Raw genomic sequence first — 144179 nt, 5'->3', positions numbered from 1 at the left:
GATCTGTCCGTAAACTCAGCTCCATCTCCCTGCCTTTTCCCCATAACCCTTAATTCCCTTACTATGTAAAAACCTATCTAACTGTTTCTTAAATATATTTAGTGAAGAAACCTCAACTGCTTCCCTGGGCAGAGAATTCCACAGATTCACCACTCTCTGGAAAAAACAGTTTTTTCCTCATCTCCATCATAAATCTTCTTCCCTGAATCTTGAGGCAATGTCCCCTAGTTCTAGTCTCACCTATCAATGGAAACAACTTTCCTACTTCTATCTTATCTATCCCTTTCAAAATTTTGTATGTTTCTATAAGATTCCCTCTCATTCTTCTGAACTTCAGAGAGTATAGTCCCAGGCGACTCAAACTCTCCTCATAGGTTAACCCCTTCATCCCTGGAATCAACCTGGTGAACCTCCTCTGCACTGCCTCCGAAGCCAGTATATCCTTCCTCAAGTATGGAGACCAGAATTGCACACAGTATTTCAGGTGCGGCCTCACCAGTACCCTGTATAGTTGCACCATTACCTCCCTGCTCTTGAATTCAATCCCTCTAGCAATGAAGGCCAACATTCCGTTTGCCTGCTTAATAACCTGTTGTACCTGCAAGCCAACTTTTTGCGATTCATGCACAAGCGCTCCCAAGATCCTCTGCACAACAGCATGCTGCAATCTTTCACCATTTAAATAATAATCTGCTGTTCTGTTATTCCTTCCGAAAAGGATGATCTCGCATTTACCAATGTTGTATTCCATCTGCCAGACCTTGACCCACTCATTTACTCATTTAACCTATCTATATCCCTCTGCAGACTCCACAGCCTCTGTACAATTTGCTTTTCCACTCAGTTTAGTGACATCAGCAAATTTTGCTACGCTACACTCAGTCCCCTCTTCTAAATCATCAATGTAAATGGTTAACAGCTGTTGGCCCAGCACCGACACCTGCGGCACCCCACTCACCACTGACTGCCAACCAGAGAAACACCCATTTATACCAACTCTCTGCCTTCTGTTGGTTAACCAAGCCACTATCCATTCCAATACACTTCCTCCGACTCCATACATTCGTATCTTATTTATAAGTCTCTTGTCCGGCACCTTATCGAACGCCTTCTGGAAATCTAAGTATACGACATCCACTGCACTCATTATGTCGTCAAAGAACTCCAGTAAGTTTTTCAAACAGAACCTGCCCTTTCTGAATCCATGCTGCATCTGTCTAATGGAACCACTCCTTTCTAAATGTTTTGCTATTTCTTCCTTAATGACAGCTTCAAGCATTTTCCCGACTACAGATATTAAGCTAACTGGCCTATTGTTACCCACCTTTTACCCACAAACTTTTAAAAAAAGTGGCGTGACATTTGCTGTCTTCCAATCCACTGGGACCTGTCCAGAGTCTAGAGAGTTTTGATAAATGATTACCAGCACACGTATTATAACCTCCGCCAATTCCTTCAGCACCCTGAGACGCATCCCATCAAGACCAGGGGACTTATCTACCCTCTGGCCCTCTAGTTTGTTCATCACTATCTCTTTAGTGACAGTGATTTTATCAAGGTCCTCACCTCCTATTTTGTCCATAACATCCTTCTTTGGCATATTAGATGTGTCCTCCATCGTGAAGACCGACACAAAATAGTTGTTCAATGCCTCAGCCATTTCCTTATCACCCAATATCAATTTCTCCTTCTCGTCTTCCAAGGGACCTACATTGACTTTAGCCACCTTCTTTCGCTTTATATATTTATAAAAAACTTTTGCTATCTGTTTTTATATTTTGTGCCAATTTACTTTCATACTCTATCTTCCCTTATTTCTTGTTTAATTCTTCTCTGTTGCTTTTTAAAGTTTTCCCAATTCTCCAGTCTCCCACTACTCTTTACGACTTTGTACATATGAGCTTTCAATTTGAAATTGTCTTTTATTTCCTTAGTTATCGAAGGCTGGCTCTCCCCACACTTACTGTCCTTACTTTTGACTGGAATATACTTTTGTTGAGCACTGTGAAAAATCTCTTTGAAAGTATTCCACTGTTCCTTAACTGTCCTACTAGATAGCCTGTGCTCCCAATCCACATTAGCCAACTCCTCCCTCATCCTGTTGTAGTCTCCCTTGTTCAAGCATAATACACTAGTTTCAGATCTAACTATTTCATCCTCCATCTGAATGCGAAATTCATTCATACTATGATCACTCTTTCCAAGAGGATCCCTGACTACAAGATCGTTAATTTTTCCTGTCTCATTGCACAGGACTAGATCTAAGATAGTATTTTCCCTTGTAGGTTCACTAACATTCTGCTTGTGAAAGCCATCATAGGTGCAATCTATGAAGTCCTCCTCAAGACTTCCTTGACCAACCTGATTCACCCAATCTATGTGGAAGTTAAAATCCCCCATGACAACTGCCATTCCGTTCTTACAAACCTCAGTTATTTCTTGGTTAATTGCCTCTGCCACTGCAATATTTTTAGTAGGTGGCCTATAGACAACACCAACCAGTGATTTTTTTCCCTTTACTATTCTTAATCTCTACCCAGATGGACTCAACATTCTGCTCCATAGATCTTATATTGTCTCTCACAATCGTCCTGATCTCATCCCTAATCAAGAGCGCCACCTCACCTCCTCTGCCTTTCTGCCTATCTTTCTGTATTACCTGATATCCTTGGATATTTAATTCCCAATCATCTCCACCTTGCAACCAGGTTTCTGTAATGGCCACTCATTTGGTACTGATCTGTGCCACAAGTTCACTAACCTTGTTTCTAATAGTACGGGCGTTTAGATAAAGTGCCCTTATACTCAACGTCCTTTTAGAATCTAATGACCTACGCGATTCAGGGCCCCAGACAGTCCTTCCAGGTGAGGCGACACTTCACCTGTGAGTCGACTGGTGTGGTATACTGCGTCCAGTGCTCCCAGTGTGGCCTTTTATATATTGGTGAGACCCGACGCAGACTGGGAGACCGTTTCACTGAACACCTACGCTCGGTCCGCCAGAGAAAGCAGGATCTCCCAGTGGCCACACATTTTAATTCCACATCCCATTCCCATTCTGATATGTCTATCCATGACCTCCTCTACTGTCAAGATGAAGCCACACTCAGGTTGGAGGAACAACACCTTATATATCAGCTGGGTAGCCTCCAACCTGATGGCATGAACATTGACCTCTCTAACTTCCATTAATGCCCCTCCTCCCCTGATATATTTAGTTTTTTCCCCCTCCTTTTTTTTCTTTCTCTCTCTGTCCATCACTCTGACTATTCTCCATCTCCCTCTGGTGCTCCCCTCCCCCTTTCTTTCTCCCTAGGCCTCCCGTCCCATGATCCTTTCCCTTCTCTAGCTCTGTATCCCTTTTGCCAATCACCTTTCTGGCTCTCAGCTACACCCCACCCCCTCCGGTCTTCTCCTATCATTTCGCATTTTCCCCTCCCCCCACTACTTTCAAATCTCTTATTATCTTTCCTTTCAGTTAGTCCTGATGAAGGGTCTCGGCCTGAAACATCGACAGCGCTTCTCCCTATAGATGCTGCCTGGCCTGCTGTGTTCCACCAGCATTTTGTGTGTGTTGCTTGCAATAAACAGAATCAATAGGATAGTGCAAATTAGGCTTTTCTTGCAAATTTTTGGTCCATTGATTTCAAAGGAAACATAAACAATATTGCAACACAGCAGATCAGCAGTATATCATCACTTCAAATATATCACCTTAATAATTACGTTATATCAATCTTCTATGTCATCTGCAAAATAATAAAAAGGATCATCATTTGTATTATCGAGCAAATCTACTCACTGGCAATCAGTCCAAGACCTGGAACGTTTTGGGTGTCTGGACTTACCTCAGGCAGTAGAACTGAATGAGAGGAGATGTATCAGTGGCTGCCTTTGACATTAAAGCTCTAGTTTAATGGGAATGACACCAATGTTAATGGAAGTCAAAGGAAAAATGCTCCTGGTGATTGGTGTAATACTCAATCCAAATCTGGTTGTGATTGAATGAGTTCAATTATTATAGACCAAAATTATCAGTGGAGAAATGCCTGGTGAAAACATTCTCAATGCCATTGAAATTCTTCCAGCAGAACTTTGCTCCGGATTGCAGCATCTGCAGTCCCTTGTGTCTCAATGCATCCTTGTTTTATTCTTCAACAATCTCCAATATAAGGTTAAGAATGGGATTATTGGCTGAAGATCCCATGATGTGCAGTTCCTTTCACAATAATTCCACACTGGAGTTGGAGCTAGACAGTACTGAATACTGAGCTGAAATTCTGATATGCTGCCTACGCACAATCTGCTTACCAATAATGACCCATCCTTCTCATCTAGCCCTTAATGGTATGAACCTTACCCCCATCATCACCTCTACAACCACTGCCATAGGAGACCCATCATTTATGTTGTGGAGCTAACATAAACAACTACAAGAAAGCAGTGGTTGCAAGATCAGCACACAGCCTAGATAATCCATGGTTTGTCAATTCTTGTTGTGGCTACTTGTAGCTTGGCCAAAATCCACAAGGCTTATTTTGGAATGTGACAGATTGCCCTCCGCCCAAATGGGATGTATGTATGCAGCAAAGTTAAAGAAGCTTGACAATCTCCAGCAAAGATTCTCAATTCATGTTCCAGTCATTGATCTCAATATCCAGCCCAACCTTCACTGGTGATGAAATGTTTTGAGAGAGTGGTCATGCTTAAAATGAACTCCTGCTTCGGCAAGGACATAGACCCACTGTGAATTGATTATCGTCAAAATAGGTGTACGATGGACGCGATCTCAACGGCACTCTACGTGGCCTTGGATCTTCTGGAAATACAAATACCTATGTCGGGATGTTGTTTATTGACTATAGCTCAGCTTTTAACATCATCATTCCTACAGTCCTGATCGATAAGCTACAGAATCTGGGCCTCTGTACCTCCCTCTGCAATTGGATCCTCAACTTCCTAACTGGAAGACCATAATCTGTGTGGATTGGAAATAACATTTCCACATTGCTGACAATTAACACTGGTGCACCTCAGGGATGTATGCTTAGCCCACAGCTCCACTCCCTCTACCTCCATGACTGTTGCTAGGCACAGCTCAAATGCCATCTATAAGTTTGCTGATGATACAACCATTTGTTGGCAGAATCTTAGATGGTGTCAAGAGGGTGTACAGGAGTGAGATATACCAGATCATTGAGTGGTGTCACAGCAACAACCTTGCAATCATCATCAGTAAGACCAAAGAGCTGATTGCCGTCTTCAGAAAGGGTAAGATGAGGGAACATACACCAGTCCTCACAGAGGGATCGGAAGTGGAGAGTGAGAGCGAGCGAGAGAGAGCAGTTTCAAGTTCCTTTGTGTTAATATCTCTGAAAATCTAACCTGGTCACAACATATCGATGCAGCTATGTATAAAGCAAACCAGCGACTATATTTCATTAGGGACTTTGAGAAGATTTGGTGTGCCATCTAAAACATTCGCAAATGTCTACAGATGTATCATGGAAAGCATTCTGTCTGGCTGCATCACATCTAGTATAAGGGGAGCTACTGCACAGGATTGAAATAAGCTGCAGAGTGTTGTCAACTTAGTCAGCTCCACCATGGGCACTAGCCTCTGTAGTATCCAAGACATTTTCAAGGAGAGGTGCCAACATCCATCATTAAGGACTCTCACCATCCAGGACATGCCCTCTTCTTATTGTTACCATCAGCAAGGAGGTACAGAAGCCTAACAGCTTCTTCCTCTCTGGTCATACAATTGCTTAATGGACTTTGAACCCATGAACACTACCTCACTACTTCTTTTTATTTCTGTTTTTGCACTACTATTGCATGTGTGCGTGTGTAAACTGCATTGTATTGCTGCTGCAAAGTTAACAAATTTCATGACATATGCTAGTGATATTAAACCTGATTTTGATTCTGTTTACAGTATCTACAATCCACTGGATACATCACAGCAAATCGCCCAGGTTTAGATTTCCAGTACTTCCTTTGATTTCAACTTCCATCCCAATGAAAGAACTCAGAAGCCATGTCAAGAAACTATTATCTCCCAGCTGCCCAAAGGGGTATGCCATTAGATGAGATCTATAAATTCATAGTTAATTACTACTATATCAAAATCTAGATAACATTTCTCCTAATAAACATTATAGAAGATGCATTATCTGAATGACTGCAACAGCTCCACAAAGTGAACTATCATTGTCCTTGCATATTTAGGGATGGTTAACAAATTAGTTCATGTCAATCTTGCCCACATCAAGACTAAACCTTTAAAGATATGCCACAATTCCAGAGTGCAAACAAATAATTTTGTGTTACATTAAATGATAATGGTGCCAGCACTTGTATACACAGAATTATGATGGATTTAGATATAGAGGGTGGTGAGCATATTTTTCAGTGTAGGAGTGTCAGAAACAAGAGGGCAAATGTACAAACTGAGCGGGAGGAGCTTCAGGGGAAATCAGAGGGGGATTGTTTATCACAGAATCTGGAACGTGTGAACTGAAGAGGCATAAAACCATAAGACATAGGAGCAGAATTAGGCTATTCGGCCTATCGAGTCTGATTTGCCATTCAATCCTGGCTGATTCAATCCCTCTCAACCCCATTCTCCTGCCTTCTCTCCATAAGCTTTGATGCCCTGATTAACCAAGAACCTATCAACTTCTGTGTTGAAAATACACAATGACACAGACATCTGAGGCAATGAATTCCACACATTCACCACATTCTGGTGGAAAAATTTTGTTTCCATCCCTCTTCTAACTGGAAGTCGCTCTATTTTGAGGCTGTGGCCATTGGTCTTAGATTCCCCCACTATAGGAAACATCCTTTCCACATCCACTCTATCTAGGGCTTTCATTCCTGGGATCATTCTCGTGAACCTCCTCTGGATCCTCTCCAATATCAGCTCATCTTTTCTTAGATAAGGGGCCCAAAACTCCAACTGCAGACTGACCAATGCCTTATAAAGCCTTAGCATTACATCCTTGTTGTTGTATTCTAGTCCTCTTAAAATAAATGCAAACATTAGATTTGCCTTCATTACCATCAACTCAATCTGCAAGCTAACCTTTAGGGAATCCTGCACGAGGACTGCCAAGTTCCTTGGCACCTCTGATTTATGAATTTTCTCCTCATTTAAAAAAATATCCCCACAAGGATATTGGTCCCCCTTGGGTTCAGGTGCAACCTGTCCTTTTTGTATGAGTCATACCACATTTGAAGAACATCCAGACATACATTTGAATTGTCAAGGAACAGAAAGCTATAAGACCATAAGACCATAAGATATAGGAGCAGAAGTAGGCCACTCAGCCCTTCGAGTCTGCTCTGCCATTCAATCATGGGCTGATTCAATTCTTCCGGTCATCCCTACTCCCCTGCCTTCTCCCCATACCCCTTGATGCCCTAGCTGATCAAGAACCTATCTCTCTCTGCCTTAAATGCACCCAATGACTTGTCCTCTGAGAGGCTTGTGGCAACAACTTCCACAGATTTACCACCCTCAGACTAAAATAATTTCTCCGCATCTCTATTCTAAAAGGACGTCCTTCAATCCTGAAGTCATGCCCTCTTATCCTAGACTCCCCTACCATGGGAAAAAACTTTGCCGTATCTAATCTGTTCAGGACTTTTAACAATTGGAATGTTTCTATGAGATCCCCCCTCAATCTTCTGAACTCTAGGGAATACAGCTCAAGAACTACCAGATGGTCTTAACCCTTTCATTCCTGGGATCATTCACATGAATCTTCTCTAAACCCTCTCCAACGTCAGTATACCCTTTCTAAAATAAGGAGCCCAAAACTGCACACAATGCTCCAAGTGTGGTCTCACAAGTGCCTTATAGAGCCTCAACATCACAGCCCTGATTATATGAATGCCAACATTGTATTTGCCTTCTTCACTACCAACTCAACCTGGAGGTTAACCTTCAGGGTATCCTGCACAAGGACTCCCAGTCCCTTTGCATCTCTGCATCTTGAATTCTCTTCCCATATAAATAATAGTATGCCCGTTTATTTCTTCCACCAAAGTGCATGACCATACACTTTCTAACACTGTGTTTCATTTGCCACTTCCTTGCCCATTCCCCTAAACTATCTAAGTCTCTCTGCAAGCTCTCTGTTTCTTCAACACTACCTGCTCCTCCACCTACCTTTGTATATCATCAGCAAATTTAGCCACAAATCCATTAATCCCATAGTCCAAATCATTGACATGTATTGTAAAAAGCAGTGGTCCCAACACCGACCCCTGTGGAACTCCACTGGTAACCAGCAGCCAGCCAGAATAGGATCCCTTTATTTCCACTCTCTGTTTTCTGCCAACCAGCCAATGCTCCATGCCAACCATCCATGTTAGTAACTCCCTTGTAAATCCATGGGCTCTTACCTTGCTAAGCAGTCTCATGTGCAGCACCTTGTCAAAGGCTTTCTGAAAATTCAAGTACACCACATCTACTGCATCTTCTTTGTCTACCCTTCTTGAAGTTTCCTCAAAAAATTGCAGTAGGTTAGTCAGGCAGGATTTTCCTTTCAGGAAACCATGCTGGCTTTTGCCTATCTTGTCACATGCCTCCAGGTACTCCGTAATCTCACCCCTAACAATCGATTCCAACAACTTCCCAACCACTGATGTCAGGCTAACAGGTCTATAGTTTCCTTACTGCTGCCTCCCACCCTTCTTAAATAGCGGAGTAACATTTGCAATTTTCTAATTATCTGATACAATGCTGGAATCTATCAATTCTTGAAAGATCATTGTTAACGCCTCCGTAATCTCTCTAGCTATGTCCTTCAGAACCCAAGGGTGCATTCCATCAGGTCCAGGAGATTTATCCACCCTCAGACCATTAAGTTTCCTGAGCACCTTCTCAGCTGTAATTTTCACTGCACAGATTTCACTTCCCTCACTGCATATACTTCACTTCCCTGCTTTGGTCTATATGTGCGCACAAGGGATTATTACAAAGGTCAGCAATTACATGGTTAGTCAAAGGGCCGATTTCTATCTATCAGTATCACTCTATGATACAGCACCATAGAATCACCCTGTGACGATGTCTAAGAAATTATGCATATGTTGCATCTTATGTGCAAATTATGCATCTACTTCATCTGTCAAAAATTGACCGAGTTCCAAGTGTCCAAAATATTCAAGAATAGGCATTTACGTTCCTTTCCTCAGGTACGTTCAAAGTACCTAATCGACCACAATCAGAATCAGGTTTAATATGACTGGCATATGTTGTGAAATTTTTTAACCCAGTGGCAACAGTACAATACAATATATGATAACTATAGAAAAATAAATGTTAATTAATTACTGTGAATACATATATGTATATTAAATTATTAAATGAGAAATAGAAATCAGATAGCAGAAGGGAAGAAACTGTTCCTGAATCATTGAGTGTGTGCCTTCAAGCTTCTGTACCTCCTTCCTGATGGTAACAGTGAGAAGAGGGCATGTCCTGGGTGATGGAGGTCCTTAACAATGGGCACTGCCTTTCTGAGGCACCACTCCTTGAAGATGTTTTGGATGCATGATGGAGCTGATTAATTTTACAACTTTCTGCAGTAAGACTGGAGAAACCTTTCTCACTTTAAATAGTAATGCAAAACTGACGATAGTGAAGCAGCGATTTCTTTACAATTCAGCCACTTTTCTTTTCCTTTAACAACAAAGTTTAACATCCACTGCTGTTGAACTATTGCCTGCTTCATACCATCCAACATAAATTTTATCCTATTGTTTTATTAAAAGAAAAAGAAAGCTTTTCTCGAGTCTTTGATGAAAGACTACAGCAAGTCAAGATGATTTAGATTATTGTGTCCAGGAATTTACATTTTGTAATGTTTGCATCATGTCACATCAAAAGAATTAATCATAGCTGCTCTGTTGTTCTTACTTTGCAAAGGGTAAGTACTTTTAGTGTTAATCTGCTTAATGTATCATGACAGTTTGCATTCCTCCATTTAAGAATGTCAAGAACAGAAGAACCTGACAGGGCCAAAGAAAGGATGAACACGTACAATGTCATAATTTCAGCGTTTGAACAGCAAAGCCTTGTTAACAAAACCATACATCAAAGAGAAGAGTGCATGAAACTGTAAAAAAATGGCTGCATAATACTTGTTGTTTATTTGGCAAGGAAGCCTAACAGTGAACTCAATTATTCATCACTGGAGTACACTTCTTTTCTTTTCAACTTCAATCACAGAGAAAGATGGGAACAGCAACGAGGTTAGAAGATCCAATTCCCAATTTACCAAATGTCTACAAATGGGTCATGCCCATTCTGGAGTTGTCTGAGAAAACCCTTTGTGAAAAATTGGGGCTGGGCAATGAATTCAAGACAAGAGAACAAATACACCATAATGCTAGAAGACAAAATTAACATAGCATCAATTATTTGAGAGCTGACATTGGGGTTAAGACAGAGGTGCCAGAAGAAATAGGCTTCCACAAAAGTTAACAGAAAGAGTCAAGAAGAGACTCCTATGTGATTTTGTACAATATTATGTTAATTTCCTCCTGAAATATGCACTTGAGAGCAGGAAATCTCATACCATTTTTGAAAGGTCCAAAATAGTGAACAAGATGCACGTTTATAATGCATTTACTTACCTTAACTTTAAATAATTGTTTAACATTAATTGCCTTTTCTTTATCACTAACTTTTAGGATTCAAGATTAGATTCAAGAATAATGAAGAAAATGAATCTCGGGGATTGTATATGGTGACATGCAGTATATGTACTTTGATAATAAATTTAATTTGGACTTCAGACTTTAATGATAAGCACTTTTTATTAAGTCAAACTTTTGAAGCATTAGAGCAGCTCAAGATAATTTTAATGACTGTGTGCAGAAACTTCCATTTAATGCTTTTGCATGTCAGCTTGTGAAAATTAATTTGAGGTTATTGCATTGCTTTTCCTTTTCGATGATTATCTTCTTGTAATGCTAATTTGCTTAATTTCTCGTGACAGTTTGGATTTCACCCTTCAAGAACACCTAGCGTTGCAGGAAAAGAATGAAGCAGAGAAAATAATGCTACGATTTTAATGTCTGAACTGCAAAAACCCCTTAATAAAATGGTACATGGAAGATCAAGAACAGGAATCTGCAAAATAGAGACATTTTTGAATGGTGCGAGGGCTGAATTGAGACCGATTTTTATGCATCTGACAAACAATCAGGACAATGGTAAAGTTATAAATACTAGTATGTAGAGAGAGAAGCGAAGGTTGGCATTCTCCATAGCCGCTCTTCTAGTAATCCCTGTTTTTGTTTACAACTAATGTCCAATTTCATGTAGAAAAGCTCCTGAAATTTCTTTGCAGTATACAGACATAGTGCAAGTTCTGCATGAAAGGTGAGTCATCAGCCATCAAATCTTCTACTGTAAAAGGTTATAACTCAGTAATAATGGAAATATAGAGGCCTGAAGGGCTACTGGCTGGCTATTAATGCACCTTTATTTTATGCTACAATCTCTTCAGCCCTCTTCTTGATATCTCATTGACATTTTCATCTGAGTTCTCAGTAGCTGAACTCATGTGAACCCACCCTCCGGGGAGTTGCTACCAGAGCTGCTAATGCTTTTCTCATTTTATCATGGGCTGCTCATGCCCAGCATCAGCCTATAAACTAAACCCTACTCTACAGCAGGGAAAAAGTTATAAGTACATGTTTAAATCACATGATTCAGTCCTCTGAACATGCACCAAGCAAACCCATGCATTCAAATGGACAGGGAGAACTGTAAGGTAGAAAGGTCAGAATAACCTAATTTACAGTCCTTAAATTGAGGACCTGGTTAATCTAGCGCAGTGAAAGTCAGTAAACAAAGACTAAACTGGTAGGAAGACATAGCGTACATGCCCATTTTCTTTCAGCAGGAAAATGCACTGTGAACTGTAGCCCAGGGCAAAATAAAGAGGAAAAGCTCTCATTTGCAAAGTTGCTTACAAAGCAATTGCAAAGCAGGTAAACACAATGGAAATGTACTGGCTGGGCAACGATGTGGCCTGCCATGATGTAACAGATGTGTAGGTCAATAATAAACTTACAAAGGTCAGTTGTCCACCCATATGGGATGACCAGCTGTATTTTCTGTAGAAAGGCCTGCAAGCTGTTTGTCCATTTACATTCTGAGACCAGGCCACTAAGAATCTGCTCCACTACACTGCTGATATATGACTATTAGTTTAGATTCCTAGTATGATAAGATGGACTCTCAACCTCACAATCTACCTTGTTGTGACCTTGCACTTTATTATTTTACCTGAACTACATTGTCTCTGTAGCTGTGGTGCTTTATTCTGCAATGTTATTGTATTGTTCTACCTCAATGCACAACTTAATTATTTGATCTGTATAAACAGTATGTTAGACAAGCTTTCCTCGGCGTCTCAGAACATGATAGACTAATTCCAATTCCAACACTGTTATTTAGCACTGTCCTTTTAGTTCAACAGAATCAATCACAAAAAGCCGGCAGACAGGTGCTGCAAATAGTGAGGAAAGCAAATGGCATTTTTGCCTCTTTTGCAAGGAGTTAGGAGTTAGAAAAATAAATAGAAAAGTATTGTTGTATTGAACTGTTGGGGAGACCTCATCTGGAAAATCAAAATCAGAATCAGAATCATTGGCTTGTGATGTGAAATTTGTGAAATTAACAGCAGCAGTTCAATGCCATACATAATATAGAAGAAAAATAAATAATTACAGTGTATGTATGTTGAATAGATACAAAAACAGAAATAATACCGTATATATTTAAAAAGTGAGGTAGTGTTCACAGGTTAAATGTCCACTTAGGAATCAGATGGCAGCAGGCAAGAGGCTGTTCCTGAATCACTGAGTGTGTGCCTTCAGGCTTCTGTACCTCCTTCATGATGGTAACAATCAGAAAAAGCCCTGGGTGCTGGGGGTCCTTAATGTGTCCACTTATTTGAGAATGGATATATTATAACTGAAGGTAATCAAAAGAAAATTCACTAGGGATGAGAAGACAGACAGACAAACATACTTTATTGATCCCGAGGGAAATTGGATTTCGTTACAGTCGCACCAACCAAGAATAGTGAAGAAATATAGCAAAATAAGACCATAAATAATTAAATAATAATGTGAATTATGCCAAGTGGAAATAAGTCCAAGACCAGCCTATTGGCTCAGGGTGTCTGACACTCCGAGGGAGGAGTTGTAAAGTTTGATGGCCACAGGTAGGAATGACTTCCTATGACGCTCAGTGTTGCATCTCGGTGGAATGAGTCTCTGGCTGAATGTACTCCTGTGTCTAACCAGTACATTATGAAGTGGATGGGAGACATTGTCCAAGATGGCATGCAACTTGGACAGCATCCTCTTTTCAGACACCACCGTCAGAGAGTCCAGTTCCACCCCCACAACATTACTGGCCTTACGAATGAGTTTGTTGATTCTGTTGGTGTCTGCTACCCTCAGCCTGCTGCCCCAGCACACAACAGCAAACATGATAGCACTGGCCACCATAGACTCGTAGAACATCCTCAGCATCGTCCGGCAGATGTTAAAGGACCTCAGTCTCCTCAGTAAGTAGAGACGACTCTGACCCTTCTTGTAGACAGCCTCAGTGTTCTTTGACCAGTCCAGTTTATTGTCAATTCGTATCCCCAGGTATTTGTAATCCTCCACCATGTCCACACTGACCCCTTGGATGGAAACAGGGATCACCAGTGCCTTAGCCCTCCTCAGGTCCACCACCAGCTCCTTAGTCTTTTTCACATTAAGCTGCAGATGATTCTGCTCACACCATGTGACAAAGTTTCCCACTGTCGCCCTGTACTCAGCCTCATCTCCCTTGCTGATGCATCCAACTATGGCAGAGTCATCAGAAAACTTCTGAAGATGGCTAGGCTCTGTGCAGTAGTTGAAGTCCGAGGTGTAGATGCTGAAGAGAAAGGGAGACAGGACAGTCCCCTGTGGAGCCCCAGTGCTGCTGACCACTCTGTCTGACACATAGTGTTGCAAGCGCACGTACTGTGGTCTGCCAGTCAGGTAATCAATAATCCATGACACCAGGGAAGCATCCACCTGCATCACTGTCAGCTTCTCACCCAGCAGAGCAGGGCGGATGGCGTTGAACGCACTGGAGAAGTCAAAAAACATGACCCTCACAGTGTCCGCTGGCTTGTCCAGGTGGGCATAGACACGGTTCAGCAGGTAGATGATGGCATCCTCAACTCCTAGTCGGGGCTGGTAGGCAAACTGGAGGGGGTCTAAGTGTGGCCTAACCATAGGCCGGAGCTGCTCTAGAACAAGTCTCTTCAGGGTCTTCATGATGTGGGAGGTCAATGCCACCGGTCTGTAGTCATTGGAGCCACTGGGGCGCGGCGTCTTTGGTACAGCGATGAGGCAGGACGTCTTCCACAGCACAGGAATCCTCTGGAGACTCAGGGTCAGATTGAAGACGTGGTGAAGTACTGCACATAGCTGGGGGGCACAGGCCTTGAGCACCCGGGGGCTGACACCATCCGGGCCTGCAGCCTTGCTTCTATCACCAGTGTCTAAAGAAATTATATCTACATTCTTTAGAATTTAGATGAATAAAAGGTGATGATATTGAAAGGCAAATTGTCCTAAGGGATATGACAGTTTAGATGTTGAGATTTTTCAACTAGTGGGTGAGTCCCAAATGAAGAAATTTTATATATATACACACAAAACTTAGATTGCAGTTTGGTGAGCTCCATAGGATTGTGAAGGCCAGATCACTGGGGGCATTTAAAGAGGAGGTAGATTAATCTTTTAAAGATCAAGGAATTGAAGACTTTGGAGAGCTGACACAGAAGAGGAGATGAGGCCTGCAGCAGATCTGCTGTGGTCATGCTGGGGCCTTCTTCCATTTACTTGTATTCTTGTTTACCTGTGCTGTAATTAAGTGTCATTCCTTTAATGCTTTTACTGTTATTTTAAGTGTTAAAGTGATTATTTTAAAACATTGTATAAAAATATTAATATGCAACATTTAATCAATTAATTATGTTTTATTATTCTTATCGTTCTTGCTCTTAATGCCAGAAATATTCAGAACATTTAAAAGCATGGGCAGCATTTGACAGCCAGCATAGCTGAGAAAGTAACTTTGTCAGCTGTCAAATCTTTCTCAGCTGTTCTGAGGGTAGCCTGACCACATGTTTAGTGCATGATGCCCCAATGCATATCAGTTATTTTGGATGTAGAGCTTGCCTTTTAGCATTAGGATTTGTAAATTATATATTAAAGTTTGTTCTCTGCAACAGCAAATTGTCATCTTTGAGTTTTAGACCAAAGTGAAGAATATTTCTAAATGGAACATTCAGCAGTCTACTCAGGGAGCAGTTTTGTTAGAAGTACATCTGGTGCAACTGACCCTGACATCTGAGGATATGCTTAAGTTTTCAGAGCTGTGTCCCAGGCTAGGTAAGGAATCCAGCTACTCACAGAAAGGCTAGTGACTTAAAATCACGTTGCTCAGTAACTTGTTTTTCTGATCGGCATACTTTGTGTGCCATGTGTATTTACCAAATAGCTTACAAGAATATTTTGACTTTACTTTCCCACCTTCACTAGTACTTTCACAATCCTCCATGGTCTGATGGTTGGAGCAGTCCATTAATGTCTTCCACTTGAAACTAAGCCTCTTGAATATGCCTCCTGGTTCCTCTTCTTTTCCTCTGCCCACCACTCCAAGCCGGGCTGCACTAAGCCTTCTAACATCAACCGCATGGGGGAGTGTGGATGCTGCAGCCAGCTGCTGGACCGTCTGCACCTGTCGCTTGATCACTTCTCTCAGTATTCACCCTCTTGGTTAAACTGCAAAATATCCCATACAAAGTGAAGAACATGACTGACGTGCCAGCCTGAAGTATCAACTGCTGTCAGAAAGCAGGGTTGCAAAAATTGAATTCAGAGTCTCAATAGACCACTCAGTAGAACCTGATCTTGAATGTCTTGATCAATACCTGGTCAGCACATACAAAACTAGAAAAATGCCGGAAGGGCCAGGCAACATCGATGGGAAATTGCTTCAGGTCTCACATACTTCATTAAAGTTCAAAGTTCAATGTACATGTATTACCAAGGTATGTATACAGTATACATCCTTGATATTCGTCTTCTTGCAAGAAGCTACAAGACAAGGAAACACAATAGAACCCATTCAAAGAAAAGCCCCGCACAATAAGACCTTCAAATGCCCAATGTGTGGAAAAAAAGAACAAATTGTGTAAACAATAAAAAGTAAACAAATAACATTAACCGCAGAGTGCCCAAAAGTGAGTCCTCTGCGCTGTGCTGATGGTAGACCTCAGCTGCAGGGTTAGCTCAGTGGTGAAACACCCAATCAAATTGTCCAAATAGTAAAAAAAAGTAAGAAACAAAAAGCACAAGGGATATAAACTTCTGAGTCCCCGAAGCAAGCCCACAATTGCGGAACGCGTTCAGCGGTGAGGCGCGTCCATCCAGAAACCTGATAGTTGTAGGCAACAGCCACTCCTGAACGCAGCAGAGGGGATCGAGGGTTCCTGTGCCTTCTGCCCACCGGTAGCAGAGAGAGAAACCGGTCAAACACAGGCAGGCAGCGCTGAACTCCTGTTTGTTTTCTGCTCTCATCCTCGACGATTTTAATCTTGCTCAACATTTTAATCAGAGCAGAGGAGTGGAGCCAACCGTGGGTTTGTGTTGCACCATCAGGGAGTTACCCAGAATCTCATCCATGCCAATTTCCCAGGAGATGGCAGAAGTTCCAGATCACTCAGTCGGTCCAGAAATGCATTCTTAAAATGGAAATTACACGCTGCAATCGATTTGCAGCTTGAAAAGGAAGTAGTAGAAGAAGACAAGTATCCAGCAGTCGTGTAAGTTGTCTGCAAGATGTTGCCATTGGTCATTGACACAGAACAGTCCAATACAAGGACACTGGTTCTGATGAAGGCTCCCAGGCTGAATCAGTAAAAGTTTCTCTTTCCAATTGGCCCGCTGGTTTTTTCCTGCACTTTCAGTCTTGATCTCAGATTTCCAGCATCTGCACTTCTCTTGCCTTTAATTTCCTGACCTGTACACGGAGCTTCTGACCATTGTATTTTTGTGGACAATTGCCCGCATGCTGGGCATGGACATCAATCAATTTGTGCATCTTTAGAACCACCAGCCTTAACTCATCGGCAGTTCTGGTTGCTGGTTTGGTGCCGATGAATACAGATTCAATGACATTAAGATTAACACCATACAAGCCTGCCATGTACTGGATACATCTGGGTGCCAGGCTCATTGCTTCTGTCCAAGACTGCGAGGACCAGCAGGTTCATGCAGACATGCTTTGCACAGACCAGTGCAGAGAAATGTTGCCAGTGGCTGTGAGCAAGCAGATGAGGTGAGCAATATTGTGGCTACACACACTGCACTTTGTTCAGTCAGTGACCCACAAACGTTTGGAGGCTGTATGAGCTTCTCTACAGTGGGATTAGTGGGTACAAGGCCCATTCTCTCTTTTACAAATTCTGTTTTATTTACACCACAGGTTGAGGAGCAGCTGCAGAAATGAAGTGAAATAAGAAAATGGGTTTTTGGTGAAGACCCAACAAAGTGAATGGGTTGCCCCATTAGTGATGCTCCCAAAACAGACGCAACCAAAGGATTCGGTGGGGACTAATACATAATTCTAAAAAGAGCCACTGATAATCAACAGCATCTGCCGCCCACATCATGAATTACAATAGTTTGTAAAATGGACCTAGAAGTCAGAGGTACCCAACGGTTAATACATACCAGGGTTTTAGGCCTACACCGAGTTTACTATATGGGGTTAAGTAGGGCGGTGATGAGCAAATTGCTACAGGGAGTCCTAAGGAATTAGTGTAATCGAGGCACCTTCATCATGGCAGAGGGCAAACATCTGGAAGGTGATGGGGGAGGTTCTCAGCAAGTTGCAGGAGCACATCATCTGACTGCAGATTGACCAAGGCTGAATTTATCCAGGATAAAAAGTTGACAGGAATAGGCAGAAACTTGTTCGGGACAGGCATCAGTGGTGTTGGATACAAGATGGACATCAAACATTACCAAACTTTGCTCCTTCCTTAGAATCCTCCAGGATTATTCAAAGGACTTAGATCACCATGTCAAGTAACCTTCACAACTTATTAGGAAAAGAAGAGCACTGGCTCTGGGTGAAAATTAACTGAGCATATAAGACATTTGAGGACAGAAACTTTGCAATGAATGGCTCCTTGTCCAGTATGACCCATGGATGCCACCTTGAATGTCATGTGATAACCTCAGGTGGATGCTGCCATTGCCCGTGTTATGAGATTTCCATTAGCTCCTGATTGCCACCTCACCTCCAGTGGAAAATATTATGTGTTCACTGAGAGCGTCCAGCCTTATATTTGAGGCAACCAAGGTTGGTGTGAACGGTCCCGCAATAAAGCTGTGACTTCCACCAAGAAGAACAAACAGAGCAGGAGCATGGGAAAACAAATAAATGCATGTTCTTCTCCAATTCACACATCATCTGGAAATATATATTAATATTCATTCATCATAACTAGGTCAAAATCGCAAAGATACTTACCTAGAAGAATGTAGAAGTAGCTTCTACCACAATAACTGTGGCAGGTGGAGATGGCTGCTCTCTAAAACCTTCTCAAAAGCAACTAGTTAAAGCCAGAACATGTTGAATTCAGATTGATGCCTGTAATCCATTAAAGACAATGAATAAAAAGAAGAAAAAAGATGCCTCACATGATCTGAATAAATCTATGGTGCATCATCCCATAAATGCTCAGTATCCTGCTGTCTGTTAAAGACTTTCAATTTGATAATAAGCAGTCATTAGCAAAGCAAGGTGCCAAATCCAGATTTTCAAATAGGTATGTAATATAAACTTTTATCAATCATTGGCCAAGGTTATAAAAATGTTTAAACAAATTATTTTCAAACGAATTGTTTATATCATGCATGTTATAACAATAACATTCCAGGGAACATAAATGCTATTTTATTCAGTTCTAAATGGCAAGCTTTGGATGACAGAAGGGTGTACAAATAGAATGGATGACCTTTTCAAGGAAACAACATCTTGCAGTGGGAATATTGAAACTCCAACAATCATTGCTGCAGTAAGTCTCATCTTGGAGTATCTCTGCAAAGGCTGAGTTTCCAATTTATTTTAAAAATTAATTGCATATCAGGAACTAGTGCAAGTTTTGCCTTCGTAATGATGTCGTTTGTGGGGAGTGACGATTGGCTGCTCATTGCAGAGGTAATTTGCAGTAGGTAATAAAAGCAACATTGAGAGTATGTTTACATCTGAAAATAAATGAACAGGAAATATGCAGTACTAGTAATGAAAGCAAATACTGAGGATCAATCTAGCCAGATGAAAGAGTGGTACAATTGTAGGTGAGAACATTGCCTCTTTTCAATTGAAGGCCCTGTTTCTTGTGTTATGTGGTTTAATGACTGCATTCCAGGCATTAACACTGATTAAAATTGGGGCTTTATGAAAAAGCATCTTTCGTATTGCTTTTAATTACAACTAAAATGGTAATTTTAAATCACAAACACGAGAAAGTCTGCAGATCTTGGAAATCCAAAGCAACACACACAAAATGCTGGAGGAGCTCAACAGGTCATGCAGAATCAATGGAAATGAATAAACAGTCAACTTTTTGGACTGCGACCCTTATTCAGGATGGATTCTGGTGCCTTCCCCCTTCTACTTCAGTTTGGAAAAAGGGTCATGGCCTGAAATGTCTACTGTTTATTCATTTCCATAGATGCTGCCTGACCTGTTGAGTTGCTCCAGCATTTTGTGTATGTTAGTTTTAAATAATATTAGTACTGTGAGATGCCAGATCTCCCCATCATCTTAAACATTTTTTTAAAGGAATCATCTGTGAATAAATTATTTTGAATAAATCATGAATAAATATTGTTGACATTAAATAGTGACCACGAGTCAGAAGTTGAGTGGTATGAGGAGATTGGTATGTTAAAGATTCAGATTCAAAGTATATTTATTATCAAAGTATTCTGTGCAGTATACAACACTGAGATTCATCCGCCTCTACCCACAGACAGCCACAAAACAAAGAAAACCATGGAACCCATTCAAAGAAAAAACATCAAATCCCCAACGTGAAAAAATAAGAAATTGGGCAACCAGCAAAAAAAAATGAGGGAAAGCACAAAATATAAAACACCAAACCACAAAGTCATTGAAAGGGTCCAGGCAGTTCAGCCCAACCTGTTGACCGCAGAGCCAGTCTGCCAGACCAAAATTGCACAAAAAAGGAGCGACTGGCTATCAGAAACACATTATAATGTTCACTATAGAGTTCAATCCACAAACCACAGCAATTAAACCTTGCCCAAGACCCAGGACTCTAGCACCATCGAGCGAGAGTGAGAGGGATTCTGTTCGTACACAGGTGCCTTCCTCTGGGAGCAGCAGATGAGAGAGAAAGACTGGCCACACGCAGACACCTTCAGCGAGAAATGGAGTCAATCATAGGCTCACACCTCTTCAGCAGGCTCCTTGGTCTCCGGACCACACACTCCACCCAAATCTTCATCAGCTTCATCAGAGATGGCAAAGTGCCAGATCACTCAGTCGGCCCAAAAACACACAAAAAAATATAGATCACCATCTCCAACATTAGCAGAACCACATTTGAAAGAAAAAGAAGTGAAAGAAGTAGCTTTCTGGACCGTCTGGAGAATGTTGCACTTGGTTGCATTGCTCACCGGTGCCATCTTCATTCGGTGAAGTAAAGGCTCTTGCAAACTTCTACAGATGTACAATGGGAAGTATTCTAACTGGTCACATCACTGCCCGTTGAAGACTCCAGTGCACAGGGTAACAAGTGGCTGCAGAGCAGTGACTCACACGGGGGTTGCTATCTGTTAGGGGGAATAGAAGTCGTCGGGGAAGCATTCAAAATTCTGGTGGGGGGGCGCTAAACGGCACCCTAATTTGAGGTACGAGACATGACCGACCATTAGTAGAGCAGACACTCCAAAAAAAGGGGAGGCCCTGGAACACAGGAAAAACCATGGCTCTGTAGGCGATGAGTACTCGTCGTTAGAATGGGTCTGAAACTCAGCAATCTCATACGACCTTACTAACCAAACAAATGTTATTGGGGATGAATAAATTAGTAACCAGGGTTCCAATCAGTTCCCCTTGACTTGTGGTATGGAATGAGTTCATACAATTTAACTGTTGGTAAGTCAAGTACAGCCTCTCAACTTGAAATAGAGCCAATAGTGAACCTGCCGACCCCAAGGATTCCTCTTGAGGTGTTCAAAGTGTCCTTGGCTTCGTATGTGCAGTTAAGAACCATATTTAGGATTATGAGACCTTGGGTAAATGGTTAATTGTGCTAACTAGAATAGTATCACACAGTAGGCTTATTCAGAAAGTCAGAAGGCATGGGATCCAGGGAAGTTTGGCCAGGTGGATTCAGAATTGGCTTGCCTGCAGAAAGCAGAGGGTCGTGGTGGAAGGAGTTCATTCAGATTGGAGGGTTGTGACTAGAGGTGGCCCACAAGGATCAGTTCTGGGACCTCTACCTTTCGTGATTTTTATTAACGATCTGGATGTGGGGGTAGAAGGGTGGGTTGGCAAGTTTACAGACGACACAAAGGTTGGTGGTGTTGTGGATAGTGTAGAGGATTGTCTAAGATTGCAGAGAGACATTGATAGGATGCAGAAGTGGGCTGAGAAGTGGGAGATGGAGTTCAACCCAGAGAAGTGTGAGGTGGTACACTTTGGAAGGACAAACTCCAAGGCAGAGTACAAAGTAAATGGCAGGATACTTGGAAGTGTGGAGGAGCAGAGGGATCTGGGGGTACATGTCCACAGATCCCCGAAAGTTGCCTTACAGGTAGATAGGGTAACTAAGAAAGCTTATGGAGTGTTAGCTTTCATAAGTCGAGGGATAGAGTTTAAGAGTCGCGAGGTAATGATGGAGCTCTATAAAACTCTGGTTAGGCCACACTTGGAGCATCATGTCCAGTTTTGGTCGCCTCACTATAGGAAGGATGTGGAAGCATTGGAAAGGGTACAGAGGAGATTTACCAGGATGCTGCCTTGTTTAGAGAGTATGCATTATGATCAGAGATTAAGGGAGCTATGGCTTTATTCTCTGGAGAGAAGGAGGATGAGAGGAGACATGATAGAGGTATACAAGATATTAAGAGGAATAGACTGAGTGGACAGCCAGCGCCTCTTCCCCAGGGCACCACTGCTCAGTACAGGAGGACATGGCTTTAAGGTAAGGGATGGGAAAATCAGAATTTGGGATGCAATTGCATGAGCCAACTATGTGAGACAATGAGGCATTGCTAATGGCATATATATGCTTTACCAAAAATGGAAAAGTTTGTGAAGAGATTCTCTTTTGTAAAAAGTTAAAAACAAATATCAATGGAGAATCAATCTACGATGAGCTCAAAATATATATTGAGGATACAAGTTTTCCAATTAGGAACATGATTTCTTGTGCAACAAATGGAGATCATATATGTCATGTCACCATGCTGGTTTAGTAGCATTTATGAAAAAAGAACTTGAATGTCTTTGCAATCCATTGTATAATTTATCATCAACATCTTGCAGCCAAAATCCTCAGCCAACAACTTTTTTTCAAGCCTGACTCTTGTAAAATCTGCTTTCAACAAAATTAAAGCTCATCCATTAAATAGCAGAATATTTTGCCAGTTATGCCAAAATACTGACAAAGAGTTTGAATGCTTGCTTCTTCACACTGAAGTACGTCGCTGTCAGAAGACTGATGCTGAAAATGGTTTTTTTTTATCATTATGACACTGTGATTGAATTTTTCCTCCAAGCTGACAAAAGCTTGGGAAACAAGATTGGACTTCTACATGGAGAGGTGCCATACCTAGCTGATCTGTATTACAAAATGAACATTCTAAATGTGAAACTTCAGGGTGAGAATTTCAAAGTAATCCAGGCAAAAAGTGCAGTGTCCACTTTTCTCAGACAATTGGAAATATAGAAGCAAAACATTGGGAGAAGAATGTTGGGAGAAGTCCTGACGAAGGGTCTCGGCCCAAAATGTCGACAGTGCTTCTCCTATAGATGCTGCCTGGCCTGCTGTGTTCCACCAGCATTGTGTGTGTGTTGCGAGACGAATGTTCTTACAGTTTCCCTGCATGGAAAGTATGGCACTCTCTTTCACAGATGGTGATTTGCAAGGGTACTGCTTATACCTGCAGTTACTGAAGAAGGATTTTCAAAATCGATTCAAGGATTTGAGCTCTCTGGAAATACCAGACTGGGTAATTTCTTTGCAAGGTTGAAGTACAGGAACAGAGCTTGCAAGAGGAAATTACTATAATTCAGAATGATGAAGAATCAAAAATGCTTTTCAAAAATGTTGGCTTTTGTGGTTTGTGGCTGCACTGTCGTACAAAGCTTCTTGGTCTTTGGAGAAGAGCCAAACTACTCTTCATTGTATTTCCATCCTCCTATCTTGTTGAAAAAGACTTCAATGCAGTAAACAACATACTCACAAAATACAGAAAACACTTGGACATTGTTACACATGGGGACTTAAGGCTTTTGCTGTCACAAATTGAACCGGATATTTCAACTCTTGCTAAAACCCATCAAGCTCAAGAATCCCATTGATATTGAAGCTGCTGTACAGTGCACAGGTACTGTATAAACTAAGTTTAAATACAAATAAAAATATAAAGCAGGATAATTTTTCTCATGTTAGCATATGGTAGACATATTTTTACACTATGGGGGCACTGGAAAGTATACTGTGCCTAAGAGATGCATTGGCAGGTATGAAGGTGCTTTATGTTGGACTAGAAATGGTTGGGAAAAACTGCTGCAGAGGATTGTAGACTCAGCCAAATTCATCACAGGCACACCCCTCCCTACAACAGAGAACATCTTCAAGACAAGGTGTTTCAAAAAGGTGACATCCATCATTAAAGACAGTTACCATCTGGGACATGCCCTCTTCATGTCACTATTATCCAGGAGGAGCTAAATGAGCCTGAAAGCCCACTCTCAATATTTTAGGAACAGATTCTTCCCAACCACCAGCAGGTTTATGAAAAGCCCATGCGCCCATAAACCCTTCACCTTTGCCTTTTGCTCTGTTCATTTAATTTTGTAACTTCTGGCAACTTTTTATCTCTTGCACTGTATTACTGCCACAAAACAATAAATTTCATGACATATGTCAGTGATAATAAACCAGACTCCGATTGACTCAACATTTTATTCCCAAAGCATTTTATCTATTTACAAAGTCATGTTGGAGGACTTTAAATTTGATCAGTACTCAGAAAATGTTCAATATATATAATTCTCCATAGCTTCTGCCATCTCCAATGGAATCCTAGTACTAAGCAGATTTTTACCTCCCCCACCCTCTCAACTTTCCATAAGGTTTGATCTCTATGTGACTGTCTTGTCCACTCACCCCTCTCCACTGATCTCCCTCCTGGCACATCCTCAAAAGCGTGGCAAGTACTACACCTGCCCCTACAGCTCCTTCATTGGAATCATTCAAGGCCACAAATAGTTCTTCCAGGTGAGGCAACATTTCACCTGTAAGTTGGCCAGAATCACCTATTGCATTTGGAGCTCCTGGTGCAGCCTCCTCTACATTGGTGACACCTGAGGTATATATGGGCAGGGGGGTCACTTCATTGAGTGTCTTCATTCAGTTTGCCCACAAAAGATGGTTACCCATTCCCATTCTGACATGTCTGTCCATGACCACCTCTTCGGCCATGATGAGGCTGGAGGAGCAATATTTCCAACCTGATGGTATGAACATCGAAGTTCAAAGTAAATTTATTATCAAAATGCATGTTTGTACTGCATACAACCCTCAGATTCGTTTTCTTGTGGGCATACCCGGTAATCCAAGAAACACAATAGACTCATTGGAAGGTCGCACCCAACAGGAGAGCCAAACAAACACTGTGCAAAAGACAACAATCTGTGCAAGTACAAAATAAATAATAATTATAAATAAGTAAGCAATAAATATAGAGAACATGACATGAAGAGTCCTTGAAAGTGATTCCATAAATAATGGGAACTATTCAGTGACAGGGCAAATGAAGTTGAGTGAAGTTATCTCCTTGGGCTCAAGAGCCTGATGGTTCAGGGGTAATAACTGTTTCTGAACCTGGTGGCGTGAGTCCTGAGGCTCCTGTACCTTCTTCCTGATGGCAGCAGTGAGAAGAGAGCGTGGCCTGGGTGGTGTAATTCAATTTATCTAATTTCTGGTAATTAATCCCAGCTAGCAGAAATCCATCCGGCACCAACAAAGCAGACACCGCCTCAGCTTACAATTATTTTTGTGCTCCCCTGTTACTGATGTTCCTGCTAAACCATTTTGTAAGACTTTTACCACAAGCACTGCAGCGCTTAATGATGAACGAATCACACTTTTGCATAACCCTGCTGCCCACCTTCTACAAGCCTTAACCATTCCCATGATGTGCTTCCTCCCAGAGGGTCCTTGTTTCCAGTGGAGCAGGCTGCACAACAGCAAAGGGAGTGATCCCAAGTTTCTGAAAGAAAGCTAAGGAGGGGATTAATATATGGTCATAGAAAGGGGAAGAGACATGTAATACAGTAGCTGCCCATTTGCATCATTAGTGAATGAGAAAGAGTCTGAGAAAGTAAGATATGGGAGAGTTTACATTTAGACTTTTGGTCGCCTTTAACAATCTCAGTGCTTTCACTGGACAGGAGCATTGTGGCAGTCACAACAATACTTTGCTGGTGGTTTTCCCTGTGCTAGTGATGGGCATGGGCTTTTACTTTCCTAGTCAACTTTTGCTGCCTTCTACAGGAAGTTGGCAGGCCTCTTGCAATGTGTCCGGGAAATGGTTGAAATCAGTGCTCAGGAACCATCTGAAGTGAATGGATGGTAGGTGTGTGAGAATTTTACTAAAGCATATGATTAGTAGGTCAAATCCTAATGAATAGAGGTTGTTGGGAGAGTAATGAATATGGTCTGTGTCACTTGGAGAAAAAAGATATTAATTATATTTTCACTGATTGTATGCTAGTGACGGCATTAATGGCACTTAACAAGGAGACATAAAAGCTTGGTGCACAATGTAAGAGTCAACGGGGATGCATGCTAGCATGTATTGAAAACTGGAGGACATAGTTGGAATAAATGGCCACTATTGCTTCTATCTTAGGTTTGTATATCTCTCATAGCACTTAGGGCTTGACTCCTGCATTAACTGCAATTACACCGTCCTCCCAATACCACTTCACTCTGAAATTTCATCCTCATCCTCCTCTCTATCCTGGCAAAAAGCCACTTACCCCATACATCCTAACCTGCAGAATGATTTATATCCTCTGCTGCAGGAAATGAGCATTTCCTCTTTAAATAGTGCAGACTTGGCTTCCGTCTATGCCAGCCAGCTTCATTTGGTGAGTTCTTAATGACTGTGCTCTCTGAAATGAACACGCAAACCAGTCGGTTCGGGGGTAATTTGAAAAAGAATAAATGCTGACCTCGTCAGCAACGTCCACATCTGTGAATTGGTAGTACAACTGGATTTAGTGTAACTGCACAAAGGAATCAATACTATAACTGGTACTGAAGCAGAATAATAAACTCTGAATGCAGATTTTGCACAAGATGTGAGTTAACTTTGCATTATTGATACCTGTGCTAGTACTCTGGAGCTATACAGTGCCTTTTCCACAACTCAGCTACAAATGAGAATATGAAAAGAATCTTGCAAGGGACATCAGGATTAATAGCAAAATTTTATTTTTATGTTTCAATGTAATTGCAAATTAATTGCAAAGAGTAATCAAATACCAATGTGGGCCTTTTAAATGAGAACCAGTCTATTGCAAATTGAAATAAGGGCAGATACACATTTTACATAATTACTTTGTGTTGGTCTTCACAGCAGAAAAAGCAGATGATACATCTGACATTGAATGTAAACTCATTATCAATAAGAACTGAAACTCACTAAAAATAATTAAAAAAGGAAGAATGTTAGAAAGATCTAAAAGCTCACAAAACCATATTGTGTGATTAGATCCAAAGGAAGCTTTGAATGAGTAGGTGAGGAATGGAGACAATATAAACATACGAGATTCTGCTGATGCTAGAAATCTTGAGTAATGTGCACAACATGGTGGAGGAACTCACAAGTCAGGCAGCATCTATAGAGGGGAGTAAATATGGAGTATACACTACACTAGGTAGCTCCTTTATTAGGGACAGGAGTGGAAACCCATTTGGTCTTCTGCTGCTGTAGCTCATTCACCTAAAGGCTCGATGTGTTGTGCATTCAAAGATGCTCTTGCACATCACTGTTGTAAAATATGGTTATTTAAGTCACTGTCACCCTCCTGTCAGCTTGAACCAGTCTAGCCATTCTCCTCTGATCTCTCTCATTCACAAGGCATTCTCGCCCACAAAACTGCCGCTCACTGGATGGTTTTTGTTTCTCACATCAAGAAATGAGCAGTTTCTGAGATACTCAAACAACCCTGTCTGGCACCAATAATCATTCCACGATCAAAGTCACTTAGATCACGCTTCTTCCTCATTCTGCTGTTTGGTCAAAACAACTGAATCTCTTGGCCAAGAGCACATGTTTTAATGCCTTGAGTTGCTGCCACATCTCAGGCTGATTAGATATTTGCATTAATGAACCGGTATACAGGTGTACCTAATAAAGTGGACACTGAGTATGTATATTTTCAGCTATAATCTTTCAAAGCTCTTGAAAGCTAAAACCTCTCAGAAATTAAAGCCCTAACCTTGTAAATACAAATAACATTCTGTTAGGTCAGGAAGAAGTGAACCCGTGCAATTCTGAATCTAGTTGTCTAAAATTCTTTGTAGGGAAATTTTGGAATCAATGATTTATGATCAATATACAGACCACATAGAAAAATATGATCTGATGAAGTGGAGCCAATGTGGACTTGTATAGGATAGATTGTTTCTTATGATTTTTTTTTGAAGTAGCTTCTCCAATGGCTGTGGAAATGCCTTTGGATATAATAGTCTGGAAGACACTTGATCGGTTTTCCCACAAGTGATTACCAGCTATAAGTAGAGTTCATTCAAATGGAGGCACATCGTCAACCTGGTTAGTTGATTGGTTCATCAGTAGATGCAAAAGCCCAAGCTCATTATTCAAAATGGATGGAAATAAGTAAGGACTCATTTTATGTCCTGCAGCTTGGACTGTACATAGTTATCTGTGACTTAGTTGATACAATAAAATCTCACAGAACTGAATTTGTTCATGACACAGAGATGGAAAGCAAACTAAGTTGAAGGAATGGAATTACAAACAAACATTGATAGATTATGTGAGTTCATGTTCAAGATTATTTTTAGCGCAGGCATACTTACACAGGTATAAATGTCGTGAACATTAGCTTTTTACAGCAGTACAAACTTTACAAACAAGGCAAACACAGATTGAGTATAAATTACACATTATGAGTGGACGTACATGTGGCAGATTGATTTCAATAGAAGTAAACCTTTGACCATCTGACTAGGAAATGCTGGTAAGACTCAGAAAATCAGGCAGCAGCTGTGGAAAGGTGATGTTTCAGATCCAAGACCTTTGCCTCTTCCATGTGGCTATTAAAATTGGACCAAAATAGATTGCTTGAGTATTATATAAACTGAGAATAGCAGAGGAGTATGTAGATTTAAGGTGCCAGCAATGCAAAATTACATTCTTTCCCCACTGACTATCAATCACTTTTCCCTTTTCCCACACGACCTCTGACCATCAGCTTCTCTCCATATCCTGGCTACCATTCCTGAGCACCCCATGACACCAGCTCCTAACTCTCTCATCAGGAATCCTCCCACCATAACTGTTTCCATCCACACCACGCCTGCCCTTACTGATTCAAACAGCCTGCTGCACCTGCTTTGTGTTCCTTACATCCTGCCCTCTGTGCTCTGGCTCCAACCTACCAACTAGGCTGCCCAAGGGCAGAAAAACAACAGGAAATCATTGAAAGGATGCTTGCAGTTGAAATGTACAGGTCACTTGGGAAATCCCTTCTGTGTTTCCTGACAAGTGGAAAGGGGAGAAGACTAAAGACAATAGACAATAGGTGCAGAAGTAGACCATTCGGCCCTTCGAGCCTGCACCGCCATTTTGAGATCATGGCTGATCAATTACTATCAATACCCGGTTCCTGCCTTGTCCCCATATCCCTTGATTCCCCTATCCATAAGATACCTATCTAGCTCCTTCTTGAAAACATCCAGAGAATTGGCCTCCACTACCTTCCGAGGCAGTGCATTCCAGACCCCCACAACTCTCTGGGAGAAGAAGTTTTTCCTTCACTCTGTCCTAAATGACCTACCCCTTATTCTCAAACCATGCCCTCTGGTACTGGACTCTCCCAGCATCTGGAACATATTTCCTGCCTCTATCTTGTCCAATCCTTTAATAATCTTATATGTTTCAATCAGATCCCCTCTCAATCTCCTTAATTCCAGCGTATACAAGCCCAGTCTCTCTAACCTCTCTGCATAAAACAGTCCAGACATCCCAGGAATTAACCTGGTGAATCTACGACATCAGGGATTACAGAATCAGAATCAGGTTTATTATTACTGGCATATGTCATGAAATTTGTTTACTTAGCAGCAGCAGTTCAATGCAATATACAATAAAGAAGAAAGAAAAAAATATAACGATACATAAATAAGTAAATTACAGTTATATGTATATTGAATAGATTAAACATGCAAAAAACAGAAATAATATATATTAAGAAGGTGATCTAGTGTTCAAGGGTTCAATGTCCACTTAGGAATCAGATGGCAGAGGGGAAGAGGCTGTTCCTGAATCGCTTCAGGCTTCTGTACCTCCTACCTGATGATAACAGTGAGAAAAGGCACGCCCTGGGTGTTGGAGTTCCTTACAAAAAGATGCTGCCTTTCTGAGACACTGCTCCTTGATGTGTCCTGAGTACTTTGTAGGCTAGTACCCAAGATGGAGCTGACTTTGCACTTCTTTCGGTCCTGTGCAGAAGCCCCCGCATACCAAACAGTGATGCAGCCTGTCAGAGTGCTCTCTACGGTACAACTATAGAAGTTTTGGAGTGTATTTGTTGACATGTCAAATCTCTTCAAACTCCTAATAAAGTATAGTTGCTGTCTTGCCTTCTTTATAACTGCATTGATGTGTTGGGACCAGGTCAGAGATCTTGACACCCAGGAACTTGAAACTGCTCACTCTCTCCACTTCTGATCCCTCTATGAGGATTGGTATATGTTCCTTCATCTTACCCTTCCTGAAGTCCACAATCAGCTCTTTTGTCTTACTGACGTTGAGTGCCAGGATGTTGTTGTGACACCACTCCACTAGTTGGTGTAAGTTGCTCCAGTATGCCCTCTCATCACCATCTGAGATTCTACCAACAATGGTGGAATCGTCATCAAATTTATAGATGGTATTTGAGCTATGCCTAGCCACACAGTCATGCGTATAGAGAGAATAGAACATTGGGCTAAGCACACACCCCTAAGGTGCACCAGTGTTGATCGTCAGTGAGGAGGAGATGTAATCACCAATCCGCACAGATTGCAGTTAGGAAGTTGAGGATAAAATTGCAGAGGGAGGTACAGAAGCCCAGGTCCTGTTGAATGTGGGTTTCAAGATCCTTTTCAAGGCTATCACCAATTGGATCAAGTCTGTTCAAGGACAAAAGATCCACTTGTACAAAACCAGTGCTGTACCTGGCAGGAAAATCTCCGACAGTTTTTGTGATGGTATTGGGTTTACTAATGACAAATTTCTAAAATCAAGTGAAGACCTTACACAATATCAGATATAAATAGCCATGAGTACTCTCACTAAAGGTAGGTTATATTGCAACTATTTAACTTTCTGAGACTAGTTCACCTCCCCATTTATTCTCCATGACGGGTTTAGCTGCCAATGCCCACTGTCTGAGTGATGGGTCATGTCTTCCTTGCAAAGAGAAGATACAGCTGACAAAGTAGTTTAAACACTTCATTTATTTTCAGTGATACACATTTAAATCCAAACAACATTCTTAAAGCACATTAAAACTCACAGAGGATTTCTATCTTAAACATTTCCAAATTATAAACCATTTCTAAAGCATGGGTACAATTCCTTTAAGCTAAAAGGACATAGCAACAATGTAGATGAACTAATCGTCCGTTGGAGAAACCAAAGCCAGAGAAATGGTTCTAGTTGTTCCTGAATTAATTTCATGTTTCTTGATATTCCTCACCCCATTCCTAATAAGCCTGAACTTATTGCATCGGCACCCACCACAAGCACTCAAGCGTGAGCAAATCAGCAGTAAAGACACAGACTTGCAGTACACCAAAGCCTACTTGTTCACACGATCTTTGACATACCACACACCACATCAGTAATTAGATCCAACTATTTACACAGATTAAGGGTGTGCACTCTAAATCAATAAGTGGGGAATAAAGAGCTTGCTCATCAAGTCTGGTCAGGCTGGATTGCCCACTCTCCGTTGTCTTGTTTATAGACTGCATAGAACCCTTTGCCAAATCCATTGGGAAGGATGTGGGCATCAAGAGGAGATGATGCCAGGCAATGGAAGAACTCAGATCAAAGCCTCCCTGTACACGTACAAGATCACCACATCTGCCTTGATGTATAGACATTCTGCAGACTGATTAGTATCTCTGGCCAGGTTGAGTTGGCAGAATCAAGGGCCAGAATTAACCATAAGATAAAACGAGGCCATGCTCTTCAGCAACTGTCCTCACCAGTCCACTGTCCGCTTCACCATCAAGTCTGACTACCTGAACGAGCTGAGGATCTGGTTCAGAGGTGCCGAGCAAATGGGCAACAGTAATGGAAAACCGGGATTGTGGCAGCATAGTATCCTGTCGGTTATCGGTAAAAACCTCAGCAGATGTGAAGTGCTCTCAGTCTAGCTGTAAATGTCAGTAGGTGTAGCCCATACCAGGGTCCTCTGTGATGCAGTGAGTCAAGCCACTTTCCATCGCAAATGGGGATCCAAAATGGAACGTGCCCAATGAGTCATGATGCACATAATCCAAGACAGCAGGGAGCAAAGAGTACTCAACATTTCCCTTGTCTCGATGGCCAGCTTTGTGTGTGGAAGCACTGAACAGTTCCCAGAAATGAAGCATACAAGCATCATGAGTCACTACATGCTGAGGTTCTACCTGTTCCTGTATGTAATGGAGTCTGGAAATGTTCTGTTCCATTAGCCATTGCTGCACTCTTGTCCTTTGTGTTCAAGGTTGTTCAGTAAAACGCCTTTGACCCACAAATCTGTCTGGCAGTGATCAGCATAGAACATCCTGCAGGCATTTTGGGAGAATGATACAATAGACAATAGACAATAGGTGCAGAAGTAGACCATTCAGCCCTTTGAGCCTGCACCGCCATTTTGAGATCATGGCTGATCAATTACTATCAATACCCAGTTCCTGCCTTGTCCCCATATCCCTTGATTCTCCTATCCATAAGATACCTATCTAGCTCCTTCTTGAAAGCATCCAGAGAATTGGCCTCCACTACCTACCGAGGCAGTGTATTCCAGACCCCCACAACTCTCTGGGAGAAGAAGTTTTTCCTTAACTCTGTCCTAAATGACCTACCCCTTATTCTCAAACCATGCCCTCTGGTACTGGACTCTCCCAGCATCTGGAACATATTTCCTGCCTCTATCTTGTCCAATCCCTTAATAATCTTATATGTTTCAATCAGATCCCCTCTCAATCTCCTTAATTCCAGCGTGTACAAGCCCAGTCTCTCTAACCTCTCTGTGTAAGACAGTCCAGACATCCCAGGAATTAACCTCGTGAATCTACGCTGCACTTCCTCTACAGCCAGGATGTCCTTCCTTAACCCTGGAGACCAAAACTGTACACAATACTCCAGGTGTGGTCTCACCAGGACTCTGTACAAATGCAAGAGGATTTCCTTGCTCTTGTACTCAATTCCCTTTGTAATAAAGGCCAACATTCCATTAGCTTTCTTCACTGCCTGCTGCACTTGCTCATTCACCTTTAGTGACTGATGAACAAGGACTCTGAGATCTCTTTGTATTTCTCCCTTACCCAACTCTACACCATTCAGATAATAATCTGCCTTCCTGTTCTTACTCCCAAAGTGGATAACCTCACACTTATTCACATTAAACGCCATCTGCCAAGTATCTGCCCACTCACCCAGCCTATCCAAGTCACCCTGAATTCTCCTAACATCCTCATCACATGTCACACTGCCACCCAGCTTAGTATCATCAGCAAATTTGCTGATGTTATTTTCTAGATAGATAGATAGATAGATATTTTATTCATCCCCATGGGGAAATTCAACTTTTTTTTCCAATGTCCCATACACTTGTTGTAGCAAAACTAATTACATACAATACTTAACTCAGTAAAAAATATGATATGCATCTAAATCACTATCTCAAAAAGCATTAATAATAGCTTTTAAAAAGTTCTTAAGTCCTGGCGGTTGAATTGTAAAGCCTATTGGCATTGGGGAGTATTGACCTCTTCATCCTGTCTGAGGAGCATTGCATCGATAGTAACCTGTCACTGAAACTGTTTCTCTGTCTCTGGATGGTGCTATGTAGAGGATGTTCAGAGTTTTCCATAATTGACCGTAGCCTACTCAGCGCCCTTCGCTCAGCTACCAATGTTAAACTCTCCAGTACTTTGCCCACGACAGAGCCCGCCTTCCTTACCAGCTTATTAAGATGTGAGGCGTCCCTCTTCTTAATGCTGCCTCCCCAACACGCCACCACAAAGAAGAGGGCGCTCTCCACAACTGACCTATAGAACATCTTCAGCATCTCGCTACAAACATTGAATGACGCCAACCTTCTAAGGAAGTACAGTCGACTCTGTGCCTTCCTGCACAAGGCATCTGTGTTGGCAGTCCAGTCTAGCTTCTCGTCTAACTGTACTCCCAGATACTTGTAGGTCTTAACCTGCTCCACACATTCTCCATTAATGATCACTGGCTCCATATGAGGCCTAGATCTCCTAAAGTCCACCACCATCTCCTTGGTCTTGGTGATATTGAGACGCAGGTAGTTTGAGTTGCACCATATCACAAAGTCCTGTATCAGTTTCCTATACTCCTCCTCCTATCCATTCCTGACACACCCCACTATGGCCATGTCATCAGCGAACTTCTGCACATGGCAGGACTCCGAGTTATATTGGAAGTCTGATGCCTTCATCCAAATCGTTAACGTAAATAGTAAACAGCTGTGGTCCCAATACCGAGCCCTGTGGCACCCCACTAGTCACCACCTGCCATTCCGAGAAACACCCATTCACCGCTACCCTTTGCTTTCTATCTGCCAACCAGTTTTCTATCCATGTCAATGCCTTCCCCCCGATGCCCTGAGCTTTGATTTTACCCACCAATCTTCTATGTGGGACCTTATCAAATGCCTTCTGAAAATCGAGGTACACTACATCCACTGGATCTCCCCCGTCTAACTTCCTGGTTACATCCTCGAAAAACTCCAACAGATTAGTCAAGCATGATTTACCCTTGGTAAATCCATGCTGGCTCGGCCCAATCCTATCACTGCTATCTAGATATGCCACTATTTCATCCTTAATAATGGACTCTAGCATCTTTCCCACCACCGATGTCAGGCTGACAACAGATAGTGCTCTGTTTTCTCCCTCCCTCCTTTCTTAAAAAGTGGGATAACATTAGCCATTCTCCAATCCTCAGGGACTGATCCTGAATCTAAGGAACATTGGAAAATGATTACCAATGCATCCGCAATTTCCAGGGCCACCTCCTTTAGTACCCTAGGGTGCAGACCATCTGGACCTGGGGATTTGTCAGCCTTCAGTCCCATCAGTCTTCGCATCACCGTTTCCTTCCGAATGTCAATCTGTTTCATTTCCTCTGTTACCCTATGTCCTTGGCCCATCCATACATCTGGGAGATTGCTTGTGTCTTCCTTAGTGAAAACAGATCTAAAGTACTCATTAAATTCTTCTGCCATTTCTCTGTTTCCCATGACAATTTCACCCAATTCATTCTTCAAGGGCCCAATGTTGTTCTTAACTATCTTCTTTCTCTTCACATACCTAAAATAGCTTTTGCTATCTTCCTTTATATTCCTGGCTAGCTTGCGTTCGTACCTCATTTTTTCTCCCCGTATTGTCTTTTTAGTTAAGTTCTGTTGTTCCTTAAACACTTCCCAATCATCTGTCCTCCCACTCACCTTAGCTCTGTCATATTTCCTTTTTTTTAATGCTATGCAATCTCTGACTTCCTTTGTCAACCACTGAGGCCCCTTTCCCCCCTTTGAATCCTTCCTTCTCTGGGGGATGAACTTATTTTGCACCTTGTGCATTATTCCCAAGAATACCTGCCATTGCTGTTCCACTGTCTTTTCTGCTGGGCTATCCGTCCAGTCAACTTTGGCCAGCTCCTCCCTCATGGCACCATAGTTTCCCCTGTTCATCTGCAACACCTCCGAGCTGCCCTTATCCTTCTCAAATTGCAGATAAAAGCTTATCATATTGTGATCACTACCTCCTAATGGCTCCTTTACTGCGAGATCGCTTATCAAATCCTGTTCATTACATAACATTAAATCCAGAATAGTCTTGTCCCTGGTTGGCTCTCGTACAAGCTGTTCCAAGAATGCATCCCGTAGGCACTCTACAAACTCCCTATCCTGTGGTCCAGCACCAACCTGATTCTCCCAGTTCACCTGCATGTTGAAATCCCCCATAACTACTGCGTCATTTGCCACATGCCAATGTTAACTCCCTATTCAACTTGCACCCAATATCCATGCTACTGTTTGGTGGCCTGTAGACAACACCCATTTGGGTCCTTTTGCCCTTACTGTTCCTTAGTTCTATCCACACAGACTCTACTTCTCCTGACCCTATGTCCCCCCTTGCAAAGGACTGAATCTCATTCCTCACCAACAAGGCCACCCCACCCCCTCTGCCCACATTTCTGTCCCTACGATAGCACGTATACCCTTGTACATTCATTTCCCAGGTCTGATCTCCCTGCAGCCATGTCTCCGTTATCCCAACAACATCATAGTTACCCATTCGCACCTGGGCTTCAAGCTCATCCGCCTTATTCCTGACACTTCGTGCATTCAGAAATAGAATTTTTAACCCATTTCTCCTCTCTCTGTTTGAATTGCTCCCTATTGTGCTTAACCCAGCTCCCCGAACTCCCATTGGGCTATACGCCCCTAGAGTTTTGAATACAATGGATTTCTGCGGTGATTTCGCAGGAAGACTATCAAAATCATCTGGCAGAACGCCTCATCGCTAGAATTCTCTAACAAGCACCAAGACCTGGTGGTGAATGAGGTTCTCTTTGCCCGATTCTTCCTGCACAGCTGGAGTTCTATCCCCGCTGCTTGCCATTCTCAGGACAACTCCAATGAGGACAAGGCAAGCATCCACCTCTTTGTGACTGTACTTTGGCAAAGGATGCAAGGGTCCTTGTTAAGGTTCATCCAGAGCAGCTACATAAAACAGGATCTACAGGCTCTTCCAGGAAAGAATTCCAAAACAAACGTAGAGTGCTGCTTGGGGAAAGCACACTTTGTTCTCCGTGAAACTTGTTGTTTTTCCTGTTCAATATAATGTCCGTAAGGGAATGCTGTCAACTGACACATTCCAGGCTACAAGCGTACGTACTGAAGCGTGCACTAAAGTGCACTGCAAAGACAATGTGAGGAAGGACTCCTCAAGGACTTTGTACCACTGGACGTTAAGGAGCTAAGGCCCTACATAGAAGCCTCTCAAACACTTGAAGTTTGTAATATTCCAGGAGGTCACATGGGTAACAACTGCACTCTGTACTACAAATGTACAGAACCAAAACCACAATAATCGTGTAGATTAAAAAAAAATCATGATATGAATGTAAAGAAATGATGTATGGGATTTGTATTTTTGTACCTATCTTTATGAATATTTTAAAATAAGTGTCCAATGTTCAATATACTGCAGGGCTCCTCCAGGGCAGTCCAGCCATCACACCAAATACAAAATGTGCTGCAATAAACTACAAAGTTTTCCGTCAAATCATGTAGCATCCTGACTTGGTCATAGACAGTCTTTCCTTTATTAGCACTGTATCAAAATAATGGACTCCTTAGCTTCCAGTGTCTTGGGTGTGTGTAGCCATACAGCAATGGTATAGCATCAGCTTCCCCAGGGCTGTTGAGAACGTGAAATAGATGCTAGGCTGCGGATGGTACTGTCATTCCTTGAATGAATAAGAAAGCATATTCATCCTTTTGGGTTTCGAATTGTTGAAAGATGGTCATTTCTAACAGGCCTACAAAAGAAAAACATTAGATTCCGTTGTGTATTTAATATTTCAGTAATATATAAGGAATATGATAAAAATATTGTTTGATTAAGCATTCTTTGATGTTTACATAATTCATTATGAGGTGTATTTAAAAGTATGTGAGTGGAATACGTCATTCTGGCACCACATCATATTTGAGTGCCTTACTAAAGTAAAACATTTATCCCTAGCTCCTGCGTTTTTCTTTCAATTAGTTTTGTTGTTACAAACCATATCTTGATTTTCCAGGCATAAACCCACCAGTAGCGATCTTTATACTCAAACATTTTGAGCTGATATACCTGAGTATTAGAAGATTCAGGGCAAATCATATGAACAGGTTAACAAGACAAAACGGTGAAAACTGAGAAATATTGCCCCTTACTTTACCTTTTTCACTGTTTTCAACAAGAAGTTTGTATTTTGTTCAGTTTTTATTGTTGTAATAAAGCCAAACTAATCATTGGAACTTTAAAACTGATGGAGTAAATGTGGTCGATTTGCTCTGTACTGGTATTGGCATCATACTTAAATTATCTTCAGTAATCTTCACTCATCCATCTAACTGTATTGTTTGAATTCCACATTGTTTCTACTTCGAGTATTATGACCATATAAAATATGATAGTTTTAACGGTAAGTATCGTTTCCCAAAACTTTATAACTATTACGATTATATTTTATACTATGGGCCCTTGTGTTTGCCTGATCTATATGGTTTGTGTCTCAAAAAACCATTGTGCAACATTAAGGCAACAATTTCAATGACAGCCCTAAAAAACCTCACCTGCTTTGTTTCCAATACTTGCAATACATGCTCCTTGGAAAATGGAACCTGGAGACAAAAAAAATACATGAATAGATAAGGCAAGTATTAACTGCTCAGTCAGCCTGTAGGGTAATGTAATAGGTGACAGCTGACACATATTGTTCATAATAGAAATCGTTCTATATAATTCACAAATCCCATCACTGAGTTGTGTTCACTTTAAGAGATAATGACATCAGTGGAAGGTGAATGTATTTTTTGATTTGTTCAAAATGGAAAGGTTGTGACTTTTGTTAAGCACATAAGATTACTTCCGCATATTTTATTGACAAACTCCTACAATCCTGCATGCAAACATTTAACAAGAAAATGCAAAAATACTTAGCAGATTAGTCAGCACTCGAAGGAGGAAATAGTTTAGGTCAAAAGCTTTCCATTGGAAAGAAAATGGGGACTATGTAGGAGGGAAGCATTTGTTTGCTCTTGGAATAGGTTAAAAGATCAACTTAACATTGTGGGCTGGAGGGTTAGTACAGTACTGTGCTGTACTGTTCTATATTCTATAAACATGAAGATGAGAATTGTAAAACAAACCATAAGAGGACAGGCAGCCAATGTACCTGAGAGGCTCATAGTAGGAGAATGGAACTTGCTGTAAGCCAGAGTACGGGCAGCACGATTTGGTTTTTAGGATGGAAGATATGAGTTTATCCAAGAAAACTATGGAGTGGTTGAGGAGAGATTAAAAAAACACAGATGGACTGAAGCAGGAATGTAAACATATAATATTGGAGAGTGGGAAGCTATAGTAGACTGGATCACTGGGCCTTAGCCACTTCAGACCATTCCCATTCCTCTATGGAATAATATTCCTGGTGATCTTTTCTACGCTGTAGTAATTATTTTGACATATGTTAAAAAACTGATACATGGAGCCTGGATAATGTCCTGGAATATAAATTTAAATGAATAAATTCTCAATACTGCACATGTAACCCAATGGCTAAAATATATCTCAAAATCAACATAAGCAGAGACCAACATCTTCAGTAAAAGTAGCAGCTAAATTATTTTCTTGACAGATCAGCTCCCCATGGTTACAGATAATTAGAAACTTCACCCATTCTTTTTAGCTGTTAATACTATATTATCTCAATGATTTTATCAAGAATGTGAACAATTGCTTTGACTTTCCACAGTGACTCTTTAAACAAATACTTGCCATCCTAGTTTAAAATACCTGACTAACAGTATAGACATAAACATGAGAAAGTCTGCAGATGCTGGAATTCCAGAGCAACACACAGAAAATGCTGGAGGGACTCAGCAGATCAGGCAGTGTCTATGGAAATGAATAAACGTGGTCAGACTTGAGTGGAGCACCAACATGGAGGCTGTGTACAAGAAGGGCCAGAGTCACCTCTACTTCCTGAGGAGACTGAGGTCCTTTGGAGTATGCAGGTCTCTACTTCACATGTTCTACCAGTCTATTGTCACCAGTACAATCTTCTATGCGGTGGTGTGCTGGGGCAATGGCATCAACACGGGTGATGCCAATAGGCTCAATAAACCAATTAGAAAGATTGATTCTGTTATAGGAGTCAAATTGGACACACTGGAGACTGCGATAGAATAAAGGACCCTATGGAAAATGCTGGCACTTCTGGACAATGTTTCTCACCCTCTGCATGCCATCTTGGCCGAACAAAGGAGAACATTTAGTAATAGACTAAGACATCGGCACTGCTCCAAACAGCAATATATGAGGTCATTCTTACCCTCGGCCACTAGGCTCTATAATGAATCAACCTCTAGCCAGGGAAATGATGACCCCCTCCTGTCAGACTGCTTGAAGTAACTTATTTTTTATTCTTTCTTACTTCTCTTCTAATATTTGTATATCTGTGTACATGTAATGCTACTGTGGCACTGTAATTTCCTTTGGAATCAATAAAGTATCTATCTATCTATCTGTGTATCTGAACAGTCAATATTTTGAGTCGTCTGTACATATGTACAAAATCCAATAAATATTATTAAATTCAAATGAGAAACAGTCTTCAAAAAGAACCTGTTTTCATGTTACCTCTCCACAATAACCACACACCATTATCTGATAAGAACACAGGCTGCCAGTTTCACTGTTACAGGCCATCTATGAAAGTCGCTTTGGAAATTAATGAGCAATCACGTCCACTGATATTTGTGCAAAGAAACCCTATCAAATAATGTAATATCCATTGTTGGGTGATGGGGTTGAGATACATTTCCACCAAAGGAGGTGTAAGGCACTCTTTTCCACTGCTAGCCTGCAAGTCACCCTCGGGCAAGTTGTAGCTTAGTCCCCTCTCCCCCAATCAAAGACACGTGAAACCATGGGAGCAGGTGGTGGATGGTCGTATGAGCAGCTGGGGCATATCACGTCCTGGTTATGCGAACACTGACACCAGGCAGACAGTCTCTAAAGAGTATTGATAATGGCTGGGCTCACCTGTCTTGTAAAGGCACTGCCCTGAAGAAGACAATCACAAACCAGGAACAATTATGGTCATGAGACCATGATCACCCACATCATAATACACGGCACATGATGGTGACGATGATGTGGAATAGCTACTGATACTTCAAGCTCATCAAAACCAGCAACCACTTGTGGTTCATTGTGATTCTGGACAATTTTAACTAGGCAGGGGGAGACAGGAAATGCTTCTGTTAATTGGCTTTCATCAACACCATTCATTACAATACCGTGGTGCGTGGTTACTATATAGAGTAATTTTGTGCATTTTCCTAATTATAGATCAAATTAGAATATGCACATTCTTAAAAATGGAACCCACTAATAACCCAGGAATGGCCTCTACTCATTATCCATCCCTGAACCATTTTTTTTTGGGAGAAGTACCTTATGCAACTAAAATGTTCTGGTTCACACTCAAGACTTAAGCTTCGCCATAAGAGCCCCAGATTATGAATGATTGTTGGTACCATTAACAAAATTGGGTGACATGATGGTAAGTGGCTTTTAGCACCCCTAATAGAGAAGAGGTTTCAACATCCCTGCCAATAGAAGTAAATATACTCCCAGCAAGCCGGTGACACCAATGGGATGTGACTCCAAGCTATCAGTCTACAGCCTGACCAAGAATGTTTCATTTTCTACCTCAGCGGAGCTATAGAAAAGATTTCAATGGTCAGTCCACCATTCAGCTGTAAATTCTAAAAGCAATCCCACTCTAGAAGTTAAAAGAGCAAACCAACATTTATCCAGCATTTTACACCCACTGATCCTGCTAATGACTCCTGTCTAAAGAAAGTATTTTAATGCTGTATTAAATAATATTCTGACTGATAGGTCATTCTTTCTACAAACTCATGGTTAAAATGCAAGGGGGATGGATTTCTACTCATTTCTCACACATTCTAAAGTGGGAGAAGTTATTGGGAGTTTCTATTAACAATGGGAGGTTTCACTTCACAGTCGAGCTGTTGTTTTCTACCATGTTAAGTTGACATGCCTTGACGAAATACCATTGCCATTTTCTTTGCAATATGTCTGCTGATCCAGTTAGTGATGCTTATGTGTGGAATTCACAAGAAACCCAGCCACATCTCGGAACCGACTTCCTCAATTGAAACTGAAGGTGACTGGAAGAGAATTGTAACGTCTCTCATCTGGTGACACAGCAGGATCCCAACCAGGGAAGCGGACTCGATCAGCTAATCCCCGTACACAAGCCGGTTTAATAATCCACTATTAACCTTTAATGGCCTCGTGTAAATTCTTCCTGAGCATTGAACAATACTAGGAACAGCCTGTTTGTTTACTGGCATAAATAAATTGGAAAGCACGCAAGCGTGATATTAGATTTGAATCCATTTGCAGATTTGTTTTCTTGTTAGAGGCTGGGGAGCTATTTTTTATCTGTGCCTGTCAGAAATTGCACACAATAGATAAAGCAGGTTAACAAGCAGCAAAGATGATCATATCAGAATACAAGAGTTTTCAAAGAGAAATGGTGAGTAAATTGATTCAATCCGATTTTTCCTATTACCCTTCCACCTTTCTCCATTGTTCTGAGCACACATGCAGAGAAATTTAATAAGCAAGCCCCAGTCTGACAAATGTCCTACCAAGTCTTGTAAATCAACAGCTATCTTGGCCACCCCATTCAAGGTCTGTCTGCTGTCATCAGCAGTTTTAATTTGTATTGATTTTTCAAATGAAAAGACAAATGGAGTGAAAACAGAACAGACTGCCCACCTGTTTTATACTTAATGCAAAAGTCAGGGTCTATTCTGCGTACTGAGCTATAATCACAAGCATAAAGTGCTGATTAATGAGGTTAGGGGCTGCATTCCCTTCTCCACATTCTAAAAAGCAGCCCACATTTTTGGCACGCTGTTGTTGGAAAATCTCTGGCTTGTTGTCTATCATACTCAACCTGTTCAATGAAAGTATCACGTTGGAAAGCTAACACTATTCTGATTAAAGATTAGTTTTAAACTTCCTGGTGATCACTTCCATGAGCTTTTCCAACCTGTCCCACCCTATCCCCTTTCTGTTCTTTTCTTGTTATGACATCCCTTCAAAGCATTGTTTACTTCCCCCCCCTCTTCTCTTGTTAATCTTACCATCCCCTCCTTTTACTCCCTCACGGTCTCCCTTCCACTTCCACATCACTCATCTTCAGTTTCCTTCCTCTTGATCCTCCCATTTTTATATATATCTCCTCCACACACAATTTTGATAGAAGGCCATTCAACCTGAAATTGTTGTTTTCTCTCTTCAGAGAAGCTTCCTGATCTGCAGACTATTTCCAAAATTTTTTAAAATTCTGAGTTCCAGATTTAGGCGAGAAATAATGCCTTAACTATAGGCTATTTGCCAAAGAATATCCTTTAGCTCACAGCTGCTATGACACCTGGTATCTCTGCCATATAGTTCTGGACTCCGTGCACCTTTGCCTCTATAACTGCTGTTTCATTATAAGGCCCAGATTGTTCTGAGGCCTTTCTATCTGCAGGCCCGTTTGTCTTCTCATATACTAGGTTAGTGGTCGCCAACCCGATCGCAGTCGACTAGTCAATCTTTGAGACTTTCCCAGTAGATCCCGAAAAAAAATGAAAAATAAATACACAAATACTGTTGAGAGATCGTTTCCGGGTTGCGGGGTTTTAGTTCCATTCTTTCTGTCCAGTGCGCCTGCGTGTAGCTCCCCTGCCATGCACTGCAGTGTACTTTAGTGTCCCCAACCACCGGGCCGCGAGGAAACGATATGAGTCAGCTGCACCTTTCCTCATTCCTTGTCACGCCCACTGTTGAACTTGAATACACACGAGGTCATTACTCAAGCATTTGTCGGCTGATAGATGCTACAAGGGGGGTGAACGTGCGCCCTGTCGCACTCCTCGCTCCGTCGGTCACTCTCTCCGGATTGCGACCGCCTCGGCCCCGGCCCGGGAACAGCCGCACCTGGCCAAGGCGGCTGGCGGTGGGCAGGCGGGAGGCTGGAGCTCAGGCCCAGAGGCTGTGTAATGAGGCAATGAAGCCCTCAAAACTGCTTCGGCACCTTGAGTCCAAGCACCCTGCACTTAAAGACAAACCCATTGAGTTTTTTTCCAGCGGAAAAAACGTGAGCAAGTGGGACAGCAGCTGAGAGCCACATGAACTAAATTGCGGAATAGACTGGACATAAGGAACCTGCTTTGAGTATTGCTGTATTCCGGTCATGTTTAACATCCCCCCCCCACTCCATCGGCCGGTCCACGGTGCAAAAAAAAGGGTGACCCCTGGTGTTTATACATTATTTCTACTTCTGGGTTGTGGGGTTTTACTTCCGGTCTTTTCTGCCCTGGTGCACATGCGTGTAACTAATCAATTTGGAGTTGATCTTGCCTTTCGCTAAAGCCAAGGTAGGGGATCTTGGGCTTAAAAAGGTTGGTGACCACTATACTAGGTGTTTTGGGGAGTTGAATACTCAGGTTTCTTGTCCTACTCTTCTGCATTCGGTGAGGAACTTGGCAGCTTCTTTGTGGAGGAGCCCAAGAAATCTGGCACAGAACATGGTGAAGAGACATGGCATATTGAACGAGCAGGAATTAAGCAAAACTTGTGCTTTGATAGAGAGCAGGAGGTGGCAAGTGATGAAATTTGGTGCAGAGTTTCAGCCCAAAACATCAATAACTCCACCTCCCCCCACGCTCTCCCCCACCTCACAGATGGTGCATGACTTGCTGAGTTCCTCCAGCAGGTTATTTACTGCTGTTCTGATTATACTTGCACCTCTGCTCTCTGTTCAATCATGCCACTATGAGGCATAGACCAGAAGAAAAAAAATTCCTTTCTCTGTGTAGCCTTGTGAAGAATGTTTTCTATAAACACTTATTTATTCTCTCTCACATGCTTCATCAATTCCCCCAAAAACCACCAGGTTATTTTCAGCGGCCAGACAATCTGCACTGTGTCCTTGGGATATGGGTGGAATCCAAGGCATCCCAACTATCACCGGGACAACGTGCAAACTCCACGCAGACAGCAAGATCAAGATCAGGATGGAGCACGAGTACCTGGAGCAGTGTGCAGCAGTCCCACACTGCATCACAACACCACCTAAACTGCATGTTATTTTCTTAATATATACGTACATTAATAGGAAGATGACAAAACAATACATGATAACACTGCATAGCCAATTTGTTGCTTCCTCAGAAATTTCTTTTGTTATGATAGACTGGTTGAAGCTGAACACAAATATAATTTCAGACTACTTGAATTACGTCGGAATTTGGAGAAACAAGAAATTAACTTTTATTGAATATAATGCGTTTGATTGCATAACAGTGCTGATGCTTTGCAATAGTTCAACTAAGCAAAATATGTTTTGTTGATGGTTTTCATTTGTATTCAGTGTCTGAGGCTTCTCACTTAAGTGTCCAACACTAATCAGCCAGCATTGAGGGTCTCCAGCTACCCTGATACCGTATCTCCATGACCGCAACGTCCTGGTGAAACCTTTCCCCACGCTGGCCATTGTGATGCACCATCAATAACTTTCGGAGACGTGAGGCAAGATATAGGCTTTTATTAGCTGGAAGAAAGAACAAGCAGCAATTGACCACCACACTACATCCTGGAGACTGAGACCGGGCTGTGCCTCCAATCGCCTTTATACCGGGGTCTGTGGGAGGAGCCACGGTTAGTGGGAGGAGCCACAGGAGCAGTCAGCCGGGGGGGGCGTGTCCAGACAGGTATATGTAGTTCACCACATTCACCCCCCCTTTGTTTTAAAAGAGAGTCCCCATGTGGCGAAGTTTCTTACAAGCATATTTACAGGTTAAGTCTATCAGGTGGTTGAATCTGTCGCTGCGATCTACGTAGCACCGGCTGTGATTGCACAGGTGCCGGTGGTGATTGCACCAGAGATGGTGGTTGTGCTGGTTCCGGCCTGACTGGAGGTGTCAGCCCACTAGGCATCAGTGATCCCTCATGCGTGTGCGAGGCGCCTGGTATATGCGCGTGCGAGACGTCCGGTATAGGAGTGTCGTGAGGAGTCTGTGTAGGGCTTGGTGTGCGCGGTGTCACCTCGGGTACAGGGTTCATAGTTACCGTGGAGTGTTCGGGGTAGTGGTCTGCTGCTCCTGCGGGCGCCAGGTTGTGGATGGAGACTGTGTCCTCCCGCCCATCAGGTAAGACCACGTAGGCATACTGGGGGTTCGCATGTAGTAGGTGAACCCTCTCAACCAGCGGGGAGTATTTATTGCTCCTCGCATGTTTCCGGAGCAGCGCTGGCCCTGGGGATGTCAGCCAAGTCGGTAGGGTGGTCCCAGTGGCAGACTTCCTGGGAAAAGAAAATAGGTGCTCATGAGGGGTGGCATTGGTGGACGTACATAACAGGGAGCAGATAGAGTGGAGTGCCTCGGGGAGGACCTCCTGCCATTGAGAGACCGGCAACCCTTTTGACTTAAGGGCTAAAAGTGTGGCCTTCCACACATTCTCCCTCTCTACCTGTCCATTTCCCCGGGGATTATAGCTCGTGGTCCTACTAGTAGCAATGCCCCTAGCCAGCAGGTACTGGCGCAGCTCGTCACTCATAAAGGAGGACCCTCTATCACTGTGGATATAGCAGGGATATCCGAACAGAGTGAAGAGCTGGCACAGGGCTTTTATGACGGACGTGGCAGTGGTGTCGGGGCAGGGGATGGCAAAGGGGAACCGTGAGTACTCATCAATAATGTTGAGGAAGTAGACATTGCGGTCGGTGGAGGGAAGGGGGCCCTTAAAGTCAACACTCAGTCACTCAAAGGGGCGGGTGGCCTTGATAAGTTGCGCCTTTTCAGGATGGTAGAAGTGTGGTTTGCACTCAGCGCAGACTTGGCAGTCCCTGGTCATCGTCCTGATGTCCTCAAGGGGGTACGGCAGGTTCCGGGCTTTCATGAAATGGTAAAATCGGGTGACCCCCAGTTGACAAAGATCTGCATGGAGGGCGTATAGCTGGTCGAGCTGTGCGCTGGCACACGCTCCCCGTGATAGGGCATCAGGGGGCTCATTGAGCCTTCCAGGCCGGTACAGGATATCATAGGTTTGCAGGAAAGAAGTCTAAATGGGAATGCAGATAATGAATCTTTAGTGGCGTGTTGTAATCCATGGTGTTGTATGCTTCAAGCATGTAGTTAACTAGCGGCATGCTATTTGTTGCTCTGTAGTTGCCAAAAAACTCTCAACAACATCGTTGAAATCCTTCCATGCAATTTTCTTCGGTTCCATTAGAAGTTCTTCAAATTGCCTGCCACTGATGACCTGTTTGATAGGTGGACCAACAAGAGTACCTTCCTTAATCTTGGCATCAGTTACCCTGACTTGAATTATGAATTGAAATAACAAATATAGGCGATCTCAAATAACGGTGCATGATAGGTTAATTTCACGGTGATTTTCATGATCGGCAGCCCAAAATTCATAAGCCACACTGAAAGTATTCATGAAGCAAAATCTTTGTTGTTGAGTGTAATTTATGTTGTTTTGTTTATTTATTTAGAGATACAGGGCAGAACAGGTCCTTCTGACCCAATGAGCTATGCCACCCAGCAGCCCACCTATATTGAACTTTGAACTAATCACAGGGCAATTTACAATGGTCAATTAACTGACTAACTGGCACATCTTTGGACTGTAGTTGGAAACTGGAGCTCCCAGAGGGACTCCCCTGCAGTCATGGGGAGAATGTGCAAGCACCTTATAGTTAGTGCCAGTATTAAACTCTGAACTGCAGCACCCTGAGCTGAATAACCATGGTGTCCCTACTGTTTTGTTAATTATTTTACCTTTCTTTCTGGTTTTACTCTATTGCGATCAATATTTCATACTTTTTGTAACTTTTTGAATACTGATGACAGAAAAATAAGACAAATTCCAAAGCAAGCCTTTTAAACAAACTATCAGTGGATTTACTCAGAAAATCGGAATCCTGTTCTTACAACAGGTAACCAAGCAACGTTTTCCAAGAATTTACTCAAAGCTATACAAAAATTGACCTGGATTCATTATCAAATTTGAAAAGATAATTTACTTTTTTGGGTCCAGAATTTCAAGAGAAACAATTGCCAGCATTGTCACACCAAGTTTTTCAATCTCATTTTCTTGCTAATCCTACTTAGATGAAAACACCTTACACTAGGGAGTAATTGTTGAAAAGTTCAACAACATAGACCAGGAACTTGCAATAAATCATTCATTAAGGACAATCTCAGAAACTTTCTTCCTACTTGCAGGTAGTTAATTAGTGCTGTACTCGCTACAATCTACTCCCTAAAGAATTATTAATTGAAAATTCCTTTTTGCACTGAGAAGAGCTGAGGAACTGACCGCATCAGTGCGCAAAAGGTTGCATAAGGAATAAAATTACTTCAGCTATTTCAATTGGCAGCCCATATTTTATCCTTTCCATGGATGAGTAGATGAGGCCAAAAAAGTAGATGTACAGGCAAAAACAGTCTGTGCCCAAGGGGTGGAGATTATCAGCACTGACAATGAGAGTTTGGCGATTACACTCACACAAATGATGTTGCATGAGGTTGTTACAAGAGTGTATCCATCGAACATACCAGGTCACCAACCTAACGCATAGCTGGTATGCGTGTGTCACCTCTGCCACACACATTCAGCATTCAATATGACATTTGAAAGTGCTTGCCATATCTGAGTCTGCAGGAAACTAACACGAGGAAGCAACCTACCTTTCAAGAGTTATTTAGATAAAGGCATCACCGGGGAAGCTGCCACTTACTTTCCTTCTCCACCTGAGGAGGAGATGATCAGCTGCAGCCACTAGCCTGCTAGACTTGTTTACCCCTTATTCCAGGAGCACCGGATGAATGAAGCCATACATGCTAAGCTAGAGCACATGAAGGATCTGCTAGAATAGACCTGAATTCTACCTTGGAATTATTAAATACTATTAGAAGTTTGAAGTCACTTTGGGTGCTGGGAAAGTGGTGAATTAAGTGACCAATAAAAGTTTGGGGAGGAGGACTGGTGGAGGCAGGCTGTCCCTTATATCTAGGAATATTGTTTGATTTTCCTAAAATGCATCATTGCTCTTGGGCATCCATCTGGGTTTATCGGTAGGAGGCTTGCTGTTGGGGTTGGCATGCTCTGACTTCTGACCACAGGGCCATCTGAAGTGTCTCCCTGAGTGAACAAAGTCATGCTACTCCATTACAAATGTTTAAAAATGATAAGTTTGATAGCCCCTGGCACTATCATTGTTATCGTCAAAATCACATTAGTGCCCTCATTCCAGGAAACCGCACAATATTACCGTCAGTTTTATGATCCTCACCCTTTGGATCAGATATCCTGAAATTATGTCAATGGCTTTTTCTGCAACAAACAGAAATATTAGACATCTACTTAAAGCACTTTTAACTAATAAAATTGGTATTTTGTAGAGCATGCCGAGATTAAGTTAACACTGTCCTGAGTTTATTCAACTACATACATCCACAGCAGAGAGGTCTCCATATCAAATAGAGTAATAAAGTTTTCAACTTGTAAATCCCATCAAGCCCTTGCAGGTATGGTGGGCCTGCATTGGAAGAGAGTGATATTTATGACCCACTGCCCTAAATAGGAAATGGGTTACAACTGTATTGGATTAAGGATAGCAGCATGGCACAGCTGCTGCTTCCCATTCTCAATAACCTGTATCAAAACTGGACTAAGGAGTCTGCATGTTCTCCCCTTGACTGTGTGGCTTTCCTCCAGGTGCTCCAGTTTCCCCCCACATCCCCAAAGCATGCTGATTGCAGGTTAATTGACCACTCTTCATCTGTAGGTGAGTGGTAGAACATGGTTTAAGGTGGGTCAATGTGGGGAAAATGAAGTGTGTTCAGGGTCACATTAATATAAAACCGGGTGGTGATGATTGGCATAATTGGTGAGTTTAAGCCTGTTTCAGTGCTGCATCTTTGACACTGGTGATAGAGATTCATTGAATCTATAACTCAATGGTTGTAACCACTGATTGATTCAGTGGTGAAAACAAAGAAAAGAAAATATCAAGCTACAAATTGTTATGCTAATTTGAGGTAACATAAAGCATAACAACCAAGCTGACTTCCCTTTATGAAGATAGGCCAACATGGCTGAGCCAGCAGGTGCCTGTTTTATATAGGGACTGATTTACCGACACACTGTGCAGCTGCTCTGATTGTATTATGATCTGATCACTTCACTTTAATCATTTTCAGAGCTTTAATGAGCCAAATGAACATGGGGTGTATACGTTTTCTTATCCGGGCCTGAGATTTCCGTGTCTGCCAATCTGGGTCACTTAAGCCCAATGTGCAATGAGCAATCAGCACCAGGCACCGCATGTCTAATTCCATTGACGTGTTTCACCATATTCTGCCAGCTTTGGCAATATGTTTCAGATCTGTGCATTTTCCAGCAGAATCTGCACATTTATGATTCGCATGAAAGCAGTATTCCTAGCAAATGCTGGCATGGCCTGGACACCCAAGCAACATGCCAACAACTCAGGTAATCAATCCAAATCAAAAATAATTCTTTGGCATCAGTCTGCTGCCGTGTTCAAAAAGAACTGGCTGTGGAACTTCATAATCTGTGAAAAGTTGAGCAAGAAATGAGCAGAAAAATGAAGGAGATACATTCCTGTCATCGGTGATGGAGTGATCATACAGCAGTCAATCTGTAAAGCCTGTATCTGCAGATGAAGTGCATTGATTGTTTTTTTTTTACAGAGGGAAAGTGGCAATTGAATTGATTCACTTCCATCTTCATTTGCACTTATTCTCCTGAGGTTCAGCTGATCAAGATGGAATGAAATACTATTTTTGACTCAACTTTTATGTGAAGAATCTGAATATTATTTTGACAATTCAACTCAATATTACTTGGAGCTTATAAAGGTTTTTGTTCTTTAGAGCTTTAGTTCTATTTGTAATTGAGAAAATTATATTTTTCAGTAAACAAATTACAATGTAATTATATAGGATTATGCAGAATTGAGAGTTATATTTTTCTCTGGATTTAATCTGAATAACAACACAACCCTAAATTTTAGGGAGCTTTCCTTGTTCCTTGAAAGGACAGCGATTTGTGTTAAGTTTTTTTTGGTGGAGACTAAGATTTATCCATTGGACAATAAATTAATTGTACATTGTTCCCTGGGAAGTCAGACTGTGATTTTTGAGTGGCTGTAAACAGTGAAATTTCAAATAAGTTCTTCCAGTCTGTCATTGAGATTGATAAAAGCTCCATTAAAATGCCAAAACCAGCTGTTTTCAACATTTCCTTTGGTGTTTCTAACTGTTGAGAATGCTGAACACATTGCCACTGCACTGTTTTCTCCTCTTTTACAGGATACTTTGTTTACAAGAAGATGAAGAACAATACCTTAAAGCAACCTAATATCTACTCATGTGGAAATATTCCATGGGGCTGTCACCAAAAATGTGCTTTCAATGTCTTCCTGATCAAAGAGCAGCAATTCTCTTGACATCTCTCTGGCACTTCTCAATAAAAAGCAGAGTATTGACCAACTGCCAATCAAATCCTCATTTTTTTCCATTCCCAAATGTCCAGTGTACACACCAGTACTTGCTTTGTCCTCGTTTTCTACAACATTCTGTGTCCAGTTCTTCTGCCATTCTCTGCTATGTTTATAGCTGGTAAGAAGCTGTTCACTCAGACGCGGCCAACCAAAGGTGTTTTTGTCCTTCTTAAACCCTGTTTATGATCACAAGACACTGCTGGACATCAAGTACTGAAGGTCTATCCCATCAGTAAGTTGTGTATTGGTGGAAGAGCTGGACTTGGTGCAGACCGCATTGCTACAGAACACCATTGGTGTTGATACGCAAAGGTGCGAGTGATTGCCTAGGCCATTTTTCTTGCAATCGCAAGACCCTGTTGGACATTGGTAATGTAAAGTACTGCAAGTCTGGTTCACTGGTTTATTGAGAAGACCGACAGCGGGGAAGCTGTGTGGCCTTGGTTGTAGCGAGAACGAGGCTCCGTGTTACGTGTTCGCCAGTTGCGGCAGACCAGGAGGGGAGATGCTGGATGTGGTGTGGTGCGGTGTCCGTGCTCGATTGGGGCTGGCCTCTCCCATTGGTGCTGCCCTCCAGTGTTTGCTCTGTGAAAGACAAGCTGGAATGCATGCACAACTTCATCTGTGAACTGTTGAGAACTGCTGGTTCTGGCTGACAACTCCCATGCACCATCAATTTACAGGATATATCACTCTACATATATGGGCTATATATTTTTTTTGTGAGACTGAATCTTAAATGCGCTAAATGTGCCTTTTTCTGTTTATGACTGTTAGTACTATGTGGCCCCAGAGGTACACACTTTCTTTTGTTTGGCTGTATTCATGTAGGGTTGAATGATAATTAAACTTGAACTTGAACAGCTGTTGCATGAAGTAAGGACACCACTCTGAGCAAAAAGCAAAGGCCTCCATCTCTCCAACTCCCATTTGATTCTAACCAATCAGTGGTGCCCTTGCATTTTGTAATATTGTCCTAGAAAAGCAGACAGACAGTAGAAATGCACAGAAGTTTAAAACCAAAGGAGCAACTGGATTTCAGAGTAGATATCCCTCAAGAATACACGTAAGGCACTTTCAGACAATTTTAATGTAGAGAATTTTAGAGCCTTCAATAAAAGTCTTACTCATTCACTTATTCCAATCCAGGAACCACAGAACCAGGAAACAATGATCCTCCAGCAGGTGTTTTATATTTTTGCTCCAAGGCCTTTTAATCAGGCTCTGTCTTTAAAGCCTGATGGATGGCTGAATTTGTTCTGTCATTTGGGAATACTAAAACTGCATAGCACTACATATTTCCCACATTTTGCCAACATGAAATCTCACAGTGCAATTCCTTCCTATGTTACTACTAACAGCTCACTGTCAGACAGCATCTAACAGGAAAACACTGTAGAATCTAGCAGTCAGTAAGGATGTGTTAAAATAAATGAAAGGATTGAATGTGCTGCCAGTACAAGTGGTGTATATGAGCTCAATTTCAATATTTAAAGAAAGTTTCGATAGGTAGATGGATGGTAGGAGTATGGAGGGCTATGGTCCAGATGCAGGTCATTGGGAGTAGGCAGTTTAAATGGTTTGGCACAGACTAGATGGGCCAAAGGGCCTGTTTCGGTGCTGTACTTTTCTATGACGCTATGACTCAAAGATTCAAAGTACACTTATTATCACAGAATGTATAAACTATGCACCTTGAGATTTGTTTGCTAAGAGACAGACACAAAGCAAGAAGCCAGAAAACCCAATTAAAAAAATGAAAGACCATAAGTGGGGAAAAAAGCATACACATCATGAAAACAATAGAAGCAAACAGCATTCCAAACCAGACTGAATCCTTAGTCACAGCAGCTGGAGTAGGCCCAAGCCTCGATCTCCTTTTATGATATTAGCAGGGCAAAAATGCTGCCAAACTCACAGAGCCAACAACAGGGGCAGTTCACAGCCTTGGCCTCACGGAGAGAGGAATGAACATCAGGGGAGAGCAAGGGAAATCAGCCCAACCCTTGCCTCCGGTTCTGAGACTCGGGCTTTCCAGTCTATCTGGATTGGCATTTATCTTGTCCAAGCACTGGGTGGTGCCTCGCTGTAGGACCCGGCCCCCGGTGCAATGACACGCTTGGGCCAAACAGCCCGATGCTGATCTCAATCTCACCGAATTGGCTCCCCCAGTTAGAGTGATCCAACCTCGCACCTGGGTTAGGAGGACGGCCATCAAAAATCTTCCGCATTGAGTCCTCTCTAAATCATTCACTCCAGTAGTGCCAGCAATATCAACTCGGTCTGCAGCCCTGTCTTAAACACATTGCTTTTCAGCTTTGCAATTCATCAGCATGGCTCATCCTTTGAATCAGCCTCGCCTCCGCTTGTTTCTTCTTTCTTTGTGGTGATAGGTGACCACAATTTACCTCTGAAAGGGTGTTATTAGTAATGTTTTTAGTCATATATCTTACCTTCTGAACTACCAGTGAGCTGTCTCATGCCTTCAGTAGCGCCATCTTGAAAATGGATCTTACAAGATTTATATTAATACAGTAATTGAGGGTATGTAATATTCATGTAAATCTGGGGATTAGGAATCTGAGTTGATTGAGTATGTAAGACTAAGGAATAAAAAAGAAATCATTAAACCTGTTTGCAACTAGAATGTTAGTGTACAAGGACTTCCACCCTCTTCCTCAACACCCAACGTCCAACCCCCAACCTCATATCCACTCCATTATCAACTTGATCTTATCCAAATCATTTGGATAGGTCAGTTCACTTACAGTGGGTGTTTGGATGATCATACTGATCATGTTTATCCTGTGAAAGTTATATCACTCCAGAGTAGCATATTGTCATTCACTTGGAAAGGCTTAAGGCTGATCTACCCTAACTGTTGTGAAGACAACAGTCCCTTCACTTCCTGATCCCTTCCAAGCCTGATTAATTAGAATCAGGTATTTGGAAACAACACTGTGGGAGCTTCTAATCAGGTTGATACCTATGTTTTGTTCTATTGGTGGGATTTTCTGGGGATCTAGTTTAAATAACCTCGAGCATAAACCTATTAACCTTTAAACTAACATCAGCCACAAGTATAAACCTATTAACCTTTAAACTAACAGAAGTATTTCAATCCAGCTGTCTGACTACCAGAGCACATGTTAAAATAATCAATTTTTTCACAGGGTTAAAATGAACCAGAAAAGGGGAAACTGAAGGCAGGGACACATAAGGAATATTAGTAGTAATAATACCTTTAAAGTAACATGATTCATCCTCAAGCCGCAATGCAATGGAGCAAGATCAGTGAATTTAAGAAGATGACCAAACGGGCTTATGAAATAGATAGGTTTTGAAGATATTTGAAGGGAGGGAAGGTCAAAAGGCAAATAGATTCAAGAAGAATACTTGAGTAGTATCCCACTAAATGAATAGTCTGTCACAAATAAAGAGAAAATACTGTGAAATTATAAGCTTCTTAAAAACCTCGTTCAGTTCAAATTTCAATGAGTAGATTGATTGTCGGATGGCACAGATGTGGCAAAAGGCATAGCTGGCAGAAGTTTAGACAGCATCTGCCTGCATGTTGTACAATGGAAATCTGGCCAGACGATATTAGAACAATTAATCTGAGGGTGACCATGGTTTTAACAGTAGATAAATTGAGTTTGGGGACAGATGTTTGGCTGGAATACATTACAACTTAATCTGGGGCTCCAAGTCAGACAATGAATAATCAGAAGAGGAATTCAGTGAGTTGGAGAGAGAAAGGGAGGAACGAGTGATGTTTTGGTGTTTAATGTGTGTGCTAATGTCACTCCTCTCTTCTAGAAGGAAGAGAGGCAGAAGAAAGGAGATTACAGGCCAGTTAGTCTGACCTCAGTAGTTGGGAGGTGTTGAAGTCGATTGTTAAGGGTGTGGTTCTGGGATACTTGGGGGGACGTGATAAAAGAGGCCATAGATGTTTCCGTAAGACATCCTGCCTAACAAATCTGTTGGAATTCTTTGAAGAAATAATGAGCAGGATAGACAAAGGAGAATCGCTTGATGTTGTGTACTTGGATTTTCAGAAGACCTTTGAGAAGATGCCACATATGAGACTGCTTAAAGAGCTGAGAGCCCATGGTATCACAAAGAAGATACTGACATGGATAAAGCAGTGACTTATTAGCAGTAGGCAAAGAGTGAGAATAAAGTGAGCTTTTCCTGGCTGGCTGCCAGTGACTAGTGGTGTTCCACATGGGTCTGGTTGTGACTGTTTCTTTTTACATTATATGTCAATAGATGGCTTTGTGGCTATGTTTGCAGACAATACAAAGATAGGTGGAAGGGCAGATAGCTTTGAGAAAGTAGAGAGGCTACAGAGGACTTGGAAAGATTAGGAAAACGGGTAAAGAAATGGCAGATGGAATACAGTGTCAGGAAGTGTATGGTCATGCACTTTAGCAGTAGGAATTAAAGTGTGGACTATTTCTAAATGGAGAGAAAATTCAAAAATCTGAGGGGCCAAGGGGCCTGGGAGTCCTTGTGCTGGATTCCCTAAAGGTTAATTTGCAAGTAGAGTCAGTGTTGAGGAGACAAATGTCATGTTAGTATTTATTTCACAAGGACTAGAATTATAAAAGCAAGAATGTAATGTTGAGGCTTTGTAAAGAACTGGTGATGACTCACTTGGAGTATTGTGAACAGATTTGAGGCCCTTATCAAAGAAAGGATGTGCTGACACTGAAGAGGGTTCAAAAGAGCTTCACAAAAATGATTTTGGAGTTGAAAGGCTTATTATATGAGGAGTGCTTAATGGCTCTGGGCCTCTACTCACTGGAATTCAGAAGAATGAGGGGTGACCTCAGTGAAACCTATTGAATATTGAAATGCCTCGATAGAATAGATGGGGACAGGGTGTTTCCTATGGCAGGATGTCTAAGACCTGTGGTCACGGCCTCTGAATAGAGGGCCATCTTTTAGAATGGAGATGAGGAGGAATTTCTTTTGCCAAAGAGTGGTGAGTTTGTTGAATTCGTTGCCACAGGCAGCTATGGAGGCCAAGTCTTTAGGTATACCTAAGGCAGAAGTTGACAGATTATTGATTGGTCAGGGCATGAAGGGGCATGGAGAGAAGGCAGGAGGTTGGAGCTGAGAGGGAAACTGGATCAGCCATGATGAAATGGCAGAGCAGACTCGATGGGCCAAATGGCCTAATTATGCTGCTATATCTTATGGTCTAATATTCATTGCTATGGAGATTGTACTTGAGCAGTTGAGGGTGCAGACATTTTTTCTTGCTTTGTGATGTAATCAAAGAAGATGCATCCCTAATTTTGTAACTGAACTTTTCAACTTGTCTATAGTTTTCCTATTATAAGAAATTTTCACAATAAAAAAATGTAAGTTATTAAGAGCAACACACAAAATGCAGAGGAACTCAACTGGTCAGACAGCATCAACGGAAGGGAATAAATAGTTGAGTTTTCAGGCCAAGATTCTTCACCAGGATTAGAAAGAACAACGGAGGGAGGGAGGGAGCCAAAATAAATAAAGTGGTAGGGGTGGGTGATGGGAATGGAAGAAGTACAAGCTGGCAAGTGATAGGCGAGCACATGGTCAAAATCAAGGAGCAGCAGACGAGCACAAAGAGGGAGCAGTGAGAGAGAGTCTCACTGAACTCCTGTTGAAGAGAAGATTTCAACTTCTTCAGGGTATCAGTTTAATTTTATTCAAAAGAAAAGTTCACATGGGAATATCAGTTTACATTTTTATGCTCACGTCTCTGGGGAAAGACTTGGGCCCACGATCTTCTGATTGAGAGGTCACTGTGCTAAGTTCAGAGCAGTAACTTATGCACATACATTGCATTCAATCACCTTAACATAATAAATTAGCAAAAAGATAATGCTTCGGGTTTGTGTAGTGCATCATCCCTTGTGTTTCTCTTATCTCCTCAGGCCCAATGCTTTCAAAAGCCTCCATCCCAATTAAATGAGAAATCCTGTCCTCACATAAAGCTAAAGCAATCTTCAGGGATACTCAGCTATCAGCCTCGGTTCTTGGCCTCCAATTAGGTGCAGTACTTGAGTTTAATTGGAAGAGCAGTATGGATAACAATAGAGTAAGCTGTCAGATTGAAATTCAGATAATATCAAGCACTTTGATAAATTGTGTACATCCATAATCCACTTTAGCCTTTTCTTGAAATTTCACAGTAATTTTGTATCATTATGTGTGGGTATCTGTAATGTTATGAAGTTTCTTTCATATTTGCTTTGCAATCTTATGATTTGGAAAGCATTACCTGGACTATTACTTATTAACATATTTTTACATACAGTAATAGAGTAAAAAATAAAATTATTGAATAATTTTATTTGTAGTTCACAAATTTGCTTTATGTTGAATTATCTGGAAGTGCTTCACACAGTGAATGACATTTTTCAATTTACCGTAGAAATGACTACCATGAAACACCCAAGATAAATTGCGACACTTTTGCTATTTGTTCGAAGTTGATTGATTTTGATAACTGGAAAATCAGAGGCTTTGTAAATCAGATGCGGTGACCTGCACATGCTCTTGCTGAACAAAGCTCTAACTATTGTGAAGCCCTGTAATTTCAAGGCAAATTGCTTTTCTCAAGCATTCCATTTGCTATTACCTACCTATCCTGGTCAATAAATCTGTCTTGTCCAGAGTGGCTGGTGAAGGATTATTCCATAATTGTCACATCTACAGCAGCATAGGTTAAATATTCAATATTTGTACCAATGGAAGAGGCTTGGGCTACCTCCCAGAAGTATGAAGGAAACACTTGTTTTCTTTTATAGACACTGTTGAATCTTAATTTCACAACATTTGGCTGCCAGAGACTTAGAGTCCTTTTAATTGGTGAACATTAATAACTGTCAAATCCCCCTCTTAGGAGAAATTAACAAAGCTGATCTGTAGAGATTGGACAAGATAAAAATTGAGAATTACGATTTCAGCTGGCCATCATTCTGAAGGAAGCCTGATGGGGAAAGACGCCCCTAAGGATTCTGATATTGGCCTCAGTTCAGTGCAAGTTCAGGGGTCAGCTAATATAAATAATGGTGATTCCACTCTTTGTATTCATCGTCCAAGAGAAATTAGAACAAGAACTGTAAGGCAGAAGCAAGAAGCAAGTCTCTGGTCAACTTTGAAGAGGGATATTAAATTGATGGGAAGAGCTGAGTGGAGAAAATCAGTGACAGTGGGTATACGCAGGTGTCACCTGAAGGGTCAGGGTGGCATCCTGCAGTTATTGTAACACATGTTGAATGGAGTATACTCACCTTGATAGAACCCCATTGTTACTGTGAGACTTCTGAGCACTCTGCTTCTACAATGAACATCATTTATAACAATACTTGGAGCAGTAATATTGTTGTGCATTTAACTATTTTTCATATACCAACTTTATATCAACCTTTCGTCTTAATATTATTTTATGTGCTGTATGTGATCTATGTATTGCATTTTGCACCTTGGTCCCTGAGGAAAGCTGTTTTGTTTTGCTGTATACATTGCACAGTTATGTGGCAATAAACTTGAACTATTTCTTTTGCTCATGACAAGAGAATTATCTTCTTTAGCATCCCCTTGTAAATCATTCTTCACTTCCGGTTTGATCTAGATCTTGTCACTGCTGGCCTGACTAGCACGACATCAGTAATTCATTCTCTTCCCAGCAAGTTCAAGTGCAAGGGTATGCACTTGGCAGGCAGCGGGAAGGAGCAGGCATCCGTGAGACTTGAGAGGCTGAATGGCCAACATTTTGATGAGACAAGATGGGTGTAACTGCATAAATGGGATGGTGAGCTTGCCAGTTTAATTTTCTTTAAAAATCTTTACTTTTTGATTGCGGTAATAATTCCCTTACTTTCCTTTGTATTTAAATAGCCCAGGCAATCTTTGAAAGTGCAGCTGCATTTCTGTATGGACTTCTTCGTTACCTGAGCTATTAAGATTGGTATTCTCAATCAAATCACTTGTTTTGCCTGCTTAAACAATTTCAGTCACCAGAATTCATAATTAAATGGAAGAACTATCTCCATGCAGTGTCTCCAAATAATATACTTCTATGCAAGAACCAGCTGAGGCACAGAGACAGCAACTACCAGAAATTGAAAAGCTCAGTGTTGTGACAAATAAAAGCCTGAGATAATGAGTTGCTGAAGAAGTGATCCTTAAAAACCTTCGGCAATTTGTAGACTCTCAAATAACATTTTTCTAGATAGAACCATAGGTTTAATAGGATCATTGCCCTGTGTCCCCATGCACCATAAATCCTCATGTCACATGTCAGAGCGCAAGCAGCACCCAGAATATGAAATACAATTTCCCTCAGATCCACCAGAAAACGGCACCTTAACACGGGAGTCTGAGCCCCATCTGCTTCCTTTTGGTCAAAATAAAGTTTAAAAGGTAATTTGAAGGATAAACTTAAAATAAAAATATGAATATAAAACATAGCAGAGTTTTAGACCAGTGGGTATAGATTAAAAATAACCTGGACTCAGTCTGCTCAGTTTTATGGAAAAATAAATGAGAGGAACAAAGGGCAGAAGCTGTCTTCAGAGATGAAAACAACATTGCTGGAAGTAGTCAACAATTCATACAATGTTTGCGAATGCAAGATTTAAATGAGTTCTTCTTTCTATGTAGTTTCAAAGTTAGTATTTAAATTCTGTGCACAAAAAAAGATTAGTTTTATAATTTTAAATTTGTATTTGCATGCAACTTGTTGATCTTATTTACAAATGTGTGAAAGGTTTATAATCAGCTATTTATTTATGGAAACTAGTATATTCAATGTATACTTCCCATTAGTTGATAATGCTTATAACTTGGGTGCAAAAGTCAGTAGCTGATCCTTGGGCAATGTAAGTATTTTTGGAGCAATTGTTACCATTTAATTATGGAAAAAAGCATAGCTCATCAGTGCGGAATACTTATAACCTATTTGCCCAGCTTAAGCCAGCATTGAGCATTAAGTTGTTCATGTTTTTCAGGAGAGGGAAGAGGTCAATTCCATCATTTGTCATTTTATCCTTCCAAGTCTGTCAATGAACTGAGCTCACTGGTCAATCAAAAGTAGAGTCTGAGGTATCATAGACTTATGGCTAACTAATATATAGGACTGATCATTACTGCACACAACACCAGATGTATCATAACTCCAAAATATAAAACAAGGGAGCCAGGAGATAATATGTGTGCATTTGTTTTTACTTTAAGTGATGCGTGCACATATCACGTGGTGGCATAATGACATATGCCAGCTACATACTTTTAAGTATAATCCGCAAAGTGTTATGTAAACAATAAAGAATGCTTAATCAAACAATATATTTACAATATTGCTGAAACATTAAATATAGCTATAAACTTCAAAGCAGTGTAGAATGCATCTCAACTTATATACAGTAAGTATACAGTACACTACAAAGCCTATATAAAGATCCACAGCTCTGTGGATTTTAAACTGTCCAATTGAGGTCCAAAGATTTAACCACTGTGGAGGCTTCCTTACTCTTGTGGGATAATGTCTACCCTGACAAGTGGGATCACTCTGTGTGGTAGATGAGACTTGTGGCTGTGAAAACAATCTCACCTTCTGGGGCCTCCTTAGGGGTGGTTGTAGCAGTTGACTCTGAGACTGCAGGAAGTGGTTCTGATAGCTCAGGCCAGCTTTCTTCTCCTTTTCTCGGCTTCTCTCTCTGGTTTTTGCTTCTCCTAGTCCCAGCTTCTTCCTCTCTCTTTCTCTTCACCTTCCTTCTTTCTAGAATGTGCATCTTGATCTTAGATGCATGTAGTTCACTCTTATTAGTCATTCTATTGTTCCTTTTACAATGTGATCTCTCCTCTTGGTTTCCTCATCCACAACATCATCTGATGAATCTCTGTTTTCGTATCTCCATTGACTCCTTTCTCTTTGACCTTCCACTCATCCAGCTGGGCTTTGGTATTTGCATTTGCTTTTGGTCTCTCACTTGAAGTTCATGCAAGAACCTTCAATCTTGCAGAGTAGATGGTTCTTTATACTCACAGAAGCTGAATGCTCACAACTTTCCTTAAGCTCGGTAAATTCTCTTCCAGCTACAAACCAAGCCACATTTCACAAGTAACTGCCTGATTAATATATCCAAAACTTTCTCAGATATGTTGCCTAAAAATTGTTGTAGTCAGACCACTGTTTTCATCACTTTCACTATTCCTCTGAGCAGCATGGTATCCTTCATCCAACGAGAAGCATAGAAGTTGCCACGGACACCTGTTTGCCCTCTGTTGGGCAACAGTTCCACAGGGAGACAGTTGTGGCATCATCCAGTACCTTTCTAAATTTGTTTTCAGTTGACTCTATTACAGGGGATGTGGCATGTAAATGGTGGATGAATCGCCAGCCAAGTTGTAGTTGTCTCAACCAATCACATCCCCACAATGCTGGCCCTCCTATTTTTACCACATACAAGCCCAATGCAGCTTGTTGGTTGCTGTATTTCACTGTTACAAAAGTCATTCCCACAGGAGTTACCTTTTCTCCAGTATAAATTCTTAGTTGGATATCTGCAGGCTTCAGTTTAGTATCATCAAAATGCTTTCAAACTCTTTTTGTGGAATGAGTGAAAGAGCCGAATCAGTGTCCAATTCTATTTTTAATTAATTTGCCATTTTCTTCTGGTGTAAGCCACATTCCTTGTCTATTGTTAGTTTTTACATTGAAAATCTCAAGGCTCCTCCGTCCAGTGTCACACTCATGATTATCAAATGTTTCATCACCAGCATGCAGATTAGTTCTCTTTCTGAAACTGCAATTAGACTTTTTATCTTCTTCTCTTCCCTCTCCAATCCATTTATTTTTGTCTGCCCAACAAGCTCTTTGTATGTGTCCTATTTTGTGACATTTTATGCAAGTTTCACCTTTAAACCTGCATTGGTCTGGTGCATGTGAGCCACTGCCACAACAGAAACATAACTTGTGTTTGGCCAGGACAGGTGCTGTATAGATGTTGCAATTTTGTTCACTCTTATTTTCATTCCTGAATGCAACTCAATTGAGTCTCTATCTGCTCTTCCCATTGTACAACTATTTCAGTTGCTAGTTTAATTGTGAGTTATGCTTCAGGTATGAGTTGTTCTTGAATGCTTTCTTGCAAGATTCCACAAATTAAGCGATGTCTCAGGGCATCATTAAGGCCATAACCGAACTGACAATTCTCAGCAATCTCTTCAATTCAGCCATGTATACTGAAATCAAATCCCCTTCCTTTTGATTCTGCTTGTGAAATCTACAATCAATGATTGTTCTGGTTCTCAATGCTCCCACTTTACTTTCATGATTGCAGCAAAGCTCATTTCAGCTAGTTTGATTGGAGCAGTTAAAATTTCTAAGCAAACTGTATGCCTTTAAATCCAATGCACTAGGCAAAATTGGTACTTGTTTCTTATTGGCTATTCCGTTTGATTTAATATACTATACAATCCATTCAGTATACATATTCCAGTTCTCTTTAGTGTTGTCAAATGCATCAATCTTTCCAGTGTGGGCAGCCATTTCTGCTCTTTTTTTTAAAAGACTATAGACATAGGAGCAGAATTAGGCCATTTGGCCCAGTACATCTCCTCCGCCATTTCATCATGGCTGATCCTATATTCCTCTCAGCCCCAATCTCATGCCTACTCCCCACGTCCCTTCATGCCCTGACCAACCTAGAATCTGTCAACTTATGTCTTAAATGTACGTAAAGATTTGGCTTCCACAACTGCCTCTTGGCAAAGAATTCCACAGATTCACCACTCCCTAGCTAAGGAAATTCCTTGTCATCTCCATTCTATTCTGAAGCTGCATCCTCAGGCCCTAGATTCTCCCACCATAGGAAGCATCTTCTCCACATCCACTCTATCATGGCTTTTCACCATTTGATAGGTTTCAATGAGGTCACCCCTATTCTTCTGAATTCTAGTGAATGCCGGCCCAGAGCCATCAAACGCTCTTCATACAAACCATTCGATCCTGGAATATTTTTTGTGAACCTCCTTTGAACCTTCTCCAGTTTCAGCACATCCTTTCTAAGGGGCCCAAAACTGCTCACCATACTCTAAGTGAGGCCTCACCAGTGCTTTATAAAGTTTAATATTAAATCCATGTTTTTATATTCTAGTTCTCTTGAAATGAATTCTAACATTGCATTTGCCCTCCTCAACCACAGACTCAACCTGAGTATTAACCTTTAGGGAATCCTCTACAAGGACTCCCAAGTCCCTTCGTACCTCAGGTTTTTTTTGTATTTTCTCTCCATTTAGGAAATGGTCAACCCTTTCATTTCTTCTACCAAAGTGCATGGCCATACACTGTATTCACATACCTTCATCATCTTCAGATTTTGCAACAAAGCCATCAATTCCATCATCCATCATTGACATAGAACGTAACAAGAACTGGTCCCAACACAGACCCCTGTGGAATACCACTAGTCACTGGCAGCCAACCAGAAAAGGCTTCCTTTGTTCCCACTCTTTGCTTCCTGCCAATCAGCTACTGCTTTATCCATTTTAAAATCTTTCCTGTCATATCATGGGGTTGTAGCTTGATAAGCAGCCTTATGTGGCACCTTGTCAAAGGCTTTCTGAGAATCCAAGTACACAACATCAAGTAATTCTCCTTTGTCTATCCTGTTTGTTATTTCTTCACAGAACTCCAACAGATTTGTCAGGCAAGATTTTCCCTTGAGGAGACCATGCTGACTACGGCCTATTTTATTATATGCTTCCAAGTACACTGAGATCTCATCCTTAATAATTGGCTCCAACATCTTCCCAACCACTGACATCAGACTAACTGGCCTATAGTTTCCTTTCTTCAGCCTCTCTCCCTTCTTGAAGAATGGAGTGACTTTTGCTATTTTCCAGTCTTCCAGAACCATTCCAGAATCTAGTGATTCTTGAAAGATCGATACTAATACCTCTACGATCTCTTTAGCCACCTCTTTCAGAACTCTGTGGGGTATACCATCTGGTCCAACTGACTTACCTACTTCAGACCTTTTAGTTTGCCAAGGACCTTCTTTCTAGTAATGGTAACTTCACCCACATCCTGACCCTTGACACCTGATATTCTGTGTTCCCCTTCGATTTTGCACAATTTTCTTTCCTTTTGCAAAGGAAATATGCTGTGCTTTTTGTTAATTCATTGTTTCTCGCTGCATTTCTTTAAAAACTCATCCATCTCACTCCACTTCAACAGGTCAGTAGCATTCTGAGGTTTGTTTACAACTTCTTTGTTGTCACCATTATGTTTTATAACTGCAGAACATAACAACTAATTGAAAGGAAAACTCATGAACATTCGTTTTTACTTTAAGTGATATGTGCACATCTCACATGGTGGTGTGATAACGTATGCCATTTATCTACTTTTACATATAACCCACAATGCATTATATAAACAACTAAGAATGCTTAATCAAACAATAAATTTACAATATTACCCAAATATTACTGAAATATTCAATACACAACATATCACATGGCAAATGTTGATTCTAAAATCATATTTTAGTAAATTTTTCATTCCATCAGATTTATTTGCAGTCACAATTTCATTGACAAGACAGCAAATGTAGAGTTATGCTGCACACAATTTACAATTCAGGTTCCAGGCTGAAATATTATCGTATCCAGTGGGATGATAAGCTCCTCAAAGAGGACAGCTTTTATCTTTTATTGAAAATTAATTTGAGTTTTCTCAGCTCAATTCCTAATTGAGACATATCCATGTCACAAAAAATGCCAAGTGGCTGGGAAATAATTTGCCCCAAGCTTGTGACTTTTATTCAGAACATTTCAGGATGGATGGACTGTAAAAAGAGTACAAATCTGACTTTGAAGAATTCATATTATTGATGAATAGGGAGCTTTGAACAGTACTTGACTGTGCTATATCAACTCGGCCATGTATTTATTTGACATAGAAGAGCAGAACTTACAAACTGCAAGCCTGAGTAGGTGCTTTGTATGCTGGGAACATACGTATATCATGAACTTGGGTGCAGGGGGTAGTAAGTGTGTGTGTTTGCAGAGTCTTCCTTTCATTAGCCAAGATGGAAAATCCAAGTGCTTCATTGGTTTCTGTCTCAAAACTTCCAACATACAGTGGAGTTAGGAAGTTTGTGAACCCTGTAGAATTTTCTCTATTTCTGCATAAATATGATCTAAAATGTGACCAGATCTTCACATTAGTCCTAAAACTAGATAAAGAGAATACAATTAAATAAATAACACAAACAAAATTCACTTGCTCATTTATTTTTTGATAAAAGTGATTCACTATACATGTATTTGTTGGAAAAAGCATGTGAACCTTTGCTTTCAGTAACTGGTGTGATCCCCTTGTACAGCAATAATTTCAACCAAGCGTTTCTGGAAACTGATAATCAGTCCTGAACATAGGCTTGGAGGAATTTTAGGCTATTCCTCCTTACCAAAGTGCTTCAGCTCTGGGATGTTGGTGGGCTTCTGTGCAAGAACTGCTTGCTTTACGTCTTCCACAACATTTCTATGGGATTAATGTCAGAACATTGACTTGGCCATTTCAAAACATGAATTTTCTTTTTTATTTAACCATTCTGCTGTTGATTTACTCTTGTCTTTCGGATCATTATCTTGTTGCATTATCCAACTTCTATTAAGCTTCAGGTGATGGACGGCTACCCTGACATTCTCTCGTAAAATGTCATTGTTCCCTCAATAACTGCAAGCTGTCCAGGGCCTGAGGCAGCAAAGCAGACCCAAACCATGATGCTCCTTCCACCATGCTTCACAGTTGGGAGAGGTTTTGGTGTTGGTCTGCAGTACCCCTTTTCCTCCAAACACAGTGAAGTGCATTTCTGCCAAACAGTTCAACTATTGTCTCATCTGTCCACAGAAGATTGTCTTAGAAGCATTGTAGAACATCCAGATGGTCTTTTGCAAACTTGAGATGTGCAGCAATGTTTTTTTTTGGAGAGCAGTTGTTTCCTCTGTGGTGTCCTTCCACGAACACCATTCTTATTCAGTGTTTTTCTCATAGTGGACATATGAACAGAGAATTTAGCAAGTACTACAGATTTCTCTAGGTCTTTTGCTGTTACCCTTGGGTTCTTTTTCACCTCCTTCACCATTGCACGTTGTGCTTTTGGTCTGATCTTTGCAGGATGCCCACTCCTAGGGAGAGTAGCAACAGCACTGAGTTTCCTCCATTTGTAGACAATTCCTCTTACTGTGGACTGATGAACACTCAGGTCTAAAAATGTTTTTGTAGTATTTTCCAGCTTCATGCATCTCTACAATTCTTATAAGGACCTGTGAAAGTTGTTTTGATCAAGGCATGGTACACATAAACAGATCTTTCTTGAGAAGAGCAGGCTCTGTCAGTAACATGACTTTGTGTGTCATCTTTATAGGGCAGGGCATCTCTACAACCCACAGCTCCAATTTCATTTCATCGATTGGAACACTTGACTCCAAATAGCTTTTGTAGAAGGCATTATCCCATATATTTTTCACATTTTTTTCAACAAATACATGTAATATTCAACCATTTTTTCTCAGGAATAAATGAACAAGTAAAATATTTTTGTGCTACTTAGTTATTTAGGTTCTCTTTATCTAGTTTTAGGACTTACATGAAGATTCTAATCACATTTTAGGTCATATTTATACAGAAATAGAGAAAAGCCAAAAGGGTTTACAGACTTTCTAGCACCACTGTACCTTCCCAGGACATAAATATCCAGACTTGGTGCATATTGTTTTCCAAAGTAAATCTCAAGCTGAAATCTAAACCATATGTGGTCAAAGAATAAATATCTAATTCTTATTTTAACATGGAATATTGTTTGAAACTGATTATGATCTATTTCAGAGAATTAGCACAATATTTATTATCTGATGTGCAGCACATATTCATTAATTGATTTTTGTCAATTTAAGTAAACTTATTAGCATTTAAAGTGCAGTATCATGATTTATCTCTTATGACTTGGGCATTGTTGTGTCCTTTGTTATGGAGCTTAATCCTCCTGCTTAATTTCACAAGGAAATAATATTCAAGATTGAAAGACTGGTGAGATGTCTTGGCTGAATAATTATTCATTGTTATTTTTCCAAAAAAATGGAGATGGAAAGATACAGTGAAAAGAATGTATGTTGTACTTAAGTGAAGTCAATATTATTATTCACATCGATAATTAGAAAACTCTTGTCCATAAAAATATGGAAAGTTACTAATGTAACCAAGCTAACTGTTTCAAGGAATACTTAGTCCTCCCCATGTGAATCACATTTCATCCATATTCAATTCAATGTGATTTCATTCAGGCAGTGCTTACTTCTTCATTTTTTTTCAGTGGTTAAAGTCTATTGGGACATGTCATCCATTTTAAGTTCAATATCATCAATGAAAACAAAACAGCAATCACAATATATCACTAAAAATGACCCATTAATACTTTCCAGATAGCCAAATAGCCAGAATGATTGCTAAAACAAAAACAGTAATCCATCAAATTGGTTTCAGAGCATAACAGTTCAGGAATAATTATGATAACCCTTTTTCAGGAACACGCTAACACAACATGCTAGTAGTCATAAACTGCTTTGATCCATATTACCAACTTAACACCAAATTCATCTAGCTCCACTTTGAAGTGTTCAGTTGACATACTTCCAATAACATTTGTTTGAAGAACTGTTTTGTGACATCAACTCAAAATGTTTTTTTGTTCTGTACTCTGTAAACAGGGAAGTCAATTTATCTTTAGCTGTCCAAAGACTTCTGTATCAGTTCCTTCTAGCCTGAGAACTTTTGAGAATATTTAATACTTCCAACTTCCATAAAACATTTTTGGAGCTTCTACATATACTTTGAATTACACCACATTTACCATGACTGGAATCGACTCCAACTCTGTGTTATTAAAATTATAAGCAATCTATTCATTAAGCTTGTAAAGTCTTGATCATCTGTAACTTACTTTATTTAATGTTAGGATAATAAATTATTTATTGTTCAACCATGAAGGGCCATATTCCTCAATGGGGAGAGCTTGCCATGCATATGAGAAGCAAACTGCTTTCTTGAGGGAACATGTAGGCAGAAGTAACAGTTCTCTATATTTTTCTGCTATCAGCTAACTATTTCATTCACCTTTCTGCAACTATTTTGGTTTCTTATTTTTCAAACTTTCTGCAATAAGTTTGCCAGTTACATTGTAAATAAACCTCTGTTGATGAATTATGGTGCATCCTAACATATCTGTGAAAGCAATGAATATCGATAATGAAAATTTTACTTTTCCTCCAAGATGTGAAAACTCTCAAGTGGAAAATTTTGTTCCAGAACCCAAATGTTTTTTTTTAATGGGATCTCATTTTTCTCAGCCTAGCAACAGAGTGGAAAAGGTGAGTTGCATTGACCTACATACAGACTACCGTACACAAATATTTACCGTTTTCACTGATGGCTGAACAGTGGACCACAATGCTTTCTTACCTAACAATATCAGATGCATAGGTAAGTATTAGATGTGTACAAAAGATCAATGTCTAAATTTAGTATTCTTTTTTGGAATTGAGGTGATGTATGTTGAATAGTTTCATGTTTTTCTTCCAGATTAGCTCCATGACAGTGAGAAGTTCATTGGCAGTAAGGTTCAGTATGGTCTTGAGACTGAATAAGAAACATGCTGGGATGACAATGCAGCTTTTTTGACACCTGTTTACAATGAGATCAAGTCTGTTGTTAACCCATTGATTAAGACCAAAGGTTAGAACTTATGAAACAGATGTAAAATGGAAACCAAAATTTGAGAAAAATGTTCCCAAGATCCCTCTTGATTTACAGAATCAAAGTTTTTTGTAATCATAAGAAGGTATTTTGCTCCCTCTATTTCTCTTGGAGTTGACAAGAGTGGAAGATTGTGCTCCTTCTGCCTTCCAATGGCCAGAATTCAAACAGATTTCAGAATCACAATCAAATTTATTATCACTCACATATGTCGTGAAATCTGTTGTTTTGCACCAGCAGTACAGTGCAATAATTTTAAAAAATCATCTTTTCAGCCATTTGGCAGATGACAGGGAAGGTCACTGGTAATGCGTCTCTCTGTGGCAAAGAACAGGGTCACCAGCTTACCGTTGTCTCCTTTCTTGATTGTGGTCACTGTAATACCCTCCTTACCCCTAATATGGTAGGGGTCAATATGGTAGAGAAAATTCAGTGAGCTGAACGCCTTCTTTCTGCTACTACTCTTACGATATAGCTCCTGAGTGCAATGGGAATGTACCAGTTTAATTGTGTTTGTAAATAAACGGTTAGCTTTTTCAGATGAATATATGCACATGCAGTGAGAGCAGCAAGTCTGTAGCAGCACAGTGAAAACTGCCCTGAATGATCAGGTGGATCATACTTCAGCGCTGCTGATCTGGGTGTCACAAGCTGGACAAACATTTCAGGAATTCAGGTGCAAAGGACCATGTAGCCTGTTTATGGTTAGGATCAGTGGAAACTCCTGTCCATCAAAACTATCTAATGAGGAAAATCAGCAGCTTGTGATCTGACTACCACGTCTGTACTCCACATATGTATTTTTAAACATGGCAAATTTATCCAATTTACCCCAAATTGAAAGGCATTAATGTAATTTGAACTCCTAATCACACCTATCTTTCTGATTATTGAGCATTTACCTTAAATACCTCCAGGATAATCCATTTTATTTTTTCTATTAAAAAAAACATTAGTTATTTTTACTTCACTTATCATACTTTTGCAATGAAATTCTGGAACTGTTATCACCACCTTCTCCAGGCCTCTTTTGCTGTTCCTATTATTTTTGCAAAGCAATTAGTGCCACTGTGAAGCATGATCTCACTCATACTTCAGGGAATGTCAGTATTACTGCAACAGATTTACATTCTATGAATAAATTTCTAGATATCATCACTTAATTTGAGTTTTCCATCCGTGGTATTCACTGTCGCAGTACATTCATTGTTTGATAATTCTTAAACTCAGGCAATTTTTTTCTCTCTGAATCACTTCATTTAATGACGCATCTTTCATCTTCTAATCATGTTTGCCATTTTGCTGCCAATGACGCATTTAAACACCACATGATGCAATTTAACGACGTAGCTGGAACATTTCTGTGCCTTCTTATGAATTTTAATCTAAGCTCATAAACATCCTCTTGCTTACTAATTCTTATTGTCTCCTCTACACTCTTTTTATCAAGGCTTCATTGTATTGGACTGGTCCAAGAACATCACATCAGTCCTGAACTCCCAAACTAGTATTTTTTATTCCTTTCATGAACAATTATTTTAAGTATTTTTTTAACAAAAGGGTAATTACCATTAACTTTTAATAGTAAAGTAAGCAATATATATACTAAACGGTGTGAAAAAGCATTGTTTTGAGCCTATATTCTGTAAGAGAAAATGGTGTTCTAAGTGTGAAGCACACTAGAAAATACAGCTATCAAGATGTCAGGGATATCAGCTTCCAATTAAGCACCAGCGGGGCAGCCTGAAATGTCGACTGCACTCTTTTCCATAGATGCTGCCTGACCTGCTGAGTTCCTACAGCATTTTGGGTGTGTTGCTCAGATTTCCAGCATCTGCAGATTTTCTCTTGTTTGTGAGCAGGAAACACTAAACGCTCTGGAACACTCAAAGGTCCTGATGCAGGGTTTCGACCCAAAACATCGTCAATTTCTTTCCTCCCACAAATGCAGCTTCACTAACTGAGATCCTCCAGCAGACCGTTTGTTGCTCCTGGTTCCAGCATCTGCGGTTTTTGGTGTCTCCAGTCTCTAAGTATTTCTCAGCTAACCAAAAGGATTGATTTCTGCCACATAAGGATAGGCAGTTGGCAACATGGCAGTAGCTACCAATGGCCCGAGATTCACAGAAGCAGGCTAGCAACATGTCCAACTGATTAAATAATAAGCCACTAAAATTAGTGGGCAGTATAACAGAGGAGCGGAGGTGGCTTGGATGTATTTGACTGTGTATTGTTCAGGGTGATATCATTTGTGCTCTCACAATAATTATGCGACTTTATCATCCAAGGGTGATTCTACCATCCATGTCATAGACTCCGAGCAAGCACCATGTTTATCAAAAATGGGGAAATGCACAGGAAATTACCTTATTTATGCATGGGTTGTTCAAAAAATGTTTAAAAGTAGTGTTCAAGTGTTTATTATGTGTTGCCATTTATATTTGCATTGTCAGAAAGAAGATGTGTGTTGGTCAGTGACAGAACTGTGCACATTGAGGTTGCAATTATTGACATCACTTCTGTGTTGTTTGTTTATACAAAGCCTGGGAAAACATTGTGCATGTTGCAGAATCCCTTTCTTTTCATTCTTTCATCCCTCCTTCTTTCCCACCTGCACCTCCCACGCTTCCTTCTGTTGGATCTGATTGCTTAGTTCTTGCGCTGCCTAATTGCTGTTCTCTTCGCAGTTAAACAAGTTTATACCTGCTTGTTATTTTAAGCAGTCTTTATATACATACCAGTTTAATGTGCCTCAAATGGCTTTACAAAGAATAATTCTGGAAAGTTCTGGAAGCTTCTTTTAATAAAATGATTGTGAAGCAGCAAGTTTAGAGCCTTGTTCCTGACTTCTAAATGAACCTTAAATCAAAAACACCAGAATCCAGCACTTCTTCACATCTTTCTCCTCATCATCCTCTTCAGGTTTTCTCATCGAGTGCTGAAGGTAAGACTGTGCGACATTCAGTGCCTCAAACACAAAACTGGAGCCCTGGCCGCAGAGCGTGCAGCTCGGGATAGCAATAGTCACCTCATTTACAGCATGGCCTGCGTCCTATTCCTGCAGTACCTGGTGGTATCTTTTTGCATTTCAGACTGCAAGCCAACACTTGCCACCCAGTTGCCATGTTCTAGTTTTCCAATGGATGTTGAAATAGAGCTGTCACAGAGTACCGCTAGAGGATGAATGAGGAGTGACTGCAGGTTAGCTGGCACTGTCGTGTGGTACTTGTATCATGTACTTGGAGCACACTGTAGGATTGGAACCCCTTTTGATTCAGGTAAAAAAAATCAAATTCACATGCAGCACACAGAAAGCAATGTGTGTTCAATTAATGGCACCCTGCACCAAGACAGGCCTGCAATCCACAATAAATCTCATGCTTGTGTCTGTCATGAAGAAGTATATAAAAGTTTGTTCTCTTTTTCTGGAGAGCCTCAGTATCCTCAGTCATGCAACAATCTGTGAGATATTACTTAATAATAGGTCTTATGTACCGGATTTGATAAGGGAACTTGAGGTAAAGGAGCCATTAGGAGGTAGTGACCATAATATGATTGTTTTAATCTACAATTTGAGAGGGAGAAGGGAAAATCGGAAGTGTCAGTATTACAGTTGAACACAGGGGACTATGGAGCCATGAGGGAGGAGCTAGCCAAAGTTGACTGGAAGGATACCCTCACAGGGATGACAGTGGAACAACAATGGCAGGTATTTCTGGGACTAATTCAGAAGGTGCAGGATCAGTTCATTCCAAAGAGGAAGCAAGATTCTAAGGGTAGTAGACCGTGGCTGACAAGGAAAGTCAAGGACAGTATAAAAATAAAAGAGAAGAGATATAACATAGCAAAGCAGAGAGGGAAGCCAGAGGATTGGGAAACTTTTAAAGAGCAACATAAGATAACCAAAAAGGCAATACGGGGAGAAAAGATGAGGTACGAAGGTAAGCTAGCCAAGAATATAAAGGAGAATAGTAAAAGCTTCTTTAGGTTGGTGAGGAGGAAAAAAATTAGTTAAGACCAAAGTTGGGCCCTTGAAAGCAGAAATGGGTGAATTTACTATAGGGAACAAGGAAATGGCAGACATGTTGAACAGTTACTTTGGATCTGTCTTCACTGGTGGCCAGAGGACCTAGGGTAATGGAGGAACTGAAGGAAATTCACATTAGGCAGAAAATGGTGTTGGGTAGACTGATGGGACTGAAGGCTGATAAATCCCCAGGGCTGGATGGTCTGCATCCTAGGGTACTTCAGGAGGTGGCTCTAGAAATCATGGATGCATTGGTAATTATTTTCCAATGTTCCATAGATTTAGATCAGTTCCTGAGGATTGGAGGGTAGATAATGTTATCCCACTTTTTAAGAAAGGAGGGAGAGAGAAAACAGGGAATTATAGACCAGTTAGCCTGACATCAGTGGTGGGGAAGATGCTGGAGTCAATTATAAAAGATGAAATAACGGCACATTTGGATAGCAGTAGAAGGATCAGTCTGAGTCAGCATGGATTTATGAAGGGAAAATCATGCTTGACTAATCTTCTGGAATTTTTTGAGGATGTAACTTTGAAAATGGACAATGGAGAGCCAGTGGATGTAGTGTACCTGGACTTTCAGAAAGCCTTTGATAAGGTCCCACAAATGAGATTAGTGGGCAAAATTAGAGCACATGGTAGTGGGGGTAGGGTACTAACATGGATAGAAAATTGGTTGGCAGACAGGAAACAAAGAGTAGGGATTAACAGGTCCTTTTCAGAATGGCAGGCAGTGACTAGTGGGGTACCGCAAGGCTCGGTGCTGGGACCACAGCTATTTACAATATACATTAATGATTTAGATGAAGGGATTAAAACTAACATTAGCAAATTTGCAGATGACACAAAGCTGGGTGGCAGTCTGAAATATGAGGAGGATGTTAGGAGAATGCAGGGTGACTTGGACAGGTTGAGTGAGTGGGCAGATGTATGGCAGATGCAGTTTAATGTGGATAAATGTGAGGTTATCCACTCTGGTGGCAAGAACAGGAAGGCAGATTACTATTTGAATTGTGTCAAGTTAGGAAAAGGAAAAGTACAACAAGATCTAGGTGTCTTTGTACATCAGTCACTGAAAGTAAGCATGCAGGTACAGCAGGCAGTAAAGAAAGCTAATGGCATGTTGGCCTTCATAACAAGGGGAGTTGAGTATAGGAGCAAAGAGGTCCTTCTGCAGTTGTACAGGGCCCTGTTGAGACCATACCTGGAGTATTGTGTTCAGTTTTGGTCTCCAAATTTGAGGAAGGACATTCTTGCTATAGAGTGAGTGCAGCGTAGGTTCACGAGGTTGATTCCCAGGACAGCGGGACTGTCATATGTTGAAAAATTGGAGCGACTGGGCTTGTATACACTGGAATTTAAAAGGATGAGAGGGGATCTGATTGAAACATATAAGATTATTAAGGGATTGGACACACTAGAGGCAGGAAACATGTTCCCGATGTTGACGGAGTCCAGAACCAGAGGCCACAGTTTAAGAATAAGGGGTAGGCCATTTAGAACAGAATTCAGGAAAAACTTTTTCACCCAGAAAGTTGTGGATCTATGGAATGCTCTGCCTCAGAAGGCAGTGGAGGCCAATTCTCTGGATGCTTTCAAGAAAGAGTTAAATAGAGCTCTTAAAGATAGCAGAGTCAAGGGATATGGGGAGAAGGCAGGAACAGGGTACTGATTGTGGATGATCAGCCATGATCACATTGAATGGTGGTGCTAGCTCAAAGGGCTGAATGGCCTACTCCTATGCCTATTGCCTATTGTCTATTGTGCATGAAGATCTGAATCATCATCTCCTTCAGGGGAAAGAAACAAACATTTTTGGAGCAGTGATTGAAACAATGAAGTACTGTATAGCTAAAGGATTATTCCCTAAATATCCTGGGCAGATAAAGTAACCTCACCTCATTCTCTCTATCATGTTCACATGCTGGGGTTGTTCCACATTTCTCTCATTGTAAGATGTCCTACATGGCACTGAAAATTGCTTTCCTCATTTTTCTCTGTTCTGCTTAAATAATGCTAGATTTCTTCTGTAAAATTGCCTTTCAACAGTTGCTGCTAAAGATAACTGCCTGGTGGGGTAGAGATACATCGCTGTCTAAGGAGGTGCAAGGTGCTCCTTCTAGCCTGCAGGTCAACCTTGGACAAGGTGTAGCACCTGCTTTGCCCCCAGTCAGGGTCCCATACAGCCATGGGAGTAGGTGGTGGATGGCTGTATGAGCATCTGGTGCATATCACAAGTCCTGGTTATGCAAACACTGGTGCCAGACAGACCATCTCTGAAGAGTATTGATAATGGCTGGGATCACCTGTCTTGTAAAACTACTATCCAGAAGATGAAAACGGCATACTATTTCTGTAGAAAAATTTGCCAAGAACAATCACGGTCATGGAAAGACCATGATCACCTACGTCATACATCATGACACCTTCCAAACAAACAAAGCTAAAGCTAATATACAAAAAAAGTGTTTGGTGACTCAACTGTAAAAATTAACTTCACTTTCTGCATGTGGGTGTGAGGAAGTATTTTCCACTGCAGTCTCTTCTTTCTCAAGTAATTACCCTAGGGTATAATTTTGGAGACGTCACTATCCACATCAATCCTAAACAGAGAGCAGAATAATCTACTCTGTGACCGACATACAAATGGATCCTCAGAGGAAAACATTATGACTCCATTGCTAAGAATAAAATCAAATACAATTTGCTGCTCATCATTATGTGTTCTACAAAAGAGCAAAAGCTTTATTTATATGCAGGCTCCCTAATGCTTCTGCAGTAAGTGTGATGCACTGGAGTTTTATCAAATATGACAGCATGCTTTGTTTCATACCCATAAGTAACTACTTTGATTCCAAATTTCTTGCTTTCTGATTTGAATTCCTCCTGCTTGATTCATTCACAAGCAATTAGTTACAAGCAAACTCAGGACTCATGCTGAGCTGGAGTAAAAGCAGAAAATGGTGGTGGAAGCACTCAGCAGGTCAGGTAGCAACTGTGCATAAAAAAGTATATGTTTCAGGTCGATGCTCCCTTGTTAGAACTGGGTCCTGAACTGAAACATTAACTCTGTTTCACTTTCCACAGATGATGCCTGACCTGCTGCGTATTTCCGGCATTTTATTTTTATTTCAGATTTCCAGCAGCATCAGTTTTTTTAAATATTTCCATTTTGTGTTTTCATAATCAAGAATATTGGAAATATCATCCTTGACAAGTACCGTCGGGTTGCGTGCTTAGCCGACTGCTCTACTCTTTCTACACCCATGACTGTGTGGTTAGGCACAGCTCAAATGGGATTTATAAGTTTGCCAGTAACACAATTATTGTTGGCAGAATTTCAGATGGTGTTGAGGAGTTGGACAGGAATGAGACAGATCGGCTGGTTGAGTAGTGTCACAACAACAACCTTGCATTCAATGTCAGTAAGACTAAGGAATTGATTGCGGACTTCAGGAAGGGAAGTCAAGGAAACACACACTAGGTCTCATCAAGGAATCAGCAGTGGAAAGGGAGAGCAGCTTCAAATTCCTGGGTGTCAACATCTCCGGAGATCGATCCTGTGTCCAGCACACTGATACAATTAGAAAGAAGGCACAGCAGCAGCTATATTTCGTTAGGAGTTTGAGAAGCTTTAGTATATCACCAAAATCTCTCACGAATTTCTAGAGTACCATAGACAGCATTCTAACTGGTTACATCATTGTCTGATATGGAGGGACCACAGTACAGGATCGGAAAAACTGCAGAAAGTTGCCAACTCAGCCAGCTCCATCATGGGCATTAACCTCCCCAGCAGTGAGGACATCTTCAAAAGATGATGTCTCAAAAATGTTGCATGCATCATTAAGGACACCCATCACCCAGGATATGCCTTTTTCTCATTGCTACCACCAAGGAGGAGGTGCAGAAGCTTGAAGGCACATTATTGGAGCAGCTTCTTTCTGTCTGCCATTAGATTTTTGTTGGACAATGAACCCAAAACACTACCTCACTATTTTCTTTTTTTCTCTCTTTTTGCATGACTTTATATATATGTGTGTGTGTGTGTATATATATATATATGTGTGTGTGTGTGTGTGTGTGTGTGTGTATATATATATATATATCCTCTGCACAGCCTTTCTGAGGGTAGCAAATTTGAGACAGAGACTCTGACCATATAGGAATGATCTGACAAAGAGAGCCCCTCTCACTACCAGCCAAGTAAGGCCCTGGCACTTGTAGGTGAAGCACTGGTGACGAACCATTCTGCCAGATGGTTTGGTAGTCTATTCAAGGAACCATCCCACATTGTATCCTTCTCCCAAAGTTCCTGGAGGACATTCCATTCAACCACTGCCTGATAGACAAAGATGTGTTCTGTCTTGGATGGCCAGCTGAAATGGAAAATGGACCAGGTTGTTAACTTGGTGAAGGAGCAGGGTATGGGCCAGCAGCATCGAGAGCTCCTCACACCAGATGATGAGGCTAGACATTGAGAGGGAGCTCCACTTTTCAATTCTTGTTTTTCTTTAACTTTGCCTACACCCACAAGCCAACATTTGGTACACACTTCAGCCCCTCCAAACCAGATCCCCAGCACCGTCAGGTAGTCAGACTTGACTTTGGGGAGGGGTCAATAAACAAGTGTAAAGGGGGGTTCTTCTTTTTCTTTGTTACTGTGTATGTAATCAAAATGGCTTCTTTGTTTTGTTAAAAGTAGGAATGCTTCTTTGTTGCGAGAGAGTGCTGGAAGCTTGTTTGGGTTAAAATTTACTGATAACGAGAGTTGTATTCCTTTGTAAACCAATTGGGATTAATGTTGTTCTTTCTTCTAAGTCGGTAAGCTATTGTTGGCGGGCTTTTGGGGAGATCGGCGCGAGAGGGTGAGAGAGAGAGGACGCGATGCTGTAAACTGGGCGAGGAACGGACCTCAAGCGGGGGTCCAAGGTCAGGAGATACCCCGAGGAGAGGAGACGAAGATAGATGTGCTTGGTTGACCACAGTTTGTTTTATAACCGTTATTGGAAGCATTTACCCTTGACGACATTGAGGGCACTGGAGATTTGGGGTACCAGTGCCGGTGATTATCCAGACAACGGTTGTTGGTCAGTGAAAATGGAGTTCTTAGAGGCTAATGTGGAGGTGACTGAGGTTCGTGAATCGTTAATGCTGATGTGTCCGGACACTGTTGAGACGGGCAGCGTTTCGGTTCTGGAGAGAACCAATATCCTGCTGGTGCACTTGGGGGCCTGCCCGGAGGAGGCGGGTGAGAGCTGTTCGGAGGCATTGTCGATGCACCCAGAGTTTCGAGCTGCTTGTGCGGACGTGTGTAGCAGCATTGGGCCGATACCGAATTCAAACAAGAGCCAGTGGTGGTAAGGCACGGCCTGGGGGAAGTATCTGAGGGTGAGACCCTCTTATTGGACGCTGCGAAATACCACGAGGGAGGGGAGTTGACCGCTGAAGACACCTCGGAGAGAGAGAGGTTGCGGCGACTGGCCCCTGAAGCCATGGAAGACGTAGGCAGCATGTGCATGGATTATAGTGCGCTGAAGAGGCGCACTGTCAGTGACCAGAATACGGCCCTGAGGGCCGAAGAGGCGATGGCCTGTCTGAGTGGTGCGAAGTGGTTTAAGGTGCTGGATCTGGGGAGTGGATGTTGCCAGATCCCGATGAGTGGGGCCGACAAGGAGAAGACAGCCGTTATAAATTCCCTAGGAGTCTTCTGGTCCAAAAAGATGCCACAGGGCATATCCGGAGCCCTTGCAACCTTCCCGTGGGGCATGTGGAAGACCATGGGGGATGTGGAGGCGTTTGGAGTTTTGGCGTCTGTGGATGACCTCCTGGTATTTGGATTTGCCTCGGGAGAATATGAAGTGAGGTCATTGCAGGAGCGGCTGAGAACTACAGAGTTAAAGTGTTTTCTGGACACGTTCCAGGGCTGGCGAAGGTCGCAGCTCGTGAGTGACTGTCTCTACGGAATCAAATTTGAAATGAAGACTGAGAGACTGGAGAAAGTGATCTGGAAGAAGTCATGAGGAAGAAAAAGCTGGAGAGAAGTGCAGTGAATACTGAACTGGAGGCTGACCAATCTTTAACTGCTGCTTTTCAGGTCGGGCTGGAAGAAGCTGTTGGAGTAACTGCGTCCCAGATTGAGATGGCCGGGATGCGTGAGTCAGAACTGCTAAGCCTGTGGCGAGATTTGAAGGAGTCAGAGAAGAAGCTGATGTCTCGATTGCAGGAGGCTGAAGAGATTTCAGGAGCAGTGCAGGCCACGAGTTTCCGGTTGGAGAAGATCAAAGATCATTTCTGCAGCTACCGATCGCAGAAATGAGGAAGAATACGGATTCGAAGGATGATGCGCTGGATGTGTGGTACATGCTGCCTTTTGCAGACTTTCCCTTGATTGAGGAAGAGACCTTTGGCCCTTCTTCCACTGAGTCAGGTGTAGTGGGGAGGGTTAGCTGTGTGCAGTGGGGGGCATGAGTGAGAGGTTGAGAGATAGATAGATAGATAGATAGATACTTTATTCATCCCCATGGGGAAATTCAACTTTTTTTCCAATGTCCCATACACTTGTTGTAGCAAAACTAATTACATACAATACTTAACTCAGTAAAAAATATGATATGCATCTAAATCACTATCTCAAAAAGCATTAATAATAGCTTTTAAAAAGTTCTTAAGTCCTGGCGGTAGAATTGTAAAGCCTAATGGCATTGGGGAGTATTGACCTCTTCATCCTGTCTGTGGAGCATTGCATCGATAGTAACCTGTTGCTGAAACTGCTTCTCTGTCTCTGGATGGTGCTATGTAGAGGATGTTCAGAGTTATCCATAATTGACTGTAGCCTACTCAGCGCCCTTCGCTCAGCTACCCATGTTAAACTCTCCAGTACTTTGCCCACGACAGAGCCCACCTTCCTTACCAGCTTATTAAGACGTGAGGCGTCCCTCTTCTTAATGCTTCCTCCCCAACACGCCACCACAAAGAGGAGTTGGTAGTGGGCCCGAGGTATCCCCAGTTGTGTCCTAGCCTGAAGGGTTTAGGTGAAGGGGTACGGAGGTCTCAGAAGGGTTAGGGAACTCCCAGATAGTTGGCCTATGTAGCGCCTGAGGAACAGGGCGTGAGGTTTACTGTGTGGGGAGGAGATGTAACTGTTTGTGCTTGGGTTACGGTGTGTTGGCAGGAAAGGTGGCGAGTTATTTAATAGTCATGAGGACATAACTTTTATTTGGTGGGGGGAGAGTGTAAAGGGGGTTTCTTCTTTTTCTTTGTCACTGTGTATATAATCAAAATGGCTTCTTTGTTTTGTTAAAAGTAGGAATGCTTCTTTGTTGCGAGAGAGTGCTGGAAGCTTGTTTGGGTTAAAATTTACTGATAACGAGAATTGTATTCCTTTGTAAACCAATTGGGATTAATGTTGTTCTTTCTTCTAAGTCGGTAAGCTATTGTTGGCGGGCTTTTGGGGAGATCGGCGCGAGGGAGTGAGAGAGAGAGGACGCGATGCTGTAAACTGGGCGAGGAACGGACCCCAAGCTGGGGTCCAACGTCAGGAGATACCCCGAGGAGAGGAGACGAAGATAGATGTGCTTGGTTGACCACTTCGGGTGGTCCTGAGCTGCGAGTCGAGTAGTTCGGAGGGGATCAAATGGTGGCCAGAAAACTTCAGTAATTGAGCTCCAACGGTTGTGCATGAAGTGGTTTGACTTTGATAAGTTTGGCGCCTTTTCTTTATTTTTTTTCCTTCATATATGCTGTATCGTTATTAATCACTTAGTTATAGTAACCTTTATAAATAGTACTCATTTAATCGCATATGGTGTACTGTCTGTTATTTGGCAAGGTGGGAACATCACACAGCATCCACACAAGCTGATTACCCAGTTTGGCGGGGCCGAAGGCTGCTCCCCCTAGACGAGAATGAGCTGAGCGAGCCTGAGGCGACCCAAGGGGTTACACAAGTCATGCCAGTTATTGAAGAATATTTCCTCTCTCATTCTGTAATTTGAGTTGGCCCCAGTTTCAACTCCAGTTGGTCACAAAACGGCCTGACTGTGGGTCTGAGCAGAAGAGAGTGCTATCCTTACACAGGAGCCCTATTGCTGGCATCGTCACTCCTCGTGCCTACATCCATCGTGATAGTTTCAGCAAAGGGAACGACACAGCTCACAAACAAGAGAGGTGAGAGTGGGCAATTTCAAAGTTCAACCTAAATTTCATTATCAAAGTACAAATTTGTCACCATATACTACCCTGGGATTCATTTTCCGGCAGGCATAATCAACAAATCTATAGAACAGAAACTATAACAGGATCAATGAAAGATCAACCAGAGTGTAGGAGACAACAAACTGTGCAAATGTAAATATAAATAAATAGCAATAAAAAACCAGAGCATGAGATGAAGAGTCCTGAAAGTGAGTTCAGTGGTTGTGGGAACATTTCAATGATGGGGCAAGTGAAATTGAGTTAAGTTAACCCCTTTTGTTCAAGAGCCTGATGATTGAGGGGTAGCAACAGTTCTTGAACCTTGTGGTGTACGTCCTGGGCCTCTGTACCTTCTGTCCATTGGCAGCAGTGAGAAGAGAGCATGGCCTGGATGGTGGGGATCCCAGATGATTGCAGCTGCTTTCCTGCGATAGCGTTTCAAGTAGATGTGATCAATGTTAGGGAGGGCTTTACCCATGATGTACTAGGCTAAATCCACTACTTTTTGTAGAGTTTTCTGTTCAAAGACATTAGCATTTCCAGACCAAGATGTGATGCAGACAGTCAATATACTCTCCACCACTTATCTATAGAAGTTTGTCAAAGTTGTAGATGTCATGCTGAAAGTCCACAAACTCTAACTGAAGTTGGGGTGCTTCTGTGCTTTCATCACAATGGGCCCAGGACACGCCCTCTGAAATAGTTGCTATCCCTCTTCACCTCTGATCCATCTCTGGTTTCCCTCTCCTGAAGTCTATAATCAGTTCCGTGGTCCTGCTGATATTGAGTAAGAGCCCTACTCCAATTTGTCTTACTCCAGACTTGATGGGAAAGCTGCTTTTGTTCTCATTTATCTGGACTGCACTACTGATGTCTGTAATGCAGTTAGATCCAAATCCTGATTCCCTCCCAAAACCTATGTCAATCATGTGCAGGTGCAATATCATGTTGAAGGCCTTCTGCTGGTCCAAGCTGACCAGCCAATCGTCCAGCTTCCTGACCTGCAGAGAGGCAATGGTATCCCTGACCAGCATAAGGCTGTCAGAGATTTTCCTGCCAGTACTGAATGGGTTTGTTCCTTCAGGGATTCAAATTAGTTCACCAAAAAGAACAACAATTGGTTGTTCAGGGCAATTAATTCCTTGTTAAAGGGCAATTAAGATAAAGGAGCAATTTTGCTCATGATGCGATAACTGCAAAGTCTGGGCTCATTACCCACAGTTGGACCATTGTGATTGTTTGCAAAGTGATAAAACAGTTTCACAGTTTCATCAAAGCACCAGCAGAGAAGATCAAAGTCATAACAAATGAACTGAAGTCGTCTGTTCATCCCATTGAATTTACTTTATCACTCTTCTCTCTATTTTATGCTGCCTGGCTTTGTAACTAATATCCTCTTTTCATTAAGCTTAACTTTAAAAAAAATAACAAACACAGAAATCATAAACATGATTTCACATTTAGATGGAGACATCACGAAAACATTTTTACTCCTCATGTATGTGAAAGATGTAAGAAATAAAATCAATTCAATTCAACTGCACTCCTGTTCCTTCTTTCCAGTCCTGATGACAGGCCCTGGCCTAAGATGTCGACTGGTTATTTGCCTCTGTAGATATTGCCTGACTTGTTGAGCTCCTCCAGCATTGGCTCAATATTTCCAACATCTGTACAAACCCCCTGAATTGTGAGATGGATACGGCCCTTCTTTGTCCTTCTAAATTCTCGTTTAAATACTTCTTTCAGTATTCTATACCCGACATAAACTTCCTTTAATTCCTTTATCAAACCCACAATATTCCTTGATGTCCAGGGATCTCTAGACTTACCTTTCTTGCCTTTCACCTATATAGGAAAAAGTTTACCTCCAAGTGTCTGCCCCTAGCCAACGTTTGTAGGAACCTGTCTTCTGATATTGAAGTCAATCTTCTCCCAGTTCAGAGCACAAATTTCTGCATTTTGAAATGTGTTGAATGCTGAACTCCCCACAATGTGTTCACCCACAGACACTTCAACTACTTACCGAGCTTCATTCCAGCATCCTGATGAAGGCTCTTGGCCCGAAACATTAACTGGCTAGCCTGCTGAGTTCCTCCAGCATTTTCTGTGTGTTGCTTTGGATTTCCAGCATCTGCAGATTTTCTCTTGCTTGTTCCAGTACTCTGCCTTCTCTTGTAGGACAATTTATGTACTGACTCCAAAAGTGCACTTTCAAATTTCTGCTCTCTTTAAGCCGAAGGCAACTCCAATAAATGTCAGGGAAGTTGTAATCACCTACAACAAAATCTCTGTTGCTCTTACTCTTCTCTGCAATTTCCTTATATACCTGCCCCTCTCCCCTGCTGATTGTTGGGAAACCTGTATTGTTACCCCAGCAAAGTGTCTGTTTTTTAATGTTTAAGCTCTACATACTGTATTGTCGCATTTGAATTCCTTCCGAGACATCCTCTCCTATTACTGCACTAATGGTCTCCTTTATCTTGAGGATTAGTTTGAATGAAACCTCTGCAGAGTGAGATGCAGCTTAAATGTGATCACTACTGGAGCATGAACATTGATGGTCGCAGAGAGTCTGCAGCACGAAACAGTTATTGAGAGCAGCAGAACAGAACAACACAAAAAAGTAGGAGTCAGCCACCCAGGCCCCTCAAGCCTGCCCTCCATCCAATATGATCATGGCCAATGTAAGCTGATCTCAGTTCGTCTTTTGTACAATACCCCTTAATCCTCAATTTCTCAATCTTTTAAATACTTGTGGATCTCTACCTAAAGTGCCTATATCGATCTGGCTTTCAATACCCCCGGGGCACAGAATTTATTGTCCTCAGCAGGTTGGCAAGTAAACAGGTGAATATCCAGGAGCCACTCAACAGCCTATTCTGGTGGCATACCAAAGTTCAAAGTTCAAAATCAATTTATTTTCAGAGTACATATATGTCACCATATGTAACCCTGCGAGTTGTTTTCTTGTGGGCATACACAGTAAATCCAAGAAACACAATAGAATCAATGAGAAACAGCACCCAACAGGACGGACAAACAACCAACATGCAAAAGACAACAGACTGTGCAAATACAAAGGAAGACAAGAATAATAATTAATTAATAAGCAACAAGTACTGAGAACATGACAAGAAGAGTTCTTAAAAGTGAGTCCATAGGTTGTGAGAACAGTTCCGTGATGGAGCAAGAGAAGTTAAACCCACTGGTTCAAGAGCCTGATGACTGAGGAGTAATATCTGTTCCTGAACTAGGTGGTGTGAGTCCTGTGGCTCCTGTACCTTAGTCTTGATGGCAACAGTGAGAAGGGAGAATAGCCTGGGTAGTCGGGGTCCTTGATGATGGATGCTGTTTTCTTACAATAGGGCGCCGTGTAGATGCGCTCAGTGGAAGGGAGACTTTACCCATTACGGTCTGAGCCATGTCCACTCGGGTTTTCCGTTCAAGGGCTTTAGAGTTTCCATACCAACCGGTCAATATACTCTCCACCACACATCTACAGAAATTGGTCGCAGTTTTAGATGTCATGCCAAATCTTTGCAAACTCCTAAGGAAGTCGAGGTGCTGCCATGCTTTCTTCGTAATGGTACTTACGTGCTGGGCCCTGGGCAGATCCTCTGAAATGATAAAACTGAAGAATTTAATGTTTCTTACCTCTCCACCTCCCATCCTCCAATGAGGACTGGCTTATGGACCTCCAGTTTCTTCCTCCTGAAGTCAGTAATCATACACACTGTACACTGTAGCAACTCAACAAGTTCACTGCGAAAATGCCTCCCATCTACTAACCATAAGGGAAAATCAATAGCTTCAGTTTACACATCATCTTTATATGGACACATCTTCATTTCCAAGACAAATTCCTGGAATTCCTCATCAAATACCACTCTGAGACCATCTTTAGATCAATGACAAGTACAAGGAGAACTGTGTATGTCAAGGACAACTGGGAAAAGGTAATAAATATACCCACCAGCAAGAACCAGTGAAAAATGGCACGCATTCTGAAATAACATGGTATCGTTTTACTTTGATTGACAGGTGGTATTGTGGAGGATCATTACTGTGACATTGACTGCCCAGTCCACATTTCCCTACAGACCTTGGGCAGCTATTTTGAGTAAACTCCTGACACTTTCTGTCCCAAATGACATGAAATTGGTTGCAATTGTGAATTAAGAGAAGGATGCAATTGGCTTCAAGGTGATTTGGGCAAGTTGAACAAATACAGTGTAACAAGGATAAATGTGAAATTACCCTCTTTGGTAAGAAAATAATAAGGAAGATTATTATTCAAAGTATGATTTAAAGTAAGATATTGATGTACAACAGAGTCCACATTCTTGCAGACAGTTCACTGGAGCAAAGAGACAGGTTAGGCAAGGTTTTCAGAAGGCAGATAGTTGCTGATCCATGTTGCAAGAGGTTTTTAATAAAGGAACAGAGATACCATGACTATAAATTGCCTTGTTGAGACCACAACTGGTGCATTGTGTATTGTTTAGAACCAAGAACGTGGCATGGAGCAAATGCAACAAAACTGAGATGTCGAGACTGTTGAGGAAATATTGTGTTAACTTAGGCCTACCTTCATTAGAGTTTAGAAGAAAGAGAAGAAATTGGAAACAGAAGATGTTTGTAGTGGCTCAACAGACTGGATACAGGGAAGATATTTGCCTTATATGAATTATCAAGTTCTCATTCTCAGGATACAGGCGAAGGACTTAGATGGGGAGAAATTTCCTCATTCCGATGGTAGAGAATCTTTGTCACAGAGGTCTGCGGATACTAAATATATTTTAAGAAGGAAATAGAATTCTAGGCACAAGATCATCAGTGGGTTAGGATAGATAGATAGATACTTTATTCATCCCCATGGGGAAATTCAACATTTTTTCCAATGTCCCATACACTTGTTGTAGCAAAAACTCATTACATACAATACTTAACTCAGTAATAATATGATATGCATCTAAATCACTAACTCAAAAAGCATTAATAATAGCTTTAAAAAAAAAAAAAGTTCTTAAGTCCTGGCAGTTGAATTGTAAAGCCTAATGGCATTGGGGAGTATTGACCTCTTCATCCTGTCTGAGGAGCATTGCATCGACAGTAACCTGTCGCTGAAACTGCTTCTCTGTCTCTGGATGGTGCTATGTAGAGGATGTTCAGGGTTTTCCATAATTGACCGTAGCCTACTCAGCGCCCTTCGCTCAGCTACCGATGTTAGATGGTATCGAGATAGACAATCTGTCACGATCAAATTGAAGAGTAGAAAATTCTGCAAGGACCAAATGCTGTTCTCCTTTGTTCCAGCTTTGCAATTACTTCTACTCTTTTCCTCATTACTTTCAAAAGTGTTGATGCAGCAGTTTTGCAGAACCATGGAATAATGTGAGGGGAGGCCCCTCATGCCATACCAACTCTTTGAATGAAAGGTCTATCCAATTGTTTCCACTCTGGTGGTCTTTCCTATCCCAGCAACAATTTTTCCACTAGTGTTTATCCAATTGCTGAATGGTAGCAGGACAAAGATGGAAAAATAATTAAGCCTACCCCTAATTTCATCTATTAGCACTGCCTGCCTGTTGTGACAACTGTGAGAAGTTTAAAGCTCTTGCTGCAGATTATTATCCACCCAGCACTAAAGCAAACAAGGTCAGGTAAACAGCAGCATCTTACAGCTTTCACTGCCTGGATTATAAATGTCCTGTATGCTCTACAAATGTAATAAAATCTACCTTTAGAGCACTGCTCAATGATAGTCCAGTAGCACAGTTCATTCGTATGAAAATCTCCAGGCAACCATCTGCACCAAGGTTTTAAATGCAACCCTAACAGGAAACCTTTTCTCTGAGGCTGATAAATTGTGAGTAATGGTTATTCATGTGTTTGTTTAAATCATCACAGGCACTCGCTGATGTACAGCAAAAGGAAAAACAAGCACTCTTTTCCCCAGAAACTAAAAAAAAATTGTTATTACCATTAATAATAGAACTGCAAGTTCTTCTTTTTGTTGCAAATTTTAAAAAATTACGATGCATTAATGTGCTTAATGCATCTGTTCATCTTACCATCCTTTTGTCTTTTGTCAATAGCTCACCGTCTTCAATGTCCAACAGAGAACATTTACGCAAATGATGTTGAAGCCTGTATCATTAATATTCAGCCATTGTCTGACACAGACATGTTACTGTACATCTGTTATGCAAATGTATGCAAATTACACCTCACTGACAGCTGCCATTATTTAATGAAAAAAAATTCTTCCATTCTGAAGTTTTCAATCTGCCACAAAAAACCCTTCACCTAATGGTTAATAATGAGAGTTATATGATGAAGAATGGAATTCAGCACTCCAAATGCAGTGCGTGTATTACAGCACTGACAGTTAATGATATTGTTGTATGTGGAATAGACTGTAAACAAGTTTGTTGGGACCCTTCCTGATTGATTTTATATTTTCTAATTTGATTTTAGCTTCAGCCTTTTGTTCCTCCTTGCACATCTCTGCAATGGCGTGACTGTTTGCCAGCAAAATGAATAATTCCCATGCATGACTGCTTAAAGAGAATGGAATTTTATTTCTGCGCTTATTTTAAAAATAATGTGAATGCAACTAGACGATGGAAAGCATTTAAGGAATGCTTAATTAACAATTTACTCATTGGGACTTTGCCTAGTGACTTTAGGCTGTAATATGTCGAGGTAGTTTTCTGATATTACCTGGAATCTCAGATGAAGCTGGTGACAAAAAATGAGGGCAAGGTTGTTTGATCATCCAATTCGATGTTCACCTGCTCTTTACCTCCGAGCTATGGGCTGTTTGTCATTCCTTTACCAACTTTTCTAGGTTTCAATGAGATACCCCCTCATTCTTCTAAATTCCAGCATGTACCATCAAATGGTCCTCGTACTTTAACCCTTTCACTCCCAAAATCAACCTCATGAGCCTCCTCTGGACCAACACATCTTCCCTCAGATAAAGGGCCCAAAACTGCTCACAGTACTCCAAGTACACTCTAACTACTGCCTTATAAAGCCTCAGCATTACATTCTTGCTTTTATATTCTAGTCTTCTTGAAATGTATGCTAACATTGCATTTGCCTTCCTTCCCATCACTCAAAATGCAGGTTAAACTTTAGAGAATCCTGCACAAGGACTCCCAAGTCCCTTTCACCTCTAATTTCTGAATTTGCTCCCTGTTTAGAAAATAGTCTACACTTTTATTCCTTCTACCAAACCGCATGATCATACATATCCCTACACTGCATTCCAACTGTCACTTCTTGGCCTGTTCTTCTAATCTAAGTCCTTTTGCAGATTCCCTGCTTCCTCAATCCTGCCTGCACCTCTACCAATCTTCGTATCATCCTGCAAACTTAGCCACAAAGTCATCAATCCAACATCCAAATCATACACATATAATGTGAAAAGAAGCAGTCCCAACAATGCGAACTAGTGCGAATCACCACTAGTCACCAGTAGCCAAGCAGAAAAAGCCCCCACTCCTTAGACCATAAATCTATAAGATATAGGAACAGTATTAGGCAACTTGGCCCATCAAGTCTGCTTCACCATTCCATCATGACTGATTTATTATCCTTCTCAACCCCATTCTCTTCTTTCTCCCTATGATCTTTGTTGTTGAGTGGTCGTCGACTCATGGCAACCCTATGGGTAGTGCAGTGGGGGTTTTGTAGCAGGATGTGGAAGTAGATTGCCAGGCCTTTCTTTTGCCGCCCAGGTTGGGATCCAGCCGGAGTTGAACCCCGGACCGTTCACCTTGAAGTCCAGTGCTGATGCCACTATACCAGCGGCTGGCCCAACCTTTGACACACTGTTTAATCAAGAACCTATCATCCTCTGCTTTAAATATGAATATAAATGTATCTTTGCCTCCTACCAGTCAGCTAATTGTCTAGCACCTTTACTGTAATATGATGGGCTCTTGTTAGGCAGCCTCGTGTGCGGCACCTTGTCAAAGGCCTTATGAAAATCCAAGTAAACAACACCCACTCACTCTCCTTTGTCCATCCTGTTTGTTACTTCATCAAAGAATTCCAACAGATTTGACAAGCAAGATTTCCTCTTAAAGAAACCATGGTAATGTTGGCTTACGTCCCTCCAGATGCCTTGAAACCTCATCTTTAATTATGGTATCCAACAAATTCCCTACCACTAAAATTAGGCTATTTGGCCTATACGTAATTTCCTTTTTTCCTGTCTCCCTCCCTTCTTAAAGAGTGAAGTGACAGTGGCAATGTTCCTCTAGAATCATTCCAGAATCTAGTGATTCTTAAAAGATCATTACAAATGGCTCTACAATCTCTTCAGCCACTGCTTTCAGAAACTGAGGTGTAGTCCATCTAGTCCAGGTGGCTTATCTACCTTTAGACCTTTCAGCTTCCCAAGCAACATTTCCTTTGTAATAGCAACCACACTCACTTCTGCCCCCTGACACGCTTGAATTTCTGGCATACTGCTAGTGTCTACAATGAAAACTGGTGCAAAGTAGTTATTAAGCTTGTCCGCCATTTCTTTGCCCTCCCCAATTACTTCCTCTCCAGCATCATTTTCCGGTGGTCTAAGATCCACTCTTGCATCTCCTTTACTCTGTTTACGGTATATCTGAAAAAAATTGGTTTACTCATTTATGTTATTGTTCAGCTTACGTTCATATTTCAGCTTTTCTCTCAATGTTTTCTCAGCTGCATTCTGTTAGTTTTTTAAAAGCTTCCCAATCCTCTAGCTTCCCATTAATTTTTCCTATATTATATGCCCTCACTTTTGCTTTTATGCTATCCTTTAATTCCCTTGTCAGCCACTGTTGCCTCATCCTTCCTTTAGAATACCACTTCTTCTTTGGGATGTATTTACCATGTGCATTCAAATTGCTCCCAGAAACTTCAGCCATTGCTGTTCTGCTATCATCCTTGCTAGTGTCCCCTTCCAATCAGCTTTGGCCAGCTTCTCTCTAATGCTTCTGGAATTCCCTCCACTCCTCTGTATACTGATACATCAGACTTTAGCCTCTCCATCACAAACTGCAAGTTGAATCCTATCATATCATGATCACTGTCTCCTAAGGGTTCCTTTATCTTAAGCTCATTAATGAAATTTGGTTCATTAAACAATTCCCAATCCCTAGTGTCTCACCCACAAACTGCTCTATAAAGCCGTCCCATAAGTATTCTACAAATTCCCTCTCTTGGGATCCAGCACCAACCTAATTTTCCCAATCTACCCACATATTGAACTTCCTACAACTATTGTAGCATTGCCTTTTTTACATGCCTTTTCTCTCTCCTATTGTAATTTGTACCCCACGTCCAGGCTACTGTTCTATCCTTTGCTGTTTTTAAATTTTACCCTCAAGGATTCTGCATCTTCTGATACTATGTCACCTCTTTTTAAGGAGTTGATCTCATTTTTTACCAACAGAACCAACCCCATCCCCTACCTGCCTGTCCTAACTATGATCTTCTTTCAGCCATGATGCCTACAGACAAAATTTGAAAGAAGGTTTTGGGGCAGAGGGGTTAGTGTTGGGACAGTTCAGGGTTTAGCCACAAGAAAGTGGGGGAATTAGAGGTTAGGTTGGAGTCTAGTCCTCCACTCCGTGTTCAATAGCCAATGACACATATGTGGGATAACCATGGTCAAATGCCAGGTCAGCAGACCTGTGAGAACAAGGGCCTAGGTGAACAGGATCTGTTCCAGGATCAGAGATTGATGTGAACAGGAGGTACAATGGCCTATGACCTCCCCCCAACCACCCACCCCCCCCCGCCAGGTGTGTGAATTAATGAAACCAAAGTTCAAGGGTCTCATTATCAGCAAGTTCTGAGTTCGTGGCCTCGTGTTTGGAGACCTCATCCAGGTTCCTCATTCATGGTCACTGGTGAGTCCAGGGGTGAACACCCAGAACTGACTGGAAGTTTAGAAGCCTGTGGCAGCCTGGGTCTCTGCAACCCTGCAAGTCCACTGGGGACGTCAAAATCCAATGTCTCTGAATTCACTGGTCCGCTGGAGGCCAAAGAAGGTCTGTTGTTATGTTCTGTGTTGTTTTGAAGCCTTGTTGGCTCTGGAATGTGTGGTACCTCATGCGACTTACCCACATCACACCATTAGTTTGTGTTGGCTCTAACACAAACAACGCATTTCACTGTATGCTTTGATGTGCATGTGATAAGTAACTGAATCTGAATCTGATTACTGTTGCGATGGCTATTGTGGGTATATACTGAGTTCTGATTATGAAACCAAATAGACAAATTGCTATCCAATCGCAAACATGAGTGAATCTGCAGATGCTGGAAATCTGAGCAACACACACAAAATGCTGAAGGAACTCAGCAAGCCAGACAGCTTCTATGGAAAAGAGTAAAGAATCAACGTTTCTGGCCAAGACGCTTCATGAGGACTGGCGAAAAAAGATGAGGAATTGGAGTAAGAAGGTGGGGGGAGGGAAGGAAGAACCACAAGGTGAAACCAGGAGGGCGGAGGGGTGAAGTAAAGAGCTGGGAAGTTGGTTGGTGAAAGTGATAGAGGACTGGAGAAGGAGGAATCTGATAGGAGAGGACAGAACGCCATAGAAGAAAGGGAAGGGAGAGGAGCACCAGAGGGAGGTGATAGGCAGGTGAGGAGATAAGGCAAGAGAAGGAAATGGGAATGAGGAATGGTGAGGGGTGGTGGCATTACCAGACGTTTCAGAAATCGATGTTCATTCCATCAGGTTGGAGGCTACCCAGGCAGAATACAAGGTGGTGTTCCTCCAACCTGAGTGTGGACTGCCATGGACTGTCACGTCGGAATTAAGATGTGTGGCCACAGGGAGATCCCACTTTTACTGGCGGGCAGAGCATAGGTGCTCCGTGAAACAGTCTCCTAATCTACGTCAGGTCTCACCGATATATAGGAGGCCGCACCGGGAACACCATACACAGTAGCTGACCCCAACAGACTCCCAAGTAAAGTGTTGCCTCACCTGGAAGGACTGCTTGGGGCCCTGAATTGCTATTATTACTCTGTGGCTATCATTGCTATAATCCTGAATGAAGGCGTCAACCTAAAATATTAGCACATTCCTTTTGGCTCCATGGATGTTACTTGACCTGCTGAGTTCTTCTAGTTCATTCTTTGCTTTCATCACTCAACTATTCCCATTAAACTGAAGATCTCTTTGCTCCCCAAACTGTAGGCTATGATGTGAGAGGTTCTTTGTTATGTTTAAGATATCTTTGACAGTTAAGATTAAGGAGAATCACATGTATATTAGGAGCAAGAGCATAGTAGGGAAAGAGTGAGTTTCTATATGGACCAAATAGGATATCTATTATGTAGTCAGGGGAGCAGGGAGAGATCCTAAACAAATCTTTCTCATCTATTTTCAGTAAGAAAAAGGATGGATATTGAATTCAGAGAGAAATACACTATAGTCTAAAGCGTGTTAGTATTGGAAAAGTGGAGATGGTAGATATCTTGCATGCATCTGGTTGGATAAATCCCCAGGGCATGAGAAGATCTATCCAAAAATGCTTGGAAACAAAGGAAGGAAAATTTGGGGACTTGATGGAGATTTTTCCATCTTTGTTAGCCCCATGTGAAGTACTGGAAGACTGGAGGATAGTTATTGCCATTCCCTCATTTAAGAAGGGTAGCAGGGGTAAGCCACGTAACTACAGGCTGGTGAGCCTTACGTCAGTGGGAGGGGAATTGCTGGAAAAATAATTCTAAGGATCAGGATATATGTACATTTTGAAAGCCAGGGATTGATTATGTATAGTCAGCATGGCTTAATGCAGGGCAAGTCCTGTCTCACAAATTTGATTGATTATGTTTTAGGAGGGAGCAAAGGTGATTGATGACGGCAGGGTGGTGAATATTGTCTATAACAAGGCACTTGACATGGTAAACTGATCTAGAAGGTTACGCCACATGAGATCCAAGGCATGGAGGCTAATTGGATCTAAAATTGGCTCAGTGATAGCAGGCAGACGGTAGTGAAGGAAGGAATTTTTTTTCCCCTGATTGTAAGTCTGTGACAGTCACACAGACTGGTGCTGGGATCTTTGCTGTTTGTAAAATATTTTGATGACTTGGAAGTGAATATAGGAGGTATGATTAGCAAGTTTGCAGACAACATGAGAATTAGTGGCACTGTGGATAGCAAGGGCAATTGTCTGAGGCTGCAGCAGAATATAAATCTGTTGGAAAGCGAGAGAGTTAGCAGGTGGAATTTAATTCCCACTGATATGTGATGTTGCTTTTTAGGTAGACGGTAGGGATAGCATTTATAGGGTAAATGACAGAACAATAAGGAATGTTGATGAATAGAGAGACCGAGAGGTCCGAGTCCAAAGGTCCTCAATAAAGATAACATAACAGAGTGGTGAAGAAGGTCTGCTTTCATAGAACAGGACATAGAATATAAAAGTCTTATATTGCAACTAAAAAAAATACCTAGAAGGTCATATGCAGTTCCAGTTGTCATACTGTAGGAAAGATGTGATTGTGCTTAAGAGAGAGCAGAGGAGGGATCTGAGGGATTTACGTTTAGAGATTGGCTGTTTCCTCCCCTTCTACCAATCGAAAGCAGCTGAAATGCTGATAGAAATATATAAGACTAGATAAGTTAGCAAATTAAAATTTATTTTTCCATAGGAGGCTTATCAAAAACAAGAGGGCATAAGTTAAAGTAGAGAGGAATTTTAAAGGGGGTCTGAGGGTTCAGATTTTTTCTTACACAGGGCGTCTATTTTATTTAGTCTATTTTAGATACAGTGCGGAATAGGCCTTTCCAGCCCTTCGAGCTGCATCGCCAGCCTAGCCCCGGCTGACTTTACCCCAGCCTAATCACAAAAAAATTTACAATGACTAATTAAACTGCAAACTGGTATGTTTTAGGACTGTGGGAGGAAACTGACACTTTCATAGACTCCTTACCAAGGATGCCGGAACTGAACTCCGAACTCTGACACCCCGAGCTGTAATGATTCCACACATACCGCAATGCTACTACAGTGCCTGGAGTGGTTCATATCTGGACTATGTTCCATGGGATGTGATGGGGTCAGAGGCATTTAGACAGGCATTTAATTCAGCAAATCAAAGAAGAACGTGGGCAAAACTGGATAAGTGTAGACTGGCAAAAAAGATGGTAATTTCTGTGTTGGGCCTGTGGGCTTGTTTCTGTTCCGTACAATTCTATGATTCTATGCCTCAGCTGACCTCCTGGATCAGTTCATTATATTAAAATAGCTGGTTTAGCACAGATTAAAATAGGATTAGGAAAGGTAATTATCTGTTAAAGAGGAAGTGCCTCCAACATTATAATCTTATAGAAATCTTCTGAAAAGGACTCCCTTTGTAGCGAGGCCTGGGGGAATAAAGTGTAAGTGTACCCCTTTCTCATATTCCCTCCCCACCCTCTGCAATGTTGTTTCCGCTGCAGCAAATTTCATAATGTGTCTCTCACCTCATGCAATGACACTAAATTAGAAGGAAGAATTGGTAGTGAAAAAGCACTTAGGTAGTAGGTGTATATGGAAGGGCAGGGCTTAGAGAGATATGGGGTAACACAGGAAATTGGGACTGACTGGGAGGGCACTGTGGTCGACATGGATTCATTGGGCCGAAAGGCCTGAATTTGTGTTGTATTGCTCTGTGACACCATGACTTTGTAACCCGTGTCCCTTTTAGGCAGCTTGTAGGAGAAATCCAAAGTAGACACATTTCTAAAGCATCTTCAGCCCAGCTCATCCATGCCAGCCAAATTGCCTACTTGACCTCATCCCATTCATCTGTATTCCTTTAAATCTTTCCTATTCATATACTTGTCTCCATGTTTTTTAAACATGGTAATTGTACGCAGCTCTGTAGTTTCATTGGCAGCTTGTTTCATATCCCTGCTACCGTCTCTGTGGAAAAGGTTGACCCTTAGGTCCCTTTGAAATCTTTCTCCTATCACCTTAAATCTGTGCCCTCCAGATTTAGACTTCCTTACCCTGGGAAAAAGGCTATGACCAGTCACCTTATCTATGATGCTCATGATTTAATTTACCTCAGCCCCCACCCCCACCAGCTTTCCAAGCTCCGGCAGAAAATAGTCCAGCCACTCTCCTATGACTCAAACCTTCCAGTTCTGGTAATATCTTTGTGAATCTTTTCTTCACCCTTTTCTTCATAGCTGGGTATGAGCACAGCTGAAGAACCACAACTGCACACAATACTCTAAGCAGGGGCTAGTTCAGCAAACAAGGTGCCTCGTAACCTTAGAAGAGATCTCTGAAAATGCTGCATTTGGAGGTAATGACTCACACTCTTTATTTAGCCTCCTAAGGAAGTAGAGTCATTGGCAAGTTTTCTTGGTCATGACATCCACGTGGTTGGACCAGGACTGGCTAGTAGTGATGTCCACACCTAGGACCTTGAAGCTCTCAACTCTCTCAAACTCAACATTGTTGATGTAGACAGGAGCACGTGCATCACGCCACTTTCTAACGTCCACGACCAGCTCTTTTCTTGTGTTGATGATGAAGGAAAGGCTGTTGCCACATCACCATGTCTCCAAGCTCTCTGGCTCCTACCTGTACATGGATTCATCATTATTCGAGATGTGGCCCACTGCAGTGGTGTCATCTGCAAACTTGTGGGCGGAGTGAGAGCAGAATCTGGAGTGTACAGGGAGTTGGGGTAGGAAACTGAGGATGCAGCCTTGTGGAGCGTCAGTGTTTAGAGTCATCGTGGCAGAGGTGTTGCTGGCTTTTCTTACTGATTGTTAGTCCGTTAGTCAGAAAGTCAAGCATCCGCTTGCAGAGAGAGACATTAATTCCAAGGGTCCCAAGTCTGGTGATGAGCTTGCTTGAAATAATAGTATTGAAGGCAGAGCATTAGTCAATAAACAATAGTCTGATGTAGGTGTCTTTACTGTCCAGATGGTCCAGAGATGAGAGTAGATGGCACACACTGTAAACCTGTTTCAGCAGTAGGCAGACTGCAGTGGGTCAGGGTTGCCTGGAAGGCTGGAGTTGATGCGTGCCATGGCCAGCCACTCAAAGGACTTCATGATGATAGATTTTAGAACAACTGGGTGGTAGTCATTAAGGATTGTTTTCGTGTTTTTTCTTGGGTACTGAAATCATAATTGTCTTCTGAAAACAGGAGAGAAGTGCAGCCTGAAGCAGGGAGACACTAAAAATGCCTGCAATTACAACTACCAGCTGATACACAAAGCATCTAATGACATGCCAGAGTCAACATCCAGGTCCACTGCTTTACATGGGTTCACCCTCCAGAAGACCGATCTCACGTCCGCAACGATGACAGAAGATTCAGGTGCACTGGAGGCTGTGAGGGTGGCTGGTGACATACCAGTTCCCTCTGGTCAAGAAGTATTTCCTCACTGAAAAGTTGTTTATGTCACTATGGTGCCACATAGATACATAACATTTTTCATAGATGTAGCATAAGGTGGAAAATCCTTTGGGAAACTTACAAATTCAGTTTTTAAAACGGCTGGCATTTATGGGATTCCCTGTGAATGAGGAGCAGCATACATCAGCCAGACAAGATGCACAGTGGAGCCACGCATCAAGGAGAGCAGGAGGTATCCATCTGGGTGACTCAGGGAAGTCGACGGTAGCAGAACATTGCATTCACAATGGCCATAGGATTGACTTAGGCAGCACAAAACTATTGTGTTGCACCAGTGGCTATTGGGACTGTCTGGTGAAGAAAACCATTGAATTAAAATTAGAGGAAGAGAATTTTAACAAAGAGGAAAGTTTCACTCTAAGTATTAACTGGAAGTTGATTGTAAACAAGGTGGGACAGTAGAAACCTGATTGGATGAGGACTACCCATTCAGGAGGGATGGAAAATGGGGGTATAAATACCATCAGGCTAGACATGCCCAGGCATCATCCCTGATGAAGATAGCAGTGTTTGTCATCAAAACATCTGTTAAAATTGATACCCAGATCTGTATCCAGCTGGAAGCCCAAGGAGAGTTTATTCACCAGGAAAACACTAGATCCTATTTCAATCTAATTAAAGTTCGGCCTGAAAACACAACTAGAGAAAATGAGAAAAATGCACAGTAGTTTCTTGAGTACTTTGGCAAATAACTTCGACCAAAGGCAAAACACAAGGGATATATCTTAGTTTGCAGCATAAGATATATGATACTGTGGCGACCCACTTCCCAGCACACTCGAACCGGCTCACAAAGTGGAGCGCGTCGGCATTGAGGCCGGTCCCAAAGAGGGCGCCAAGCCTGCTTCACCAGCAAGGGGAAAAGCCCGCGTGCGGGACGGGACTGTGAATATGCAAATATACAGCATTCCCGCCCGGGGAGGGCGGGAACAGGAAGGCTTTAAAGCAAAGCCACGAAGTTTGAATAAACCTCTTTTGCAACTGCAGCTCACCAACTACGTGTCGTTATTTCAGCGCTGCGTGTAGCACACCGCTACAATTGGTACCCTGACGGTCCAAACGATATTTGGACCGGAGATGACCGACGCCGCATCTGTTCATGCAGTTTCATTAAAACTGCCAAGCTTCTGGACGCTGCGACCTCACCTATGGTTCCAGCAAGCAGAAGCCCGATTCCACATTCGGCAGATAACCTCGGATGCCACACGTTACTACTACGTGGTGAGCTCCCTCGACCAGGAGACAGCCGCCCAGGTTGAGGAATTCATACAGTCTCCCCCAGCGGACGGCAAGTACATGGAATTCAAAGCCCTGCTCATAAGGACTTTCGGACTCTCACAGCACGAGCGGGCTGCCCGCTTGCTGCACCTGGATGGTTTGGGAGACAGGCCGCCATCGGCATTGATGAACGAGATGCTGTCCCTGGCTGGAGGACACAAGCCCTGCCTCATGTTTGAGCAGGCGTTCCTGGAGCAGCTGCCCGAGGACATATGCCTGCTGCTGTCCGACGCGGATTTCAGTGACCCCCGGAAGTTGGCGGCCCAGGCAGACATGCTGTGGAAAGCCAAGAAGGAGAGTGGGGTGTCCGTCACACAGATCACCAGGCCACGCTCCCAGCAGCAAACTAGACCAGGCCCGGCCGCAGAGCCCGCTAACCCCAGAGGCCGGGGTGAGGAGACCAATGAACAATGATGCTTCTACCACCAGCGGTGGGGCACAGAAGCCCGCCGCTGTAGCCCGCCCTGCAAGTTCCCAGGAAATGCTGATGGCTACAGCGGCTGGCCATCAGGATAGCCTCCTGTATGTCTGGGACAAGCAGTCGGGACGCTGCTTTTTGGTCGACACCGTAGCTGAGATCAGCGTCTTACCTCCGACAAGTTATGACACCCACAACAGAGAACCGGGTCCCACCCTGAGGGCCGCGAACGGCAACACAGTAAGGACCTACGGCATCCGTACAGTGCGGCTACAGTTCGGCTCCAGCCGGTTAACGTGGGACTTCAAACTGGCCGCCATAGCCCAACCGCTTCTGGGTGGGGATTTTTTGCGAGCTCACAGCCTACTGGTTAACCTGCCCAGGAAGAGACTGGTCCACGCCGAGACCTTTCAAACGTTCTCCCTGGGTGAAGCCCAGTTGCCGGCCCCACACCTAGACTCCATCACGCTGTCCGACAACGACTTCACCAGAGTCCTGGCGGATTTCCCATCGGTTCTGGCACCGCAGTTCACGGCAGTCATGCCCAGACATGGCGTACAGCACCACATCCCGACACAAGGACCAGCCCTCCACGCCCGTGCTCAAAGGCTTCTCCCGGACAAGCTCCGAATGGCGAAGGAGGAGTTCAAGAGGATGGAGGAATTGGGGATCATACGGCGGTCCGGCAGCCCATGGGCCTCCCCCCTGCACATGGTGCCCAAGGCAACAGGGGGCTGGAGACCATGCAGCGACTAACGCAGGCTGAACGAGGCTACCACACCGGACCGCTACCCTGTGCCGCACATTCAGGACTTTGCCGCAAACCTGCACGGCGCACGGATCTTCTCCAAGGTAGACCTCGTCCGGGGATACCATCAAATCCCGATGCATCCGGATGACGTCCCTAAAACGGCACTCATCACCCCGTTCGACCTTTACGAGTTCCTCCGCATGCTGTTCGGCCTGAAGAATGCCGCACAGACGTTCCAGCGGTTAATGGACGCGGTGGGACGCGACCTGGACTTCGCTTTCATCTATTTGGACGACATCCTCATAGCCAGCAGTAGTCGTCAGGAGCATCTGTCCCACCTCCGTCAACTCTACGCCCGACTGAGTGAATACGGTCTAACAATCAACCCGGCCAAATGCCAGTTCGGGCTCAACACCATCGACTTCCTGGGCCACAGGATTACTAAAGACGGGGCAACCCCTCTGCCCGCCAAAGTAGATGTGGTCCGCCATTTCCCCCGACCCAACACAATCAAAGGCCTTCAGGAATTTGTGGGTATGGTGAATTTCTACCACCGTTTCCTCCCTTCAACAGCCTGAATCATGTGCCCCCTGTTCGCCCTGATGTCGGATCCGGGCAAGGACGTTACCTGGGACGAGGAGTCCGCCGCCGCTTTCGTTAAAACCAAAGAAGCCTTGGCAAACGCCGCGAAGCTAGTGCACCCCAGAACGGACGTCCCTACCGCCCTCACAGTGGACGCATCCAACACGGCAGTCGGTGGGGTGCTGGAACAACTCATCGAGGGTCGCTGGCTACACCTGGTGTTTTTCAGCAAACACCTGCGACCACCCGAGCTCAAATACAGTGCTTTCGACCGGGAACTGTTGGCGCTATACCTGGCAATCCGGCATTTCAGGTACTTCTTAGAAGGTACACCCTTCACCACGTTCACGGACCACAAACCACTTACCTTTGCGTTCATGAAAGCATCCGACCCCTGGTCATCCCGCCAGCAGCAATATCTGTCCTACATCTCCGAATACACGACGGATGTCCGGCATGTCTCGGGAAAGGACAACGTCGTGGCGGACACCCTCTCCCGCCCTAACATCCAAGCCCTGTCCCAGGGAGTAGACTATGAAGCGCTGGCAGAGGCGCAGCAGACAGACGAGGAGATCCCTAGTTTCAGAACTGCAGTCTCCGGTTTGCAGCTCCAGGACCTCCCCGTAGGCCCAGGTGAGAGGACCCTACTCTGTGACGTCACCACCGGCCAACCGCGCCCCGTCATCCCGGCAGCCTAGCGGCGGCGCGTTTTCAACTCCATTCACAACTTAGCGCACCCCTCCATCAGGACAACCGTCTGGATGGTAGCCAACAGGTTCGTTTGGCTCGGACTCCGCAAGCAGGTCAGTGAATGGGCCAAAACGTGCATGCAGTGCCAAACAGCCAAGGTGCAGCAGCACACCAAAGCTCTGCCGCAGCAGTTCCACCCCACCCACCGGCGTTTCGACCACATTCATGTGGATATCGTGGGCCCCCTGCCAGTGTCGCACGGAGCGCGGCACCTCCTCACTATCGTGGACCGGTTCACAAGATGGCCAGAGGCAGTCCCGCTCACCGACACCACCTCCGAATCTTGCGCCCGGGCACTGATTGCCACCTGGGTATCTCGCTTTGGTGTACCGGCCCACATTACCTCCGACAGAGGCGCCCAGTTCACCTCCAGCCTGTGGTCAGCTATGGCCAGCCTTCTGGGGACACAGCTGCCTACCACCCACAGTTGAACAGACTAGTGGAGCGTTTCCACCGTCACCTGAAGTTGGCTCTCATGGCCCGCCTCAAAGGGCCTAACTGGGTGGACGAGCTTCCCTGGGTCCTGCTAGGAATCCACACAGCGCCCAAAGAGGATCTGCATGCCTCGTCGGCCGAGTTGGTGTACGGCGCACCCCTGGTTGTCCCTGGGGAGTTCATACCAGCCCCAGGGGGGCACGAGGTAGAACCCGCAGCAGTCCTGGACAGACTACGCGAGAGGCTCGGTAACCTGGCCCCCATACCCACTTCACAGCACGGTCAGAACGCGACCTGTGTACCCAAAGACCTGCAAAACTGTAAGTTTGTTTTTGTACGACGGGGCGGACACCGGGCACTGCTACAGCGGCCCTACGAGGGGCCGATTACGGTAATCAGAAACAACAGGTCTACATTCGTGCTGGACGTTGGGGGGAAAGAGGAGGTTTTCACGGTGGACCGACTCAAACCGGCCCATGTGGACGTGGCGCAGCCGGTCGAGATTCCGGAACCACGGCGCAGAGGCAGACCTCCCAAACAGGGTCCGGCCCAGACTGTGGACATTGGGGGGTGTATCGCCAGTTCTGGGGGGGGGGTTATGTGGCGACCCACTTCCCAGCGTACTCGAACCGGCTCACAAAGCGGCGCGCGTCGGCATTGAGGCCGGTCCCAAAGAGGGCACCAAGCCTGCTTCACCAGCAAGGGGAAAAGCCCGCGCGCGGGACGGGACTGTGAATACGCGCCCCCTACAGCATTCCCGCCCGGGGAGGGCGGGAACAGGAAGGCTTTAAAGCAAGGCCGCGGTTTGAATAAACCTCTTTTGCAACTGCAGCTCACCGACCCTGTGTCATTATTTCAGCGCTGCGTGTAGCACACCGCCACAATACATATAAAAGCATCACCTCAGATTTTGGAGCATTATTTAGGCAATCTACCATATTGCTGAAATTGCACCAGCACAGCCTATATATTAAACCTTCATAGATGCACAGCCTAAATCAAAGTCATGCATTGCTCAATGTCTTTGTGAGCCCGCTACAGGATAGATGCTTTTGGACGCACGCAGGCTTCATGCCTTTATGCTTACATTCTGGTCAATAACGAGTGGTAGAAATTGATTGCATGCAGGACACATCACTGCATAAACAACGGTGCAGTATAAACTAATAATGTCTTGTGATCAAGCTATAATTTCTAGTATTAGATTTTCTGACATTACACTCTAATGGGAGATTGAAATAAATGTGTTACATTTTTGAGAGTCTCTGCTCCTAATGCAGGATCTTAGAACACAGAATGATACTGCATTCAGCAGTCCTCTGGACCCAGGCTGTTGCATTGAATTAATTAATTGCCTAAATAAATGAATTCCTTCTGCCTATACAATTCCCATATTCCTCCATACTCTCCACATTTATAAGCCTATCTAACAGCCTCAGAAACACCTCCATTGCATTTGCCTCCCCTATTACCCCCAGCAGCACATTCCAGGCATCCACCTCTTTCTGGGTTTCAATTCGTCCTACATGCAGGTATAAAAAGTTTTGATCACTAACTTGGTAATTTGGTAATTGCTACTTGGAGAGCTCTTTTCCTACTGAATTTGGATTACGTTTAGAGTTGGTATAAAAGAAAAGAGGAATATGATAAAAAGTCGACTGGCCTAATTCAAAGTTAACCAGATTTTCTTTGGCTTTATCCTAACAACTAGATAATTTAAAATATTGCCAGTTCACAGCATTGGCTCTGTGGTCTGGTTCTCCTTCCTGTCAAATGAGCTGAACTGGGACTGGAGTCTCTGTAAAACTTCCAAAGGAAATTCATGTTTCCTCATTGTTACATGATCTTGATGCAATGCCAATTATTAAAGAATATTAACGACTCCTTCTTCATATCCTGACACCATCATTTATTACAGATTGCCAAAAAAGCGTTTAAACCACCTGGAATTCAGGAATACTTATCTGTAAAGAAATTGAAAACATTATCCACCATTTATGCAAATTTGCGATAAAATTTTAAGTTCCTTCAAATCGAATCTAAGGATACATTTTATGAAGCCACATGCCACTAACAATGTATTATAAGCAGTTGTTGGGAATCAGAATATTATGGAGGCACTAAATCATAAACACAAGAGATTCTGCAAATACTGGAAATCTGGAGCAACACACACAGACTGCTGGAGGAACTCAGCAGGTCACCTGTGGAGAGGAACAAACAGTTGATGTTTCGGGAAGAGACTCTTCATCAGGATGAAAGAATGCAGCTTTATGAATGGTCACGGCCTGAAATGTCGACAGTTTATTCCTCTCTATAGATACTGCCTGATTTACTAAGCTTCCCCAGCAATTTATGTGTGTTTCTATGGAGGCACTGCCCATGTTTATAAGCTTGCCACATAGTATGTTAGCCACCCTGTGGTGCAGTGGCATCAAGGTGAGTGGTCCCGGGTTCGAATCCAGCTGCCCCCTTGCACACTTTTCATCTGTGCTGGGTTGAGCATCGAGCTAGCAACTTGGCCTTGTAAAAACAAACAAAAATGCTAAAGAAAGGGCAAGGTTTCACACACACACACACACACACACACACACACACACACACACACACACACACACACACACACACACACACACACACACACACACACACACACACACACACACACACACACACACACACACACACACACACACACACACACACACACACACACACACACACACACCTTGACAGATTATGCCCTTCCTTCCATCCTTGGATCTCTCAGTGCACAACGTTAGAGTGATATTCAGTCTGTCCATCTATTCTTCATTAGCTTATGAAATGAAAGCAATGTGTATTCAGTCTTTTGCTTCCCTTTTGGTTCTTCATTCAGACTGATGGATTGCAATAGAAAGCAAGAAAGTATTTAGTCGCTACTTAATGTAATTATTTTCCCACTCTTCTGAGTTAGCCAAAATATCATATTAATACTCCAGATGTGGAGGAATTAAATGTATCTGTCCCTTCTCAGTGATGCTGGTGGGATGGGGCAGGAATTGTTGGGTATTGGGCACAAGCTGATTTCTGGTTCTAACCCTTACTATATTCCTATATTGCAGGCATTTGCGGTAACCACAGTGGTCAGGAGTCTGGCTGCCCTTCACTCTTTGAGATCCTAAAGTATCATCATTTCTGCTTTATCTGACAAAGTGACAACAGCATTTCAAGACTCAAAGTACAGGATTCAAGATTGCTTATTGTCATTCTTCAGAACACAAGTGTAAAGGAGAACCTAATGATTGTTACTGTAGATTCCAGATCCAATGCAGCAAAAAACCACAATAAGCATAAAGAACATAATATAAAAATACAATAAACATAAATAGAAAAGCAATTCTATAAAACACAATGTACAGTAACTGTTATGTACTGTGGTGAATATTTGGTCCATAATGACAGACAAGGAAACTCGTTACCTCAATAACCATTTTATTGTGATAAACACAAAACAGACTGGGCACCATGACCCGGAGAGTGAACCCAACCAATCTCATACAGACGGGGGAGGTGATCATCCCACACCCCGGTTACAGTTAGGGTGACCCACAAATACACAAGCAAATAACCGTATAACCCAACCTAAGATGTAATAATAAATGAACTGGAACTTCCCCCCATAATTCCACAAAAACATTTTAACACAAGAACAATGAACAGTGTTGTTCATTAGAAATGCAGGGGCGGGCTGTCGACCACACACCCCAGCCCACCCACTACAAAGTGCCACAATACAAATACTAACTGTATGTACATAAAATGATGCTAGGTAATATCTATGTCGTGGCGGCAGGGTCAGTTAACGGGTGGAGATGTTGTTCAGCCTGATAGCTGAGAGGAAGTAACAGTTTTTGAGTCTAGGGGTTCTGGCATGAACGAGGGGAGTGCAGAACTCCTGTCCAACTCAAGATACAAAGTGATTGCTGATAAATTAAAACCCTGTGGGAATGAAGGGCCTGCTGGTGGTGTAGTGGCATCAGAACTGGACTTCAAGGCAGATGGTCCTGAATTCAAATCCAGCTGGGTCCCAACATGGACAGCAGCAGTATTGTGGTGAACTACATATACCTGTCTGGACACGCCCCCTGCTGACTGCTCCTGTGGCCCCTCCCACGGACCCCTGTATAAAGGCGATTGAGGCCTGAGCCCGGCCCTCAGTCTCCAGGATGTAGTATGGTGGTCAACTACTGCTTGTTCTTTCTTCCAGTCAATAAAAGCCGATATCTCGCCTCATGTCTCAGAGAGAGTTATTGATGGTGCATCAAGTATCTGGGCAGAAGAAAGTCCTGACAATCTACTTCCATATCCTGCCACAAAAATCCTATGGACTCGATGGTCCATGAGGTCACAAAGAGTCAGACACAACTTAATGACTGAACAACAAATGGGAATGAAATGAGCAGGATTGTTCCTTGTGCACACCAGCAAAGGCATGCTCTTACAGGACCTTCTCAAATGTTGTTTCCAAGCACTTCCCTAGTAGGCCGGGAAGGAACTCAGTAACATGTCAGCAGCTGCTCTGTACTTTCCTCAAATCCATTATAGCTGGATATGGACTGGAAATACTTAATCACCTTGACTTTCTGCTGCCTCTGTAGGCCAGGAAATCATACCAGAACCAGTTCCTAATGGAAATCTGGGCTGAGTTAAGTTCTATTCTAGAGTGTCAGTGAGCTGTAAAGGACATTACATTTGGATTCATACCCATCTGGAATTCCGCATCTGTGCCAACAAAATTCATGAAGGACATTCTAGCTCCATGGCCTTACTTCCATCTGAATAGGGGCCAATTCTATTTTTCTGAAAGTAAAATAAAGCTCTGAAGACTGAGAGCTCAACGGTAGGAGATAGTTCTTGATGGCTATCAAAAAGTTTAAATTTCTACAGTGCTCAAATCTAATAGGTGTATCTATGAAAAGATTTACAACTGGAAGTTGATACCATTGCAAGGTACATAAAGTACATCCAACAAATTATAAACTATGTCATAATGAACTTTCATGCTACTTAATTGGCAGAGTCTAAGATTTGTCCCAGAAGTTTTTCAGATCCTTTAAGAAGCGCCAATGGGACACTTTGATTGTGGGGATACTGGTGCAAAGATCAGCGGTAGTCAGGTCTCCAGGCTGTTGAGTGACTTTTGTCCACTTTGCTCTGAGCATTGTGGATCATGCAAAGGAAGTGTGTGTAGGCCTCCGTTGGTCTTGATAGACGATGGATTTGCGCCTTGGAAAGTTTCCAGGGCGCAAGCCTGGGCAGGGTTGCATGGAAGACCGGCAGTTACAAAGGAAGTACAGTACAGTGTTCTGGAACCAGGGGGCGATTCAAGGAATGAGGAGTTATGGGTGAAAGGAGCTGGTTGTCAGGTAGACTTTGTTTCTAATGTTGAATAGGATTATGATTCTTATATGTGTGTGGCCAAGGGTAGGTTTCTCCTCAGACCATGGTAGTGTAGTGGTTAGTATAACACTATCACGGTGCGGGTGACCCAGGTTCAGTTCCTCCGCTGTCTGTTAGGAGTTTTACCTTCTCCCCATGACCACATGAGTTTCTCCCAGTGCTCTGGTTACCTCCCACATCCCACTAATTCACCTACTAACCTGTACATCCCAAAGGCGTACAGGTTAGTAGGTGAATTAGTCACGTGGGTGTCATTGGGCAGCGTGGCTCTGTGGATAGAAGGACCAGTAACTGTGCCGTATCTCCAAATAAAATAAAATAAATGTAGCCTTACCTCCAGAGTAATTTTCCATCGAGTTATCACTAAGAGATGTCATCCCATTGGTGACTGGAGTGGCAATATATCATTATCAGCTTGAAGAACCCAAAGGGGTTTCTGGAGTGATATAATTCAAATAAAGAAATGGTCGCTGTTCTGCTTTGTAACTTTAAAACATTAAACTAATTCAAAGGGACATAGGAGAGTGCAAAACGTGGGTCTAACTTTGTGTTTGAGGTGAGGCACACATGTATCATGTTGTAGCGTGATGACATTTACAATTCATGTATTTTTACACATATCCCATATATATATATAAAATGACACGAGATACTCAACCATTAAATACACAACATTCCTCCCTGCTTAGCTATAGAACTCAACAGAGAATGCATCTCAACGACATGTACAGTATATTACATACAACAACTACTATATACAGACATCTACAGCATGTTAAATTTTAAATTGTCCCATTTTGGACTAAAGATTGAATTGCTGTGGAGGATTTCTTACTCTCGTGGAATGACATCTTTCCTGACAAGGGGGGTCACTCTGCTTGGTAGGTGAGTCTTGTGGCTGCAAAACAACCTCAGGTTCTAGGGCCTCCTCCGTGGTTGACAGAGGAGTTGACTCTGAGACTGTAGGATGTGGTACGTGGTTCGGGCAGCTCTGGACATCTTTCTTCTCCATCCTTTTCCCTCTTCTAGCCTGTACAGCTTGATCTTGGGAAGGTGCATTTAGTTCACTGGAGCATTCTCTTATTAATCCCTTTACGATCTGATCTCTCCTCTTGGTTTCCTCATCACCTGATGATCCTCTGTTTTCGTATCTCATTTTCCTCCTTTCTTTTTGTCCTTCCGTTCATCCAGCTGGGCTTTGGTCTTTGCATCTACTTTACAATAGCTTTTTGTCTCCCACTTGAAGTCCATGCAATAACCTTAATGAACACAAAGCCAATTCTAGTTCTTTATACTCACAAAAGCGGAATGCTTCAACTCTCCTGAAGCTCCTTTAATCCTCTTCCAGCTTAAAACCAGGGCACACTTCTCAAGTAACTGCCTGATTGACATATCCGAAGCTTTCATAGATATCTTGCCTACAAAAACTATTGTAGTCAGATCACTGTTTTCATCTTTTTCACAATTCCTTCAAGCAACATGTTCCTTCCTTGGTCCAATATGCTTTCCAACCAGAGGCACAGAAGTTGCACCGACATCTGTTCATCCTCTGGTTCATGGAGTACTGCATGGAGATAGTTGTGTACTTTTCTTAGTTTGGTTTCAGTTGACTCTCTTGCAAGTGAAATGGTGGATGAATCTCCAATCAAGTGTCAGCCAATCATGTCCCCACCATGTTGGTCTTCCTGTTTTTAACACACACAAGCTCAATGTGGCTTGTTGGTTGTTTTATTTCACTGTTACAGATGTCATTGCCACAGGAGTTATCTTTCCTCCAGTATAAGTTCTTAGTTGAATGTCTGCAGGCTTCAGTTCAGTATCTTTTAAATGACATTCAAACTCATTTTGTGGAATGACTGAAGCAGCTGAACCAGGGTCCAATTCTATTTTAATTATTTGCTATTCACTTCTGGTGTAATCCATGTTCCTTGTCTGTTGTTACTTGTCACACTGTAAATCTTAAGGCTACGCAGTCATGTATCACTTTCATCATTATCAGATATTTCATCATTAGCACATAGATTAGTGCTCTGTTTGAAACTGCAACATGAGATTTTAGCTTTTACTCTTCCCTGTGCAGTCCATTTATTTTTGTCTGCCCAACATGCTCCTTGTATGTGTCCTACTTTGTTGCATTCTCTGCATGTTTCACCTTTAAACCTATATTTGTTTGGTGTATGTCAGCACCTGCCACAACAGTAACACAATTTGGTCAGCCAATCTGATCTTTGTTTAGATGCTGCAATTTTGTTCACACACACGTTCATTCCTAACTGCAACTCAATTGTGTTTGTCTGCAGTTTCTATTGAAACAGTGATTTCAACTGCTCTTTAAATTGTAACTTGTGCTTCAGGAAGGAGGCCTTCATGAATATTTTTTGTAAGATTACAAATGATCTTTAAGACCATTAAGCATTATTAAACTTCATTAAGACAATTAGCAAACTGACAATCTCTGCAATTCAGCCACATGCCATACGCTGAAATGACTCCTGTTCTTTTTGAATCCGCTTACAAAAGCTAAAGCAGTCTGCAATCTACAAGACTTTGACTGTAGTGTTTCTGCATTACTTTCACAATATCAGCAAACTTCACTTTAGAAGGTTTGGTTTAAGCAGTTAAATTTTGAAGCAAACTGTATGCCTTTAAACCCAAAGCACTTTGCAAAATGTGTACTTGTTTCTCATCGGCCTTTGCATTTGCTTCAAAATATTGTTAATTAGCTGAGCATATAAAATCCAGTTACCCATTGTGTAATCAAACGTGTCTATCTTTCTGAGGTAGTCAGTCATTTCTGCTTTTTTAATTATTATCACCAGATACTCGTTATGAAGCTGTGATGTTCCGTTTTCTGACTTTGTTTTATAAAACTCAATTATGTTTTCTCTTCCAAGAACATGTGCTCTGCCACTTTCCTTTTAAACTCGGAAGTCTGCACGTACAGGGATGCGTATTTTACTCGCCATTCCTCACAGTATTTTTTTTAGTTTGAAAGTCTCGCTGCGCTTCAATAGGTCAGTAGCTGTCTGGAGATTGTCTTAAAAACAGCTCTTCACCATTGTTATGTTTTGTAACTTCAAAACATTAAACTAATTCAAAGGAAGACACTGGAATTGGGAATGCTGGTCTAATTTTGTGTTTAAGCAAAGTGAGCATGTATCACATGGGAGCATGATGACATATGTTATTCATGTATTTTTACATATAAACTGTAATGAATTTTTAAACAAACTAGAATACTTAATCAGAAAATATATATACAAGATTGCTCAAATATTACTGAAATATTAAATACACAACAGTTGTCTTTGTTTTTCTTTGTATAATTCAGTGACTACATTTGTAGGCTAATGAGTCATAAACATGACTTTCCATGGACTGTTCAGCTACTTATATTAAGGTAACCTCAGAGTGTTGTGGCATTTCATTGCACTTATGACAGATATTATTCATCTTTTTTTTTCTGGTGAAGTGAAATTTTGAGTGTGTGCCTGACAAAGGTTGCTTGCCATCTGCAGCATATCTTAGACAACTAAAGAAGTTTCCAAACATTTCAGAAAATGATGCAAATATCAGCAGATGCTTCTTTTCCGAATCAAGAACAATAAACACCATAAACACTCACCACTTCAATTATATCTGTCAAGAGGGAAATAGAATCAAGGAGCATGAGGATTTTGGCAAAGGGGGGTTAATTTTTCTTACAAGCTACAAGAAACAAGACTGCTCACCTGAACCCCACCTGTCTTCAATTTTCCAGAAGGGGATTTTGTAGGTTGAGCCCAGCAGGATACGTCAGTGGAAAGCAATGCTGCATACAATAAATGAATGTAAGTGTCCTGCTAGTGAACATCAGGGTCACTGATATGAAATATTGACTTTGCTTCTCTCTTCACTGATCTGCTGAATGTTTCTGGCACTTGTGCCTTCATTTCCTGAATTTCAGATATGGCTCCTGGTGAATAAACTTTTCAGAGAGCCTTGCCTCAAATGGGCAGCAGCCAACTTTAAGGACCCCCACTTCCCAGGACATGCCTCTTCTCACTACTACCGTCAGGGAAGAGGGACCAGAGCCTCAATGTTTCAGGAACAGCTTCTTCACATCTGCCATCAGATTTCTGAACGGCCTATGAACCCTACTCACTATTCTGCTATTTATTTTTATTGAGACTTCTAGTAGTATTTTACGCCTTGTACAATAGTGCTGCCACAAAAACAACCAATTTCATGACTAATGTCTGTGGTAATAAGCGTGATTCTGATTCTGACTCAGCAGTGGGGTCATGAAGTTGCAATAAGTTGTCTTGGCTCTCATTTCAGGCACGTACTGACATGAAGTGGAGGATCAGTGCAATTTCCGGGCTCAGGCTCTTATCCCAGAATTCAGTTCAGATGCCATCCCAGCGGAGCAGGAGCTAATCTCTCAATCTTAAAAGGAGAAGGCGAATTGAAAACCGCCATTAGATATGTGCGCCACAGTTCCTAAGAATACATTGGATTGCATAGCGGGGCAGAGAGAGAACTCAAAAGATGTGAGTGGGGTCACTTGGAGCATTCTGCACACCACAGCTCCTAGCAAGATGTTGGGTCACGTAGCAGGAGGGAGAGTTCAAAAGAAATGAGCTGGATTAGTTGGGACATTCTGCATGTCACAGCTCCCAGGGAGACATTGGACTGTGTGGCGGGAGAGAGAGTTCAAAAGATGCCTGCAGGGGCAGTCGGGATATTCTGCACGTCACAGTTCCCGAGGGGGCATTGGATTGTGTATAATTAGGCACGTGGGAAAGGCCAATAACATGAAGTTAGGTTTAAGCAGAGCAGCCATTGCGTGAGTGGGCCAGTGTTCAGGGGTTTGGCTCATAGAGGCTTCAGCAAAGAAAGGCGAAGACCGGAGGCAGATTCTTTTCATTTAATTTTTCTTTCTTTTTTTTTTGCACTGTTAGAGCAGTGGGGATGCCAGCAGGATGAATATTTCTCTTGCCGGGTGCGGGAAGGCAGGGAGACCTCCAGTGTCCCTGACGACTACAACTACCTTCAGCCACAGATTCTTTCAGACTGTGTTCAGGAATTCGAGCTGGAACTTCGGATCAATCAGGTGGCTGAGGGGTTGATCAACAGGACAAACAAGGAGCTAGTTACACCCAAGGTGCAGGAAGCAGGTAACCGTTTGACCATTAGGAGGGAAAAAAGGAATTGGTAACCAGTACAGAGTACCCCTGAGGCCATTCCCCTCAACAGTAGGTATACCACTTTGGATACTGTTGGGGGGCTGGCGGTGGAGAATGGCCTAGCAGAGGAAATACACTACAGTCACACCTCTGGCACTGATTCTGGCTCCATGCCTCAGAGAGGAGGGGGTAAGAAAAGCTGAGCGGTAGTGATATGGGATTCATTGGTTAGGGGAACAGACAGGAGGATCTGTGGATGAGAATGAGATTCCTGAATGGTATGTTGCCACTCAGGCACCAGTGTCAGGGACATCTCAGATCGAATCCACAGCATTCTTCAGTGGGAAGATGAGCAGATAGAGGTCATGGTCCACACTGGTACCAACAATATAGGTGGGGGTGTGACAAGGTCCTGCAAAGGGAGTTCAGGGATTTAGGAGCTAAGTTAAAGGACAGGCCCTCCAGGGTCCTGATCTCAGGACTGCTACCCATGTCACGTGCTAGTCAAGCCAGAAATAGGAAGATCATACAGTTTAACATGTGGCTAAGGAGATGGTGCAGGAGGGAGGGCTTCAGATGTTTAGATCATTGGGCTCTCTCCCAAGGACGGAGGGACCTGCACAGAAATGACAGTTTTCAACTGAACTGGAGGGGAACAAATATCCTTGCAGGAAGGTTTGATAGTGCTGCATGGGGGGTGGGGTAGGGGTTTAAACTAGAGTTTCAGGGAAATAGAAACCAGAGTGCCGGAGCAGAGAGTGGAGTGACTGAGGGGAAGGATGTTGTTAAGTCAGGAATCAAATGATTGAGCATAGTGGAGCTAATGTTCTGAGTTGTGCATGTTTCAAAGGAAGGGATATGATAGGGAAAACGGATGAGCTCAGGGCATGGACCAGCACGTGGAATTATGACATTATAGCCACGAGTGAGATCTGGTTGTAGGTGGGATAGGACTGGCAGCTCAATGTTCCATGGTTCCATTGTTTTAGATGTGATGGAGCAGGAGGAATTAAAGGGGAAGAGGTCAGAGAAAATGTCATGGCAGTCTCAGACAGGACAGACTGCAGAGCTCATCTAGTGAGGCTTTACAGGTGCAACTGAGGAATAAGAAAGGGATAACCATGTTAATGGGATTACATTATAGACCACCCAATAGTCTGCGGGATTTAGAGGAGCAAACCTATGAGTGAATGAGGCAGGGCAGGAGATCTAGTGATTATAATGCCATTTTCAAGATAATCATGGAGAAGGATAGGCCTGGTCCTCAGGCTGAGATTATAAATCGGAGAAAGGCCAAATTCGATAGTATCAGAAAGGATCCGGCAAGGGTGGACTGGGACAGGGCGTTTTCTGGAGAAGGTGTACTTGGCAAGTGGGAGGCCTTCAAAAGTGAAATCTTGAGAGTATGGAGTTTGCACGTTCTTATCAGAATAAAATTAAAGGATAATAGATTTAGGGAACCTTGGTTTTCAAGAGATATTGAGGCTCTGGTTAAGAAAAGGTAGGAGGTGCATAGCTGCTATTGGCAGGAAGGAGCAAATGAAGTACTTGAGGAGTATAAGAAATACAAGGAAACATTTAAAAAGGAAATCAGGAGGGCTAAAAGAAGGCATGATGTTGCTCTGGCAGACAAAGTGAAGGAGAATCCCAAGGGCTTCTACAGACATTTGTTAAGAGCAAAAGGATAGCTAGTGACAAAATTGGTTCTCTGGAAGATCATGCAGATCATAGTCTTCTTGGGAAAACTATGCATGGAGCCAAAAGAGATGGGGGAGATCTTAAATGGATGTCTTGCATCTGTATTTATTCAGGAGACGGACACAGAGTCTATTGAAGTGAGACAAAGCAGCAGTGAGATCATGAACTCTATACAGATTTCAGGGAAGGAGGTGTTTACCATCTTGAGGCACATTAGGGAAGATAAATCTCAAGGGCCTGATAAGGTATTCCCTCGGACCCTGGGGGAGTCAAGTGCAGAAACTGCAGGAGCTCTAACAGAGATACTTAAATCATCCTTAGCAACAAGTGAGGTGCTGGAGGATTGAAGGATAGCTAATGTTTTAAAAAGGGCCTAAGAATAGGCCAGTGAGCCTGACCTCAGTCGGGGGTAAGTTATTGAAAGGTTTTCTAAGGGACTAGATATATGTCTTTGGATTAACAGGGACTGATTAGCGATAGTTTACATAGCTTTGTGTGTGGAGTTTTTCAAGGAAGTTACCAAGAAAGTTGAGGAAGGCCAAGTAGTGGATGCTTCCCACATGGATGTTAGCAAGATCTTGGACAAGGTCCCACATGGGAGGTTGGTCAAGAAGGTTCAGTCACTTGAATTTCAAGATGAGCTATTAAATTAGATAAGACATTGACTCTACAGGAGAAGCCAGAGAATGGTAGCAGATGGTTGCCTCTCCGACTGGAGGCCCAAAACTAGATGTGTTCCATAGTGATCAGTGATGGGTTCCTTGGTGTTTGTCACCTATATCAATGATCTGGATGATAATGTGGTAAACTGGATCAGCAAATTAGCAGGTGACCCCAAGATTGGGGGATAGTAGACAGCAAAGAGACTATCAAAGTTTGCAGTGGGATCTGGACCAGATGAAAAAATAGGCTGAAAAAGGGCCGATGGAATTTAATGCTGATAAGTGTGAGTTGTTGCAGGGTAGGACTAACAGGAGAGCAGCCGGACACTGAGGAGTGCAGTAGAACAGGGAAATATAAATCCATGATTACTTGAAAGTGTTGTTATTAGTAGATAGAGTCATAAAGAAAGCTTTTAGCACATTGACCTTTATAAATCAAACAATCACAAGGAAATCTGCAGATGCTGGAAATTCAAACAACAACACACACAAAATGCTGGTGGGACACAACAGGCCAGGCAGCATCTATAGGGAGAAGCGCTGTTGACGTTTTGGGCCGAGACCCTTCATCAGGACTAACCGAAAGGAAAGATAGTAAGAGATTTGAAAGTAGTGGGGGGAGGGGGAAATGCGAAATGATAGGAGAAGACCAGAGGGGGTGGGGTGAAGCTGAGAGCTGGAAAGGTGATTGGCGAAAGTGAGAAATTGAGTACAGGAGTTGGAATGTTATGTTGAAGTTCTATAAGATGTTGGCAAAGCCTAATTTTGAGTATTGTGTGCAGTTTTGGTTGCTTACTTACAGGAAAGATGTCAATAAGATGAAAGAAAGCAGAGAATGTCTACAAGACAAGTACATTCCTGGACTTCTCTAGTGCCTTTAACACCATCCAGCCCAAGATCTTAAGGCACAAACTAACGGAGATGGGAGTAGACTCTCACATGGTGGATTGGATAGTGGACTACTTGACAGATAGACCTCAGTATGTGCGGTTGGGAGACTGTAGGTCTGACACGGTGGTCAGCAGCACAGGAGCGCCGCAGGGGACCGTGCTCTCTCCGGTCCTGTTCACCCTGTACACATCAGACTTCCAATATAACTCGGAGTCCTGCCATGTGCAGAAGTTCACTGATGACACGGCCATAGTGGGGTGTGTCAGGAATGGACAGGAGGAAGAGTATAGGAAACTGATACAGGACTTTGTGATATGGTGCAACTCAAACTACCTGCGTCTCAATATCACCAAGACCAAGGAGATGGTGGTGGACTTTAGGAGATCTAGGCCTCATATGGAGCCAGTGATCATTAATGGAGAATGTGTGAAGCAGGTTAAGACCTACAAGTATCTGGGAGTACAGTTAGATGAGAAGCTAGACTGGACTGCCAACACAGATGCCTTGTGCAGGAAGGCACACAGTCGACTGTACTTCCTTAGAAGGTTGGCGTCATTCAATGTTTGTAGTGAGATGCTGAAGATGTTCTATAGGTCAGTTGTGGAGAGCGCCCTCTTCTTTGTGGTGGCATGTTGGGGAGGCAGCATTAAGAAGAGGGACGCCTCACATCTTAATAAGCTGGTAAGGAAGGCGGGCTCTGTCGTGGGCAAAGTACTGGAGAGTTTAACATCGGTAGCTGAGCGAAGGGCGCTGAGTAGGCTACGGTCAATTATGGAAAACTCTGAACATCCTCTACATAGCACCATCCAGAGACAGAGAAGCAGTTTCAGCGACAGGTTACTATCGATGCAATGCTCCTCAGACAGGATGAAGAGATCAATACTTCCCAATGCCATTAGGCTTTACAATTCAACCGCCAGGAGTAAGATATGTTAAAGTGCCGGGGTTAGGACTCAATGTATTTAAGTAAACTACTTAAGAACTTTTTAAAAGCTATTATTAATGCTTTTTGAGAGGGTGATTTTAGATGCATATCATATTTTTACTGAGTTAAGTATTGTATGTAATTAGTTTTGCTACAATAAGTGTATGGGAGATTGGAAAAAATGTTGAATTTCCCCATGGGGATGAATAAAGTATCTATCTATCTATCTATCTATCTATCTATCTATCTATCTATCTAAGAACGTAGCCAGGACTGGAGTACCTGAGTTATAGGGAAAAGATGAACAGGTTAGGACTTGATAGAGGTTTACAAAATTATGAATGATATGCATAGGATAAAAGCTTTGTCCACTGGGGTTGGGTGAGACTAGAGCCAGATGTCATGGGTTAAGGGTGAAAGGTGAAATGTTTAAGGGGAACATGGGGGAGGGGATGGTGAGAGGGCAGAATGAGCTGCAATGGAAATAGTGGATAAGGATTTGATTTCAACATTTAAGAGAAATTCAGGTAGGTACACGGATGGGAGAGACATAGAGGGCTATGGTTCAGGTGCAGGTTAATGGGACAGGACAGATTAATAGTTCAACAAAGACTAGGTAGGTTGAAAGACTTGATTCTGTGCCATAGCATTCTATGACTCTGTGACTTGAATGTATAGTGTACATGCACCAATATTAAACCAGGAATGTGAAGCTATAGTTGGAAGAACCCTCGTTATTTGCACTGTAAAATAAATTCAAGTAGATTTTCACAATACTGAAGCTTTGTGATGGAATGAATATGATTATCAACTTAAAGTCTTTAAACAGAGGGAGAGGTGGAACGAACACAATTACATTAGGGAAAAGCATACATGCTTTGCACCTGAACATTTACTTATCTTATTGTTTATGTGCTTTGTAACATATGTTTGTGAAAACACTTTAAATACGTAACCCTCACACTGGGCTCGTATGTGAATTGGCTCAATTGCTACTGTAACTCAGCTAACAGCCCATATGACTCAATGGTGAGAAGGCCGCCTTTCATAAACAATATACATCCAGGGTCAGTGTGATTTGTAGTTCAACCAAACAGGAAACCTTGGATGTTCCGATTAATGGAATCTTGATTTGAGTGAATTCTGTGTAAATACAGAATTACTGGTCGCCAAGAAATAACAAATCATACACCAGAATAAAACTGTAAAGAAAGAATATCTATAGAGCTATTTAGAAAAGCATGTACGGTAGTAGATTAATTTCAAGTGTGTATAAGGGTTTGTCAAATCTTAAAACACATTCGACTTCATACATTCAAACAAAATGGGAGAAGAAAGGAGGGATAATTATATCTGAGGAAGAATGGACAATAATATGGAGATATCAATGGAAGTGCACCAGTTCACAGAAATGGAGGGAGTTCGGATGGAAAAACTTGATAAGATATTTTATTACACCCTTTCAGAAATCCCATGATGATAGTAACCTCCCTGTTTGCTGGAGAAATTGTGGAAATCAAAATGCAAACCATTATCATATTTTCTGGGAATGCCCCATTATCAAAGACTGTTGTAGTGGGATACACAATGCCCTACAAGACATCTTTAAATGTGAGATACCCTTAGAAAGTAAGACCATATATTTTGGATATATACCTCAAGAATGGTTGAAAATAGATAAATATTTAATTAATATACTGCTGGTGGCTGGTAAAAAGACTCTTACTAGGAAATGGTTATCACAGGAAAGCCCAACTTTAAATGCATGGATGGAAATTACAATGGACATTTACAAAATGGAGAAGATAACAGCATCTGTTAATCATAAGTTGGAACAATTGGATTCATACTGGGAAAAATGGTTTAACTACATAACGCCTCATAGGCCTGATTTTATTCTCACAAATCAATGAACATGTTGTAAAAAAAATTACTCCCTACTTGTACATAGTTTTCTCCTTTCACTTGTTCTTTCTTTCCTCTCTTTTCTATAAGTGTATACCTCACATAAATATGATGTGGAGATTTGTGGCAAATATGACTATATGATATATTTGTATAGTACCTGAAATACATCTTGTGGAAATGTTTGATGATGAACTTCGATAAAAAATAAATTAGAAGAAAAGAATATCTGTCAACTTCAGCTTTATCAAACAGCTATTAAGAGAAAGAAAAGAAAGAGGAAAAAAAGTAAAAGGGCCAGTCTAAATGTGCACATGACCGCTGGAGCTCATTTCTTCAAAAAGCTGACTATAACCATTACTCATGGCACTGAATTGTCATCACCAATCACCAGTAGAGCTTCCCATCTTGGATTCCTTCAACTCGCGAAGCACTCCTTGCAATTGTGTCTTCACCTCAGATTGAACCCTATGGGCATCTCTACCTATCTTCTCTTTACCACATCTTTCACCAAAAGACCAAGAACTTCACCACTGTCTGTCACATAACTCTGTCTGTTCAGCTCTCTCTGGAACCTTCTGATTCCACCATCCTGATTGGCTGACACAACATTCCTAAGTTAAACAACATGGCCCCTGACATTTAGCCAAAACCAAAACATTTTACCAGCAGAACACACTTCTACAGAAAACTACTAAAATGAAATACCTCACAGCATAGCAGTAGAAATCTTAACCAGGGTAGTACAGGTAAAAATTAGAGAGTAAATTTCAAACATGCACTTGTCATTACTTTGAAGAAAGGACTAAAATATAATTCATCACACTATTACATGGCATCCAGAACTGTTCTGACAGTGTTTTGACATAGTTGATGAAAGTGTGAAACTGTGACCAACTTCGTTCTGAAATCTGATTGTTTATAATTGATTGATCTTGATAGTAAAGGCTATAGTTATGATGACCTTACTTTATCATAACAAATACTAGAATGTTGTTTAAAAATGTTCATTTTATTTTAAGTAATGTTCAACATGGTTACAATCAGTCTTGATTGAGTTACGTTTTTGCCATAGTTACAGAACGGTACAATTCATACAAGGACCAATGTTTACTGACAGGAAGCAACTACTCAGCTGGTTAACTTGTATCATCCGTGACATGATATTGAACAACCGTTTATCATCAGGAGATGGCCATGCACTCTGGTAAGGCGGAAGATGCTTCTGTAAGCGATGCTGCTACTTCTACTACTATTAAATCTACCGAGTGGAGTTTTACTCAGGCACTGTCACTGTGACTGCTCTGATGGGTTTTTTGTATATTCTCAGTTACAGAAGAAGCCATCGGTTTGTAAATGCTCCAGTTAAGCTATATCAGACAGCAGCACTACAAAATTATGTCAAGCAACACACACAAAATGCTGGTGGAACACAGCAGGCCAGGTAGCATCTATAGGGAGAAGCACTGTCGACGTTTCGGGACAAGACCCTTCGTCAGGACTAACCGAAAGGAAATAAGAGATTTGAAAGTAGGAGGGGAAAGGGGAAAATGTGAAATGATAGGAGAAGACCGGAGGGGGTGGGATGAAGCTAAGAGCTGGAAAGGTGGTTGGCAAAAGGGATACAGAGCTGGAGAAGGGAAAGGATCATGGGACGGGAGGCCTAGGGAGAAAGAAAGGGGGAGGGGAGCACCAGAGGGAGATGGAGAACAGGCAGAGTGATGGGCAGAGAAAGAAAAAAGGGAGGGGAGAAATAAATAAATCGGGATGGGGTAAGAGGGGGAGCAGGGGCATTAATGAAAGTTAGAGAAATCAATGTTCATGCCTTCAGGTTGGAGGCTACCCAGACAGAATATAAGGTGTTGTTCCTCCAACCTGAGTGTGGCTTCATCTTGACAGTAGAGGAGGCCATGGATAGTCATATCAGAATGGGAATGGGATGTGGAATTTTAATGTGTGGCCACTGGGAGCTTTCTCTGGTGGACAGAGCATAGGTGTTCAGCGAAACAGACTCCAAATCTGCGTCGGGTCTCACTAACATATAAAAGGCCGCACTGGGAGCACCGGACGCAATATACCACACCAGCCAACTCACAGGTGAAGTGTCGCCTCACGTGGAAGGACTGTCTAGGGCCCTGAATGGTGGTGAGGGAGGAAGTGTAAGGGCAGGTGTAGCACTTGTTCCGCTTACAGGGATAAGTGCCAGGAGGGAGATCGGTGGGAAGGGATGGGGGGGGGAACGAATGGACAAGGGAGTCGCGTAGGGAGTGATCCCTGCGGAAAGCAGAAAGGGGGGGGAGGGAAAGATGTGCTTGGTAATGGGATCCCGTTGGAGGTGGCGGAAGTTGCGGAGAATTATACCTTGGACACAGAGGCTGGTGGATGGTAGGTGAGGACAAGGGGAACCCTATCCCAAGTGGGGGTGGCGGGCGGATGGGTTGAGGGTAGATGTGCGTGAAATGGGAGGGGTGCGTTCGAGAGCAGAGTTGATGGTGGAGGAAGGGAAGCCCCTTTGTTTAAAAAAGGAAGACATCTCCTTCGTCCTGGATTGAAAAGCCTCATCCTGAGAGCAGATGCGGTGGAGACGGAGGAATTGTGAGAAGGAGATAGCATTTTTGCAAGCGACAGGGTGGGAAGAGGAATTGTCCAGGTAGCTGTGAGAGTCTGTAGGCTTATAGTAGATATCAGCAGATAAGCCGTCTCCAGAGATGGAGACAGAAAGATCAAGAAAGGGGAGGGAGGTGTTGGAAATGGACAAGGTAAATTTGAGGGCAGGGTGAAAGTTGGAGGCAAAGTTAATGAAGTTGACGAGCTCAACATGCGTGCAGGAGGCAGCGCCAATGCAGTCATCGATGTAGCGAAGGAAAAGAGGGGGACGGATACCCGTATAGGCTTGGAACATGGACTGTTCCACAAAGCCAACAAAAAGGCAGGTATGGCTGGGACCCATACAGGTGCCAATGGCTACACCTTTGGTTTGGAGGAAGTGGGAGGAGCCAAAGGAGAAACTATTGAGAGTAAGAGCTAATTCGGCTAGACGGAGGAGAGTGGTGGTAGAGGGGAATTGGTTAGGTCTGGAATCCAAAAAGAAGCGGAGAGCTTTGAGACCTTCCTGGTGGGGGATGGAGGTATATAAGGACTGGACGTCCATGGTGAAAATAAGGCGGTGGGGCCAGGGTACTTAAAATCATTGAAAAAATTCAAAGCATGAGAAGTGTCATGAACATAGGTGGGAAGGGATTGAACAAGGGGGGATAAAACAGTGTCAAGGCATGCAGAAATGAGTTTGTGGGGCAGGAGCAAGCTGAGACAATAGGTCTACCTGGACAGGCAGGTTTGTGGATCTTGGGTAGAAACGAGAAGCGCGGGGTGTAGGAACTATGAGGTTGGTGGTAGTGGATGGGAGATCCCCAGAGCTGATAAGGTTGGCTCCCTCACCATCATTCAGGGCCCCAGACAGTCCTTCCAGGTGAGGCAACACTTCACCTGTGAGTCAGCTGGTGTGGTATACTGCGTCCAGTGCTCCCGGTGTGGCCTTTTATATATTGGTGAGACCCAATGCAGACTGGGAGACCGTTTCGCTGAACACCTACGCTCGGTCCGCCAGAGAAAGCAGGATCTCCCAGTGGCCACACATTTTAATTCCACGTCCCATTCCCATTCTGATATGTCTATCCATGGCCTCCTCTACTGTCAAGATGAAGCCACACTCAGGTTGGAGGAACAACACCTTATATTCCATCTGGTTATCCTCCAAACTGAAGGCATGAACAGTGATATCTCTAACTTCCGTTAATGCCCCTCCTCCCCTTCTTACCCCATAACTGATTTATTTATTCCACCTCACCTTTTTTTTCTCTCTCTGCCCATCACTCTGCCTGTTCTCCATCTCCCTCTGGTACTCCCCACCCACCTTTCTTTCTCCCTAGGCTTCCCATCCCATGATCCTTTCCCTTCTCCAGCTCTGTATCTCTTTTGCCAATCCACATTCCAGCTCTTAGCTTCATCCCTCTCCCTCCTGTCTTCTCCCATCATTTCGGATTTCCCCCTCCCCCTCCTACTTTCAAATCTCTTACTATCTTTTCTTTCAGTTAGTCCTGACGAAGGGTCTCGGCCCGAAACATTGACTGTACTTCTCCCTATAGATGCTGCCTGGCCTGCTGCGTTCCACCGGCATTTTGTGTGTGTTGCTTGAATTTCCAGCATCTGCAGATTTCCTTGTGTTTGTTACAAAACTATGTGTTCACTTCTGCAAGAAAGATTGTCCACATAATTTAAGGCACAGAGGAAGAGAACTAGCAAATCAAGATAAACTACAAAGGAAATGTAAAGTGACAAGGCTATATGTTTAATGTACTTAATTTATCTTCTTGGTTTTCATCTGTTATTCTCCTGACCTTTTTAGACTGAAGAGAAATTAGATTTGGTAATTTAACTAATTTTCATATAAAATTGAAAGCATTTGGAAACAATCTGGAAAGGTGTGAAGTGATACACTTTGGAAGGTCGAACTTGAAGGCAAAGGATAATAATGGAATTCATAGCAGTGTAACGGAACAGGCTGATCTTGGGAGTTCATGTCCGTAGATCCCACGTAAGTTGACTGTGTTGTTAAGAGTGCATATAGTTATACCTATACCTATTTGATTTTGACAATATATACTTTCCTTTATTGCTGTTTATATGTCTTTTGTATTATCTGTTTGCTGAACTTCTCCTCTGATTTGTATATATTTTACTGGAAATCAATAAAAAGATTGAAAAATGAAATGAAGAGGGTATATAGTTGTTGGCCTTCTTTAATCGGAAGATTGAGTTCAAGAGCATGAGGTAATGTTGCAGCCCTATAAAACTCTGGTTAGACCACACTCGGAGTATTGTGCTCAATCTGCTTTCCACATTACCGAAAGAATGTGGAAGCTTTAGAGATGGTGCAAAGGGCGATGAGCGGTGACCTGACAGAACTGCATAAGGTGATAAGCGGCATTGATAGAGTCCAGCACCTTTTTCTCAGGGTAGACGTCACTAATACAAGAGGATGTAATTTTAGGGTGATTAGGGAAAGGTACAGGGGGAATGTCAGAGGTAGGTTTATACACAGGGCTTGGTGGGTGCGTGGAACACCCTGCCAGGGGTGGTAGTCTAGGCCAATATATTAGAAACATTTAAGGCACTCATAGATACACTATGGAGGGCTATGTGGGAGGAAATTGTTAGACTGCTTTTGGAGTAGGTTAAAAGGTCGGCACAACATCACGGGCTGAAGTGCCTATACTGCATTTTAATGTTCTATGCTCTCTGTTCCAATCGGCAAGATTGGCAACATCTTTGGGGAGAGAAACAGAGGTAACATTGCGGGTTGGTGACTTCTGATGAAGATGCAAATTGAAAGTCAGAGACCTGAAACACCAACTCTGTTTCTCTCTTCGCAGGTGCTGCCTAACCTGCTGAGTATTTATAGTACTTTATTTCAGATTCCTGGCATCTACAGCTTCCTACTTCTTTGGTGTAAATCTACACTGGATAGTTTCCTACTGTGATTACATTGTACAATTAAGCCAGGTCCACCACAGCCAATGAAGGCAGCTTTGAGCTCTGTGCTGACTGCATATTGGATGATTGATGCTGCAGCTTGTGGTAGATTGGACGTTTATTGGTTATCATCTCAGTAGGGGACCAATGTTGCAAATGTCAGCAGCAGTTTAACTAGACAGCTGCCACCTTTTAACGGGGTTGAGTTGTGACTACAGAAGTTATTGATATCATTCTCATCTGGGAAATACTGGCACAGCATGGAAAAGATGGAGATTTTATCAACCATGTCCATTACTGATATAAACATTTTATCCCAGATTTATTAAATTAAATTTAAACTCCACAGTTGAGGAGGACTCAGATTCACTTCCCTGGATCAATATTCTGGGCTGATGGATAGTAAGCTTTCTGCTTTTCTTCTGCAAATTGTGCTTGGAACAGGTGACCTGGCATGAGGATATGTCTGCCTATACCAAGTGGCTGCTGCTGTCTGCTGTCTTATCCTGAAAGAGGGATGAAATGCATCATTGGATGCTCGGCTTTATAAATGCCCATCATAGGTGAACAGCAATGAGCATGTGGTAGACCTGTAGCAGATCTATCTGTGAGATGGTTTGACAAATCAATCATGTTAGAATTCTATGATATAAAAATTAGACTACAGTTAGAATACCATGTACAATAATAAGAAGAAAATGATAAAAGTTGAGAAAGGCAAATGAAATTAACAAATCCGTTGAATTGTCAGTACTAAAGTACTTTGGATATGAGGAGTTGTTTACTGGAAAGGAGCTGTTTTCTCTAGAATGTGGTAGCTCTTAGTGAGGAAGAAGAGAATTCTCAATAGCTTAGATAAAAAGAACAGGCAGAACTTAGTTCCCATAGGAGACTGTACAAGAGACATGAATTAAATTAACTGGTGGAAGAATTAAAGAGGAGTTTGCTAATTCTTCAAGTCCTAGAGTGGGTCTGGGTCTCATTAGATAAAAGTAAGGTAGAGCTGGAACTCTCACCCCATTTCAGAAGTACTTGGATGAACACCTGATGGACCATGGCTACAATAAGGCTATAGACCTGAAGCCAGGAAATGGGATTCATTTAAAATCCATTTTTAACCATCATGGACATAATTGGCCAGATTGCTTCTTCTATGCTTCCATAATGTTGATGGCACCCACACAGAGATCCGAGCAACACACACAAAATGCTGTAGGGACTCAGCAGGCCAGGCAGCTTCTATGGAAAAGAACAGTCGATGTCTCGGCTCGAGACCTTTCCAGCACCTGCAGATTTTCTCTTGTCAGAGATCTGAGGAGTATGTTGCAGGCAAGTTGGAAGTGGAAAATTTAAAGTGTAAATAAAACACAAATAAAATAAAGTTAAAATGATTTAATGATTAACAGACTATACTGGTAATTGTTGACAGATTAGTAGCTAAAATCTTCCTTTGTTAATACTGGAACAAGATCATCACTTTGGATATTAGGCGCATCTTCGGAATGATGAAAATCTCTTGAGAAAGTTTCTAAATTGGTGCCATTCATAGATAACTTAATTTATTTACATCATCATACTCATTTTGGAAGACAATAGCAAGGCTATAGAGCATTTTTCAATTTTAAATCAATCTCCTACAGAAGATTTAGGAATTCCATTGGTTTGAAATGAAAGAGTGGTAGCTTGTATTGGCTGCTCATTTGTAGCCTGGAGATGAGGCTGCATATGTTTTATCACCAGTTGACGTAACATCATCAACAGCACACCGACTCCATTAATTAATTACAACTTGGAATAAATGTCACTTTTACAAAGAGAGATGGCATCTGTTTCCCACTAAGGGATCATAGTCCTGTCTTTCAAATATATGCCCTAAATCAGTTCAAATCAGAGAAGCCAGCTGAAGTAACAGGGTCTTCAAAAAAAATTAAAGAAAGATATTTTCTTTGGCAATGAATAACCAGGCCACTTGTTCACTTATGTAAGAATTGATGGATTCTGAAGTGTTACCATCTTTTTTTCAGGATCAAAACCAAACAAGGGCTAGTTAAATTTTGGAGTGGATTGTATTGTCACTATCAATGGTTTCTTTTCTAGTGAAATGTCTCTCATGGCTTAATACAAACATATCAATAGACTATTTGTTTATGGCTCCTCCAGTGACTGCAACAAATATGCCAAATTGGCACTTATGTACTGTACAATTGGAAGCTACCCTTTACAAATTAAATATTAAACCTGATCCCACCTACCTTCATACTGTTAAAAAAAATGGTATCTGAGAATAGTAGGATAGCGCTAGTGGGAGATTTTAATTTTCTGGTATTGACTGAACCACCCAGCGTACAAAGGGCCTGGATAGAGAAGGATTTTTGTGGTGCATCCAAGACAGTTTCTTCCTGAAATATTTAGAGGAAGCTATTCAGAAAGGAGGAATACTGGACCTGTTCGGAGGAACAAGGCATGCAAGTTACTGGAATGGCAGATGGGGAGCACTATTAGCCCTATTAGGGGGCATAGTTTTAAGGTGCTTGGCAACAGGTACTGAGGGGATGTCAGGGGTAAGTTTTTACACAGAGAGTAGTTGGGTGCGTGGAATGCACTGCCGGCAGCAGTGGTGGAAGTGGATACAATAAAAGCCTCTTAGATAGATACATGGAGCTTAGAAGAATAGATGGCTATGAGCTAGGGAAATTCTAGGCAGTTTATAGAGTAGATTACATGGTCGGCACAACATTGTGGGCTGAAGGGCCGGTAATGTGCTGTAAATCTCTATGTTCTATGTTCTATTAGTCTTAAAATAGTTATGGAAAAAATAGAACAGGTCCACAGGTTAAATCGCTAAACTGAAGGAGAGCGGACTTTGGGGACATTAGATAGGATCTATCTAAGGTTGACTGGAAGGACAGAGGACATCAGGCAAATGGGAAGCTTTTAAAAGGATCATATGAAGAGTCCAGGGGAAGCACATTCCTGTTAGGATGAAAGAGGGGCAAAGTTCAAGGAAACACAAACATGAGGAAAGCAGCACAGACAAAATGGTGGAGGAACTCAGGCAACATCCAAGGAAAAAGTAAACAGTCAATATTTTGGGCCGAGCTTCTTCATCAGGGCTGGAAAAAAAGACGAGAAGTCAGAGTAAGAAGGTGGGGGGGAGGGGAGAAAGAAGTACAAGGTGGCAGGTGATAGGTGAAACCGGGAGAGGGGGACAGGTGAAGTAAAGAGCTGGGAGGTTGATGAAAGCAATAAAGAGCTGAAGGAGGGGGAATCTAATAGGAGAAGGTAGAAGACCATGGAAGAAAGGGAAGGAGGAGGAGCACCAGAGGCACGAGTGGGCTAGTAAGGGGATAAGGTGAGAGAGGGAGACAGGAATCAAGAACAGCGAAGGGTCAATTACTGGAAGTTCAAGAAATTGGTGTTCATGCCATTGAGTTGGTGGCTACCCAGACAGGATACAAAGTGTTGCTCCTCCAACCTGAGTGTGGCCTCATCGCAGCAGTGCCTCCTAGTGAGCAGTCTGGCTGTATTTCTTCAAGTATTGACTTGTTGGATCTTCTTGCTGTCCAACAAACTCTTAACACTTTCCTCCAGCATCCAAGTCCAAAGGCGTCGATTCTTCTGTATTCAGCCACACTAATAGTCCAGCTCTCACAGCCATACATCACGACTGGAAATACCATAGACTTGACTATACCAATCTTCGTAGACAATGTTGTCTCTGCTCTTCGGTATTTTAACTAAATTTGCCTTTGCTGCCCTCCCCAGAAGTAAGCACCATTTAATTATGTGGCTGCAATTACCACCTATAGAAATCTTTGGACCGAGGAAGGCAAAATCCGTCACTGCTTCCACTTCCTTTCCATTTATTACCATGGAGTTAATAGGGCTGGTCGACATAATCTTGGTTTTTGTAATATTGAATAACAAGCTAACTTTTACACTTCCTTCTTTCACTTCGATTAGAAGCTTCCTCAGACCCTCCTCACTTTCAGCTATTAGAATAGTATTATCTGCATATCTGAGGTTGTTAATATTTTATCCGGCAATTTTGATTCCAACATTTGAGTCCTCCAGACCAGCATTCCTCATGATATGTTCAGCGTATAGATTAAATAAGTAGGGTGACAGTATGCAGCTTTGTCATACTCCCTTCCCAATCTTGAACCGGTTTGTTGTTCCGTGTTCAGTTCTAACTGTTGCTTCTTGATCTTTGTACAAGCTTCTCATAAGGCAGATCAGATGTCCAGGTATCCCCAGTTCTTTAAGGATTTGCCATAGTTTATTATGGTCCACACTGTCAAAGGCTTTAGAGTAGTCAACAAAACATAGATAAATACCTTACTGGATTTCCCTCTATTTCTCCATTATCCAGCATAGGTTAGCAATTTGGCCTCTGGTGTCTCTGCCTCTTCTAAAACCAGCTTGTAGATCTGGCAGTTCTCAGTCCGTATATTGCTGGGGTCTTGCTTGCGTTATCTTTAGCATTAGGAAAGAGGTACAGAAGCCTAAAGGCACACACTCAGTGATTCAGGGCAGCTTCTTCCCCTCTGCCGTCCGACTTCTAAACGGACATTGAACCCATGAACGATATCTCACTACTTCTTTTATTTCTGCTTTTTTTGCATTACTTCTTTCAATTTAACAATTTAACAGACATAGATATTTTTCTCTATATTTGTTTATCATGTATTTCATTGCACTGCTGCCTTAAGGTTAATGAGTTTCACAATACATGCCGGTGATATTAAATCTGATTCTGAGAGGGTAGTGAGTACCTGGAATGGCTGCCAGAAGAAGTGGTCGATGGAAGTATAATTGTAACATTTTTGAGGTATTTGGGGAGGTTCATGGAAGGAAGGTGTTCGGAGAATTATAGGCCAAATACGAGCAACTGTGGCTAGCAAGGAAGCTGCTGTGGTCAGCATGAACCCATTGGCTTAAGCCCTTTTCCATGCTGTATTACCCTATGGTTCTAAAGTAAAAGACCTCACTGTTCGGAGAAGTGCATGGAAGTCCCCCCTGTGTTCCTGGCAGCTTTTACCCCTCAATCAAACTACTGAACATTGGATTATCTGGTCTCTGATCTCATTGTGGTTTGTGGAGCCTTTATGCGTTTCCGTGAAGTTTACCAGTGACAACATTTCAGAAAATATTTCAAGTTATTAGCAAAATGTTATGGTCTGGAAGGGTGTTTTATAATTTCACATTCTTTCACTTTTTCTTGTAAAAGCTTATTAAGTGGTTGCAAGCAGCTTACTAATTAATGTCACAGGACATAGAATTAAATAGGAAAACAGACTTCTTACTTTGGTATAAAATGGACTTCTAAGGAATTTTTTTTTACGAATTCACCTTCCTGCTGGGCGAAGCTCCACGCAGACTGTGCAAATTTGTAAAATTGCCTCTTTGATGTCTAGTTTATTTTTAAGCGTTTAGAATGCCTCATTCAGATTTTGTGCTGTTTGATCCAAAACCATCGGAGGAGGAACAACTCTAAATCCCACAAGTAAATAAAATCCTGCATTCCACTGGGATTCTGATATTCCGTGGATCAGCATCAGAGTGAAAGCTGAAGAACAGCTCAAGTAAACGTTGGAGATCAAAACTGCCAGTTTTTCTGATTTTTAATGATTGTTTTCAGAACTCATTCTGATTAGACTATGAAATACTCACATAAGTCCATTAAGTAGTGGAGTAAATTCCCTGGGATTACAAATTAATTTCTGTGAATGTCACAAACAGTAAGCAGCTGTTCGAATTTCTGAAACTAGCTTTTGACAATTAAATATTTCTGCAACATGCTTTCCAACATTCTTCCTTTATATTATGCCAAATATATTTGAGTAATTGTAAATTATATCGGGAGACGAGGAGTACATTACATTGTGCTGGTTCTATTTTATTCTAAAGCAATTGGCCTTACTATCGCACTGCCAGTGGATACCAAGTTTCTAAAAACTGCTAGAAAATTGGAAAATTTTGGTTGACATGGTAATGTCTGCTCAGAAAACATACAGTGCTAGAAAGGAACAATTTCACAATACATGCCGGTGATATTAAACCTGATTCTGAGAGGGTAGTGAGTACCTGGAATGGATGCCAGAGGAAGCGGTCGAGGGAAGTATAACTGCAACATTTTCGAGGTGTTTGGGGAGGTACATGGAAGGGAGGTGCATGATTTAAATTTTACTTTGTCCAACGAGGTTTGGGATTCAATTCTCAAGTCAGTTAATTCAACTTCTCTATGTGCTCGCCACTGCCTTTTACAGTTCAAGGCTGTACACAGGGCTCATGTATCTAAAACTAAATTATCATGGTTCTATCCTGATATTAGTCCCTGTTGCGATAAATGTAAAGGGGGCAAGGCTTCCTTTATCCATATGTATTGGGCTTATCATAGCTTGGAGAAATTCTGGAGAGATTTTTTTTAACTTTATCTCATATACTTAATTGCTACTTGGAACCTAACCCTCTGATTGCTCTTTTCGACCCCTCAGGAGAAGTTGACATCTACCTGACTCCGACTAAGCGTCGTACATTGTCTTTCGCCTCTCTCTTGGCCAGACGTGCAGTCCTTCTTAGGTGGAGAGACGCCGCCCCCACCCACTCATGCTCAATGACTCAGAGACATTATGTTCTGCTTAGACATTGAAAAGATCCATTGTTCACTTCTTAATTCGGACATAAAGCTTCAAAAGGTGTGGAGACCTTTCCCCAAATATTTAGATTAAGGGTGCATCCCTCCCTCTTTTCTTTTGCATTTAAATCCCTTACTTCCAGCTTCTTTCCATTAAGATTTACAGTTTTTTTTTAATGTGTAAACATATTATAGTTCAGGTAGTAGGCAATATACCTTCTTTTTATAAATACAGCTCTGTGGTGATAAAAGTTCTGATTAACTTTTGTGTATATCGTAAGGTTGGCTTGGAGTTGGGTAGTGGGAGGGTGGGGTGGTAACTAACTTTATATGATACTACTATGGGTGCTTTTTCTTAATTGTTATGAACTGTACATTTGATACGTTTGCTTTGCACTGTGCAAACCTTTTTACTTTTTTTTGTTTTGTCGCATTGTAGAAACTCATAAAAAATTAATTAAAAAGAAGCAAGGAACAATAAAGAAGATTGCTGTGAGAATATGCTAACCAAAAAGAGTCTTGTTTATTGATTTATTGAGATGGAGTACAAAGCAGACCCTCCCAGCCCATCCCCTGATCTAATCCTCCCCTAATCATGGGACTATTTACTATGACCAATTAACCTACCAACTGGCACGTCCTGCGTCAGCAGGAAGAAACCCACATGGTCACAAGAAGATGGAAAAGCTCCTTGCAGCCAGCGGTGGTTATTAAACCCAGGTTGCCTGTACTATTTGTGCTAACGACTACGCTACGGTGCGGCTGAAACTACATTTCGGGACTGGGTATTCCGAAACAGGAGGAGCAATTTTGTATTAAACAGTTCGAACAGTATAAGCTTTCATGAGATTCGGATTAGTAGCTGTCACTTGAAGTGCTCTTCAGGCTCTGGAAGAGCGTGGCTGGTGTGACCACACATCGAGAAATGTACAGGGAATTAATTTTTCCAGTTTTTGGAGGGTGCATGAACACTTCTTCATGGGGCAAACACGTAAACACATCTATTACCTTTGGATGACTATTGGGGGCACAAGTCCCTTGTGCATCCCACTGACACGCATATTTATTGACCAACATGCACCTGGTAACAGATGTGTGAATGTTTACACAGCAGCAGTGCAGTGAGTCCCCGCCAGAAGTGCTCAGAGTCGGCAAATCATAACCTCATCGAGTGCAGGACAGATCTGCCACAACTATGCCATATTGTCTAGTCCTTCTTGTTGCTGAATGCAGAGTGCAAAGATTCCCACCACCACATAACCAGATCAGCAACAACCTACAGTACAGTTTAGCTCTGATCGATTTCTCTTGACTATTGATAAGACAGTGTCAGAACCTGGTGCTTTCCATACCTGTTTCAGGTGTATGGTAGTGATATGCTCTGAAAGAAATTTTGCAGACTTTAAAGATTCTGCAAAAGCTAGATGCTCTCAGACATACATGTAGCTGCATTAGCAAACCTCTTGAAACACAGCAAGATTTTAAAAAAAGAGGAGGACATGCACACAAAACAGGACAAAAAGCAGGCAGTAGAAAGAGGCGGAGGGAGAGAGAGAGAGAGCAAGAGAGAGGGAGGGAGAGGGAGGGAGGGGGAGGGAGAAGGGTGGAGGAGGAGAGAGAGGGAGAGAGTCTCAGCCTGTTTGAAACACAGCAACACCAAAAAATGTGGAAGACACACAGAGCAAGACAAAAAGCAAGAAATAGTTAGTGGACTCATGTCTTAACACCAGTAATGGTATCTTCAGACAGCCTTTACAGCTTTGTTTGAGTCAATATGAAAACCAAAAAAGGGTACCTTTGCCACAAGGGAAATTCATTGATGGTTTAACTAGCAGCTCCTATGCAAAGCCCACACGTGCAGGCAATGAAGCTCACCCATGTGCAATAGCAGATAATCATATCCATGCCATTTTAGAAAGAGTTTCCCATCTTAATCTTGCCTTCCAGCTCTTGAATTGCATAGAGAGGTATACCATCAACCAGCCATTTACACCAATTCGACGTTAGTCCCAATGTTTTAATATGTCTCACATTCTATCTGCTCTCCCCAAATTCTACCTTTCACCTATACACTAGGGACAACTTAGTGTCATCTATTGACCTACAACGCACACATCTTTGGAACATGCGAGGAAGTTGGATTACCCAGAGGTCACAGGCAGAACTTGCAAACTCCACACAGACAACAGCCAAGCCCAGGATCCTCGAGCTGTGAAGCAGTGCTGCACCACTGTTCTGCCCTCTGCCCGCCGGCTCTCCAGACCTGCAGCCCTGGCGCTTCGTCAACTTCTCAGCGGACTTTACGTGCAATAAGTGTTGCTGCTTCCCCTTCAAATCCATGCCCCCATAGAGGCAGAGAGAGACGATGAAAAACAGCACAGTGGAAAAAGATTAAAGGGGATGAAAAGAACAGAAATGAATGCATGCAATGAAAGGTATACTCATAGTTCAGATTACTGGCAAGGTACTACAGCAGAGCTGTGGCTCAGCACAGAGGAGGGACGGCATAAATCCTACTGGAGGCGCAGTGTTGTGATCACAAATGAAATCACCTCCAAAGAGAATAACAAATCTGCATGGTGCAGAGCACTTATTGCTCCCAAGGGGTGGCACTCCAGTAATCCTAATCATCTGTTACAGCCAGATTGCTGACTGCTGTGTTACCCTACAAGGCCCAGGTACACTGCAGAAGCAGTTATGATGGATGGGAGAGCATGCCATACGAGAATAGGTTGAGTGAACTCGGCCTTTTCTCCTTGGAGCAACAGAGGATGAGAGGGACCTGATCGAGGTGTATAAGATGATGAGAGGCATTGATCATGTGGATAGTCAGAGGCTTTTTCCCAGGGCTGAAATGGCATAAACAAGGGGGCATTGTTTTAAGGTGCTTGGAAATAGGTACCGAGGAGATGTCAGAGGTAAGTTTTTCACACAGAGAGCGGTGGGTGTGTGAAATGCATTACCAGTGAAGGTGGTAAAGGCAGATACAATAGGGTATTTAAAGAGACTCTTAGATACATGGAGCTTAGAAAAATACAGGTTCATGCAGTAAGGAAATTCTAGGCAGTTTCTAGAGTTGGTTACATGTTCAGCACAACATTGTGGGCTGAAAGGCCTGTAATGTGCTATAGATTTTCTATGTTTCTAAAAGGTCTGTCCATGCCCTGTGTGCAGTCTGTTTTCAGTGCTTTACTTAGATGTTGGGTGACAGCTGTTTGAGGTGCTGGGAATCAGATCCCATGTCATGGCTGGATTTAGATGGGTAGAAATGGACCTGCTGCCATTAAACTTATTATAACAAGCACCAAAGTTCCTGAGGTTTGAATCTTGGCATTGACCTTTGAAACGATCTGTTTCTTCTGCTCTCTGAGCATGTGCAGGCTGATTTAAACCCGTGCATACTAGCTTTAACTGGAACTATCTAGTCAAGATGTTGATGAATTTGGCATATGAATAGCTTAGGTAGAACAGGTTGCAGAGTGTAACCATAGGATATAGCTTGCCTGCTGCCTCCATTCTCCTTAACATGTTCCAGTTTATTTTGATCCTACCTATTTCCCTGGTCTATAAAATTAAACCAATTGATTGGGAACTGGAAGTGATAGTGAAGGGGAAGGTAAAGTGCTTAATCTGGATGCTACAATGAAGGTGCATTCAGCTGAAGGAAAATGGGCTAACCAACGGGATGCACAGAATTGAAACTGGCCCTTAGTTACATGTGCTAAATGCATAAGAAAGCAACCTACGTGAGCGGCATCTGCTTCTAACCTTCAGTTCTGTGGACTTCTGTGGAAGGAACAAAAGGAAACTTCACTTTTTGCAAACTATCAGTTCACTTCCTTTTTTTTCCACTCCAGAGTGTGCTGGAGAAGCGCAGGTCCATGCCCAACTAAAGCTCCATCTATGAACCCCACAATTTCATCCCTGCCAGAGTGTCAATGATAAAGTCCTTCATTCCTTTTCTGTGACTATGCAAAGGTAACTTTGACTTGCTCATTCCTCTATTGAAAGAAACATAGAAACATAGAAAACATACAGCACCATACTGGCCGTTTGGCCCACAAAGCTGTAACGAACATGTCCCTGCCTTAGAACTACCTAGGCTTTACCCATAGCCCTCTATATTTCTAAGCGCCATGTAGCCATCCAGAAGTCTCTTAAAACATCCTATCATTTCCGCCTCCAGCACTGCCGCTGGCAACCCATTCCACACACTCACCACTCTCTGCATGAAAAACTTACCCCTGACATCTCCTCTGTACCTACTTCCCAGCACCTTAAAACTGTGCCCTCTCGTTCTAGCCATTTCAGCTCTGGGAAAAAGCCTCTGACTATCCACATGATCAATGCCTCTCATTATCTTGTACACCTCTATCAAGTCACTTCTCATCCTCCATCACTCCAAGGAGAAAAGGCCAAGTTCACTCAACCTATTCTCATAAGGCATGCTCCCCAATCCAGGCAACATCCTTGTAAATCTCCTCTGCACCCTTTCTATGGTTTCCACATCCTTCCTGTAGTGAGGTGACCAGAACTGAGCACAGTACTCCAAGTGGGGTCTGACCAGGGTCCTATATAGCTGCAACATTACCTCTCGGCTCTTAAACTCAATCCCACGGTTGATGAAGGCCAATGCACCGTATGCCTTCTCAACCTTCTTAATGCTCTGTCTATCCACCATGTCTAGCAAGGTTAAGTTCAAGTTCAGTCTATTGTTATTCAACCGTTCTCATGTGTACTGCCAAATGAACCAATGTTCCTCCAGTCCAAGGTGCACAACTCAAAGGTTCATTTTACTATTAAAGTATACAGCTCTGAAACTCTTCTTCTCCAGATAGCCATGAAGCCAAGGTAGGAAAGAACGGCAACACGATCATCAAACCCCAAATCCCTCCTCCCACACAAAAAAAAATAGAACCAGACACATCAATCCCCAAAACCCCTACAGTACATACACCTAACACATAAAGTAATTTTACCACAAAAAAATTAACAAAAAATAAGGTGCATATGCGATGCAAGTTTAAAAGTAAACAGTATGACGTTACTGGCACTTCACACGTGATGAGCCATGGGTGCTGACAGGGAGTTCATTAGGCTCATGGCCTGGGGGAAGAGGCTGTTTCCCATCCTGGCAATTCTGTCCTAATGTTATGGTCCCTCCTGCCTGATAGTAGGAGATTAAAGAGATTGTTGGACAGATGATGGGGATCATTGACAATGCTAAGGGCCCTATGTACACAGTGCTCCTGATAAATATCTCCGATGAGTGGAAGGGAGACACTGATGATCCTGTCAGAAGTCCTTGTAATTCCTTGTAGGAACTTGCAGTCAGATGCCTTGCAATTCCCTTACCAGACGGTGATGCAGCTGGTCAGAGCACTCTAAATGGTGTGGGGGGGACGATAGGGGGAGCCTCACTCACCTCAGTCTCCTCAGGAAGTGGAGTCGCTGCTGTGCCTTCTTGACTAAAGAGGTGATGTTGAGTGACCAGGTGAGATTATCCATCATCTGCACTCCCAGAAACTCGGTGCTCCTAACTCTCTCCACAGAGGATCCATTTATGCGCAATGAGGGGTTGTCAGCCTACACCTTCCTAAAGTCCACAATCATCTCTTCAGCCTTGTCCACATTGAGAATCCAGTTGTTGTGCTCACACCATTCTAGCAGCTGCTCGACATGTCATGTGCCAGCAGTGTGAACCGCAGTGGGCTGAACGTGCAGCGCTGGGGAACACTGATGTTCAGGGTAATGGAGCTGAAGATGTTTCTATCAACACGGACTGACTGTGGACTTTCTGTCAAAATGTCCAGGACCCAGTTACAGAGAGAAGTGTGGCAACCCAATGAGGACAGTTTCTTCACCAGCTTCCGAGGGACGATCATATTAAACTCCGAGCTGAAGTCAATAAACATCATCCTGGCATATAAGGCACCATTTTCCAGGTGGGACAGGACGGAGTGGAGTGCAGAGGCAACGGCATCATCGACGTACCAATTTGAGTGATAAGTGAACTGGAACAGGTCCAATTTTGCAGGAAGATGGGATTTAATGCAATCCATAACCTGCCACTCAAAGCACTTTATTATTGTTGAAGTCAGTGCCACTGGACGGTAGTCATTGAGGCAGATTACTGTCACCCTCTTGGGCACCAGGATGATGGTGGCTGCCTTGAAGCCTGAGAGGACAGGATACTGTTCCAGAGAGATGTTCAAGATGTCTATTAGAACCTCAGCTCACCGAGCTGCAAAGCGCCTCAGCACCCGTACATGACCAGGCCCCACAGCTTTACGTGGGGTGACCCTAGCTAGGGTCTTCCTCACGTCAGCTGCAGCCAGACAGAGTGCCTGCTCCTCGGGGAGGCAGGGGGTGGGGAGGGAAGGGAAGCCTTCGTCAACGGTACATCATTCCGTCCATCAAACCAAGAATGAAAGACATTGAGCCTGACAGGAAGAGAAAGATCACTGTTGATGACTGTTGAGACAAAATCTATCTCCTTAATGTCATAAACTGGGTAAGGCCATACTTACCTGGCTCCATTCAGCTGACCCCTTATATTGATTTCATTACCTCTACCTTCAACTGTTTCATTGCATCCCTGACTGTTTTCCCTCATTCTGTTGACATCATATGATAATCTAAAACTCTGATGTCTCCATCCTAGCTTGCCATGCCTTGTTCAACTGTGCTTGCTGACTTACCAAGTTTCTCAGTTAGGCAGCATCTCCAGTTTAAAATCCTCACCCTCTTTTCAACCCCCTCAGTGGTCTTAAGCACCCTGCAACATTGACTGGACAAAGGGCTCATGACATTCGCACACTGGGTCCTGATGGCAGTGCAGTATGGCTATTGAGTGTGTATTCCTGAGGGAAGCCATAAAGGAAATGGCCTTTGTCTCCAAGCAAAGAGTGAAGAGCCTCTAATTTCTGGACTTGAGACGAACAATTCACGTTACATGCAGCCGGTTGCAGGAGGTTAGGCCAAACCTTACACGGTTCATGGCCGTTGTACGCACAGACAAAATTAATGACCCATGCTGCAAGCTCAGCTGAGTTGTTGCGGCAAGAGCCGGGAAGCTAGCAACCTCTGCAGATTGAAAAGCTCTATTCTGCTGCTTTCTGGTATCAACCAGGAAAATGCTGCAAGTGTTTGCTTGAGGAAACAAACATCATTGCTCAATAGGGGCATACCTACTGACTGAAGGAGCTGATATCCCCCTGAGGCAGCTGAGACTGTGAGCTTCAGGGCACATCAGCTGCAAGTCGTCCTGCCAGGGGTTTGCAGATTGTACTTCATTGTGACCTCACTGCAGCAACAAATCACCTTTTACGTTCGGAGTACCACGAGGATATTTCCTGGGCCAATAATCTCTGCTGAGGAGGTAGGGCTCCTCTGAGTCTATTCCCCCTGCAGATGCAGCACTCTTTGCTCCTCCCTGCTGTCACTGCTTCTCAGAAGTACTCCCAGAAGAACCCCTCTGGCAACAAAAATATGATGATGTAAGGGTTACATTGTTTTACTCTGACCACTTTAAAATCAAATAAGTAGAAAAATAGCTCTTTTGTGATATAGAGTACTTCCCAAACATTCTATAGTTTTTTGCCAGTAGCAGCTGAAGACTCATTTAAACACATTAGGTTTGGTGGCTTTCCATTTTCTATCATCCATGGATGCATAAGGAAACAGGAGCTGGCAAGAGCAAAAGGTGAAGACAGCATCCAACATACATAGTTTACTCCCAAAGTACTTTTATTCACATGGCTGCATTTGATTCAGGCAGACAGTCTAGACACCTGTATTGAAGCCCAGCTGAGAATTCAAGATGGTGGGAACAAAGGAGAAAGTCAGTACTTCAATCACTCATTCCTGATGGGTAATTCTTCATCTCCTTTTTGAAAGACAAGTGGGGCAACAAGAGAAATTTTAAAAAATGCACACAGGCATTTTTTGTACTTATTTTAACCTACTACGCTAACGCAAGTTATGTTTGGGTGCTTGTAAAAACAGCAGGCAGTTAACTCCCATCTTGTTACAGTTCAGCCCAAGTTGGACATTTGTCCCAGTATTCTCATGAATATTGGATCATGAAAAAGAATAAGAAACGAGTCAACTTCAGATAAAGATACCAAAACTTTAGGATTATTGTTACTGACCAATGTAAGAATTAATTGCACCCTGAAATGTTAAAGCTCTTCCTTCCTTTGGAGATACTATTTGACCTTCTGGGTATTTCGGGCATATACTGAACACAAGAGCTTCTGCAGATACTGGAAATTCAGAGGATCACGCATAAGATCTGGAGAAACTCAGCAGGTCTGGCAGCATCTATGGAGAATGATAAACAGCAGACATTTCGGGCCGAGGCTCTTCATCAAATCCTGATGACCTTGTTGTCTCACAGGTTGTTCTTATCAGAGAAGATCCCTTATTCATCCACCTTGAACCAGTTTTCAGTATAAAGAAAAGCCATGAGGAAGGTTCTTTATTGGAATGATGTGGTCACAATTGGATTTAGTACCTGCTTTTGTGTTACTTGCTCTCAGAGCTTTGTTATGGACATTTAATAAAACAGCTGTAGCCACGCTATTTGCACCTCATTTCTTAATTCCAATGAACCTTCTGGACAACATCATCTCCAGATCCAAAATATACTGGTCCTCCATCTGTCCTTTAGTTCTAAGTATTTGCTGAAGTACCTGCTGTCCTTTGAAATATCATTCTGATGTTCAGTTTCACTGTCTCCAATGCTTTGGATGATTTGTTTATATTCATGAGCTAGATGAATTTTAGTCCATGGTTTTCCAATAAGAATGGTATGTATCTTTTCCAAGAATGTAATGCTGAGGCTTTATAAGGCTTTGATCAGGCTGCACTTGGAAGCATTGTAAGGAATTTTGGTCTCCTTATCTAAGAAAGGGTGTTCTGGAATTGAAGAGGGTCCGGAGGAGGTTCACGAGAGTGACTCCAGAAGTGAAAAGGTTACACGTGAGGAGCATTTGACATTCTGGGCCTGCAGTCACTGGAGTTTAGAAGAATATGGTGGAGGGGGTGGAAATCTCTTTAAAACCTATTAAATTCTGAAAGGCATAGATATAGAGAGGATATTTCCTATAGTAGGGGAGTCTAGAACCAGAGGACACCGCCTCAGAATAAAAGAACATCCCTTTAGAACAGAGATGAGGAGGAATTTCTTCTGCCAGAGGGTGTTGAATCTGTGGAATTCATTGCACAGTTGACATGTAAAGGCCAAGTCATTGGGTATGTTTACAGTGGAGGTTGATAGGTTCTTGATTAGTAAGAGTGTCAAAGGTTACAGGGAGAAGGCAGTAGAATGGTTTCTAGAGGGAAAATAAATCAGTCATGATGCAATGGCAGAGCAGACTCGATGGGCCAAATGGCCTAATTCTGCTCCTATGTCTTATGGTCTTATGGTCTTATTCTTACTAGTGGACATGATGTGACTCAGGGTAAGGCTGGCATTTTAAAGATCCAATGCAGAAGCATTAAAGTTGATGATACCAACTATCGTGCATGTTTGATCCTCATTGTATTGATAATGCAGTATAGATTCCAGAATTTAATGGCATGCTATCTCTTGGGTAACTGATAAATAAAGATATAAATAAACATGGAAAAGATTGCAAAGGTCATCAACCTAGAGCCTTAACTACATCCCTCAGTCCCCAAATGCTGCCTATCCTGCTGAGGAGATCTCATATTTAGTATTTTATTTCAGCTTTCCAGCATTTCTTTTATTTTTAGCTTCTGATTTAAAATGAAACTATCAAAAGTACCTGTGGAAAAGTTTACATTTTGAAATGGAACACTCACATGATTACATGCAGAACTTAAATGAAAGCCTCAACATAAGAACATAAGAAACAGGAGCAGGAGTAGACCATCAGACTGCCGAACCTGCTCCGTCATTTGTTTCTTTTTTATGGGGGCTTGAATTGTAGTGATTGTATCTATTTGAATACTGTGAATTGGATTCTCTATTTTTGAAACTGTTTTACACAGCTGACTTGATGATTCATGTACTTTGCAAGTTACTCAAAATTGTGGAACCCTCTTTGTCCCAATTCCTCTTTTTCTTACATTCTCAATTATTCATAGCATCAATCAAGATTTTATACAATCAAATGGAGAAAGTTTAATGTACTTCTCTGGGCCTTGATGGTGCAGAGCCAGATCGTAATCTAATTGTTCAATTCATGGTAAAACTTTTTGTCTTACAGTTATAAAAAGATATTAAATTCAAATTGAAATTCTAGAAAGCTTTGTGTACAATTCTAAGTAAGATAAACAATTTACAAAAATAATGATAAAAAGACATTGTAGATTAGCCAGGGTGTTAATCAGGAGAAAAAACACTCCTAAGTGAAGCATTAAATCATTTTCATTAGACCTGACAGAGCTTCTCTGTTCTTAAAGCAGGAGTTCCCAACCTGGGACCTGTGGACCCCTTGGTTAATGGTAAGGGTCCATGGCATAAAAAAGGTTGGGAACCCCTGACTTAAAAGGATCAACTGTTAACAAGTTAGTTACTGCCTGATTTTCTTTCTGGTTCGTTTTTACCAACTTATATGCATTTGGTGCTTTCTGTGGCTGTTTCAAGTTGCAAAATTCCACAGGTTTTGCAAATGTTGATGACTTATGTCCTGACTTTAATATTCCTGCACAAACTAGACAGATCCAGATCCCCTTGGAACACAGCACAACTGGGGGTTGAGCAGCGGACACACAGAACAGAATGAGGTAGTCTGAAAGAGCAAAGAGGCATAGAAAGAATGAATCGAATTGAAATGAATGCCTCTCAGATAAAGGTCATATCACAAAGGTTAGCCGATTCTCACAGCTAATATTGAACAATGAATGAAATATCTGAGCTTTAGAAAAAAATGTTCTCGATGAAGTGATAATGTACAGGTTGATATGCAGCTTCTCTCATTTTCCATGTTCCGAGTCAACTTACAAGATGTAAATAAAGCACTCTTTCTAAATGACAAAATGACACAATTTCATGTGTTCAAAACTACAGTTCTAGGAGAGCTGTAAAATCTTGACTATATATAAAAAAAATCAATAGATTAAAAAATTGAAGTTGAGCTTTCCTGAGAAATGAGTAAGTACGATCAAGATTGTAAGTATTGGGCCCATTCTCTGTTGTGGGCACATGCACATAAACACTCACATTTAATATGCTGCGAGCTTCCTTTGCATTATCTCCAGAACCCAACAATGTCTTATTTCTCTCTGTGCCAGGGCCAGCAGTTTAGCAACTACAGCAGTGTGCTCATAAAAAGAAGACAGTGCACTGGTTCCTATGTGCAGACAGTGCATTGCTGTCTGCTAATCAGAGATAACACTTACAGAAGCTATTTGAGAGGTATCTGGAGGTGGAAAAGGAAAATAAAAAGATAATGGCAATCACCTCACACTTAGATAATGCAGCAGTATGATGAGATAGGTTTTAATGAATAAAAAAGTTAGGTAAAATAGTTGGCTATGCCAACAGAAGCCTCAATCACATTGCACGTCGCATCGGTTCATGGTGCCAATCTAATCACTGACTCAGCTGCAAACCGAGTTTATTCTGTGCCTCCCAAGTAATGAAATGTCCAAGGAATTTATCATATTTTCAAACAAAATTTGTCACCGAATCCTCAATGTGATCTTGAGATGGATTGATAGATAGACAGACAGAGTGAAAGAGGGAAAGAGGACAGAGAGAGAGAGAAAACACTTCATCAACTGTACATTGGCGGCAGCATTTACTCAGTGGATGCTATTTGCAGAATTCACAAAGAGGGTAATTGAAATCAAGGACTCCGTTCCCCAGAAGGCCGGTGGTCTAACTGAGTCAATTGAAATTTCAAACAAAGATAGGTTTTTGTTGGCTAAAGGTATCAAGGGAAAAAGGCAACTTAAAGGAATGATCTAACTGAACAGTTGAACACTCACATGAGACTTGAATGGTCCAAACTTTCCTTTATGTAACAGACAAATAGCATTCGATTTGTTTGCCTTATTAATGTTATCATATAACGTCAGAGCTACGGTAATCTCTTTTGCAATTACCTCAAAAGATAGTGCCAGAAGGATTTTCTTTTTACCTTATTTATCCTGAGATTCAACAAATATTTTGATATCACTACCTGTGCCGGCATAACGCTACGTCCATATTAATATTGATGGTGCCACCTAATCACTGACAGAGTGGCAGCACAAGTTTATTCCATCCCTCCGAAGTAATGGGACGCGATGAATGCAGTGCCACTACATTGCAACGTTCAGTGCCAGCAGCCTACTGAAACTCATTAACCTTCACAAGGGTAAAGATTCAAACGAATGAGCCCACAGATAAGGAAAATCTCCTGCCGGTGAGCAACTAGCTCCAGGTTAGCAAGCGCTTACAGAGTTCCAGCTGCGCAGTTATCCACCACAGAAAGCCATTCAGCCCTCTGAGACAGACTTTCATGAGAGTTGCTATTCTAATCCTGTTTATCTAGACGAATTCCACATCCTTTCTATGTGATTCATTTCAAAATACTTAGCCAATTCCATACAAGTCTGGACATCCAGAAAGGACTAGCAAAGTCTGTTTCACACACAGTGCAGCCACGTCCACTCAGCAGCCACTTTCTCAGGTACCTCCTGTACCTAATAAAGTCTCCACTAAGTGTACGTTGGTAATCCCCTGCTGCTGTCGCCCATCCACGTCGTGCACTCAGAGGCCATTCTGCACACCACTGTGTAATGTGTGGCTCCTTGAGTTACTGTCAGCCTGAGTCAGTCTGGCCGTTCTCCTCTGACCTCTCTCATAAAAATGTAACTTTGTCCACAGAGGTTGGTTTTTTTTCCACACCATTCTCAGTGAGTTCTGGAGACTGTTGTGTGCCTGAAGGCATCTAATCACTGAGTCTAGGAAGTTCGTATATCCCATCGCCAACACTGGGAAGGCTGGAATATCCTCGAATGGGTTGGATATTTTGGAATAGGTGGAGTGGAATGGAAGGACTGGGATGAAATAATCTTTTCCTCTTGAGCCCAAAAGGAAGGATACCCTTTCCCTGAAGCCATCATTTCTTCAGCAGCTGCTTTACAAGTTCAGCCCTTGGCAGCTACAATGACATAGAAGGGAAAGGCCTGCATCTACACAGGCCTAATCAGAGGCTAACCGTAAGTAACACTAAAAATATTTAATTTACCAAGGCTACAATCTGTCCAAGGCCTCACTGGTGCTAACTTCAAAACTAAAGAGTTAGTGGTATTTCCATTTTTTCAGATTTCCTTATGACATTGAGAGAGAGAGAGAGAGAGAGAGAGAGAGAGAGAGAGAGAGAGAGAGAGAGAGAGAGACCATTTGGCCCATCAGATCTATTCTAGCTAAGAACAATCTCATCCTCCACTAAATTTTCCTACAATCTATTCCCATCACTTCCCTTCGGATTTAACCACACACCACACTAGGGACAATTAACTGGTCAGTCTACGCATCTTGAGAATATGGTAGGAAGCCATAAGACCTGAAATACAAGAGTAGAATTAGGCCACTCGGCCCATCATGTATGCTCTGCAATTCTATCATGGCTGATTTATTATCCCTCTAAACTCCTTCTGCTGCCTTCTGCTCGTAACCTTTGACGCACTGACTAACCAAGAATAATCAACCTCCACTTTAAATATACCCCAAGACTTGGCCTCCGCAGCGGTCCATCGCAGTGAATTCCCCAGATTCACCACCCAATGGCTAAAGAATTTCTTTCTCAAACTATTCTAAATAGATGTCCCATCTATTCTGATGAGGTGCCCTATAGTCCTAGATTCACCCAGTATAGGAAATATCCTCTCCACATCCACTCTATCTAGGCCTTTCAGTATTCAGTAGGTTTCAATGAAATCCCCCTTCATTCTTCTAAACTGGAGTGAGTACAGGCCCAGAGTCAACAAACATTCCTCATACATTAACCCTTTCATTCCCAAATCATTCTCATTTACCTCCTCTGGACTCTCTCAGTTGCCAGCACATCTTTTCTTAGATAAGGGGCCCGAACTGCTCACAATGCACCAAGTACAGTCTGACCAGAGGCTTATAAAGCCTCAGCATCACATCCTTGCTCTTATACTCTAGTCCCCCCGAAATGACTGCTAACATTACACTTGACTTCCTTACCACCAACTCAACCTGCAAGTTAACCTTTGCACTGTCCCTTTGTATCTCTGATTTTCAGATATTCTCCATTTAGAAAATAGTCTACACCTTCATTCCTTCCACCAAAGTGCATGACCATACACCTGCCTACA

General features: G+C 42.2%; 1 long non-coding RNA gene across 2 annotated transcripts; it reads right to left on the bottom strand.

Annotated features, from left to right (window-relative positions):
- Window positions 1–36370: 36370 nt before the first annotated feature.
- On the bottom strand, window positions 36371–142134 carry LOC140738016 (uncharacterized). 2 transcript variants are annotated; one of them, XR_012101281.1, is made up of 4 exons: window positions 142031–142134; window positions 110186–110265; window positions 38255–38302; window positions 36371–37452 (listed from the first exon to the last, which is right to left on the bottom strand). It is a non-coding gene; the product is annotated as an uncharacterized lncRNA (long non-coding RNA). The 2 variants fall into 2 exon arrangements; XR_012101282.1 differs by having other exon boundaries at window positions 141989–142118.
- Window positions 142135–144179: the final 2045 nt, after the last annotated feature.

This window comes from Hemitrygon akajei, chromosome 13 (assembly GCF_048418815.1).
Source record: "Hemitrygon akajei chromosome 13, sHemAka1.3, whole genome shotgun sequence".
In the NCBI taxonomy this organism is placed as follows: Eukaryota; Metazoa; Chordata; class Chondrichthyes; order Myliobatiformes; family Dasyatidae; genus Hemitrygon; species Hemitrygon akajei.
Note: the sequence above shows the minus strand (reverse complement) of the source record. Positions and strands in the feature narration are given on the sequence as shown.